Here is a 116,256-nt window from a genome sequence, read left to right on the forward strand (position 1 = left end):
ATAATGAGCTCCATTTATCTCTACTGTAAAACGCTGCTTTCACTGTGAGATGATTTTCTTTTCTAACTCTGCGTTTTAAAGATCTCAGACGCTGCAGACTCGATCTCCACCGCCCCTCTGATCACCTTCGTGTGTTAATGTTGATGATGAAATATTACAGTGATGGTGGTGAATAATGAGGAGACGGAGCTGAACGTGTGTCTGTTTATTAGGAGGAGTAACGTTAGCGCGCTCGGCTAAAGCGTTTGGGAAATGGAGACTGAAACTGGGGAGCGGCGACGCTCTGATAAACAGCAGGGGGCGCTCTCACAGTATTCACAACTTACAGTTTATCACTCTTTAGTTCAGTTTTGACCTTTTTTACATCAGTAACAGCAGCTTGGTAACGGACATAACAGTCGATTATTGACCTTAATTGAGTAGTTTGTGATTTCCTTACTTATATAAGATACAGATAGGATTCTGTAAGATAACATAAAATTCCTAAATTAAGATAAGATTTGCTTCTGTGTTATGACTTTGTGAAAAATCTTATCAGATCTTAACTTAGGACTACAGATACTAAGTTTCTGTAATACGGCCCCAGAGCTCTATTGATGCATTATAACAACTCAGCTCTGCGTTTCTCTGAGTTATTGTGAATTTTCAGAGCGCGGCTGACGATCAGTCGTCCAGTACAAATGATTTTTAGCAGAGAATTCCCTTCATCACTACCGCAGTACATCTAAAAACAGTGTTTAGCTGCAAATTCACTGTGTTTATTGTGTGTTAATTGAGCTGTGGACTCACCTCTGAGTGAAAACTCCTTCTTCTTCATAGATCGAATACTCATCATGCTCTCCGTCTCCGGGAGAGAGGACACTGTAACCACACACAAACAGAAAACACACACCTTTACAGCCTCTCTCAGGAAAACCTGCAGAGATTCACACCAGAGCAGTCAAAAGTCTGGAGACACCAACTTCCCACATTTGACAACAACAGTGACGTCATTAACGCTGTGGAATTACACAGCCAACAGAAATGGTGCTGAACACACTGCTTTGTTTTTATGCACAAAACAGAGGTTAAACAGACAATATAGGGAAACATACTTTAACCAACCTTTGTTTACGTATTATGTATTATGTATTACTATTATTACTATTATTACTATTATATTAAACGCAGATAATGATAATAACTGATATTTGATGATGTATTTATTGACATCCAGAATGTTTTATTAATTTTCTTCCATCTGTAAACATTACAGTTCTAATGCTGATCCAGGTGGATTTACTTCACTTATTTCTACAGTAGATTATTCTATTCTATCAGTAAATAAACAGTCATTGTGTGTTAAAATGTACAGTAGTGTGTCTCTGTAGAGGATGTGTAACTTATTTACACTCAGAAAATAAGCAACAACACGGAACTTGACCAGGAGTGGTCCACCAAAATAAGAGAATAGATTACATACAGGCAAATACACCTTTTTACAAAAACGTGTTATCATCATCATTATTATTATTATTATTATTATTATTATTATTATTATTATTATTATTGATAACAGTAATGCACAATTTATGAGATGAATTTAACTTCAGAACAGCAATGTAGGTGAATTTAATCCTAATTTCTACATTTTATGAATGTTAATTTATCAGCGTCGGCCCATATGTACATAAAAATACTTAATATCAGCATCAGCCCACAGTGCCCACAACAGCATTCCTTTTTTCTTATTTTTATATTATAACAATGTAATAATTTTTAAATCAGAATTATTTTATATTTGATGCTTTTGCAGTTTTTCATTTATGATCATTCAAAATCGTTGCATGATTGTAATATTTTATTAGCTCTTTTGTGTCTTTTTACTCTTTTAATAATAATATTTAAACAAATCCAAACTATCGTCTGTTTTCATAAGAAGCCCCCTGAGATACGTTTCCAACAAGACTGAAGAACAAACATATAATCGCACCACACTGACTCAGTCAACACTACTGACCTGGAGAGTCATTTTAAAGCTGTTTATTTTTATTGAAGTCTGCACAGTTTATATTTGACTCAGATGTAAAGACCACAGAGTAGTCTGTATCTAATATTTCACAGAGCTGCTGTTTCCCGGCTGTAAAACAAGTTTTCGGGCACGTTTTTGTGGAACAGTCAGCTCTGTGAACTCGAGTTGTGTACTGTTCTTCCTCATGAACGTCTCAGCAGCTCAAAGACACGCCACCTTTCACCTTCTTCCACAAACATGGGTGTGGAGCAGAACTATGGCAGGAATTAGTCGAGGTGTGGAAACACACTGATGCAGCGATGTGAAGGTGCTGATTCACCTGCATCGAATTTGGAATATCAGAATCGATTATAATCAATAATAGTGAAAGTCAGTAAAGTATGCACTCTAGAAATGGCCTATATCTGCTGTTATTGTCTTTTTTGGCTTTATTTTTTACTGAGTCATTTCAGAAAGAAGAAGAAAATGGAGATTTGATTAAATCATTTAATAAAAATCATTTAATAAAAATCGTTCTTAAAGATTTTTTTACTGAATCACTTCCTAACAATCATAAGCAAAACGAATCATGGTACATTTTGAGATTTTATGATGCACTGAATCACTGATCTCGCCTCAGTCTGACAGATTAGCCTAGAAATGCAAGGTGAGCATCTACAAAGCAAACGGTGCACGTTTAAGATAAAGAGTTACCGAAAAATGTCCTAAAGAATCAAAATTTAACTGATTCATCAGAAATTTACGTCCCTGGGTATCAGAGAAGATTTCCTCCAGAATAAAAAAAAATAAAGAAACTCCTCGGTTCCTCCGACACTCAGAGTGACTAAGCTCAAATTCCAGAACTCTCAGTCATCCTGCTGAATCACTGTACTCCACACAAAAACCGACTCTGCCGCAGGTACCTGCAGCTTTATGATGAAACAGAAAATAACTGGAGCAAATCTTTCTCTTGTCATGGTGAAAGTGGTTTCTCTATGATTGGCCTTTACCCTCAAGACCTTCATAAAGGACCAATGACCTGCTGAAGACCTTTTGGCCACAAAGTTTGATGAATCCAACTATTAAATCACAGTGTGGATCAGTGTTCCTCAGTGCCAGTAAGAGCCCTAGAGACTGGCAACACCTAGAGTAAGGGTCCTAAAGGCTGGCAACACCTAGAGTAAGGATCCTAAAGGCTGGCAGCACCTAGAGTAAGGGTCCTAAAGGCTGGCAGCACCTAGAGTAAGGATCCTAAAGGCTGGCAGCACCTAGAGTAAGGGTCCTAAAGGCTGACAGTGCCTAGATTAAGGGTTCTAAAGGCTGACAATGCCTAGAGTAAGGGTCCTAAAGGTGGGCAACGTCTAGAGGAAGGGTCCTAAAGGCTGAGCAAGATTTTTAAAAGAGTAGGAGCCTAAGACTTGCACACCCAAGAGTTAGATTCATACAAACCGGCACTACCAAGAATAAGAGCATCAAACACTGGTACACCAATGAATGAGTGCACTATCAGTGGTAAGAGCTCTAAAGACTGGCACTGTCGAGAGTAAAATCTCTGCAAAGAGTAGGAGTGCTAAACACCGGTGCTACCAAGAGTAAAAGCCCTAAAGACTGCCCTGCCAAGAGTACAAGCCCTACAAAAACTGCCACTTTTAAGAGCCTCAAAGGCTGGCACTGCCAAAAGGAAGTGCCTTAAAGGCTGGCATTGCCAAGTGTAAAAGTCCTTAAGACTGTCACTAACGAGTAAAAATCCTAAAGGCTGGCATTGGCTAGAATAAGAGCCCTAAAGACTAGCAGTACTAAGCCTGAAAGCCCTAAAGGTCGGCATTACCAAGACTAAAAGCAGTGCCAGAGTACTATAATGAATAAAAAACGACTGTGCAGTATTAATGGTAGTGATGCTGACCTGAGTGGCGGTGGTGAACTTCCCCCATGTGAATATCATCCAGCCGTTCCCGAATGTCCCCCAAGGCAGCCTTCACATCCCCCAGAGAGAAGTGCAGCTCCAGGTCCGGCTCCTCCTCCGGGTGCAGCACGTCCATGTCTTGGTAGGAGATGTTAGCCTCCTCGAAACTCTGATGGGTCACAAAAGGTCAGAAATGTACTGAATTAATTAATGTTCAATCCACCAGTAAACTTTACATAATCAGCCCCCTCACCCAGTGTATTCTGACCCCAAATAGTAATTAATCATAATACCATTGTTTGATGTCTGAAGTTTCTTTAGTTTTAGCACTGGAGCTGCAAGGCTAATGTAGCTAACAGGTAACGGAAGCTTATATCCCACCAATCAGCATAGTGCTAACTGCATGCCTACATCTCCACAACTGCTTCAAGCCACAGTGAGTTTTCAAGTAGTAATCCCAAATGGAGTGTTTAGATACTCAGACTGTGATTAATCCAGATTTAGATACTCAGACTGAGATTAATCCAGATTTAGATACTCAGACTGTGATAAATTCAGGTTTAGATACTCAGACTGTGATTAATCCAGGTTTAGATACTCAGACTGTGATTAATCCAGGTTTAGATACTCAGGCTGTGATTAATCCAGATTTAGATACTCAGACTGTGATAAATTCAGGTTTAGACACTCAGACTGTGATGAGTTCAGGTTTAGACAATTAGACTGTGATGAGTTCAGGTTTAGACACTTAGACCATGATGAGTTCAGGTTTAGATGCTTAAACTGTGATGAATTCAGGTTTAGACACTCAGACTATGACGGGTTCAGGTTTAGACCCTCAAACTGTGATTAATCCGGGTTTAGATACTCAGACTATGATTAATCCAGATTTAGACACTCAGACTGTGATGAGTTCAGGTTTAGATGCTTAAACTGTAATGAATTCAGGTTTAGACACTCAGACTATGACAGGTTCAGGTTTAGACCCTCAAACTGTGATTAATCCGGGTTTAGATACTCAGACTATGATTAATCCAGATTTAGACACTCAGACTGTGATGAGTTCAGGTTTAGATGCTTAAACTGTAATGAATTCAGGTTTAGACACTCAGACTATGACAGGTTCAGGTTTAGACCCTCAAACTGTGATTAATCCGGGTTTAGATACTCAGACTATGATTAATCCAGATTTAGACACTCAGACTGTAATGAATTCAGGTTTAGATACTTAAGCTGTGGTTAATCCAGTTTTAGATGCTTAGGCTGTAATTAACCTAAGTTTAGACACTCTGACTGTGATTAATCCAGGTTTTAGATGCTGTTTATGATCTGAAATCCTGAACATTACCAGCCCTGCAGCAGGTTGGATAAGGATATAGATTTTGGCTGATTGACTGCATTTACTTGTCCTGTAAAACGTCAGTGCACCTGTAGAAAGGCGATGTGATCTTCTGAAGTTGCCTGGGCCTCCAGTCGAGCCCTGCGCTCCTGCAGCTGCCCCAGCTCCTCCTCCAGGTGGGAGGCGACCCTCTCCCCTCGGCCAATCACTTCGTCTCGTTTCTCCTCGATCCCGCCCACCAGCTCGCTGCGGATTCGCTCCACAGAGTGAGTGACGTCTGCGAGGAACTGCTCCACCTCAGACAGCTCGGCGTGAGCGTAGCTCTGCACAGCGACAGCATCACAATCACTCTTGGGTAATCAGATAATGGGGAAACTCCAGGTCTACATGAATCAGACAGTAATCAGGTTTCTGCTTTACAACCAGCCAATAAACTCACAGCAGAAGACGAAATTTAAACGTAATGTAAAACTTAAACTTCATGCCGCAGCTTTTTTTTTTTTAAACTTCACTAGAAAATATGAATATACTCGCTGTTACCGGGGCGGCGCTCTGTTTACACACATGCACAGACTGAGAGAAACGAAAGAAATCAGAGTGAGAGTTTACATGCACTGAGAAATCTGATTACTGAGCTCAAATCTGTTTGGGTGCTGTTTACACAGCCACTTGAATAATCAGATAACTGCCGAAATCTGATTATGATTGGATTATTTAGTGCACGTAAACGGCCTCATTGTAGTAAAGGACTGAAATGATGAAAACTATTAAATCAAGAGAAACAAGATTTATAGGGAACACACTTAAATATGGCACTTTCTGGTAATTTTGCTGTATAATTTATATGTATTTATATGCTTAATTTAACACGTAAAAAAAATAAATAAAATAAATAAAAAACACATCACATATAAAATGTGCCGTAATTTCGGGTGCTTCTTCTAAGCAGCCGGCAAATTTTCCACATTTTATGTGGAAACAAAATGTTTATCACAATACTGATATGAATAAATGACAACATAGAATTGATGCATGAGTCAAACGTGCTATTGTTCACAGTTTAGAGCCCTTGGAACTGAGTTACAGGGTAGTGGTTGAAGTCTTCCCTCTGAAATGGGACCCTCAAATAAAAAGAGCATCACTTCATTAACAGCTACCAGCGCTGCTCTGTAGGCGACCCTGCCAGTCTGCAGTGACAGCAGAGGAGGGTAAAGTTCAGCTCCTCACTGCTGGGCTTTAGTTACATTTAGGGCATCATATGATCTTCAAAGAGGGGGGCAATTATTTATTATCACCCACCCCTAATTCCTCAGTGATATGAAGCTGAAGTCACATATTCACCAGATTCTTGTTCGAATTTTCCCGTTCCACCTTAAATGGAGCAGCAGTGACATTCTGGCGCTTTAGGCGTCAGAACTGCTGGAGTATTTAAGGTGGAATGGGAACGTTAGCTAGCCAGCTACAGAGACATTAGCATACTATTAGCGATTTTTTATGCTTGTTATGAAGAAAACAACCATAATACACTGAAATGACATTAAACTAAGATAAAACAGTGGTTATTATAATTTTTAACTGAGAAAATTCTCACATTTGTGTGTTTCTTTGGTCTCTTGTTCTCCATCTTACCTGTTTTTCTTTTTTTTCTCATAACTCTCTGTTTGGAGTCTCTGAAAAACCTCCGTTTGGAGGGCCATGTAGCCCCAACACTTCACCCTCCCCCTCTATCTCAACAAGAATCAGGACACCCTACCTAGACATGAACACACTAAACAGAGGGGTAGGGCTAAGTGGTAGGGGCGAGGGGTGAAATGGGACTGGGCCTTACTCTGAGTGTTTGCAGTCGGCGCTTCAGCTCAGTCAGACGCAGCATTCGCCTTTCGATGGACGTCTGGATGTCCAGTTCAGTCTTCCCCAGCAGTTTCTGTAATAAAGGAAAGAGGAAGACAGTTAGCATTTGTTGGTTTCATTATTTTTATTATTAATAATGATATTTTATGTGCTCTGACCTGTTTGACCACTCGTTCGGTCTGTACAGAGACAGTGGTATGTGTCCGGTGTCCCTCCAGCACGCAGATGGCGCAGATGCAGCGCTGGTCAGTTCTGCAGTAAACCTCCAGTAGCCGGCCGTGCTCGCGGCAGGTCCGCCCCCGCAGCGCCTCAAGGGGGTCCATCAGTCGGTGGGACGCGTAGAACGGCACCTGGCGGTGAGGCAGCACGTGCGTCTCACAGTAGGACGCGGTGCAGGTCAGACAGGAACTGACCGCTTTCTCCTTCCTGCCCGTGCAGATATCACACAGAGCCTCCTCTCTGTTTACATTACATTAGATTACATTAGATTAATTGTCCATTATACATTACACTGTACATCACACTGTACATCACACTGTACATTACACTATACATTATACTATACATTATACTATACATTACACTGTACATCACACTGTACATTATACTATACGTTACACTGTACATTACACTATACATTACACTGTACATTATACTATACATTATACTATACATTACACCGTACATCACACTGTACATTACACTATACATTATACTATACATTACACTGTATATCACACTGTACATTACACTATACATTACACTGTACATTACACTATACATTACACTGTACATCACACTGTATATTATACTATACATTACACTGTACATTATGCTACACATTACACTGTATATCACACTATACATTACACTGTACATACGTTGCCAGGTTGTTGCGAGACAGTTGCTATGGCACTTTAGGTGGTTGCTAAAGTGTTGCTAACATATCTGAGACGGTTGCTTGGTTATGGTATGGTTGCTATGGTATCTTTGTTTGTTGCTGTGGTACCTAAGGCTGTTGCTAGTGTGTTGCTAGGTGACTGCTATGGTATTCCAGGTGCCTGCTAGAGTGTTGCCAAGTGGTTGCTATGGCATTCCAGGTGGTTGTGACTGTATCCAAGGCGGTTTCTAGTGTGCCTCTAGTGTACTCAAGATGGTTGCTAGTGTCGCTAGGTGGTTGCTAGGATGTGACTATGCCGTTGCTATGGTATCCCTCATGGATAATGGGATGTTGCAAGTGTACAAAATACCAATGAGAAATACAGTCGCATAACAGTGAATTTAAGACAGAGTGGAATAAACCAATCAATCAATCAATAAATACATTAATACATATATTAGTATACATAGCAACAAAAGGGAGTGCTATTGGTGTCAAGCTAACAATAGAACAACACTTTTTGGTGCTATGTAGAACCATAAACACAGTCTCCATTCATCTGAAGAACCATTTCACCATGCAAATACACTGATCAGGCATAACATTCTGACCACGTCCTTGTTTCTACGCTCATTGTCCATTTTATCAGCTCCACTTACTATATAGGTGCTCTTTGTAGTTCTACAGTTACAGACTGTAGTCCATCTGTTTCTCTGATACTTTGTTAGCCCCCTTTTACCCTGTTCTTCAGTGGTCAGGACCCCCATGGACCCTCACAGAGCAGGTACTATTTGGGTGGTGGGTCATTCTCAGCACTGCAGTAACACTGACGTGGTGATGGTCTGTTAGTGTGTGTTGCGCTGGTGCGAGTGGATCAGACACAGCAGTGCTGCTGGAGTTTTAAACACTGTGTCCACTCACTGTCCACTCTATTAGACACTCCTACTTTGTCAGTCCACCTTGTCGATGTAAAGTCAGAGACGATAGCTCATCTGCTGCTGCACAGTTTGTGTTGGTCTTCCTCTAGTCCTTCATCAGTGGTCACAGGACACTGCCCACAGGACGCTGTTGGCTGGATATTTTTGGTTGGTGGACTATTCTCAGTCCAGCAGTGACACTGAGGTGTTTAAAAACTCCAGCAGCACTGCTGTGTCTGATCCACTCAGACCAGCACAACACACACTAACACACCACCATCACGTCAGTGTCACTGCAGTGCTGAGAATGATCCACCACCCAAATAGTACCTGCTCTGTGAGGGTCCATGGGGGTCCTGACCACTGAAGAACAGGGTAAAAGGGGGCTAACAAAGTATCAGAGAAACAGATGGACTACAGTCTGTAACTGTAGAACTACAAAGTGCACCTATATAGTAAGTGGAGCTGATAAAATGGACAATGAGTGTAGAAACAAGGAGGTGGTCAGAATGTTATGGCTGATCGGTGTATGTTCTTTGAGTGTTCATGGTTCTATATAGAAACAATGTCTGTACTAAAGAACCCTTGAAGAACCCTCTTTTTTAAGAGTGTAATTTTTGAACTCAGCAGATTTCTGGCCCTGAAACAAGGCAGGGAACGACCTGTTTACAGTTCTGGTTTGGGTGATGAAGAGGAGGGAGACAGAAGCACTCACCCTGCGCTGGCTGCTGTGGGAATGGATACGCTGGCCAGCATCCTCTGTCGGGGTTTGACGGGCCGTGGCCCCCCATAGCGGATCTCTCTGTATTTCTGGGCGATGTGGGCGAACACCCGGTTGATGCCGAGCTCGGGACGCTCCTCGAAGGGCCGCTTGCACAGCGGGCAGGTGTAGATGGAGCTGGACGCCCAGTAGCCGCCGATGCAGCCCTGGCAGAAGTTGTGTCCGCATGGCGTGGAGACGGGCTCGCTGAACAGGTCCAGACAGATGGAGCAGGTCAGCTCCTGCTCAGAGAACAGCTCAGAACCCAGATCAGCCATTCCCAGCTGTACAGACGTCGGCCTGCGGGGACAGAAGGAGAATTATCAGGCCTCAGTGTGTAACAGCTGCAGCATTTAAGGTGGAACTGATAATGCCAGTAAGAGGCTGCATAGAAAATAAACATTTATTAAGCTCTGGCACTTTTTATGAATAGAGTTCATTTTAGGCCTTGAAACTCTTTTACAATTTAGTTTTTTGTTTGGCGACTTCTGACATAGTATTAATCAAAGTAATGCTAAACCTTCAGAAAGTGTTCTTTTGCACCTCAGCCTGTCAAATCAGAGACTACACGAGCCGTTTTCACCACAAATGACTGAATAAGTGAGTTACAAGGTTGAACACAGATCATTTTCCTCATTAAGCTGATATTAATGGAGTAAAACAAAGTGTACAACACAGAAGGGAAAGCTGAAAATTAATCAAAATGTTTTCATTAAAATCTCTGATTGAAGCCGTTTTCATTTTATTTTCATTTAAAGTAACTGAAGGTTGAAATGGGCTGCGAATTCAGCCTAAATAAGCAGCATTCAGGAGCAGTTAGCTTGACCGAGTGCACATGTTGCATGGTAAATACCAATAACCATATAGTTTACACGAATTAAACAAATATAAATGTGTTCCTTTTTTCTAACAATAATTTTGCTGACTGGGTTGAAAGGTTGAGCTTTACTCATGCAACCAAATCAGTCTTCTGTGTGTTTGTAAAAAGATAAAGTTCAATTTTCACAGAAATAAAAAAAACAACAGGTATTTTATTGTTAATAAAAAGGTAACGGGACATAAAGTGAACTATTCATGGAAAGAGCCCCCTATTCTTCTCTTTTTTGTTCTAAAATAAAGTGCTAAGGCTCCAAAGTGAGAGGAGTGATCAGAAGTAAAGCAGAACTAACACAACAGAATAGGGGGCACAGAATTAAACCTAAAAAAAAGAGAATTAGGGACTAAAGGCTACTGACTAGAATGGAACCAAGGACAAAGTACATTACTTTACTCACTAATATACTTAATTCCATCTAGACATTACTTGAGTACACAGGAGCTGAGTAAGTGGAATACACTGTAACGCAAACCTTTTTTTCGGTCCACAGTGCTAACCTGGGCACACTTTCTGTACCAAGTCTAAGCTTTGTACACTTTTTGTACCAAAAGGCTAACTTTTCTGCACGTTTAGTAACATTTGTACTGCAAGGCTATCTTTTTGAGCACCTTTTGCCACCGTATGTGATAAGAATAGCAGATAATTTGTAAAAGTTGTCTTACACATGTGAGAGTAGCCCAGACATGTTAATGTGCACAGGCACATGGTCATCATGGAACAGCCTGCAGCCAAACCGGATGAGCAGCATTCTGAACACTGGGTGCAGCCCAGATATTTTCATTTTTGTTTATTGAAGGGTTAACAATGGTTTGTTTCTCTGTGTGGCAAAAAAAGCCTTTAAAAATTCCACCATCAGATATACTACTGTAAATTTCTCCGTGTGGTGGGGGGCTGAGCGATGAACTCAGATTAGAACTTCTTTAATGATCCTATCACCTTTAATCACGTTACTGTTGCACAACAGCCGGACAGACGGGAATGTGTGTCAACTGTTATCTTTGTGTTGTTCATCCAGACTGAGATGGACAGTAAACAGAATGTGTGTAGTGTGTCGTGGCTTTACACACATTCACAGAATGCCTGGCTTAGAAGACTGTATGAGGTCAACAGTAGTAAACATATCACTAAGCAGAAAAACAAAAATGCTGACGCACAGCTGACTAGATGCTCATCATGTAGTAGGATGGACAGTGATCTGAGCTATGAGCGATAATGACGGTCAGTGTGGGCTACAGTACATACAGTACCGTGCATTGACATGGGTTTTTGGTGATTAGATCACACTCGCTTGATCGCATGAACAATCTGGTGTAAACAGCCCCAGAATGCACTGTGATCAGATTATGAATGGATCACTGAATGAACCACATTCAGAGTCAGAGATCCTGTTTACACCTGGTCAATTCATGAGTCGTGAGTACCAGGATCTGGATGAGGCCAAGCCACATAAAAACTGGTACAAATGTGATCACTCAAACCACCTCAGAGGTGCACTGAGACGCATTTGAGCCTCTCGAAGGCACATTGGACAACCCAAACCCCTCCCAGTACAGCCAAATCCCTTCCCAGTATAACCAAAATTCCTCCTAGTGCAACCCGAAACTCCTCCCCATGGAGTTTGTGACTGGGCACATGATTTGTGTCTATGAGGAATATAAATCATAGGGGATACACATGGTTGGGGACAAAATGAAATGCTTTATAGCAACATGGACAGACAGTGGTACAAAAAGTGTACAAAAGTTTGCGCCACGGTACAAAAAGTGTACAAAAGTTTGAGCCACGGTACTAAAAGTGTACAAAAGTTTGCGCCGTCGTACAAAAAGTGTACAAAAGTTTGCGCCGTCGTACAAAAAGTGTACAAAAGTTTGAGCCACGGTACAAAAAGTGTACAAAAGTTTGAGCCGCCGTACAAAAAGTGTACAAAAGTTTGTGCTGCCGTACAAAAAGTGTACAAAAGTTTGCGCTGCTGTACAAAAAGTGTACAAAAGTTTGCGCCGTCGTACAAAAAGTGTACAAAAGTTTGTGCCGCCGTACAAAAAGTGTACAAAAGTCCCTTTAATAAAGAACCCTTAGCGGAACACTTTTTAGTGCTACATAGAACCACTACAACATAACCTCCAACAATCTGAAGAACCATCTCACCATGCACTGAAGCATTTAAGCCTGAAATGGTTCTATATAGAACTCATGGTTCTATATATATAACCATTCCCTTTACTAAAGAACCCTTGAAGAACCAGCAGCAAAACGCTTTTTGGTGTTATATGGAACCATTTTCAAAAAGGTTCCATATAGAACCATATACAACATGTTCTGTACTCCGATTGGTCCACTAAATTAAATGAATATTGTTTATCTGCGTGATGATTATGATAAATATTAATGGACATGCTTTGACGCAGCTTGGTGAGAATGACTGTTACGTCCAATATGGTTTAAAATAAAATCTCTGGTCTAATGCAGTGTTTCTCAGCCCTGGTCCTGGAGGCCCACTGCCCACAGCTGATCCAACCGGTCAGCCCATTAACAGTCCATTACTGAGTTAAGGTGAGTGTGTTAAAGCCAGATCAGTGTTAATGGGCCTCCAGGACCAGGGCTGAGATACACTGCTCTAATGGACACTGACAGCGGAGAATGAATACGTTAGGATTCACGTGAGCGCAGGTGAGTCACGTCCTACTGCCGAATTCCTCTCGTTCCTTTCACTGTTCCACCGTGTAGAACACATGAAAGAATCTTTATAGAGATGAACTGAACCATGATATGAGTGTATTTATAACCTTTTAACACTGCAGGTTTCAGTGACGTCAGCTATTCAGCTTAAACACCCAGCCTACAGTCAGCAAGACCTCTCCATCCTGCTGAAGAACCATCTCACCATGCAGAGAACCTTTTAAGCCTGAAATGGTTCTATATAGGACTCATGGTTCTAAATATAACCATTCCCTTTACTAAAGAAGTCTTGAAGAACCAATAGAAGAACGCTTTTTGGTGCTATGTAGACCCATTTACAAAAAGGTTCTATATAGAACCATATACAACATATCCTCCATCAATCTGAAGAACCATTTCACCATGCAGAGAACCATTTGAGCTTGAAATGGTTCTATATAGGACTCATGGCTCTAAATATAACCATTCCCTTTACTAAAGAACCCTTGAAGAACCAATAACAGATCCCTTTTTGGTGCTATATAAAGCCATTTACAAAAAAGATTCTATATAGAACCATATATAACATATTCTCCATCAATCTGAAGAACCATCTCACCATGCAGAGAACCATTTAAGCCTGGCATTCTCAAAAAAGACCCTAATGGTTCTAAAAAGAAGCATTCCCTTTACTAAAGAACTCTTGAAGAACCAATAGAAGAATGCTTTTTGGTGCTATGTAGACCCATTTACAAAAAGGTTCTATATATAGAACCATATACAACATATCCTCCAATCTGAAGAACCGTCTCACCATGTAGAGAACCATTTAAGCCTGAAATGGTTCTATATAGAACTCATGGTTCTAAATATAACCATTCCCTTTACTAAATAACCCTTAAAGAAACAATAGCAGAACCCTTTTTGGTGCTATATAGAGCCATTTACAAAATTATTCTATGTAGAACCATATAGAACATATTCTCCATCAATCTGAAGAACGACCTCACCATGCAGAGAACCATTTAAGCCTAAAATCGTTCTATATATAACTCAAGGTTCTAAATATAACCATTCCCTTTACTAAAGAACCCTTGAAGAACCAATAGCAGAACCCTTTTTTGGTGCTATATAAAACCACTACAACATATTCTCCATCATTCTGAAGAACCACCTCAACCTGCACTGAAACATTTAAGCCTGAAATGATTCTATATAGAACTAATGGTTCTAAATATAACCATTCCCTTTACTAAAGAAGAACCAATAGCGGAACACTTTTTGGTGCTATACAGACCCATTTTTAAAAAGATTCTGTTTAGAACCATATACAGCATATTCTCAAACAATCTGAAGAACCACCTCAACCTGCACTGAAACATTTAAGCCTGAAATGGTTCTATATAGAACTCATGGTTCTACATAGAACCATTCTCTTGACTAAAGAACCCTCTTTTTTAAGAGTGTAGAACATACCGAATACATACATCCAGTGAAAACGTTTCATCCGAACGTCAGAGATGCTGATTTGATTTATATGCATTGGAGATAAACATTCACACAAAGTGACATCTGAAGTGATGCAAAGCCAGGATTTGGCTGTTAGTACAGCTGGGAAATATGACCATATTTATCATTATTGTGATGAATCACATGAACATGTCGCAATAAGCTTTCCTGAGTATATCCTTAATATCGACAGCATCTAAAAACACTGACCAACAGCATGTTTAATTACAAAAAGAGCTTAATTGGGCCTTTTAATTGGATTCAGTGCAGCACAATGTGTGAAATGCTGAACAGTAACTGGACTCATAGTTTTTGATAGCAGTTCTGAAATACGGCACTACTTTGTTCTAACGGATCAGATGTCAGAAAAAAAATACTGTCACACTTCATGTATCATAAAAAAACATTTAGAAGATAAAGAAAAAAAAGGTTTATTGTTTTCTGTATCACTTTGTACATTTGGAATTTCCTGTGAGCGTAAAACAAAGCAATGAAACAAAAAATGAAACAGGAAATGCAGTCAGACTGCAGACATTTCTGCTGCTGAGGTCTGCACTGGGGTTCACTCGGTCCGTCGCCCCTCAGAGAGCCCACCTAACACCCTTCACTTGAGGCCATACAGTCATGGGCCGGCCCTTAAGACACCATCGGGGGAATGGCAGGACCCAGCTGGAGGAGGGCATGTTAAAAAATGACCAGTTATGCTCATAATAAGTTCATAATTTTATTTTTGGGGACCGATTTACAGCTTCAATGTTCCAAAAACACATTAATTTTATCTCCATTCACCCTCTGTCTGAAACGCTCTGTTAGGGCTGCTGTCTTTAAGCCCCGCCTCCCGATGAGCCCAGTGTGCTCTCATTGGTCAGCTCGTCCACTCTGTTCTGATCAGTCAGCCTCCAGAGTGGTTCCGCCCCTCCACTTTCCGCCCCTGTCCTGCAGTCTGCAGACAGACCCTTCTCTCCTGAGCAGCTGTAAACTCTCGCTGTTTCTCCAGCGGCGCCGGTTCTGCCAGATCAGTTTGATCCAGAGTGGATCCTGAAAGTCCGGTCAGCGTCTCCACACGCTACAGCACTGAACACACTCTTCCTCCTCCAGTAGCCGTTGGGCGCTGTGCGAGGGTGTGCCGAGCTTGCCGGCAGGCGGGCAGTAAGGACTGTGTTACGAGATGATGTCATCTTGTAACAAAGGAAAAGGGCTGGAATCCCAACGAGGCGTTTCAGGCAGCTGAGAAAAGTGGGTTCTGTGGGAGAGAGTTTCTCCCTCTGGAGGGAACGCTGAGCTTTGGGACTCTGCAGAACGTTTACATGCACAAAAAGCCACATAACACACTAAAGAGAAGGGAAAAACCAGGAAAACATAATAGACCCCCTTTAAAACCAGTACTGAAGCAGGCAGACTGACTGAATAAAGTGGTTCTCACTGACCAGATCCTCACGGGCATGTGCACATGAAGAACCGCAGAAACACAAGTGTGCCAGACAAGACAGAAATCATGTAGACTACACCTCTGTGTGGGTGGAGATGGTTTCAACAGCCACCACGCAACTGTCAATCATGTCAGATTATGAAACAGCACTGCAAATGTGGTAAAAACATCGGTTCTTTTCAAATAAACAGATTCAGTTCATTTTCTTTTCTAACAATATCTTCTTTTCTTTCAGACACAAAGCTTTCTCTGCTCTTTTTGCATCAAAAAGGTTGCACAGTAAATCTCTCTCCCTCGCTCTCCTCATCCAGCCAGACCTGTTCGACATCATTCTAATCAGTCAGCTGCTCAGACGACCTTAACATGTGTCTCACAGTCCTTAAAACACTGCGTACAAATGTTAAAGTGGAATTCAACTCATTTTTCTAAATATGAGCATAATTTAGCAGTTAAAATGTAAACAGAGTCGTTCAGAGTGGTTTGGTGTGAAACGCTCCGTTCTAGAGAAACTTACAGTCAGAATTGTTCACAGTGGTGGTGATAGGAACCAGACGTCCACCTCTAAAAGCTCCCTCACAGAAAGTTACTACATGAAATGGTTATGAATTCACTGCCTGATGACTGAGACACTGTTTTATGATAGTTTTGAGAAGATTTTGGCCTTAAACTCCATTCATGGTGGAGGGATACTTGTTGAAGCAAAATAGTCCCCAAAGAAAACTTATTTTTAGCAGATTTTCCACTATTTTCCCATCATCAACATTCCATATAAACTCAGAAGACTCGTGTAGGTTCACTGGTGGTTCTGGATAGTAAATAAAATGTCTATATTTGTGTTGTAGTCATGGCGACCCCTGGTTCCTATCACCACCACTGTAAAGACACCTGAACCATTTCACACCAAACCTGAATCACTCTGTTTACATCTCAAAGACTCAATTAGCACCAATTTTATTAAAACAGGGCTGGTTACAGTGAGATTGTGACACTTTTGTGTGAGCTTATGGAGAAATCTATATTTTTGTCTAGTGCAGAAGATTTGAAAACAGTTTGAAACTATTAATCTCAGCATTAAAACATGATAATATTAGCATAAATCCAAATAATAACAATGACAACATTAGAATTAATATGAATAAAGATAAAAATAAGTCAGAATATTCTGTTGTTTTCAGTAAAGCCAGATTCTTGGTGAACTCCAGTGCTTGCATGGATTAGTTAAATTCCATCACCTGATTTAATGTAATGAAAGACTGATTAGATAAGCTACAAATGGCCACAGTAAATACTGGGGTTCCTCCAGGAGAGCTTTAGAAATGGTTAAGCTAACTCCCACACATTAAATCACAGTGGGTTGTTTATTTGTTTATTTGTATTTATTCTAATGTTTACATCATTTTCTCAGATGTGCGAAGACTTTTGCACAGCACTTCATGATGTTTTCATCCCACAATCCATAAACATGAAGTTAAAGTTAGCTTCTTATTCGAATTTTCCGTTCCACCTTAAAAGGTACAGCAGTCACATTAGCACCTAATGCGCCTGAATGGAACTGCTGCACCATTTAAGGTGGAACGGAAAATCACAACACAGTTTGAACTGCAACTTTGTTAGTTTTGTCTGTTTAATTTCAACTGTTTGTCAGTTTGCTCAGCCAGTTGTTTAGTAATATGTACCATATATAAGCTGATCACAGGTACCTACCTCAGTCTGAATGACTACCTCCTGTGGAATGAGCTTGTATCTGTATCTGTTGATGTGAATGAAGAGAATGAAGGTTCTTCTGCTGCTGTTCTTGTTTTTCTCGAGCTGACCAGCTCCTCCAGGTTGAATGTGGGTGTGCCAGTGTAATTTGGTCAGAGTAAAGTGGAAGAGTGAGTCTGGCAGGCTGAGCCAGAAGCAAAGATGAGTCAAGAGCAGTGATTGGTCTAGAGCAGTGATTGATCTAGAACAGTGATTGGCCTAGAGCAGTGATTGGTCTAGAACAGTGATTGGTCTAGAGCAGTAATACAAATGAAAGAGAAGTTCAGCAAAATTAATGTAACAGGATTTACAGGGATGGATGAAGTAGGTTTCAAATACTACAGTTCCCCACTTTCAAATACTACAGTTCCCCACTTTCAAATACAGTTTCCCCGCTGTACCCCAAAAATAATAAATTAGCAACAACAAATTTGGTGTCTGAAGTTTGCTTCTTTAGTTTTACCACTGGAGCTGTGAGGCTAATGTAGCTAATAAGTGATGGGAATTTTTCCCCCATTTTAGCTAATTAGCAACTAAAGTACACAAAAAAATTCAGGCCAAGTAGTTAATTAGCAACTAAAATATATATAAAATTTAGGCCAATCAGCAACTAAAGTACAGACAAAATTCAGACCAATTTGCCAGTTAGCAACTACCAAAAAACTTCAGGCCAAATAGCTAATTAGCAACAAAAGTACAGACCAAATTCAGGCCAAACAGCTAATTAGCCAATTAGCAACTAAAGTACAGGCAAAATTTAGGCCAATTAGTGACTTTGGTACAGACAAAATTCAAGCCAATTAGCTGATTAGCACCTAAAGTATAGAGCAAAAAGCAAATTAGCACCTACAGTACAGACCAAATAGCAAATTAGCGCCTACCGTACAGACCAAATAGCCAACTAGCACCTAGAGTACAAACTAAATAGCAAATTAGCATCTACAGTACAGACCAAATAGCCAATTAGCACCTACAGTACAGACCAAATAGCCAATTAGTAACTAAAAGTGCAGCCCAAATTCAGACCAAATAGCAAATTAGCCAATTAGCAACTAATTAGATGCTAAATTTAGCCCAATTATTGACTGAAGTACAGACAAAATTCAAGCCACTTAGCCAATTAGCACCTACAGTACAGACCAGATAGCCAATTAACCAATTAACAACTAAATGCAGGCAAACTTCAGGCCTTAATATGGCGGCTACTTCAGTTAATGTGCTGTAGTCCATGTTTATGAATAACAGTGAGTCATACAGTGTCAGAAACCACAGAATCAGATCTGTCAGATACTGAATGACACATGGTTTGAGGCCAATGTGCTGCTACTTCCATTGCTTGTTAACTACATTGGCATCATAGCTCGAGTGCTAAAACTGAAGAAGCAAACTTCAGACACGAAACATGTCTTGGTTGACTCGGGGTAAGAGGGTGAATTCGTCTAGTTATCTTATCATTATAGCTGAAAAAGTCTCTAAATTTGCTTTGTTAACTTTCCTGCTGAAAAGACCAGCACAGACCAGTACAGCATGAGTTCCATACTGGTCTAAGCTGATTTATGCTGGTGTGGTGCTGCATGACATAAACAAACTAGCAGTGACGTATCTGTTTACAGGGCTGACGGCTTATTACAGATTTCAGCATAAAAACAGAAGTGCACTAGTGGCTGCGTCCCAAACCACATGCTACCATGTTAGATAGGTCAAATATAGTACACCAACATTAATAGTGCGCTCATTAATTTAGTTTGTACTGTTGTTTGTGATTTTTGATGCAGGCTATGACAGTTCCTACACTGGGACACAGCAGAAGATGTGAGGACCCTCGGTTACGTACGAGGCTAAAGGTGAGTCAGTTTCAGGGGAGCGTGGCCACCATGGATATACATACCTAGATGCCGCATTGGGTCCAGTCAGGCACGTCAACGGCGCCGCCATTTTAGGGCGGTCAACATCGCTGCTGGACTGCGTTCAGTACCATTACAGAGCGGCAGTTTAAGAAAGATACTGTCCAAAATTACACTATTTCAAGAATATTGCTCTCAGAAAGTGGGACAGGATTATATAACGGAGGGAACGCAGTGATCCACACTCATGTTGTGTGATGTTTATGTGTAGATATGGCCGTGTGGTTAATGAGGCACAGAGAGTCTGTTGATGTGATTTGTGATGTGATGTTTCTTCTGGTTTTATATTAAAGTTATTTCATTTAATAGTCTATTCAGGGAATCCTAACTTTATGTAGTTGTTATTTATTTACAGAGATGGTTAAAGCTTTGCAGCTCGGTAAATTATAGCTTCCTTAACCCATGTAGATATTCATAATAGATTAACGTTAGCATCTTCGTACACAAAGCTGAATTTAGCTTCTTGTTTGCCAGTTTCTTGTTCGAATTTTCCTATTCCACTTGAAATAGTGCATCAGCCAGCTTCTTGTTTGAATGTTCCCGTTCCACCTTAAATGTTGCAGCTTCAGGCACCAGAACTGCACCATTTAAGGTGGAATGGGAAAACTAAGGAGAACCTGGCGAATAGGAAGCCAACTTCAGCTTCGTCCTTCTTACTGTGTTTTGGGGGGTTTATTTTATTTTTATGTGTATTAAGATTAGAAGTGATTCACACAATGATGGATTTGCTGATGTGTCTGATTGTGTTTCTCGCGCTAAACTCAGTTTTTAACATCAGGTGCAGACTGAATGCTTTCCTGCTGGTCCGGACGGCCAATTAGTACGATCAGTTATTAAAGTAATAGCCCGTGCAGCCTGGATTAATCTGTGTCTAAAGATTATAACAAATCAGATTTGGTGAAAATCGGTTGAGTAATAAGGAAGTTGTGGCTGATTTAATCCTGAGACTCTTCGTCTCTCAATACGAGTGAATCTGTTCACCAGCAGATATTGACCGCTCCAACATGGCGGACGCGCAGACGTATCGCCTCAGATAGAGAACAACAGACAACGCAGCATCTAGATATGGATATCTATGGTGTCCAATTCAAAAACATGACAGCTAAACGCCAGAGGGCGCCAGAGAGATAGTCCTAAATGAATGGGGGTGAATAGAGCTAAACGGATACTAATAAAAAGTTACAATAATTCCTGACCACTTGTCCACGATATTCCTTTAATTTTGGAAAGTAGAAGGATGTATTTCATTGGCTGAGCGAAGCTGTTGGGGGTCATGAACGTACATGAGGCTCCATTATAAAGTCCTATAACTGGAGTTTAAAAGTGCCCAAAAATATAACAGCGGTGTTAAAATGTTTTACGCTGTTCTGCGTTCAGTAAATTAATGTATTCTTCTGTATAAAAATGTTTAAACGTTTACAAAGTGTGATTTTGCTCAAATGCTCCTTATAAACCCATCCATTTTAGACTTGCTAGTGAGCGCCCTCTAGCGTCTGACACCCATTCTCTGGCTTCCAACTCGCTATTGTTAAATTTTGCTAAATCAGTGGAATTCCCCTTTAGGAAATTAACTCAAAGATCAACTACAGGCTGTGCATGCACGATAGAAGACTGGGCACTATGAGAAAGGTGGGAAAAAAGAAGTAATTGCCTGACACTGATCATCAGAAATCTTTTTGACTTTATCAAATTTAGCACCAATTCTATGAAAACAGGGCTGGTTACAGTGAGATATCACACTTCTGTGCGAGTTAAATTTACATTTATGGAGTAACCTATATTTTTGTCTAGTGCAGAAGTCATGAAAACGGTTTGAAACTATTAATCTCAGTAATAAAAACACGATAACATTAGAATAAATACGAATAATAACAATGACAACATTAGAATTAATACAAATAAACATAAAAACACTTAAAAATAGTCAAAACATTCTGTTGTTTTCAGTAAAGCCAGCTTCTTGGTGAACTCCAGCGCCTGCATGGATTAAATTCCATCACCTGATTTAATGTAATGAAAGACTGATTAGATAAGCTACAAATGGCCGCTGTAAATACTGGGGTTCCTCCAGGAGAGCTTTAGAAATGGTTAAGCTAACTCCCACACATTAAATCACAGTGGGTTGTTTATTTGTTTATTTGTATTTATTCTAATGTTTACATCATTTTCTCAGATGTGCGAAGACTTTTGCACAGCACTTCATGATGTTTCCATCACACAAACCATAAACATGAAGCGCCAGGATGCACCATTTAAGGTGGAACGGGAAAATTCGGACAAGAAGGTGCCGAATAGGCAGCTGACTTCAGCTAATCAGTGTAGCTCACTTCGTAGGGCGCAACGAGTCGATTTGGGACGCGGCCACGCTTATCCCTAAACGACTTTTCCTGAAACACAGGAAATCCAGCCTACATGCCTCATCCAGCAGAAACGGAGCAGCAGCGACTTTATTTACCCCGGATTTTTTAAACAAAGCGACACGTAGACGAGGCGCTCTGCCCCTTTACTCTCTGAGCTCCAGGCTGCTTCACCCCTCCGCCCCAACACAATGGAGTCTCTCCGCCATCAGCGCCTCCAGCCCGGGGTTAGCGGGACCCTGCGCGCCTCCCTCCGGCCTGGAGTCTCCCCGGGCTCCCGCATGTCCCCCCAGGCTCCGCCGGGCCCTCTGCCCGGGTGCTCTGGGCCTCCGCCCCCGCTGCCGCCGCTTTCCAGCCTCGGGGCTGCGGGCCTGGGCTCCATGGACATGGCGGGGCTGGGGTTCGGGCTGTGCAACCCGGCCAACACTACCAACCCGGCCGTGCTGAGGGAGGCCGTGGACGCGGTGGTCCGGAGCTTCGCCAAACACACTCAAGGATACGGCAGAGGTACGAGACCCTGAGACCCCCAGACCCAGAGACACTGAGCACTGCTGCAGCCGGAGATCACACTGACCCCCTTTATCTAGAAACCCAAAAAAGATGGTTCTTCAGTAGACAGTGGTTCTGTATAGAACCATGAACACTGAAAGAACCTTTTGCATATGTTTTGTATATGGTTCTATATAGCACCGAAAAGGGTTCTGCTGTTGTTACAACAGAACCATAAACAGCACGTTCTCCATCAGTCTGAAGAACGATTTCACCATGCAGAGAACCATTTAAGCATGCAACTTATTGTTCTAAATAGAACCACTCCCTATACTAAAGAACCCTTGAGTAACCAGTGTAGTTATAGCCAGGCAGATACAGTTGTTTGCAAAAGTTTGTGCACCCCTGGTCAAAATCTATGTTGTTAATAATTTATGCAAATTTTAGTGCACAATTCCTATTTTATTCTTATGTATATATATATATATATATATATGTGTGTGTGTGTGTGTATATATATATATATATATAATGTGACCTGTGCAAAAGCTATGGCACATCCTATATTTTTATTTTATTTTTAATTTTTTTCTGATTATGACTGCGTGATTGACAGGTAAACTGAGAGACAGGCAGGCAGATGGAGAGATAGACAAGTGGACTGAGAGACAGGCTGACAGAAAGAATGTATGTGGTAGGCAGAGAGAGAGACAGACAGGCAGACTAAGAGACAAATGTCTGTATGTGTGTTCGACCCCTGGTTCCTATCACCACCACTGTAAAGACACTTGAACCATTTCACTTTGTTTACATCTCAACCACTGAATTCTGGAGGAATTTTGAGAAATTGGTGGAGGTCCACCTGAAGCAGCTGGATGTCACACCTGTGTTGCAGTCTGTCTGCTCTGTACAGGTGTTGGCTGTCATGCTCTGAGGGCTCTGACACACCTGACTGAGCTACAGAGAGACTTCGCTGGTGAGACTGAAACACAAAGTTCAGGTGGAACTAATAGAGCTGGAGCTGGAATCACTGATTCAGCTTGTATTAGAACAGGTAGAAAACGGTCTGATCTCAGGTAAGCCCTCAGATGAGGATCGTTAACTAAGCAGGTGTGCTGGGGCAAGTACATAGCACTCTGCGGGGGGTGGGGGTGCAGGGGTGGAGCCGGGGGTTCCCTGTTTCAGAAAGCTGGAAAACTTAAACCACAACTGAAGACTAACAATGCAGTTTGATGATGCATCACGAAAAATAGACGTTCGGTTACTCACAGCACTGAACGCAGCAGCACTTGAGCACCAGTGTTCACAATCAGCCAGCAGGACCAATCAGACCTGACCAGCATAATCAACAATTAGCAACAACATGATTACAGTCATCAGTCTTCATTCCAATTTGGTTCAAAATATATATGGTTCTCTATAGCACCAAAAAGGGTGAAGAACCCTATTTCACCATGCAAAGAACCATTTAATCATGCAAATAGTTCCTTGAGTGTTCATGGCTCTGTATAGAACCATTGTTTTTACTCAAGAACCCTTGAAGAACCATCTTTTTAAGAGTCTCTGATTTACCATCTCTCATGCTGACCATGAAAGATGGTAAATGAGAGACGCTTGGATGAGATGAAGGGGCGAATCAGTCGTACAGATGTTATTCACTGTATCAGTATTTCAAACAGCTGTAACTGTCACTGTAACCAATATTGGTGTGTAGCAGTAAAATCTTAGCCTGTGCTCCTGTTCTGTCTCAGTGAACGTGGTGGAGGCCCTGCAGGAGTTCTGGCAGATGAAGCAGTCTCGTGGTGCTGACCTGAAGAATGGAGCTCTGGTGGTGTACGAGATGGTTCCGTCCAACAACCCTCCGTACGTCTGCTACGTCAGTCTGCCTGGAGGAAGCTGCTTCGGGAGCTTTCAGGTAAATTTGTAATGCTGGCTTCACTCGGCATTTAGTTGTTGAAATTTAAACGAAACTAAATTTCAGAGGCACCCTGCAACTTGCTTGAAACTCAGCCGCAACAGTTGCAAGCACCTCAACTTCATGAAACAACCAATCAAAAAGCAGATAATGCATCATGTGATTATGTTGAATGACATCACTCTAAGTAATTGTTTTTCTTGAATTAATTACCAAGAAAATAAAACAGAACGTAGTTTATTAGATAGATGCTCAAGTTGCATAGAAATTATGTTGCATACACCTCACAATATGCAACTAGTTGAGAGCATGCATGAAAGTTTCAGTGTGTAAAGCCAGTCTAATGCTAATTGTGCTTGGAGCTGAGTTTGGGTATTGAGAACCGATTGAGGGCTCAGTCCTAATCCTGAAATGATTTAAATTCTTGGTGTTTTGTCTTCTGTGGGTGGATGAATGAAGGTGCTGTGAAACAACAGCGATTAACATTTCTCTTTGTAATAACAGAAGATGGTTTATTAGATAGTTCAAAAAGAAGATCCTCCTGATTTAACTTTGATTTTTAGGTTTTTCATTGTGCTGAACCAAAATGAAAACGTATTGAGCTCTAATACTTTATTCTTTCTGCACTTCGTTTTTAGCATTGCACCTTTAATAAGCTAATTATAATAACACTTTACTTTTTTTATTTTGCTTTTATGTACTTTTTACTTCCTTTTAATCATCTGTTTTATTTCCTTAGGGTGCTGCACTTTGTTCTCTGGTTTCTTTGACAATTTTCAATGTTTCACTGTTAATCCAACAATGTGTACTTTGTTAAGGAAAGTGTTTATCCTGAGTTTAATCAGCTCTCCTGGAGGTTGAATGCTAGCACTGTTACCTCATGGACTGACTGACAGATTGCAGATGGAGATCAAACCCCCCAAAAAATATATTCCAACCAAGTTCTCAGAGACACACAGGTTGGTCCATATTTTTGCTCAGTCCCAGATCCTGACACACCTGGACCAAGCCATTAAGAACACTGAGGACCTGCTTCAGGTGTGCTGGGAGTTGGAGTAGAGTAGAAATGTGGACCAATTTCGAGGTTTCTGGGAACCCAGAACAGCCAGAAGAGTCTGTATGTCGATATGTGTTATAGCAATGCGTCTTAAAGTGATTTCCTCCATCATTTTATCTGATCTCACCAGTTTTGTCCAACGAAAGCCGAAGCGCGACGGAGCGCAGCCAAAATAGCGCTGATGAACTCCGTCTTCAACGAGCATCCATCCCGCCGCATCACAGACGAGTTCATCGAGAAGAGCGTGTGTGAAGCGCTGGCCTCCTTCAATGTGAGCTGCTGTCCTTTATACGGAATAATATCAACTTTGTTTGTTTTTGCATTTGTCTTTCATATCTAATCTTACTGTTTTCAATATGCAGCCAAAATGACTGTCTGTGAAAGCGTTCTATCAAATTCCTCATGTTTTCCCCGTCAGCAGACTACGCTACGTTGTTTATTTGTTTAAATTAAACTGTTAGATGTCAGTTCAGCTGAGTGTTCTGCTCAAAATCTGTTATTTAATGTGTGCTTTCTTATCATAAAGATAGAAGATCTGGCCATAATTCACTTGGTTTGACTCTACAGAATACAGGCCCGTTTCCAAAAAATGTTTTGTTATTATTTATACAGTGTCCCTTTTTTGGAAACGGCGTTGTAATAAAATCCGACAATATTCATGCCAGAATGTGAACATGCATCATTTATCTTTAATTTATTATTATTATTATTATTAAGTGACCCTTATTAGTCCCACAATGGGGAAATTTCACCTCCGCATTTTAACCCGTCTGTGTAGTGAAACACCACATACGCACTAGTGAACACACACACTAGGGGGCAGTGAGCACACTTGCCCGGAGCGGTGGGCAGCCCTATCCACAGCGCCCGGGGAGCAGTTGGGGGTTAGGTGTCTTGTTCAAGGGCACTTCAGTCACGGGGATTGAACCGGCGACGTTCCGGTCACAGGGCTGGTTCCCTAACCTCCAGCCCACGTTGAAAATATCATTATATAATTTCAGCACATTACAGTGCGCATTCAGAAAGACCTGCAGTATAAGAGCAATGCTGAGTCTGTGTTTGTCTCCTGCAGGGAAACAGAGAAGAAGCAGATAACCCTAATACAGGGATTGGGGCTTTTCGCTTCATGCTGGAGTCCAACAAAGGCAAATCCATGCTGGAGTTCCAGGTAAGAGGTTTGAGGATCTGACACTGCAGTATCACTACAAAGTCTCCATCTGATCTCGGCTTCCAAACACACAACTGAAAGTGTGTTTCCAGTGTACAGTATTTACTGTCAGTCAATAAAAACCTTTATTCCTCTGAGCTCATTTAAACAAATATCCACATTTATAGGTCCTAAATCTGCTCTGTAGCACTGTATTTATTATTATACAGTAATGATAACGGTAATACAATAAGTTTAGTAATTATTAAATAGTAACTGTTACACAGTATCAACTACTATACAGAAACTATTAATATACAATATTGTAGTAATTACAGTAACTATAACTACTTTTAAAGATTAACTCTTTTTACAATATATACAGTAACCACAGTAACGTATATTGTAACTATAGTATTGTTATACAGTAGCTATAGTATTTATTTTATAGCATCTATAGCAACTATTGTACAGTAAATATAGCAACTATTATACAAAAACTATAATTACTGTTATACAAAAACTGTAGTTACAATTATATAATTACTATTATACAATAACTATAATACAGTATTACTGTATAAAACAACTGTATTAACTATTGTGCTGTAACTATAGTAACTATTACTTAGTAACTGCAGCTGCTGTTATACAGTAACTATTAATTATTAGACAATAACTGTAGGTGCTGTCATACAGTAACGATTATATAGTATAGTTACTATTATACAGTAACAATAATAGCTAGTATTATGAAGTAACTATAGGTGCTATTATAAATTAACTCTAGTTATTAATACACAATTTTAATACACTACAGTTGTGACTATAGTACCTATAATAACTATTATATACTGTTAGTAACTATGGTAACATTATACAGTAACTTCAAAAACTGTATAATAACAATATTAACTGTGTAAATGATGCTTTTTTCTCAGGAGCTGATGACTGTTTTCCAGCTGCTGCACTGGAATGGAAGTCTTAAAGCCATGAGAGAGAGGCAGTGCTCTCGCCAGGTCAAATTCAATGTTCTACACACACACACACACACTTTTATTTGCTCCACCTACCTTGTATCTACACTCATCAGCCATTTCATCTCCATGCACTTTGAAGGCTGGCTAACAAACTGTGCATAAACAGATGGTCTACAGTCTCTAACTGTACACCAGCAAAGGAGGGGTTTCTGATAAAGTGGCCAGTCTCACTGATCCAGCAGCTCTTATGTTTTATTTTTTCCTCTGTGAAGGAGGTGCTGGCCCATTACTCCCACCGAGCGCTGGACGATGACATGCGGACGCAGATGGCGGCGGACTGGGTGAGCAGAGAGCACAGCGTTTCCGGAACGATCAGCAGAGAGCTGGCGGCCACCGAGCGCGAGCTGGAGGAGGCCAGGCTGGCCGGACGCGAGCTTCGATTCTACAAGGAAAAGAAGGACATTCTGATAATGGCCTTAGGGCAGCTTGGTGGGTCCAACACCACCACACTGCCCTGCTCATGCTGAAGAGCGAACAGCGGCGCGGGCTGTGAGTAGAATATGAAGGACATCGTAATGTGGTGAGAGACAATTCACCAAATCTCATTAACAACAATCTGGGTTTTTATATACAAACAATTCATAATCGTTAATGACATTGGATTCTAAATATTCAACAGTGACCAAAAGGTCAGATTTCCTGTGTTTGGTCAGAGATTTTTTTTCAAGAAGTTAATGAAGTAATTGTGAAGGAAACCAGTGAAGCATTTAACACATAGAAAACCTTAGAGCTCAAAGCAGCGCTGAGAAAAGTGCATTGAATTTACTTGATGCAAATGTGTACATTGGATCCACATTAGTAAAATATGTGTAAAAATAAAAATTATTGTTTTTGCTGTTGGTAAGAAGTATTAAAATTGCAGTTAATAATATTAATAATAATAATAATAGCAACACCTCAACACTATAGAGATCACCAAGTGACACCCTAGCAACCACCATGGATACATTAGCAGCTGCTGACCAACAACCTATAAATCACTTAAAATACCTTAGCAACTGTATAGCAAGACCATAGCACCTAGAATACCATAGCAACCACCAAGCAAAACTCGGGCAATAACATGGAATATCATACTGAATAGCAACTGCCTAGCAACACTTGAGGTACCATAGCAACCACCTGCAGAACCATAGCAACCACTTAGCAACAAGCTAACAACCACCCAGAAAACCACAGAAACCTACTAGCAACACCATAGCAACTGCCTAGCAACACCCTAGCTACAACCTGAGGTACAATAGCAACCGCCTGCAGAACCCACTTAGAAACCACTTAGCTAACAACCACCCAGAAAACCACAGAAACAAACTAGCAACACCATAGCCTCTGCCTAGCAACCACCTGCAGAACCACAGCAGCCACTTAGCAACAAGCTAACACCCTAGAAGCCACCTAAAATACCCCTCAAAACCACAGAAACCAGCTAGCAACACTATAGCAACTGCCTAGCAACTCCCTAGCAACCACCTGCAGAACCGTAACAAGCTAACAACCACCCAGAAAACCACAGAAACCAACTAGCAACATCATTGCAACCACCTGGAATAGCACAGCAACCACAAACAACTAAACAATAAACATAAACCAAACAACATCATAAACAGCCCATTAACCTTATTTGGTGCTATATAAACCCAATTAACTCAAAAACAGTCTACAGCTTTCACTTGTTTGAAGCTTCTGTCGTAATTGTTACTATTATTGATAAAAAGCCTGTCTTTTTGGCAGTAATTACGTCTGTGTAATATACTTTATTCATGTGGAAATTATGTACACGTTTGAATCAGTGCTCTCTTTTTCCAGTGAACGCAGTGCTGCTTTATAAATCCTGCATCAGTATTACATATTATCGTGCAGTATTGACCTCACCACTGATCTGAATGTATCGTACGCACATGCTTTATCCATGTGCACGTTTTTTTTACGTAATAGGAGGAGGGTAAGAGTTACAGATCACACTCTGGTTTGAGTTTCCTTGGCTTGTTCCCCCACACAGCTGTGAGAGATGCTCTCGTCTCGTGTTTAAGCCTTTCAGCATCTGGGATCGTTTATATCTGAGGTGTGGCTCTGCTGTCGTTCTGATCACTCAGCGCTATGCAGATTTACAGATTTCCTGCCAGTTCCACTGAACTCCACTCACATAATCCTCCTGATTGAGAAGGAAGCCTGTACTCTGTGTTCTGCGGCCAGCTATGTTTTTATTCTCGTGAAGCTGGAAGGTTTTAGCAGTTCCCTTCAGGCAATGTCATTTCAAAAGCTTGAGCGTTTCTACTCTGTTCATATCTTCTGTGTATTGATGCTTTTCTTCACATTTTTGCCTGTATTAGCTTCGCTCACCAAAGCACTGCCTTTACGTTGTATCTGCAGACATTCTGATGTGTTGTAGGGGTGGGCAATATGACATTTAATCGTTATTGTGATACATTTCATCACAATAGTCTTTTCTATTGGTATGATGTGTGTGGTCAGTACTTAACTGAACAACTGCATGGATCATACGGTTAATCAGGGGCTCCCATGCGGTGCAGCTGTCTGAGATTTCGTCTGTTTCGTGAGTTTTAATCATGAAAGAATAATCTTTATCACAATACGTCATGTCCTGTTTAAAGGGATAGTTCAGTGAAAAATTTCAACCCCCCAGTTTGCACCTTTGCCCAAATGTGGTCAGTCAGCCAGGCGTGTGTAGTGTCTGAATTTTCCTCTTTTAGTTGTGGCACTGGAGCTGTGGCTATGATTACATGCAAAGGTTTTTAGATTAAGACTGAGGTGTTTATTCTCACTCTACTCAACAATCTCCGTTTACATGCTCACTACAAGTGATCAGATCCAAAATTATGTGCATGCATAGAGAACCGCTTTGTGTAGACGTTACCATGAAAACCAGCATCACGTGAGTCCAGTCAGAGTGAGATGAGCAGCAGTGAGCAGCGCTTGTGTTTTTAATTGCTTTAAAATGATGTCAGACTCAGGAAAACGTCCTTCACATGTCCTTATTAAATAAGGCCGAGAGGAAGACGTCGTGTTCTGAGACACATAAGCTGGACGTCCGTCCCACCGCCGTCTTTTAAAGATCAGAGCATAAACTTCGTCTCCTCTGCAGACCAGTTTCTGCTCCGCCATGTTGAACGGTATAAACTTTCACTATGACGTGACGAACATGATCAGAACGGACTTAAACTTTCCGATAGGGAATGTAATCAGATACAGGCGTTTACACGGATATTATTCTTCTATTTAACGGATTATTTACAGGATTACCCACCTCGATCAGTCAGATAGAAACTGTATTCCGAATGGCCTCAATCGGACTATTCCGATTGAGGTGTGTACATGGATGTGTTCTGTTCCGATTGAGCTATTAGTCGGATTATTAACAGATTATTAAACTGCATGTAAACGTGGCTTATGAGGCTAACGTAATAGAAGTCTGTGTCACCCAAAGATATTTAGGGTAACATAGACCTTGGGGCTGTCACTATCAATTTTATGAGTAATCAAATAACTTAGCAATTATTTTGGTGGTTAATTAAGTTAGCAAAAAATAAAATTGGGTTCAGCTGAACAATAATGTACAGTGCAGAGCATTTTTTTCAAAGATTACAGAATTTTACTTTTACAGCTTTACTGCGGGGAGAAAAAAGTAAAAGTATACCTTTTTACTTCATATACATATAGCTTGTATTGATTTTGCATTGATTGTGCATCGTTATGTAGTGACCTCCTTCTGGAGCAGGTTTCGTCTCTTTCAGTGACACACTCAAAAGTGACTTAAGTGCTAAAAGCTCCCTCTTGTGGAGAATCTCTAGACTGCCAAACATGGCTTAAAACCTGTGGATACCCTGCTTACCATTCAAATTGCGGACTATTCACTAAGCCGATTAATTTTTTGAGTAATTGACTTTAATCAATAATCGGGACAGCCATAATAGACTTTTAAATACTTGTGGGCTACAGTTGCCTCATATCTTCAGCAAAGCAAACTTCAGACACCAAACATGTCTTGGCTGGTTGATTACATTTAGGGCAAATGGGGAAACCAAGGAAAGTACATTTTTTGGTGAGCTATTTCTTGAAATGTATGTAGTTCAAGCAAAATAAAGAAAAATATCATTATTCTCATAGCTTTTACGAGCCTGTGGCACTACTGGTGCATCGTATTAAACCAATAAATTCAATATCGTGATACACATTGTGTATCATGATGTTATATTTTCACCATATTGCCCACCCTTAGCTGTGTTCTCACTTAATGACTACGAGCCAGATCTGATGGATGTTTTCAAACTTGCTGATAAAGCTGAAAGCTCTTTCGGTTTGTGGGCTCCGAGCTGGAAATGCTATTGCAGATTGTGATTTTTCATGCAGATTTCAGTCAGTACAACATAAACGATTATGCAATTTCAGTAAGATTCTCAGTATTTTCCATTTAAAGCTTATATATTGATGTTTATGAATATATTGCCATCAACTGAAAGCCTTTTAGCCTTTTAGCTACCAGCATCATCTCATTTCATTTTCTCTCGTTTACATATTTTTCTTTTCCTATGTAGAACCTTTTTATAGTATTTGAATGCAATCCTTTTTTTTTTTAATCTGATTGCTGTATTTAATTCTTTTACATATGCAGTCTGGCTTTTCTGTTATTCGCCCTGCCTGGGTATCGAATGTTCAATTTCTGCTCAATGTTTACACTTTTTTTTGAGTGTCAGTTACCTGCGCTAAAGAAGAGCTTTTTTATATTTTGTGCGAAGGTCACAATACATTTTATTGACATTTTTTCCAGAATGAGTGGTGATTTTATCTGTATTAAGGAACCAGAATAGAAAGAAAACTGTGCAGAAGTGTTGATTTACCTCAGAGTGTTGGAAACTACACTATTTATAAAGATGATTCTTCAAGGGTTCTTCAGTGAAGTGAATAGTTCTATTTGGAAAAATGAGTTTTATATAGAAAGAGAAAAAAAATAAAAGCATTAGATAATAATACAGCTTATAACATTCCTGAGATCTGCACTCTCAAAAAAAAGCGATCCTTCAAGGGTTCTTCAGTAAAGAAAATGGTTATATATAGAACCATGAACACTCAAAGAACCCTTTGCATGATTAAAGGGTTCTTGTATTGTCACAGGCTTGACCTCGTAACAATAGCAGAACCCTTTTTGGTGCAGTTTAGAACTTTTGGTTCTTTACATGGTGAAAAGTTTCTTCAGATTGGTGGAGAATGTGTTGTATATGGTTCTATATAGCACCAAAAAGGATTCTGCTGTGATGTCAAGCTTGTAACAGTAGAAGAACCCATTTTGGTGCTATGTAGAGCCATATACAACACATTCTCCTTCAATCCGAAGAACCATTTCACCATGCAATGAGACAGAAACCACTCCCTTTGCTGAAAAACCCTTGAAGAACCCTCTTTTTTTTAGAAGTGTACAGTATTTGAGACTGTTATAATAAATCTAGCTCAATGTAAACATAAAAACTTCAGCAATTAGCCAACAAATTTCAAGGTGAATCACATTTTAGTTCAGCTAAGTGGAGCTGATAACTACATTTTGCTCTTTTGATGAGGAGAGAAGCTGTAAAATAAGTGTAAAATAGCAAAGATTAGCATAAATATACTTTCTAAAGCCATGGAAGTCCAGGATATTAGTCGGTTTGTGCAAAAGAATAAAACTTAAATCATTTCTGGAACTAAATGCTAACTTATCTGCCTTTAGTTGGCAGAAAAGTGTAGCTAGTTAGCATGCTAAGCATTCTGAGCGCTCAAATAAACTTCCCTGGCATGATAATATTGGCATAGATGGTCTCAGAGTTTGCAGAAATTCATATTGTAAGATATGAGTGCAGATATGGACTTTCCTGAGTTCGGCTCAAGCCTTTATTCATTCAGCAAAGCTGCAGTTGTAGCTTCATTTTCAGTGGGCTAATGCTAACAATGTTAGCCACATGCTCAGTGTCAAAACAAATGGAGGTAAAATGTGAACTTTCTCTGAGCTGGGCCTCGAAAAATGGACCTAAATAGATTTGCAGGCAAAAAAAATAACATTTTAATCTGTCAGATTGTTGAAAATCATTCCAAATATATTCATGTACAGTATAAAGTTGTGTACGGTCACTAACGTCTGCGCCTGGTTGTATAAACCACCTTAAGTTATCACTTAAGATGATCCCTAAAGGATTCCCTGCATCTCAGATCTTTAACAGGGGCCGTAATACAGAAACGTATTATCTTTAGTTCTAAGTTAAGATCTGATAAAATTTTTCACAAATTCATAATACAGAAGCCCCGTTCAGTCTCAGACACACGTTCAGCTCCGTCTCCTCATTATTCACCACCATCACTGTAATATTTCATCATCAACATTAACACACGAAGGTGATCAGAGGGGCGGTGGAGATCGAGTCTGCAGCGTCTGAGATCTTTAAAACGCAGAGTTAGAAAAGAAAATCATCTCACAGTGAAAGCAGCGTTTTACAGTAGAAATAAATGGAGCTCATTATGCTGGTAGTGAACTATGCTGCTGACTCAGCTGCCTAAAAACCATAGAAACGGACCTTAAACAGAAGTGAGGACCCTGTTGGGGTTCATCCTAAAGTTAGGACAGGATTTAGGAGGTTTAGTCTAGTTAGGATGTTTGTGTGATGCTATTTTCTTATCTGGAGTTCATGATGAGATTATGAAGTTAGGAACTGTTATTCTGGAACAGCTACTCTCCTGAATTCAGTCCTAACTGTGACTAAACAGATCAGATTTCAGAGTTGGGATGTTTCTGTAATGCGGCCCCTGTAATCCTGAATGTTTTTGTGCTGTAATTTTCTCAGATTATCGACTGTTTTGAATGGAAGTTCCACTGTTGCTGTGGAGATGGTTAGCTAGCAAGCTAACGCTTTTGTGCTAATACCTGCAGCTAAGCTCTGTCCCGTTATCAAGATTAAACACACACATTGTGTAATATTTTCATTTTAATTGTTTAATTTCTAAGTGTAGAAGTCGCCATCATCAGAAAATCAGTGTGGACGTCCTTTTCTAGTCGATTTTAAGAGTTTGCCAAGACCAAACTGTAGCGTTAGCTGCTAAAAGCAGCTAAAACAGTTTTCTTGTGCGAATCAGTCACCTTTAAAGGGCCCATATCATGGAAAACTTAGTGTTTCTCGCTGAGGAATTCATGTAATATGTAAACATTATCAACGTTTTAAACTCTGTCGTTCTCTCCTCAGTCCATAAAGTCCATATATGGAAGCTAAACTTCAAAAACAGCTTGTTCTGAATCCAACGCTTTTGTGCTAATACCTGCAGCTAAGCTCTGTCCAGTTAACAAGACAAAACACAAATTGTGTAATATTTTCATTTTAATTGTTTAATTTCTAAGTGTAGAAGTCGCCATCATTGCTCTGACGTTCATTCTGTGGAAAATCAGAGCGTGGACGTCCTTTTTTGGTCGATTTTAAGAGTTTGCCAGACCAGACTGTAGTGTTAAAACAGTTTTCTTGTGCGAATCCGTCACCTTTAAAGGGCCCATATCATGGAAAACTTAGTGTTTCTCGCTGAGGAATTTAATATGTAAACATTATCAACGTTTTAAACTCTGTCCTTCTCTCCTCAGTCCCTAAAGTCCATATATGGAAGCTAAACTTCAAAAACAGCCCGTTCTGAATCCGTTGTTTTTGTGATGTCACAAAAGCAAATGCGTTTATACCTGTTCAACCTACGGCGGTTTAGCCCCGCCCATTCACACTGAAGCTGTGAGCAGTATTTCAGCCTGGCTGGTTTTGTATTGTTTGTTTTTTTTTTTTGTTTTTTTTTGGAAGAGGAATAGTACAGGATAGCCAATGAGAACAGAGCTCATTTACATATATCAGTCTTAAAGGCACAGTAACAAAAAAAGCCTGTTTAATTATAAAAGATAAGGAGTGGTTGAAAAAAATATGAAAATGAATTTGCTGTGTAAAACTATACAAACTTTATATTAAATACACAGAAAATGGGATATACAGTCACGTGCAAAAGTTTGTGCACCCCTCATCAAATTCCATATTTGTTGGATTTTTTTCTGAGTGTAAATAAGTCACACATCCTCTACAGAGACACACTGCTGCACATTATAATACACAGTTACTGTTTATTTACTGAATTTAATATACTGGGGGAAAATAAAACAAAACGTGTCAGCAAATAGAAATTGTGCCTAAAATCTGCAGAAAAATGTGAGTGTTCTCTGTGGAGGACATCTTAACTTATTTTTCCACTTAGAAAATCAACAATACATGTAATTTAGCAGGAGTGTTTACACTTTTACAGGAGACAGTCGGCGCTTTTCTTTAAGGGTTTTCTGAAGTAAACATTTCTTAAGCTGTTCTATGTGACCCGGCGCTGGTGTTCGTTCATCTGGTGCTGTACGAGGTTCGTGTTGAGGAGATAATCCAGCAGCCATTAAAACAGAAGTGCAATCTGTAATCTCCCAAATATCACTCATACTTACTTTCATTGTAATTGCTTTTATTGTATCATATGTTTGTAAACATGAACAATCTTGTGTTTTGTTGTTATTTTGTATGCAGGTTACTTTTCTATGTTTTGGAGAATCTGTATGCGTCATGTTAGCAGTGCGTATATTACTCCTGTGCGTTTTGTGTTATGGAAACGATGTGTCCTGGCGTCTGTAGCGCCGGTGGAGTCCGGCGGTCAGCGCGCAGGTGGGGAGTGTTATTGATTTCCACAGTGAAGTAGGTGCTCTGAATGTCATTAGTGCATGTAAAGCCTTTTATACAGCATTATCTATTCAATTTGTAATACAGCAATTTTGTTTTATACAACAGTTTTATGAGTGATTATTCAATACTCACTTTGTAGATTTATATTCTTTAAATAATAAAGACTTTTTACAAAATGTTTCTGTGATGTTGTATTTTTATTGAACCCTGAGGAGTAGAGTAATCACGTTCATTTTGCTGTATTATACAAATGTAATTAACATAATGAATCACATAGTTGTGCAGTTAACTATGTTTACAGTCAGTGTATGTCCTGTATGGACAGGTGTCAGCAAAATGCAAAGGGTGCAAAAAGACTTCATGCACAACAGATTAAATCATAATGCAGCCACAATATGGCCAAAAGTATGTGGACACCCCTCCTGATTATTAAGTTCGGGTGTAAGTCTCCATAGACGAACACTGGCAGTAGAGGGTCGCACTGAAGAGCTCAGTGACTTGAAGCGTGGCACCGTCACAGGATGCCACCTCTGCCTCAAGTCAGTGAAATTTCTGCCCTGCTAGATCTGCCCGTTAACTGTGATAGGAACCAGACGTCCACCTCTAAAAGCTCCCTCACAGAAAGTTACTACATGAAATGGTTATGAATTCACTGTCTGATGACTGAGACACTGTTTTACGATACTTTTGAGAAGATTTCGGCCTTCAAATCCATTCGTGGTGGAGGAATACATGATATGCAGGGCGTTGTGAGGCAAAATAGTCCCCAAAGAAAACTTATTATTTCAGATTTTCCACTATTTTCCATCATCAACATTCCATATAAGCTCAGAAGACTCGTGTAGGTTCACTGGTGGTTCTGGATAGTAAATAAAATGTCTATATCTGTGTTGTAGTCATGGCGACCCCTAGTTCCTATCACTACCACTGTAAAGAAATCCAAACCATTTCACACCAAACCACTCTGAATCAATAACTGAATGATGTAGAATTTTTGAAAAATAAGTCAAATTTCCCTTTTAATAATGTATATAATGCAACGATAGTATAACCAAAGTTGTTAATTTGCAGGATACGGACAGAATAACAGAAACACCACATGATAAAGGACTTCAGCTGCTTAATTAAGTTAATGACAAAAGCTGCCAACGGTCAAAAAGGCCGGACAGTCAGACTGAACTGCAGGAGCGTTAAATCAGAGAAGCAGCAACAGGTTTTGAGAATTCTGGTACTGTTTAAAGTGTGTAAAGTGCCGGAAAAGTAAAGTAGTTTCATAGCAACTTTAACTGGCTTATACAGAACAGTGCAGTTAACACCAGCCAGGGTTTATTCTGGTGTTTCCATTATTTTGTCCACCGCTGTGCAACACAAAAATCATTTAACAAGATACAATCTACCCCAAAATAGCAAACCTATCGCTGATGCACAGATGGACCATCCTAACTGCACTAAAAGTGCCTTCCTAGTAGCATGATAATCAGTGGAGGATCAGACAGGTGGAATAATTTGTATTAAAAAGCACTGTAGCATGTAAACATGAGCCTTTATATCAAAGTAAAAACACTTATTCCATCAGGTTTGTCCAAACTGGCTCTTTTTATACGATTATTTATCAGTATTTCTCTGTAAATTGAGGGTTTTGGGCTCCTCTTGGCAATAAAAAGTTATTTTTGATGTAAAAAACAAGCTTCCACGCTGTTATCGATGCTCTCTTTGCTCGACAGCTGCTGTCTCTCGTTTGTCCGCTAGAGGCCGCCAAAACCAAATCCAATATAAGCAACAGAGCCGCGTTCAAGTTCTCCTGGAATTTTTAACGTTTGTTACAATCAGTTAATGATCAATCAATCAAACTGTATTTAAACAAATAAAGAGTACATTTTGAGGGTGATCCTCATTTAAAATGTGGCCAAGAGTTATACACAAACAACGGACTGAAAAGAGCAAATATAAATTATGATATTAAAAGTATAACAGTGAAAATGAATGCTATCAAAAAAGTAATAAAACAGTACAGAACACAAATAAACTTTAGGAAACTTTAAGACAAATAAAACTAACAAATCAAAACAATCAAATAAAGCTATTAGGTAGAATAAGAAAAAAGATAAAATAGAAAACAATACAAAGATAGAAAGAACAACAACAACAATAATAATACGATAAAAATATCAACTAAATGACTCCAATAATAATAAAAATAAAAAATCAACAAAGAAAACAAGTTAAAAAAAACTAATAAAAACATAAAACTAAATCTTCTAAAACAGTTGCAGAGTGGAAGTTATTAGAGATTAAATGTTTGAAAGGAGTTTTAGAGTTTCACATTTGTTATATATATATATATATATATATATATATATATATATATATATATATATATATAAAACCATATTATTTGCTGTATACGGTTCTATATAAAACCTTTTTGAAAATGGCTCTGTGTAGCACTGAAAAGGGTTCTTCTTCTACAAGCTTCACATTGTAACAGTAGCAGAACCCTTTTTGGTGATATACAGAACCACATACAACACATTCTCCATCAGTCTGAAGAACCATTTCACCATGCAAAAAGAACCATCCAGAACATTCTAAACAGAACCATTGTCTTTACCAAAGAACCCTTGAAGAACCCTCTTTTCAAAAGTGTATATAAATATTATGTACCAACTTTTAAAAAAAAGAACACAAAATGGGCGAAGAGTAAGAAAAAACGGATTGTCTGAACTGAGGTTCTCCCGCAGTGGATCCTCTGACTGACTGCCTGAGGAACTGAGGTTCTCCCGCAGTGGATCCTCTGACTGACTGTCTGAGGTTCAGAAAAACCGTTTAATGCCCTGTCTGTCAGATCTACAGAGCCTCTGCAGTGCCTGAGGTGATTTGTGGTTATTATTTTTGTTGATGGTGATTATTTTTACTAAGGTGTGGCCACAAAATATATTAATCCGCAATTTACTATATTGAGCCCACAAATTACTACATTAAGGTCACATTTTTATTATATATATATATATATATATATATATATATATATATATATATATATATATATATATATAATAAAAATATCTTGTATTGCCATTATTGTATAAAAACTTGGTCTCCTTGTGTAGAACTAACAGTGCCTCTCAGGGAGAAACCTCCCAGTTCTAGAGCGCTTGAACGCTGCTCGGTCTCGGTGCTCCGTCAGAGAATGTCGCCGCCGGAAAGCGCTTCTGCTCGGAGGCGGTTTTTGACACAGCGCCGCTGAGAAGCTAACGAGTCCAGGCGGCGCTGAGAGGTCGTTTCGGCTCGGAACAGCTCAGCGCTCTGACGGGGGAGGATGGCAGGAGACCCGTTCCGCACGGTGAGGCTCTGACTTTACTCTGTCCGGTTAAACGGTTAATCTCGGTCGGTTTGGACTGACTCAGCTCAGCTAACCGGGCGGGTTTGTCTGGCTGGCTAAGATAAGCTAAGCTAACTGCCCTGAACTGCGACCTTCCTGCCGCTCCGCTAGAGAAGCAAAGCCGGGGTCGCGCTTACCGGCAGCTGTAAACCCGCCGCTGTCTGAGGGTTTAAACTCTGCCACGAGTCGGCAGAACCTCCAGCAGAACCGACTCACAGCAGCGGCGGAGCTGATGAAGATCTGCAGAACTTTCTCATTCAGCAGCTCCGCTTCATAGTGACCGGTCACTGAGGTTCTCCAGCAGTGGATCCTCTCACTGACTGTCTGAGGAACTGAGGTTCTCCAGCAGTGGATCCTCTCACTGACTGTCTGAGGAACTGAGGTTCTCCAGCAGTGGATCCTCTCACTGACTGTCTGAGGAACTGAGGTTCTCCAGCATCGTTCCTCTGACTGACTATCTTAACTTAGGTTCTCCTGCAGTGGATCCTCTCACTAACTGCCTGAAGAACTGAGGTTCTCCTGCAGTGGATCCTCTCACTAACTGTCTGTGGAACTGAGGTTCTCCAGCAGTGGATCTTCTCACTGACTGTGAGAGGAACTGAGGTTCTCCAGCAGTGGATCCTCTGACAATTTACTATGTTGAGGCTACGACTTATTTATGCCACATTATACTATATAGAGGTCACAATTTACTATGTTGAGACCTCAAATTACTGTGTTGAGGTCACAGTTTACTATGTTGAGGCTACAGTTTGCTATACTGAGGCCACAAATTAATATACTGAGGCCACAGTTTATGAGAATCACAACTTGTGACCTCATTGTACTAACCTGTGGCCTTGATATAGTAATCTGAGGCCAAGCCTTATTCAAGCAGTGGAACCCGAGAGGAGTGTGTTATCGTGAAATACCATCACAGCCTTGATTTGGTCGCCGTAGATCATCACCGCCGTGATGTTATTGGCGATAACACACTCCTCGAGTGTTCTATTGCTTTTATACAACAGTTAAATAAATACAGTAATAAATTAATAAACTGGGCCGTGAACGCGGCGTTTAATATGTTTTAATGTTCGCAGTTCCTTCACCAAATTATAGTTCCTTAACGAGCAGCTTGTTGCTACGTCAGAGTAACGAGCTCCGCCCACTCGCTGCACAGCCGGCAGTTCGTTCTCCAGCTCCTCACACTAAACTCCCAAACTGTCATCACCACTGAGCAGCTTTTCAGTCGGCAGCTGAGACAGAAGAACAGCTAAACAACCTGGAATCAGCCAGAAATGAACCCAACACCATTCGCCAAACGTGTAGTCTGATCTTCAGAGTCTGACCAAATCAGACTGAGCCATAAAACTGCCACAATATCAAGTTCAGCTCAGTTTGGTCAGTTTTTGCCAGATCAGTATTAATGTTGTTTTGTTCCAGCCAGTCTGTAAAGCATCTTACAGCCCATTTAGTTTGGCGAATGGTGTTGGGTTCATTTCTGGCTGTTGTATAATAAAGAATAATCCCAGTGTCGCCTCAGGGGCGCCGTGCAGATCTTAAAGGTCTTTCACTGAGTTTTAATTTCCATTTCAGTTCTAAAAGCAGGTTTGGCAAGAAAGACTTTATCGGGCGATTCAGACTGAACTGAGGTGAGATGAGCGAGTGTTCAGCGTCTCCCTGTTCAAACTGCATATTTTTGTTGATTTTCTAAGGGGAAGTAGGTTAACGCATCCTCCACCGGCACGTTTCTGCTAATTTTACTGCACCATTTCTCATTATTTATTTATTTATTTATTTACTGAATTCAACATGTCGGAAAAAATAAAAGTGTGTTAAAATGTGCAGAAGTGTGTTTCTGTAGAAGACGTGTTCACTTAGTTACACTCAACAAATGTATGGAATTTGACCAGGGGAGCTTAAACTTTTGCATACAACTGTATGTTGTGTTTATGATGGAATGAACCGCAGTTTTAGTGACTGATATGTGAAATGTTACAGGCAGCAGCGTCGAGCGCTGCTATATTATTTTGACTTTTAATATACTCCTTATTATTATTAGCACAATTACAGAAATAACTTTTAGATTTAATGATGTATTATTATTATCATTATTATTACATCAATGACTTTTTTATATATATATATATAGATAGATAGATAGATAGATAGATAGATAAAATCACTGTTGTCGGAAGAAACCCTTGAATCTCCAAAATGGTAACTTTACAGGAAAAGGAAAAAACCTACTTTACTTTTAATGGAAGTCAATGGAACCAGACTTTTTTCCCAGGTCATTTTGGGTCATTTCTTTTAGTCCATTCATCATACACACAATGTAAAGAACAACAGGCATTTTCAAATTATGACAAAAATGGAGATGCAAGGTTTTCTTCAGAAAGATATACATGTGTATAAATATATATTGCTGTATATATATATAAATACATATATATAATGTATATAAAAAAGCAGAAGAAGAAGAGGCTTATTGTAAAGCACATTATGCAAATAAATGCAGCTCACAGAGGGTTAAAAGACAGAGATAAAAAAGTACATTTAAGTACATGAATATAAAAGCGGGAAAAAATTAAGAAAAATTAGGAAAAAGTTGTTGCGGTAAAAATAATAATAATAAGAAGAAGAATAAGAATAATATAAATTTTAAATACATTAAAAAAAATTAAAATAGTAATAAAATAATGACTAATTTAAAAAAAATGCTGTAGTACTAGCAATGAAAACAACAGAATCATGAAAAAACAAAGTTGGTAAAGATCTGTTTTCTGCTGCTTCAGCACTTCTGATCTTCTGAACTTTCAGTACTTTAGTCAAACCTGCATTACACAACCCTAAAGAACCATGTGGAACATTCAGAGACAGACAGTCTGTTATTTATGACGGTGCTGATCCTTTAATGTATAATTATGTATCTATTATTATTATTATTATTATTATTGTCGTCGTTATTATCGTATAAGTTGTATAAATGTTTACTGGTGATGGTGAGTCAGTGGTCAGATGGCGTCACTCAGGTGGAGGTTGAAGGCTGAGTGAAGGCCGTGACACTGAGAGCTGCTGAGCGATTAAAGCTGATTCGAGACGCTCTGTTCTCGATGCTGATGCCGTCCAAATTATCCACTCTGTGCGGCCTTGGAGTGAACACCACCCCCCCGACCCCCACCTCATCGGGGGGGCCTTGTCAAAACACGAGCCCGTGATTACCGGACGAGCTGTTTTTGTACCGGTCGGCCGCTGTTATTGTTTCTCTTGTGCACGAAGAAACTTTCCGCCCTGTTAGTTTTCCCACAATGCCCTTGAACCTCTGAGTGACATCACAAACATACAGAGTGATGCAAACTCTGAGGAGACTGAGGAGGAGAGCAGCGCTTTCCTCATAGTCTGAAAAGAGCTAATCAGATTATCAGTAACCTTTTCATGTCCAGCTGCTGTATTTAGTAAAAATATGCCACAGAACTAGTTCTGGTTGGTCTACTGAAGGGGTGTCCAAACTCTTTTGGTCTTGAAAGTGCAGTGTTTGTGGTGGGCCGAGGGCCAAAAAGACAAAATGATATACTTTAAAGAGTTTTTTTTAATGGTTTTCTTACTAAAATACTGAAAAAATACAATTTTAGAAGGAAGAAAAAAGAATTTCATAAGTTAAATACACCAATCAGGCATAACATCATGCCCACCTCCTTGTTTCTGCGCTCATTGTCCATTTTATCAGCTCCACTTACTATATAGGTGCACTTTGTAGTTCTACAGTTACAGACTGTAGTCCATCTGTTTCTCTGATACTTTGTTAGCCCCCTTTTACCCTGTTCTTCAGTGGTCAGAACCCCCATGGACCCTCACAGAGCAGGTACTATTTGGGTGGTGGATCATTCTCAGCACTGCAGTAACACTGACGTGGTGGTGGTGTGTTAGTGTGTGTTGCACTGGTGCGAGTGGATCAGACAGCAGTGCTGCTGGAGTTTTTAAACACTGTGTCCACTCACTGTCCACTCTATTAGACACTCCTACCTTGTCAGTCCACCTTGTAGAAGTAAAGTCAGAGACGATAGCTCATCTGCTGCTGCACAGTTTGTGTTGGTTTTTTGGTTGGTGGACTATTCTCAGTCCAGCAGTGACGCTGAGGTGTTTAAAAACTCCAGCAGCACTGATGTGTCTGATCCACTCAGACCAGCGCAACACACACTAACACTGTTCGGAGTATAGTATAAAATTATGTTTATTCGCTCATTGGACGGGGGGTGAGGTTAGGGTAGCTTCCTAAAAGGCGATCTCAAACTGCAGGCCGCACTTTGGGCAGCCCTGGTCCAAAGCTGACTTCACACAATGAAACTTTTGTGCAACTAGTTGCATGTTGTGAGTTGCCTGCAACATAATTTCCATGCAGTTTGGTAGCCAGACAAAGCAACTCAAAAACAATCAAAGTTTCATGCAACACATTCTGTTACCTCATTAGTTATCCAAATTAGCATCTCTTATTTTTGATGTACCCCCTCGTTCTTGCTATAAGGTCATCCGTAAGATGTAATTTAAATAATTTACATAAGAATTTATGGGGGGGGGCTGACCCAATTCAACCACACAATAACCATCTTCTGTTTTATTTTCTTGTCCATTGATCCAGTGAACGCACTCACTTGAAAGTGTGGTGTTTGACGTGATCACGTGGAGCATTAGTGCTGTTTTGATTTCTCTTGAAACTTGTTTCATGAAGTTGACACGTGTGTAACTTTTGCAGCTGGGTTTCAGGTGAGTTGCAGGACGTTTTACATGATACAGCTCACACGCAGTTTAGCTTTCTGAAGGTTTCAAGCGACCAAAGTTTCACCGTGTTAAACCAGCTTCACAGTGCCCATTTTTCCGATTACATGTAATTACTACACACAATTAAACGTGGATTTTTTGTTGCTTTATAAAAAGTGTTGCAACCGTCTATTCATTAGTCTCCTTGGGCCAGATCTGATCTCATGAGCAGAGAACACACCTGGGGACAACTTGTCAAAATAATCACTTATTTTTTCTGTTTTCTGACTTATTATGTCAAGTAATGCCTTACTTTCTCAAAATAATCATGATATGAAACTGATCACATATTTGTATTTATTATTTATTTATTCTTTTTTGTTTATTTGACAGGGAAAAGACAAACATTGTTTCATAAAATGCAGCACATGCAATGCATATAGGGCGTCTAGCTAAAGCTAATTTGCAGTCCTTTTAATTTGCAGGCTTTTAAATAAAAAAAACAAATAAACAACACAGTATATACAATAAATGCATAAAATACATAAGGCATGCATGTCCATTTGTATGATAATGTTTGAGTATATGAATAAATCTTTATTCTGTATATCAGTTAATTGGGCTGAAAAAATAATAAGCAAACAATTTCTAACTGCGGTCTCTCTGTATGTTTTCAGTTACGGCTGTGCCGGCGTCACTTGGCGCTGCTCCAGAAGTGTTCGAGTCCCATGAACCCCCGACTGCTGCTGCACAGGTCCTTCAGCTCACACAGGTAGGCCTTTAGTGGGGGGGGGGATCGGCATGTTCTGTATCTGAAGTTTGCTTCTTTAGTTTTAGCGCTGGAGCTGTGAGGCTGATGTAGCTAACAGGTAAAGGAAGCTTATACCTGAGAACGTCTATAGAGGAGAATCACCACTCTATCTTCTGGGTTTCTCAGACTCTAGAGGGCGCTAGCAAGCGAGTCCAAAGTGAATGGTTTAAGATGGAGCATTTGAGCAAAATCATAGTTTATAAATGCTTAAACATTTTTAATGTAAAATAATACATTAAATTCCTGAACACAGAGCAGCATAAAACATCTTAACACCGCTTTTACATTTTTAAGAGATTTTGAACTCGAGTTAAAGGAGTTTATAACAGCAGCTTATTTACGTTCATAAGGTCAGTGAGCACGAACAGCCAATGAGCTGCTCCGCTCACCAACCAATCAGCACTCAGTAGCAGTAATGCTAATTAGCACTCAGTAGTAATGGTGCCAATCAGTCAGCACTCAGTAGTGGTGATGCCAATCAGTCAGCTCTCAGTAGCAGTAATGTTAACCAATGAGCACTCAGTAGCAGTAATGCTGACCAATCAGCACTCAGTAGCAGTAATGCTAACCAATCAGCACTCAGTAGTAGTGATGCCAATCAATTAGCACTCAGTAGCAGTAATGTTAACCAATCAGCACTCAGTAGCAGTTATGCTAATAAATCAGCACTCAGTAGCAGTAATGCTAACCAATCAGCACTCAGTAGCAGTAATGCTAACAAATCAGCGCTCAGTAGCAGTAATGCTAACAAATCAGCGCTCAGTAGCAGTAATGTTAACCAATCAGCTCTCAGTAGCAGTTATGTTAACCAATCAGCACTCAGTAGCAGTAATGCTAACAAATCAGCGCTCAGTAGCAGTAATGCTAACAAATCAGCGTTCAGTAGCAGTAATGTTAACCAATCAGCACTCAGTAGCAGTAATGCTAACAAATCAGCGCTCAGTAGCAGTAATGCTAACAAATCAGCGTTCAGTAGCAGTAATGTTAACCGATCAGCACTCAGTAGCAGTAATGCTAACCAATCAGCACTCAGTAGCGGTAATGTTAGTGTCCTGCTGCCTAAAACCCGTTTGCTGTAGAAAAAGGAAACATACAGGTGAGTTTTCTTTGCTTTTTTAGTGAAATACATCCTTCTACTCTCTATAATTAAAGGAAGGTGATTAGAAACTATTTTAACTTTTCATTTTTAGCCGTTGAGCTCCATTCATATCCCATTCATGGAGGTCTCGCTCGCTTTTTGATATAACGAGGGAAATAGGAAGGAGCCAGATCCCCTTATTGTCGCTCTGCTCATACCCTGCCATTTAGCATGGTGCTAACTGCTTGCCTAAATCACTATGCACATTTTTGTTCCTGCAGGACCGCGAGGAGTCGCAGGCCGCTGAGGAAGCTGCTGATTGGCGTGTCGGTGGGCGTGCCGTTAGCGGTGGGGGTGCAGTACGCTGTCTCTGATCCCAAAGACCAGCGGAGGATGAGGATATTAGTGGAGGGAGTCGGGCGCTTCTGCAGGTAAAGAACGTTTTCTCTCTTACACTTTAATTTCACCACAGCCAACCAAATCAGTCAGAGCCTGGAGCAGGTACTGCAGCTGGAACCGTGGAGAACAGTTTGTCTTCACAGACAGCGCAGCAGGGGCCGGCTGCCCCAGCCGTACGTAAGTTCAGACGTAGACTTGTTATAATGGAAGTGTTTACTAAGTTCAGGTTTACGCATTACTAAATCAAAACAAGTTGCACTACATAAACTAGTTTTAATGTTTAGCTTAGTATCAATGGAAACATGATTTTTTGGTTATCTAAGCTAAAAACTAAATGCCATATGCTGTGATTTTACTTGCAGCTCTAATCATCGCTCTAGTTTTAACTCTGTATATGATGCTGTCATCCACAGCTCCAGTTTAGTGAGACACAGGAGCTGCCAAATAGTCTATATCTGTCAGTCCAGATTGGTAGAAACCATAGTTTAAAAAGTTGCGTATTTGGTTGTCTGTTGGAAATATTAAATAATAAACAGACAATGGGTGTTCGGTTTTATTTAGATTAACCTTTTCAACTCCTTGGGACCACCGGTGGTTCCAAAACACACTTCATCATATTCTTCATAACATTCATATTTCATCAGCTATGTTCAAACGGTGGGTGTCGTATGAGAGCTGTAACTGTCTTCTTTCAGATCAAATAGATGGGTAATGTAATAATGTTTAAACCCTTAAAATAAAAGAAGCTGAAAGTCGACCCATTTTTTCACAAATCTGGACGTTTAATCTGCAACAAGAAACTGACAAACACTAAAAAGTCACAAAGATCAAGTCAGCTTCTCTTTCGCCAGCTTCTTGTTTGAATTTTCCCGTTCCACCTTAAATGGTGCAGCACTTACATTCTGGTGCCTCTGGCACTGTTTAAGGTGGAACGGGAACTTGAAGCTGGTGAGTGACTTTGGTCTCATAAAAAATTTAACATTATACAAGAAACTATTCTATTTTTGAGGAAAAGTTTCCTGCTGGAGATGTGAGAAAAGTGGCTGTAGCTGAGCTAAAGCTTAAAGCAGAGCAAAGTAAGTCTGAGTTTTCATTTATATTACATTTTTTAGCCTATGCTAACACAGTAGCACATACTGAGTTTTTTTCTACTGAAAGTCGACCCATTTTTCCACAAATCTGGGCTATAATCTATAAACAGATGGCGTCTCTTCAGTGATCTGCTCTGTAAAAATTATTTTTATAAAATAATACAAAGAGCATCGAAGATTTTTGGTTTTCAGCAGTAAATTGTAAGCATATAGCAATATGTGTATCATAAAACACATTTTCTGTTCATTTTTTCTGGGGAACCTTTACAAAAAATAAATAAATAAGATACAAATTTACAGTTGTTTCATGCAGTTACTGAATAATTTGCCTTATGATTTGGTCATCTAAATTCAGTTGGACAAACCAAAATATACCCTGGTGAATAAGAGGTTAACTTGTACACAACGTTCTCTTATATACTGTATATTTTTCCATGGAATGCAAAAAGTTAGTGCAAGCTGTCCTCTTGTTTTCATCGCAGTGGGTTTTGGTTAAGGCTTAACTTAATGATTTTTGGTGCAACTGAATTTAGTAAATGGGTAGTTTAAAACTAAACTGGTGTTAAGTGAGGACTTAGTGAAGACTTTACGTACAAACTTAAGAAAAGACGTACGCAGAGCCGGAGAAACCCAGTCCAGGGCTGTGATTAGGACTGTGCGGTACGGCAGAAGTCAGCAACGTGTGGCTCCGGAGCTGCTTTTACTGTCCTGTTGTGGCTCCACAGCAGAATCAGATTAGTAGGTAAAAATAAAATAATCCTCCTTTACAGTAAAATAAAGCTCTGCTGATCGTTCAACACAGTTTAACAATAAATGGTCTTAAACTCTGGAGTTAATGTAGAACTGCTAATTCACCCTTTAACCCTGAAAATCAGCGCAGACTGCTGGTCACCATAGCAACACAGACAACAATCTTGCCTAGCTAGTAGCTAACGAAACGGCAAAGAGAGAGATTTAAGACGAACATTGATCATTTGGAGACGAATGGACTTATTTGTGTTTATAATCACTCCAGCTGGTTTCCTGATACGTTTAATCTGCAACGAGAAACTGACAAACACTAAAAAGTCACAAAGATCAAGTCAGCTTCTCTTTTGCCAGCTTCTTGTTTGAATTTTCCCATTCCACCTTAAATGGTGCAGCACTTACATTCTGGTGCCTCAGGCACCATTTAAGGTGGAACGGGAACTTGAAGCTTGTGAGTGACTTTGGTCTCATAAAAAATTTAACATTATACAAGAAACTATTCTACTTTTGAGGAAAAGTTTCCTGCTGGAGATGTGAGAAAAGTGGCTGTAGCTGAGCTAAAGCTTAAAGCAGAGCAAAGTAAGTCTGAGTTTTCATTTATATTACATTTTTTAGCCTATGCTAACACAGTAGCACATACTGAGACATATTTACGGTAAAATGGACATAAAATGTTGCGGCTTTCAAGGTGGTTTGATTTTTGTTGAAACTTTATAAAATGGCTCTTCTTAACATTTGGGTTGCGACCCCTGCAGTCGAGTGATGTAATCAGATGTCGGCGATGATTAACAAGTAAGTCTATCACAGTGTTTCAATGTATCACAATAGTGATAATTGCCATGTTTGGAAAGACAGCTGATAAAGAACTACCGAGGACTGATTTACTTTCAATTAGCTTAATAAATTTATGTGTGTGTGTGTGTGTGTATATATATATATATGCACATGTATAACATTGTATTCCCTTTTACTGTCAAAACTATTATGGAGCATTAATAAGGCTACAGTACAGTGAACTGTCACTGCTGCTGCTGTTTTCCAGAGTGTACCATACTGTCTAAGGATATTTTTCAGCATATGGAATATAATTCTTCATGTTTTTTCACTGGCATCTCTAGCTGAACACTTGAGCACCTCTGCCACAATGGAGGAACACACCTTGTGATTTTAACATGTAGAGCATGTGGGTGAGGATTTGGAACTTGTTCACTCGAGCAAGCGAGACACTTTTATGTGTGTAATTTAATGTGAAGAAACTGGACCCACACCAGGAGGAGCACATGACTGCACATGTTATAATCAGTATGTTATATATATATATATATATATATATATATATGTATGTGTGTGTGTGTGTGTGTGTGTGTGTGTGTGTGTGTGTGTGAAATAATAATTTGTATTGTAAGAAAGTCCAAAAATTTGTTTTTTTAATTTCTGCATAATTCAGTCAATAAGGAAAGTCATTCCGAGTTGTTTGGTGTAAAATAGTTGATTGTAGAGACTCAGATTTCTTCTTTAGTGGTGTTGATAGGAACCGGGGTCGACATGACTACAACACAAATATAGACATTTTATTTACTATCCAGAACCACCAGTGAACCTACACGAGTCTTCTGAGTTCATATGGAATGTTGATGATGGAAAATGGTGGAAAATCTGAAATAATAAGTTTGATTTTGGTATTTTTGCCTCACAGCTCCCTGTATGCTATTATTTTATTTTATTCACAAATTTAAGCACAAATTCATTGCATATGGAAATAGCTAATAAGTGGATAATAAATTATTCTGATTCTGTTCGGCTAATGATACTGCAAAACAAAAGCTTCATTCACTACATTACGTTTAGTATCAGTTCATACTTGCATCCTAATTCCTGTCAGCATTTGTTTATGAAAAAATTGCATGAACAAATTGGAGCGAACATCTTAGAGTAAATGTGTTTGTTACACACAGTCTACAGTAATCCAGTGAGAATCCTCATTTTAGTTATTTTTCTGCCACCAGGTCGTTATATGTCGGACTTCTGATTTCAGTAGATTACTGGTGGACCTCCAATATTGTTCTGCGCGGGATGGACGAAGTAGGTTTCAAATACTTACAGCGAAATCCAATTTACAGGTGCCCACTTTACCTCAGAAAGAATCAGTTAGCCAAGTCATGTGTGTCTGAGGTTTGCTTCTTTAGTTTAAGCACTGGAGCTGTGAGGCTAATGTAGCTAACAAGTGATGGAGATTTCTACCCCTTTTAGCTAATTAGCAACTAATGTACAGAAAATTCAGGTAAAACAGCCGATTAGCAACTAAAGTACATACCAAATTCAGGTAAAACAGCCGATTAGCAACTAAAGTACAGACCAAATTCAGGTCAAACAGCCAGTTAGCAACTAAAGTACAGACCAAATTCAGGTAAAACAGCCGATTAGCAACTAAAGTACAGACCAAATTCAGGTAAAACAGCCGATTAGCAACTAAAGTACAGACCAAATTCAGGTAAAACAGCCGATTAGCAACTAAAGTACAGACCAAATTCAGGTAAAACAGCCGATTAGCAACTAAAGTACAGACCAAATTCAGGTAAAACAGCCGATTAGCAACTAAAGTACAGAAAATTCAGGTAAAACAGCCGATTAGCAACTAAAGTACAGACCAAATTCAGGTAAAACAGCCGATTAGCAACTAAAGTACAGACCAAATTCAGGTCAAACAGCCAGTTAGCAACTAAAGTACAGACCAAATTCAGGTCAAACAGCCAGTTAGCAACTAAAGTACAGACCAAATTCAGGTCAAACAGCCGATTAGCAGCTAAAGTACAGACCAAATTCAGGTCAAACAGCCGATTAGCAACTAAAGTACAGACCAAATTCAGGTCAAACAGCCGATTAGCAACTAAAGTACAGACCAAATTCAGGTCAAATAGCGATTTAGCAACTAAAGTACAGACCAAATTCAGGTCAAACAGCCAGTTAGCAGCTAAAGTACAGACCAAATTCAGGTCAAACAGCCAATTAGCAGCTAAAGTACAGACCAAATTCAGGTCAAACAGCCGATTAGCAACTAAAGTACAGACCAAATTCAGGTCAAACAGCCGATTAGCAACTAAAGTACAGACCAAATTCAGGTCAAATAGCGATTTAGCAACTAAAGTACAGACCAAATTCAGGTCAAACAGCCAGTTAGCAGCTAAAGTACAGACCAAAATTAAGGTCAATTAGCCAATTAGCAACTAAAGTACAGACCAAATTCAGGTCAAACAGCCGATTAGCAATTAAATGCAGACAAAATTCTGGCCTTAAGATGGCTGCTACAGTTTTTAGCTATGCTAATAGTACTTGAGTCCATGTTTATAGATAACAGTGAGTCATACAGAGTCAGAAACCTCATAATCAAGTCTATTAGAGACACTGAACACCACAGGGTTTGGGCCAATGCGCTGCTTCTTCTATTGCTTGTTAGCTACATTAGCCTTGTAGTTCCACTGCTAGAACTAAAGAAGCAAACCTCAGACACCAAACATGTCGCAACTGATCGGCTGCAGTCGGGGTAAGAGGGTGAATTCTGTAAATCTGAATTTTGCTGAGTCAACCCGATCGTTTCCTCGTTAGTTTATATGATGTAATCTGTGTGTAATGTGTCATTTTCCCCAGAGCAGTGCGGAGTACGCGGCTGCCGTGTCAGCGTGTCACCAGCGGGCGGCGAGCGGCATGGTGGAAGGAGCTGTGCAGAACGGAGGGCTTTACATCAAACTGGGACAGGGCCTCTGCGCCTTCAACCACCTCCTGCCTCCAGAATACATCTGCACGCTGCAGGTCCTGGAGGACAGAGCCCTCAACAGGAGATACAAGGAGGTGAGGAGCGCAGGGTGAGGGGGTTTGACGACATTGAGTGCGTTTACATGCACTCAATAATCCGATAACTGCAGAAAATCAGATTTTGTCAGGAGTCTGATTAACGCGTTTTCATGCACTTGAGTAATCAGATAATGGGGAAACTCCAAGTTTCCATGAGTCAGACAGTAATCAGATTTCTGCTTTGCAACCAGCCAATAAACTCACAGAAGACGCGACGTAAACGTAACGTAAAACTCAAACTTCATGCTGCAGCTTTTTTTAAAAACATCGCACTACTTTGCCTGAAAATATGAACAAACAGCATCTAGAAGATGAAGAATATTTAAATCCTTTATTTCATGTTTGGTTTCAGCGCCAATTCCACAGTGTTTTGCTGCGTCTCGCAACATCCACCGTCTGATCTCGCGCAGACTGAGAAATCCGATTGAAATCAGAGTAAGAGTTCACATGCACTGAGAAATCTGATTACTGAGCTAAAATCCAGCCTCTTTATCAGATTTCTTAATTGGATTTCTAGATCGGGGCATGGTGTTTACATGACTGTTTGAATAATCGGATACCTGCAGAAATCCGATAATGATCGGATTATTGAGTGCACGTATACGCACTCATTGGCACGCCTATATTTATTACCCAGAGATCTTAACAACGAATGTGTTTACAGGCACTCAATGATCCGATCATAATGACCCAATTGGATTTCTGCGGTTATCTTATTATTTAAATGGCCATATAAACAGCACACTCTGATGTCTTAGATCGGAGTAAGGTCTAGAAATCTGATTAAGAAATCTGATAAAGAGAGCTGGATTTTAGCTCAGTAATCAGATTTTTCAGTGCATGTGAACTCTTACTCTGATTTCTTTCGTATTTCTCAGTCTGCGCAAAAATATGAGCACAAATACAACAGTCTAACAATACAAAACATTCTAAACATTCCAAATTAAAGACAGTTTGAGATGAATGCAGTTCAGTTGTTCATTTTTACACAGATTTTAGCCCCTTAGAGGTCTCGGTTGTATTGATTGACAGTTCACCTGTTGTCCTTGACTCTGATCTCTGTTCTAGGTAGACGCGTTATTCCTAGAAGACTTCGGCACCACTCCAGATAAGATGTTTAAGACGTTTGACTACGAGCCTGTCGCTGCCGCCAGTTTAGCCCAAGTCCACAAAGCAGAGCTGCATGATGGGACGCCTGTGGCTGTGAAAGTGTGTGTTTAATGTTGTGCATGTGATGTATTTGTAAATGTTATCAACCCCAATTTATCACACTAAAACGTGTGTTAAATTTTCCTCACTTTTTTAAGACCAAGAATTTGATGTAGACGATCAGCCAAGACTGGAGCTACGCAGCTAATGTAGCTAACAAGTAATGGAAGTTTCTACCGCACTGACATTTGTCCATATTTACAGAAAATAATAATAATAATAATAGACAGTGCTACGTGTTCCCCAGTCCTGTTCCTGTAGTAACGCTGCACTGCACTGTTTAACAGAGGGGAACCATAACAGCCTCCTTGATTTCAGAGAACTTAAAATGGACATGTCTGTAATTGTTTTGTTTTATTTAATAGAGTCATCATGCTTGTTGTATTTAAACTGAAAAGGGTTTAAATCCTGGACCCGAGTGGCGCAACCATCTAAGCGCTGACTCTGTTATCAGGAGATCACGAGTTCGATCTCTGGTGACGCTACAGCCGTCCGTGGCCGGGAATCCAAGAGAGCATAGTTCTCGCTCTCTGGGTGGGTAGGATGGCCCCCCGTCTACCCCATCACTCAGCACGATGCTAGCAAGCGCAGCCGTCTGTTAGCTGACGTAGCAGATCTGGCGATTAGCGTTCTCCACTGAACACATTCAGATGGTGTTATTATGTGACTGGGAGAGTCTTAACCAGTGGATGGAATTAGATACGACTAAATTGGGGAGAAAATTGGGGGTTGGGGGGGGGAGTCTTGCAATGCCAAATTGAAAATTATCCATTTTTCCTTCATAATTAGGAAGTGACATAGGAACCAATCAATCCTGTTTTGATTTACAATGGACAGGGACCAATTTAGTTAGAAAGAAACTTCTTCTAAAGGTTCTAGATACATCCCCGACTGTGAACACGAGCCGTAGCCTAAGCAGGTTTGGGTTAGTTGTTAGGAATGTTAAACAGTGGCAGCAGCTCTATGCAGGACTCTTTACTGAAAGACTAACACTGACACATACAAGCTCAGATATATGATAATGTCTTTTACAAGCTTAAGATTAAACATATAGTTTGTGTGTTTTCCAAGCTTCAAATGTTTGTTTTTAATCTAGAACAGACAAAAAGTGTTAATTTGAATTGATGTAACATAGTACTAGAAAGAATTTAGCAGAAATTATCATTATCATATCATAGAGGTGGGTCTTGGACATTTGTAGCTTGAACTGAAGGTCTAGGTCTAATATGTGTGTTAATGGTGGTTGGTCACTGCATTATAGAAAGAAGTAACCTAAAATGTGCAGGACAGGGGTTCTCCAGGACCAGGTTTGCCAGTAATCGTTATCTGTTAGCTACATTAGCCCTGTAGCTCCAGTGCAAAGCTAAAGAACAGTAAGAGGGGAAAAACTGTAAAATCAGATTGTAGTTCACTGGGACTGGAGTTATCAGTGCTGTATTTGTATTGGATTTACCTTTAACCCCGAATGACGTACTAATCCACTTTAACTTTTGAACTGTGTCCAGGTGCAGTATATCGACCTCAGGGACCGTTTTGATGGTGATATCAGAACACTAGAGGTACTGCTGGACATAATCAAGTTTATGCATCCCAGCTTTGGCTTCCGATGGGTTCTAAAGGTGTGTCTGAAGCATTGAATCATTAATATACATTACTGATCTGTTATTTCTGTTTAATTTTAAAGGACTGGAACTTGGCAGGCAGGTCTGTAAAGCTGGGCTGTAATCAGTGATCCCTTTTCTCACTGCGGGCAGTTTGGAGATAAACTAGCATAGGTCAGCATTGTGTAATGAACAGACAACTACGAGCAGCTTCCTTACTGCTTCAGGTTTATGTATTGATTTGGATTGTATTATTTCTGAGCAACTAAAGAATAAATTCTATTTTCTGGAGCCCAGACAGATCCAGCTTTGCTCCAGTTTGCTGCAGCATTCACTACTCATTGAAACATAACAGGCGTAATACTGTATTAACATATTAACATGTTAAATTGACAGCGGACAGCTTCTCTGACTTCTTTTAAATGCTGTTTATTTGCGCACTGAGCTTCTATAAGCCCATCAAACTAGCTGGGTTGATAATCAGATGTTTTAACTTATATATTTATTTCAAATAAACATTCAGCAGCACGTCAAGAGTTCATTTAAGCCCATTACACTTCTTTCAAATATATAAACATGTATAATATGCACATATAGTGAAATCATATAATAGAAGCTTGAACCTGATTAACCCATTAGTTAATTATCATGCATATAAATAGTTTGTAATAAATAATTCTCAAAATATCTCATAATTGCTTCATATTTCAGTGTGTGAATATAAACAGAGTGATTCAGCGGTTTGGTGTGAAATGGTTCAGATGTCTTTACAGTGGTGGTGATGGGAACCAGGGGTCGCCATGACTACAACACAAATATAGACATTTTATTTACTATCCAGAACCACCAGTGAACCTACACGAGTCTTCTGAGTTTATATGGAATGTTGATGATGGGAAATAGTGGAAAATCTGAAATAATAAGTTTTCTTTGGGGACTATTTTTGCCTCACAGCGCCCTGCATATTATGTATCCCTCCACCACGAATGGAGTTTTAGGCCAAAATCTTCTCAAAACTATCATAAAACAGTGTCTCAGTCATCAGGCAGTGAATTCATAACCATTTCATGTAGGAACTTTCTGTGAGGGAGCTTTTAGAGGTGGACGTCTGGTTCCTATCACCACCACTGTGAACAGTTCTGACTCAGTAAGTTTCTCTAGAACAGAGCGTTTCACACCAAACCACTCTGAACGACTCTGTTTACATCTTAACCATTAAATTATGCAGATAATTAGGATAAATCAGTGGACCTCTTCCCCTCTTAGAATTTAATGAATGTTTTAAAATGTATGTTTTTAATTTTGTTCTCTAACTGTAATTATTTTTTCTTTTTATTTATTTTTAAATTATTTTGAATTATTTTAAATAATTTGTATTATTTTTATTTGTTTCTTTGTTTTTGTTTTTAACTTTACTACTTGATTTCACTGCTATTTGTATGAACTTTTCTCTATTAATAAAGTGTTATTAATTATTATTATTATAATTATTATTATTATTAAATGAGGGAGAACAGTAACCTGTGCAAAGCATTTACAGAGTGAAGAACACTTCTCTACACACTTAAAAAAAGATGATTATTCAAGGTTCTTTGATAAAGAAAATGTTTCTATATAGAAACATGAACATTCGAAGTTAGCAGTTCCTTCATGTTCCTTTACATGATTAAAGGTTCTTTAGACTGATGGAGAATGTGCTGTAGATGGTTCTATATAGAACTTATTTGAAAAGGGTTCCATATAGCACCTGAAGGGTTACATAAAGCTTGACATTGTAACAATAGAAGAACCTTTTTTGGTGCTATATAGAACTACATACAACACATTCTCCGTCAGTCTGAATAACGCTTTGAGTATGCAAAGAAACTTTTAATCATGCAAGGGTTCTTTGAGTGTTCATGGTTCTAAATAGAACCATTTTCTTTACTAAAGAACCCTTGAAGAACCTTCATTTTTAAGTGTGTAGAGTGCCATTGTTCTTTAGGGAACAAACAAAGCTGCTGTTAATCTGACTCTGTGACAGATCTGATGTAACCGCAGAGCCAGAGGTTCTCAGAGTGCCGATATAAACCGTACAGTGCAGCTTTGCATCTTACCAGTTTTTCTGTTTCTCTCAGGACCTGAAAGGGACGTTAGCGCAAGAGCTGGATTTTGAGAATGAGGGGAGGAACTCTGAGAGATGTGCCGAGGAACTGAAGCACTTTAAATTCATCGTTGTACCCAAAGTGTTCTGGGACCAGACCAGCAAGGTACACACTGAGAACACAGTGCTTGAACATCTCCTTTAATTGAGTTCTGCAGTCACGATTAAGACCCCAACTAGCTCAGTGTTCTTGAGAAAACAAGAAAACGTTTGACAAAAAATCTAGTTTACAATCCACCCCTTATTCCAAATGCAGTCTATCAAGCGTGACATGCTTGGTGTCTGAAGTTTGTAGGTTTTTCACAATCACGCAATTAAATTCAATTACTAATTAAAAAAAGTTACTTTTTATGTTCTTGATGAGTCAACTTAGTAACTAGTTTGCAATTTAAATGATAAATAGGATATCCACAGGTCATTATAAAGCTCTGTTTAGCAGATTCTCCACTAGGGGGAGCCGTTAGTACTCAGATTGCTTTTGTGACCATCGCTGAAAGAGAGGAAACCCACACCAGCAGGATCTCACTCATGCTCATATGTTTGTAGTTACAATTCTCACGTATATGAAGTAGATGTTTGATGTTACAAATTGTGTGTATATGATGTAAAGGTGTATATAAGCTCATTATCTCGGCAGACAGCTAACAGGCCAGCAGCCTCCTCCAGTGATATTCAGAGCTTTTCTTAAGGATTCTGAGTAAAACTACAACATACGAAGTAAAGAATATCCCAGGTAAATGTCTGTAACAAGCTTCAAATGTCTGTTCAGGCAAAGCTGGTTTAAGTAATATTAAACCCCTCAGTTATGTTGTGAATGTTTACACAATATAAAGGACAGTGTAAAAATATTTATACATACAGTCAGTCGTATGGAAGTATTTAAACACCCCTGTTGTTTAAAATTCTGTGTTTTGTAGTTAAAACCTCCTCCACAGAGCACACTTAAATATGACATTTTTTCTGCTAATTTTAGTGCACATTTTATATTTATCTACTTAAACATATTGGAAGAATGTGAAATCTAAAATGCGCCATACGTTTTGCACAGGCCATATTTTGTTTTTTATGTTTTCTGCTTAATGTATTAAATTCAACATGTAAAAATAAAAACAGCAACTGTGCATTAAAATGTACACTTAGAAAGCTGGTTTAAGTATATATATATATATATATATATATATATATGCGTGTGTGTGCACATGTGTATGTATATATATATAGAAGCTGCTGTTGGAACAAAACCTCATATCTCCATTTTTGTCGTTTTTTAGTTTTTGACATAATTTAGATTAATTATGCGTGAATTTTATGGTGAGTGGACTAAAAGAAATGCCCCAAAATCTGGTTCTGTTGACTTACATTAAAAGTAAAGTATGTTTTTTCTTTCTCTTGTAAAGTTACCATTTTGGAGATACGAGGTTTTGTTCCTACAGCTGTGTGTGTGTGTGTGTGTGTGTGTGTGTGTGTGTGTACATATGTATGTATGTATGTATGTATATGTGTATATATATATACACACTTGGCTGACTCTCTGCTCTCTTCCCTCTGTAGAGAGTCCTCACAGCAGAGTACTGTGAAGGCTGCAAAATCAACAATGTGGAGGAGATAAAGAGGCAAGGCCTGAGTTTAAAAGATGTGAGTATTGGAATCTTTGGTGAGGAGTAACGATGCTGTTTGTTACTGTTAAATATAATCGTGCTCCTCTTTCTGCTCCTGCTGCTTCCAGACAGCAGACAAACTCATCAGAACGTTCGCAGAACAGATATTTTATACCGGCTTCATACACGCCGACCCGCATCCTGGAAATGGTAAGGAGTTTTGGAGTAATTACAGTGAGAGCATTTACAGTGAGAGCATTTACAGTGAGTATTTACAGTGAGAGTATTTACAGTGAGTATTTACAGAGAGAGCATTTACAGTGAGTTTTTACGGTGAGAGTATTTACAGTGAGAGTTTTTACAGTGAGAGCATTTACAGTGAGAGTATTTACAGCGAGAGCATTTACAGTGAGTATTTACAGTGAGAGCATTTACAGTGAGAGTATTTACAGTGAGAGTATTTACAGTGAGAGTTTTTACAGTGAGAGCATTTACAGTGAGAGTATTTACAGTGAGAGCATTTACAGTGAGAGCATTTACAGTGAGAGTATTTACAGTGAGTACAGTGAGTATTTACAGTGAGAGCATTTACAGTGAGAGCATTTACAGTGAGTATTTACAGTGAGTATTTACAGTGAGAGTATTTACAGTGAGCGAGTGATGTGGCAGACTGTTCAGTGCTGCATTAGGGAGTAAGAGGCAAACTAATATTAAAAGGCCCAAAACACAGAAAACTGTGTATATAAACATTGTTTTGAATTAATTGTGGTTGTGATGTCACAACCATGAACGGTTTAATGGTGTGTATGTAAACATGATTAAAGTTTCAAAACAAACCACTCAGTTCAGATCAGTACATTTAAACTAAGCAGCCATACTCAATTGTCATGGTTGTGATGTCACAGCCATGGACACATTTACATGACTGCCTTTCCAGACATCCGAAAGGAATGGCTGAAGATTTCATGTTCAGTATCTCAGCCCAGACTGCTTTTTTTGAATGAGGCACAATACAGGGCAGCCAATCGTAAGAGCTCATTTACATATATCAGTCTGTAAGGTGCAGGAACAAAAACAGCCTGTTTAAAGAGTAAAGAGAGGCTGGAAAATGGTCATATAGAAACGAATTACGACTGTTTTTGTTACATAAAACCACACAAATGTTACATGGACATCAGGGGCAAAATATCTGAATAAAAAGGGGGATATGGGTTCTTTAAAACACTGTTTTAAAGCTGATCTGCTCTGATTACAGTGCGCTGGTGTGCTCTGTTTCAGTGCTGGTGCGCAGGGGTCCTGATAAGAAGGCAGAGCTGGTTCTCTTAGATCACGGACTCTATGAACACCTCAGCAAAAGGTAAGAGCTGACATTTAATAAGTGCATGTATACACCGGTCAGGCATAACATTATGACCACCTCCTTGTTTCTACACTCATTGTCCATTTTATCAGCTCCACTTACTATATAGGTGCACTTTGTAGTTCTACAGTTACAGACTGTAGTCCATCTGTTTCTCTGATACTTTGTTAGCCCCCTTTTACCCTGTTCTTCAGTGGTCAGGACCCCCATGGACCCTCACAGAGCAGGTACTATTTGGGTGGTGGATCATTCTCAGCACTGCAGTAACACTGACGTGGTGGTGGTGTGTTAGTGTGTGTTGTGCTGGTACGAGTGGATCAGACACTGCAGTGCTGCTGGAGTTTTTTAACACCTTAGTGTCGCTGCTGGACTGAGAATAGTCCACCAACCAAAAATATCCAGCCAACAGCGTCCTGTGTGCAGCGTCCTGTGACCACCAATGAAGGACTAGAGGATGACCAACACAAACTATGCAGCAGCAGATGAGCTATCGTCTCTGACTTTACATCTATGAGGTGGACTGACGAGGCAGGAGTGTCTAGTAGAGTGGACAGTGAGTGGACACAGTGTTTAAAAACTCCAGCAGCACTGCTGTGTCTGTAGAACTACAAAGTGCACTTATATAGTAAGTGGAGCTGATAAAATGGACAATGAGTGTAGAAACAAGGAGGTGGTCATAATGTTATGCCTGACCGGTGTAGATAGTGAGTAATGTATCATACATAAGTAAAGATTTCTGTGGTCGTTTATCAGAGTGGATCTTTTTTTTCCTCTAAAAAGTGACAGAGTGGCGCTGTGCCAGCTGTGGCGTTCTATAGTCCTTCGAGACGAAGCTGGCATGAAGAGATACTCGAATGACCTCGGGGTCACAGGTTAGCCTCACTCACTTGAGCTCAATAATGTTCATTAGTGCATTAATTAGAAACTACTAATTATGCTCTACTGACAGTGGAAGTGATAGTTCGGCAAAAAATCTAATGCATCATTTCAGTGCTGTGCTAAAAGTAGTTTTAGCTGAAATAATTGCGATCAGGAGATGTAATTCTAAGTCACATCTTAAATATTGAGAGTAGCTGCTTATAGAATGTTAAACTGAGCTGAAATGTTAATTGCGTATAAATACACACTAAGAATAACATTGAACTCACCTGGTTTGATATTAGTAAACATCCACAGCAGGTTAATTTATTGGAGGGTCGTTTTTATGCAATGTTTTATCTTTGAAATGTAATTTGTCACTTTTCACAATAATTTTCCAAACTGTAGATTTCTAGCAATTTATTTATTAACACAAAACTAGTTGATTGTAAGTAAAATATTATTCTTGGTGTTGTATTTGTACCCAGTTCATATTTCAGCTCAGTTCAGTGATACATTAAGCAGTTTTAGGCAGTCAGTATTTAAGATGTGATTTAAAACCTGCTGGACAAAATTTTTGTTGAAATTTTGGATTTAAATGGAAATCCTTGACGTGACCTGAGTGCGTTGGACAGCTAACAAGTAATGGAAGCTTGTACACCACCAATTAGCATGGTGCTAACTGCACGCCTAAATCATCACACACCTGTCAGTTGTTCAGGATCTCTAATAGGCTTGATTATGTGGTTTCTGACAGTGTATGATAAGCTGTTATCTATAAACATAAAATACCTTATCTATGAACTAAAGTACATCAGCATAGCTAAAACCATTAGCTGGCACCTGAGTTTTGTCTGTACTTTTTTCCATTTTTATCATTCATGGTTTGCCATATGTGAATATTTAGCCATGAATATTTGCAGAGATGTTATAAAGGAGGAGGAGACAAAATGGCCGTGGAGATTTGCGCAAGGAGAGTAGCAAGAACAACCTGACAAAACACGTTTTTTGTCCGTTATGAAGCCAAACGCTACAAATTATTTATGAGGTTTTTTGTCAGATTTTTACCGGGCAGTTCGAATGTTTTTTAAACGGTAGTTTGGCCTTCAGTTCTGAGTGTTTTGGTCTGTTGTCATTCAGAGAGAGAAGGTCTGGTCTTTTATGGCTGGGAATAACTACCTGGTGGCGTTACAAGGATGGCTGCCGAGTGATCAGACTTTCCTGTAATGATTTTGATATTTGCCCACTGATATTTTTATTGGCTTCCATTACTTGTTAGCTACATTAGCCTCGTAGCTCCGGCGCTAAAATCAAAAAAGCAGGCGTGTTTTGGGTGATGGGCTACATTTCAGTTCAAAACTGTGGATTAGATTTGTTGCTGAACTGCTGTTGTGAGACTGAGTACTGGATGAATCCTAACTGAGCCCCTGTCTGACAGATGGACTACCTGTGGTGTAGAAGTGTAGCTGTTAGCTAAGCTGAGCTGTGTGGTTTATTTCCCGCCGCTGGTTTGTCCCAGATTACTTCCTGTTCTGCGAGATGCTCCTGCAGCGGCCGATCAGCATGCGCGAGCTGACCCTGGGAAACATCCTGAGCCGAGAGGAGACGTCGTACATGCGGGACATGGCCGTCCATCACTTCGACAGCGTCATGCAGGTGCTGAAGTCTCTGCCGCGGCCCATGCTGCTGGTGTTCCGCAACATCAACACGGTCCGCTGCATCAACATCACCCTCGGAGCGCCCGTCGACCGATACTTCGTCATGGCCAAGTGGTGAGAGACCGACGCCTCAGAAAAGAGTTCTCGGCACCTCTTGTACGTTTCTTATGAACTGAAACCAAAAAATAGGCCTATATGCTTCAAACTAAACCACAGACTTGGGCTCCCGAGTGGCGCAACCGTCTAAGCGTTGGCCCTCTCATCAGGAGATCGCGAGTTCGATCCCTGGTGATGCTACAGCCGTCCGTAGCCGGGAGTCCGAGAGAGCACAATTGGCCTCGCTCTCTCTGGGTGGGTAGGATGGCCCCCCCTTCTCCCCCATCACTCAGCGCGATGCTAGTCAGCGCAGGCGTCTGGTAGTTGACGTAACAGATCTGGCGGTTGGCACTTTCCTCCGAGCGCGTTCGGCTGTCCAGTGACGTTGCGTGAGCGGCAGCTCGAAAAGAAAGCGGTGGTTTCACAGGTCTCGGAGGAAGCTTGTGTTAGCCTTCACCCTCCTAGCGTTGATAGTATCGTGTGATTGGGGGAGTCTTAACTAGCGGGGTGGAATTGGCTACGATTAAATTGGGGAGAAAATCAGGTAAAAATTAAAAAAACAAAACAAAAAAAAACACAGACTTGTTATTCTGTTGTTCTGAAGACTCAGTATTTAGTAACTACTATTCATTTTTTAGCAACTAGAATTTATTTAATATGAATTATTCAGTATCTACTATTAATTTACATTAACTGTAATAAATTATTAAATATCTACTATACATTGTTCAGTATCTACTATTATTAAATAGCTGTAATTAATTATTATGAATTATTCAGAATCTACTATGAATTTTTCATTAACTGTAATTATTTTTTTCAGTATCTACTATGAAGTATTCAGTAACTGTAATAAATTATTCACTATTTAGTATGAGTTTTTCATAACTACTATGGATTATTCAGTTTCTACAATGAAATATTCATTAACTGTAATTAAATATTCAGTATATACTATGAATTATTCATTAACTGTAATTAATTATTCAGTATCTGTTATGAATTATTCAGTAAGTACTATGAATTTCTCAGTATCTACTATGTGTTCTGTAGTAATGAAGCGAATTTGGAAAGGTTTAGCGATCAGCCTCAGGGTTACAGGAAGTGTTCGTAAGCAGCTGTCCCTGCTAAAGGCTTTTTGGGACCAGGGATTTTGTTCTGGCCTCATTTTGATTTAAAAGAACACTTACAGTTAGTTGTAAATCAGAAATCCAAATCCAAAATAAGCTTCTCGGTTCATTCAGTTTCAGAAAACACAGATACGTTCGACTGGTGTTGAACTAGTTCCGGTTCCTGTGGTGTCTGTTATACCGAGTACAGGAGAATCAGATCAGCTCTCTTCTGTTGGAGGTGATGTTTGTTGGAAGCTCGTGAACAGAGAATGATCATCATCTCTTCTGTGTGTCTCTGTGTGTCAGTGCTGTTCGAGGTTGGGGTAAAACCCGAGCGGACGATGCTGCCGTCCTGCCCTCCCTCAGGATCCTCCGCTGGGTCTGGAGCTTCTGGGAGAACCTCAAGTTTGAATGCGCTTTAAGGTAAACATGTTTAACAGAAATGTGGGATATACGCCTCTTAAGTTGCATAAAACCGAGTGCTCATTTCACTGCTTTGAATTTTTTGCACAGTACTTATTTACTGCATCAGTCGTATAATGGGAATATAGATTCCCAGCATTTGTTTATTTAGCAGTGAGCACCTTAGTACAAGGATAGCTGGGTGCACAAACACGAGTATTGTTATTTTTTAACTGTTATTACTGATATTATTGATGATATTGATAATAATTTTGGTTATTTAACTGCGAATCAGACATTTGTGTCCAAGTTTAATTTGATAAATAAAGACCATTGTGTTTAGGTTTGTCAGCTAGATCTGTTAATGTACACATTTTAAGAGATTACTACTCAAACTATAACATGTTTGATGCTGTTTTGTAAAGTAATAACCCCGATTTCAGCACATTTAACCTCTAAAGGCCAATAATTATGACCAGCATTTTAAGCACCATACAAATAAAAGTGATACTAATCAATTAAAAAAGTTAATGAATTATGTTTACAGTCAGTTTCCATTCTGTATGAGCTTCTGACTTGTTTCTGTTTCAGTGTCAAAAGAGACAAAATCATGGCAAAAATGTTAAGGATGCAAAGCGATGCAGCAAAAACTTATTAAACTCATTAAATTAAATTATTAAAGTAATTAATTATCTTCTTCCTTCCAGCACACGTGTGGTGTGGATTGAAAGTTTAGAATCTGCACTTTCCACACCGTTTCAGTGAGCAAGTCAGACATTTTTTGTATAGAATTACATCATGATTTTATTATCTTTTCAGTTTTTCATTTTAAGAAGTATTTAGTAACTAATATTATTTTTTTAGCAACTACTATTTATTTAATATGGGTTATTCAGTGCCTACTATAAATTATTCATTAACTGTAATTAATTACATAATCTACTATGAGTTATTCAGAATCTATGAATTATTCAGTGTCTACTATGAATGAATTATTCAGTATCTACTATGAATGAATTATTCAGTATCTACTATAAATGAATTATTCAGTGTCTACTATAAATGAATTATTCAGTATCTACTATGAATGAATTATTCAGTATCTACTATGAATGAATTATTCAGTGTCTACTATAAATGAATTATTCAGTATCTACTATGAATGAATTATTCAGTGTCTACTATAAATGAATTATTCAGTATCTACTATGAATGAATTATTCAGTATCAACTATAAATTAATTATTCAGTATCTACTATGAATTATTCAATATCTACTATGAATGAATTATTCAGTATCTACTATGAATGAATTATTCAGTGTCTACTATGAATGAATTATTCAGTGTCTACTATGAATGAATTATTCAGTATCAACTATAAATTAATTATTCAATATCTACTACGAATTATTCAATATCTACTATGAATGAATTATTCAGTGTCTACTATGAATGAATTATTCAATATCTACTATGAATGAATTATTCAGTGTCTACTATGAATTATTCAGTATCTACTATAATTATTCAGTATCTACTATGAATTATTCAATATCTACTATGAATGAATTATTCAGTATCTACTATAAATGAATTATTCAATATCTACTACGAATTATTCAATATCTACTATGAATGAATTATTCAGTATCTACTATAAATTAATTATTCAGTATCTACTATGAATTATTCAATATCTACTATGAATGAATTATTCAATATCTACTATGAATGAATTATTCAGTATCAAAAGTGTCAAAAATGACAAAATCATGGCAAAATGTCAGGATGCAAAGCGATGCTGCACACAGAGCAATAACTTCCTCAAATTGTTATGAAAAATCTTTTATTTATAAACACACAAACACAAGTGTGTTGTGGACTGAAAGTTCAGAATCTGTACTTTCCACACATTTTCAGTGAGCTAGACAGAAATATTTCATGGTCATAACTGTGATTGTGCTCTGCATTAACTGGTTTGTGCAGGTCAGAGATGGTGATGATGAGCCTCACTCGCTCGCTACTGCAGCTGCTCTCGTACTGCGGGGTCATCACTGTGGACCCAGACGTCTATCAGTACCTGAAATAACCCCGCGCTGCAGGTACACGCCGCTCTCTCACGGCCTGGACTCACCGAGGAGACACTACGAGGCCATGTATGGTGCAGAGTCGCAGCGCGGGAAACGCAGACGTGCAGTCGGAGGGGATTGAGAGTCACTGTGTTCACAAAAAATGATGACAACAGTAAATTCAGTTTCAGATTCAGACATTACCATGAAGACGCAGTGGGAAATGTGATTACTGGTTTTATTAGCTGCTCGTTTGAAACATGTGGCCAAATCTTTATAGTTGAGACAGCAATCAGATTTGAATTAAAACAAACTGCAACCAACTACATCAAATCAAAACTACGGCAGTGCTTCTCAGTCCCGGTCTGGGGGACCTGCACAGATAAATGCTCTCACACAGCTGGTTCAGCTTCTGGAGGTTGTTAATCACCTGATGAGTCGGGCGTGTCAGAGCGCAGAAGTGTGTAAGGTATGAGATCTCTCACACGGAGGCTGTGTCTCAAATCGACCCCTAGATCCACACATAGTAAATTATTATCTAGGGTTATAAAGTGTACTAGATTTACGGGAACGTTGGGAGACCCAGCCTTGCTGGAAGAGCTGTGAAGTCACATTTAAACATTTTAGAGATGCACTGAAGTTCTGACCACTGAAAACGGTCAAAAAATTCCTAATTTGGGGCTCCTGAGTGGCGCAACTGTCTAAGCGTTGGCGCTGCCATCAGAAGATTGCGAGTTCGATCCATGGTGATGCTGCAGCTGTCTCTGGCCGGGAGTCCAAGAGAGCACAGTTGGCCTCGCTCTCTCTGGTGGGTAGGATGGCCCCCCCTTCCTCCCCCATCACTCAGCGCGATGCTAGTCAGCGCAGGCGTCTGTTAGCTGACGAAGCTGGTGGTTAGCGTTCTCCGACGAGCGCGTTCAGCTGTCCAATGACGTTGCGTGAGCGGCAGTTTGAAAAGGAGTCGGGGGAAGGCTGTGCTAGCCTTCACCCTCTTAGCACTGGTAGTATTGTGTGACTGGGGGAGAAGATTTTGACTGGAAAAAAAACAGATTAAATACAATGAAATGTCAAAATCTAAGATTTCACACATCATTTTAAAGGAATATAGTTTATAAATGCGTTGCTTATTCCTTTAGCTTCTTACTCAGATTTTCTGTTCCACCTTAAATGCTGCAGCAGTTCATGTCTGGTGCCTGTAGTCCAGGATTTCGAGACCCCTGCTCTGAGACGTTTTGGAGACCTGCATTTACGCTTGGTTTGCCGGCTTCAGCAGACTTTGCTTGTGGGGTTTCCCCAGAATTCATAGGGAAACACACATGATGACAAAGGAAACAAGAACTATCAAAAAATGCATAAATAAAAAAAAATAATAATAATAATATCTTCTTAAGTAATTTATACACAATTCCTGAGCAAATGTGCAGTTTTGCTTGAAATGTCCACCGTGGCAGTGAGCTGAGCCGTTGTCTTCTCTCGGTAGTGTTGCAGATTTGACATGATGAGTTTAGTCTAGTGAACTTCGCAGGACTGAGGTCCAAAATCGGTGAGACTGGGGTCCTTGTAGCCTCCCACAGTTTGGAGATTTAGACTGGACAGTTGACATCACCGGCCCACTCAGACAGACAGATTAAAAGCTAAAAAAAAAAAGACCACTAACAACCAGGGCTGAACAATTTGGGGAAAACATCTAATTAAATATCTAATCTAAATTAAAGCCCAGGCTTGTTTTTTTTGGCCAAAAAGCTCAGCAAAGATTTCTAGCCAGACTGCCAGTCAGTCATGGTTGTGATGTCACAGCACATGGATGTTTGGTTGGTTCTGATTGGTCACAACTCACAACTTTCACAAGCAATGCACAAACTCTGTGTTATTAGGTTAAATTTCCCCACTGAAAACAACAATGTTGATAATATTGACTATAATAAAAATTGAGCTCTCGCAGTTTCAGAATTGCAGCCTTATAAATTGCGATTTTGATACAAAAGCAGTTAATATTATCACCTTAACAATTTCAGTACTGACTTAAACATTCAGGATGTACTTACAATGATTTGAGACACAGCCGAAGCACCATCCTCAGAAACCCAGCCAAAGTGTTCATACCTCAGCAGAGAGTTCACCCTCTCTCTCTCTTTCTGTCTCTGTCTGTCTCTCTCTCTCTCTGTGTGTCTGTCTCACTCACTCTCTCTCTGTGTCTGTCTCTGTCTCTCTCTCTCATCGTCTTAACTCTCTAAATCACATCAGGCACAGTCTGCACAAACGGTGCTGATCTTCTCTAGCAGACACGTCAGTCAGAGGTCGCACCGCAGGACCGCTCCACCATGCTGTTTATATTTCTCTGATAAAAGCTACAACTAAATATCATGAACACAATACAAACAAAATATTTTTATCACCAAATTATTTTAGAATTGTTCTAATCTGTAAGATTAAAATCTTACAAATCTGTTTAATCTGTAAGATTAAAGATGCACTTGTTACATTGTGCAGTATAATTTCATGAAAAAGTCAGACAGCACCGGCATAATTTAGCTTAAATATTATTTTGTCATACAGTTCAGTGTGTGAGATGTAATCAGAGAGATTCAGAGTGGTTTGGTGTGAAATGGTTCAGATGTCTGTACAGTGGTGGTGATAGGAACTAGGGGTCGCCATGACTACAACACAGATATAGACATTTTATTTACTATCCAGAACCACCAGTGAACCTACACGAGTCTTCTGAGTTTATATGGAATGTTGATGATGGAAAATAGTGGGAAATCTGAAATAATACGTTTTCTTTGTTTCACACCAAACCACTCTGAATGAGTCTGTTTACATCTTAACCGCTTAATCATGCAGAAATTTTGTGAAATTGGTGGAATTGCCCTTTAATCCCTGTCAGAGGAACCAAGCCAAGAACCAAGATCTCTGATGATGATCTTTTTCGTTTTTCACCACTGCATTCGAAACAAAGATGTTTGGAAACAGAAACATCATAGTATAGTTTCCACGGTAACCTCATTTTGTCAATATTGCGGTTTACCAAAAAAATGTGGGCATGTTTTCTTAAGATTTCGCAGATTGGGTTTAAACTGATGTGAAATAGTGCTTAAGCTCTCTATAATTCCATGTAGTTATTTTAGGGAATGTTATTGATCTTATAATGCAAATATTATAGAAGCAATTCATGTATTATATTTAATACAATGTCATTATTCCACGGTGCAGTTTGTGTAATGAAGTGAATGTGAAGAGAGTTTTAAAATATGCATATTTAATAGACCTGAAGCTGTGCTTTAACACCGACTGTGCTGGTTTTTATGTGTATGGATCGACTGATTGTTATGGTGAATGGAGGCTATTGAGGGTTTTACTGTACCTGGATTGTTTTTAATTCTTAATTTAATATTAAAGAAATATCCATTTTTAAAGCATATTATTGACCTTTTTGTACCATCATGTATTGTTTTTCCTCTTAAGTTTCTCCTACAGATGAAAAACATTTTTGAAAATAAATCTTAGTTTAGTCCTAGTTTGCTTCGGTACCTACATTTAACAAATGTCAACACAAATATTCAGTTTAAATTATGAAAACTTTTTATTTGCCATACAAAATGTTCTAATTCCTATGGAACATGATACTGTAACGCTATCAACACAAAACATTTCCAAAGAAAAAAAAAAAGGGGAATTAAAACATTCAGTCTGTATAACAGAAGAGCGCTGGTGGTCGTGAGCTGGTGAGGTCGTGAAGAGTGAGCAGGGTTCTCAGAAATGAGCGGTGACTCTGTCGATCTCCAGCAGATCCTCCAAAATCTGTAATTAAGAAGAAGACTCACTCTCTGCTCTCCACACCGTGAGCTAATATCAGAGCACTGTGTCCAACACGCGGCCTTCCAGCTCCTATTACTAAAACTGGCCATTGGGTCTTACTGCTCCACTAGTGTTGTTAAAGCGATGGTTAAAATGAATACATACATTTTACACAGTTCACCCCTTTGACTCCAAATGTAGCTGATCAACCAAGACATGTTTTGTTTTACACTGGAGCTATGAGGTTAATGTTGGTACCAAGTCTGAAATCAATGTTTTCGATAATATAAAAGTTGTACGGCGGCACATAAACATAGAAATTATTCTAATATAACTGTCCAGCAGCTTCACACGTAAGGAAGCTGTAAAATTAGATGAGGGATGGATGGATGGATAGGATGGAATGGATAGATTGATTGGATGGATGGATGGATAGATGGATGGATGGGCAGGTTGGATGGATGAATGGATGGATGGATGGATGGCTAGAATGGATGGATGAATGGGATGGATGGATGGAGAGACAGACTGAATGGATGGATGGATTGATTGAGAGATGGATAGACTGGACAGATGGATGGAAAGATACATTGGATGGATTGATGGATGGATGGATTGATGGATTGAATGATAGATGGGATGAAGGGATGGATTGATGGACAGATGGATGGATGGGATAGAGGGATGGATTTATGGATGAATTGGATGGAGGGATGGATGGATGGAAAGACTGGATGGATGGGATGGATTGAGGGATGGATGGGATGGAGGGATGGATTGATGGAATGATAGATGGGGTGAAGGGATGGATTGATGGATAGACAGATGGGATGGATTGATGGATTGATTAAGGGATGGATGGGATAGAGGGATGGATTGATGGATGAATTGGAGGGATGGATGGATGGATAGATTGGATGGATGGAAAGATTGGATGGAGAGATGGATGGATGGATGGATGGGATGGAGAGATGGATGGATGGATGGGATGGAGGGATGGATGGATGGGATGGAGGGATGGATGGATGGCTTGTATATAAACGAACACAGATTATTAATGTGAGAAGTGATTCCAAAGCTTTAACTGATTATCATGATGCTAACTGCATGACTGAATCACTCCCATTCACAGACTGTGTGGAGTTATAATCTTTCACAGACCTGATTCTGTGCTTTCTGTCACTGTACGACTCACTGTTACCTATAAACATGAATTAATGTACATTAGCATAGCTGAACGCAGCAGCTGCCCCTGGACGCCTGCACGATATCTGAGGTAACGAAAAAAACTGAATTTTCTCTGGACTTTCACTTTAAACCCAAACTTTCCTGAGGTTCTCTCTGAGCTGGGGTTCTGGAGCCGAGAGCAGGACAGTACTCACGATGTCGGAGGTGGTGCCGATCTTCTTGGCCAGTTCGCTTCGCTCCATGGTGCTCAGGTAGAGGTATTTATTCAGCAGTTCTCCGTCCAGAATATTTCGCACTGCGTTCTGCAGCGTCCGCCGGTCAGTGTGCAGCATTCTGAACGACAGACAACACGGATGGAGGAGCTCAACATGGTAAACGGGAACTCAACACACAATAAAGTAACAGAAAAATAACAGAATAAAGTCGTAATATTTCGAGAAAAAAAGTTGTAATATTTGGGGGATAAAGTGGGCTGCTGTACTGTAGGGGGGCTGCCATAACGCGTTGGGTCTCGGTTGCTGTACTGTAGGGGGGCTGCCATAACGCATTGGGGTCTCGGTTGCTGTACTGTAGGGGGGCTGCCATAACGCGTTGGGGTCTCGGTTGCTGTACTGTAGGGGGGCTGCCATAACGCGTTGGGGTCTTGGTTGCTGTACTGTAGGGGGGCTGCCATAACACGTTGGGGTCTCGGTTGCTGTACTGTAGGGGGGCTGCCATAATGCGTTGGGGGTCTCGGTTGCTGTACTGTAGGGGGGCTGCCATAATGCGTTGGGGGTCTCAGTTGCTGTACTGTAGGGCGGCTGCCATAACGCGTTGGGGTCTGGGTTGCTGTACTGTAGGGGGGCTGCCATAACGCGTTGGGGTCTCGGTTGCTGTCCTGGCGCCGGAGCTCCACTCTCTCCTGTCTCTCTGTGGATCACTTTGATCATCATTCTCACTGTCTGTGAAACTTCATGCCCTCTTTGAATGGGGGGAGATGTAGCCCCCGATAGCCGTGTAGACGACCCTGCCTGAGATTCTCCTTCAACAACACAGACAGACAGTTTCCTCCGAGTCCGTCTGGCTCTTTATTCTAGATAAACACAGTTTCCTGCTCAGCCGTTTCAGCCGGTTCTTATACTAATAACAGGCTGGTGCTGATGAGCAGGAGAGACAGGGAGACTGAGTGTTTCTTTATGGGTGAATCGATATGAAAGTAGAACTCCACCAACTCAGCGGCCCTCATTTAACACCAGGAGGCACTGCTTCACTTCGCAAAGCCTTTGGCTACAATATTGCGACCTTTCCTGGCATTAACACCACTTTAATGTCATAATTCTACGACTTTTTCTCTCCAAATATTACGACTTTTTTCTCAAAATCAGACTGTACGACTTTTTTCTCGAGATATTGTGACTTTTTTCTCAAAATATAACAACTTTTTTCTTGATATATATTCTCCCTGGGTACCTGAAGGCTTTGGGGTTGAGGCCAGCGTGGTGCGGCAGCATGGTGGTCAGAGCGTTCTGTAACATCAGCAGCCTGCGGTATGTCTTCTCCTGCATGGGCAACAGCAGACCAACCCCTCCATCCAGAGTGGCTGCATGAGAAACAGAGGAGGAACAACCACTGAGAACCGCTGGTTCATTCGCTACATACTAAATACATCCTTAATGGACAAACAAATGTGTCAACATACACATCTGATCGTATTATATGTTCTGTATACTCAGAAATTAGTGCTAAATTGTCAAGTATGTGTGATGCGTCTGTTTAATGTACGCAGACTAACATCGCTCTGCTTTAAGCTTTAGCTCAGCTATAGCTGCTTTTCTCGCATCTCCAGCAGGAAACTTTTCCACAAAAGCAGAACAGTTTCTTGTAAAATGTGTCTCAATGTTCGACTTTACGAACCGCTTCTCATTCACCAGATTCTTGTTCTAATTTTCCTGTTCCACCTTAAATGGTGCCTGAGGCGCCAGAATGTAACTGCTCCACCATTTAAGGTGGAACGGGAAAATTCAAACAAGAATCTGGTGAATGAGAAACGACTTCAGCTTTGCCACTTTTTAGTGTTTGTCAGTTTCTCGCTGCAGATTAAACGTATCAGGAAACCAGCTGGAGTGATTATAAACACAAATAAGTCCATTCGTCTCCAAATGAAAAGTTTGTCTTAAATCTCTCTCTTTGCCGTTTCATTAGCTACTAGCTAGACTGTTGTCTGCGTTGCTATGGCGACCAGCAGTCTGTGCTGATCTTCAGGGTTAAAGGGTGAATTAGCAGTTCTACATTAACTCCAGAGTTTAAGATCATTTATTGTTAAACTGTGTTGAACGATCAGCAGAGCTTTATTTTACTGTAAAGGAGGATTATTTTATTTTTACCTACAAATCTGATTCTGCTGTGGAGCCACAACAGGACAGTAAAAGAATCTTTGAAATCACTGAATCTTTTAAACCTTTATTATTCAGTGTTCAGCTGCTGCTACTCTGCTTGCTTCTGTGTGTTTGCATGTGTTTGTTATTAACCCACCGAACCAGGTGATGTGTTTATTGTCCCAGGTGAGAGCCTTCTTGCTGCTGGGGTCCAGAATCCCCCGGCAGGGCATCCTCCAGAACGTGTTCACATGGGTCCCAACGTTAAAGTCTGCCCTCCGCAGCAAACGCATCCCACCAAAACTCTCCTTAGCTACAAACAGCAGAGCACAAAGACACAAAGCACACAGTCAGAATCATGACGGTTCACTGATTCACAGGAAAACAGCTGAGATTTTTCTGAGTTAAACCCACCATACCTTCAGGGAGGTACATGTAGACCAGCAGGTTTTTGTCTCGGTCAGAAACTGAATGAAAACAAAAACAGGTATTCAGGGATACTGTTAATGGTCGACACACATTTTCATTATTTATAAACAACTAAGTTACAAATAAAATAATTAATTATGATAAACTGCCTTAGTTTGTCTAGTAAATCTTGATTAATCACATTCACATATGCTCTAATTCGGTCCATTGTGTATTTGAGTGGACAAGATAATCTTCATCATAATATATTTATCACCTCATTAAATATAAAATCATGTGAATGCAGGAGGAACATGAAAATAAGGTGATCGCAATTCTTATATTTATTTACAGATCTATGTTTATGTTCTGATCCATGTAAACTCAAGGCATTAATAGAGGTAGTAATAAGCTAAATATACACCGATCAGTTACAAGTTACTTACCCAGAAAGCCAAGCTGGTTGTTGTCCACCATAAACTCTATACTGTAAACCTCCAGTGATCTCGCATCCTGTTGAGAAAGACCAAAACATTCACCTGCTTCAACGAAACTGGGTAAATAACCTGAAGGAATTTGGCTTGAAGCTTCATATGTTGTAAACTACAAATGAGAATAAGGCTAATACTCTTAAAAAGAGGGTTCTTCAAGAGTTCTTTAGTCACGAAAATGGTTTTATACAGAACCGTGGACACGCAAAGGTCCTTTTCCGTGATTAAAGGGTTCTTCAGATTGATGGAGAATGTGCTGTAGACGGTTCTATATAGAACATTTTTGAAAAGGGTTCCACTATTGTTACAAGTCAAATAATTCTTCTTTGGTACTATATAGAGCCTTTTTTGCTAAGAGTGTAAAGCCATAAAAAACGTTTTTTCCCCCATTACAGTCATAAGCAAATCAGTAGCTACTGCATATTCATCTGCGTAAGAGCGTCTGCCGAATGCATTAAGATTAAGATTAAGTGACCCTTATTAGTCCCAAGACGGGGAAATTTCACCTCCGTATTTTAACCCATTCGTGCAGTAAAACACCACATACACACTAGTGAACCCAGACACACTAGGGGGCAGTGAGCACACTTGCCCGGAGCGGTGGGCAGCCCTATCCACAGCGCCCGGGGAGCAGTTGGGGGTTAGGTGTTTTGCTCAAGGGCACTTCAGTCACGTATTGTCGGCTCAGGGGATCAACCAGCGACCTTCCGGTCACAGGGCTGGTTCCCAGCCCACGACTGTCCCATACATGCATACATGTAAATGTAAATCTAAGTACATTTACTGACAATTCCAGGAACATCACTGATGAAACACTGATGTTGTGCAGGTTGTAAAACACCACCATCTCTAATTTGGCCATTAAACTGTAATGGAAATCAGTCCAGTGCCGTGGTGTCTGTAGCTGCCAAGCTAAGCCTAATAGTCTGAGAGCTGACTGACAGTGTTTTTCCGAGACCCTAAGCTGTTTTGTCAGATGTCTGAAACCTGTCACTGTGGTCTGAGGACCCTAAAATGTACAACGTTAACTTCATCTATGTTAGCCTCAACAAATGTGGGTTTTAATGCAGGATATCACACCACCCAAAATCTTCAGAAGATCAGCTTTGTTCACGTGTGGGAACACTGGCACCTTGCTATAGTTTGCATGAAATGAATCCATAAATGAACAAAGTGGTGGTCAATGAGTTTTTACTATCACTGGTGATTGTAACCACAATAACTCGATGAACACGACACTGTCTTAAATGTTTCGTATACAGTTTAAGGTGTCTACAGATCAGGCTGTGTTTGTGTGTAAAGGCTGCTTCAGGCTGTAATACCCTGCTGACGAGAGACAGAGTCTTGCTCTCCTCCTGATAGCGCAGCAGGGAGATACTCTTCATCACGTCAGCCGCCAGGATGAAGTTCTTAATGCTGTACATCTGATGGATGTAGAGTTGTGTGTCTATGAAGGCCATGCCAGTCAGGTCGTTATCCTTCAGACTCCACAGGAATATCTGCACAAAGAAACGCAGGCAGAGACTTTTTATTTCACCGAAGAGCTGAAATAAGAGCAGGTCTTTTACTACAACAGACTTAATACAGACAGGAAACAGTTTTCTTTTAAGTAAAGAACTGCTATTTTTTTACACTAAAGAAGTACAATGACAGAATGACATATATATATATATATATATATATATATATATACACACACACACACACACACTCTCTCTCTTAAAAAAGATGGTTCTTCAAGGGTTCTTTAGTCAAGAAAATGGTTCTATATAGAGCCATGAACACTCAAAAACCCTCTGCATGATTAAAGGGTTCTTCGCATCATGAAATCATTTCTCAGACTGATGGAGAATGTGCTGCAGATGGCTTTTCGAAAGGGGCTCTATATAACACCAAAAAGGGTTCCACTACTGTTATATGGTAAAGAACCCTTTATTGGTACTATATATCAATTCTTGTTAAGAGTATATGTGTGTGTGTGTGTGTGTATGTGTGTGTGTGTGTGTGTGTGTGTGTGTGTGTATTGCAGCTGTTGAAATAAAACCTTATATCTCCAAAATAGTAACTTAACAGCAGAAGGAAAAAACATACTTTACTTTTAATGCAAGTCAGTGGAACCAGACTTTTTTCCAAGTAAGTTTGAGAAGTTTCTTTTGGTCCATTCATCATGACATTTACACACAATGTAAAGAGCATCAGGCATTTTCTAATTACGTTAAGAACTGAAAAACAACAAATAATGGAGAGACGAGGTTTTGTTCTGACAGCGGTGATGTATATCAGAGAGAGCTTTCAGTTACTGGTTATACCTTCTGTCCGATGGCAGACACCAGGTAGCCGTTGCAGTGGCACAGCGCAGTAACGGGCCCCTTCTGCTCCTTCTCATACAGCACTTTAAACTTGTTCTTGGTGAGGGGCTGGCCTGGCTCTGGGACCACTTCGATCACGTCCAGTATCAGGATCTGATCGGAGCAGGAAGAGAGACAGGGAGCCAGTTTACACGGTGCATTAACACGTGCATCAAGCACATCCGTACGATCCATATGTGGATTCAGTTCACACTCTTCACTAAACTGCATCGCCGGTGTGAACAGATCAGAGTGCATAAAAAAACACAATATAAAACAAAATATGACAGCACAAAATATAAAAGTGTAATTTAGAATCTGGTGTCTTTAAAGGAGGATCAATACTTTTGCGAGGCACTTTTAAGTCTGAGTATTAATGGAACAGGGATCAGAAGGTTAACAGAGAGTGCTCTAACACTGTGCTGAGTAACGCTGAGTAGGTTTACATGCACACAGTAATTTGATAACCACAGAAAATCAGCTTTTGGCAACAGCTCTACATATTTACAAGCACTTAATCCATAATCCGCTAATGACAGAACTCTGGGTCTGGACGAGTCGCTCAGTAATCAGATTTCTTCATAAATACATGACAAGCATCTCTACTGTTGCTTCACAATTTGCTTATAAACACAGCAAAGACGCACAGCACTGTTTTCTTTTTAACAGGGAGTCCCTCTACTGGTGAGTATTTATTTGGGGGTTTACATGGCAGCGAACTGCGCATAATGAGGTGTGATGCTGAAATAAGCATTTAATGTTTACTGTTTCCTGCGAAGCCACTCTCTACCTGTTTCTTTGGGTAGAAAAACGAATGAAATGAAAACCCCAAAAAGGAGCTGAAATCGAGATCCAAGAAGGGCTTCAATCCGCAATCAGATAACTGCCAAAGTCCAAGATGATCGTATTATTGGTGTGCATGTAAACACACTCACACAAACACAGTGTTTAATGTTGTAATCTGTAACACTTATGTACAGTGTTTAACATTATCATTTAGAACACTTCGCTGGTGTTTAACAGTGTTAACGTTGTAATTTGCAACACTGTGCTGTGTAACAGTGTTTTACGCTGTAATGTGTAACACTGTTTAATGTTGTCATTTGTAATGATGCTGTGTAACAGTGTATTTAACCTAATTTGTAATACTTTGCTAGTGTTTAACGGTGTTGTTGTAATCTGTCACATGTTTAACGTTATCATTTGTAACAATGTACTGTGGAACACTGTTTCATGTGATTTGTAACACTGCTGTGTAACAGTCTATAATGTTGCAATCTGTAACACTGAGTAGTGTAAGAGAGTTAACGTTGTGCTGTATAACACTGAGTTATGTAACACTGCATTGTGAAAACCAGTGCCTAACATAATCTGTAACACTATGCTGAGAAACCCGGTGTATAATGTAATTTGTAGCACTGTGCTGTGTAACAGTATTTAACACTAGGATTTTTTTAACACTGTGCCGCAACATGCGGATGCGGATCAGCACCTCCAAGTCTGAGTCCATGGTCTTAGCCCGGAAAAGGATGGCATGCCCACTCCAGGTAAGGGGAAAGGACTTGTCCCAGGTGGAGGAGTTTAAGTATCTCGGGGTCTTGTTCACGAGTGATGGGAAGAGGGATCGTGAGATCGACCGCAGGCTGGGAGAGGCGGCAGCAGTAATGCGGTCGCTGTACCGGACTGTAGTGGTGAAGAGGGAGCTGAGCCGTAAGGCTCAGCTCTCTGTTTACTGGTAGGGCTACATCCCGACCCTCACCTATGGTCATGAGCTGTGGGTAATGACCGAAAGAATGAGATCGCGAATACAAGCGGCGGAAATGAGTTTTCCTCGCAGGGTGGTGAGCTACACTCTATTTGATAGGGTGAGGAGCTCGGCCATCTGGGAGGAGCTCAGAGTAGAGCCGTTACTCCTCCGCATTGAGAGGAGCCAGCTGAGGTGGTTGATGCCTCCCGGTGGGGGTGTACCAGGCACGGCCTACTGGGACAAGACCCCGGGTCGTCCTAGGATGCGCTGGAGGGATTATATCTCCAGGTTGGCCTGGGAGCGGCTTGGGGTCCCCGGGAATGAGCTGGAGGAAGTTGCGGGGGACAGGGTCGTCTGGGATTCTCTGCTCTCCCAACTGCTACCGCGACCCTATCTGGACTAAGCGGTTAACGATGATGATGATGATGATGATGTGCCATAACACTGCGCTTCATCTCGTAACTTCGTAACACTGTGCTGTGTAACATGAGTGTATAAGGTGGTGTGTAAGTTTGCAGTGTGTAACGCTGTGCTGTGTAACATTAAGGACATACTCTGCCCCTGCAGGTGACCTCCTCTCCCTGCATTAAACAGGTCGCCACTGCCACGTAGCCCTTCAGACCCGACACCGTCTCCTGACTCTTCAGGGCCACTGTCTTCATACAGGTCACATGCTCCCACTCCTCCAGATCAATCCTGAAAAAACAGTGTTTACAGGTTAACTCTGAGGTATAACACGCATGAGAAATATATGAGGCAACAGTTTTCAATGTATATTTTGGGGATCTTGGAGTCTTCATGCAATTTTGACCAATGGCCACAGCCTCCTTAATACCATCACACTAAGTGCTCAGGTTAAGCTCTACCATCAAAAAAATAAAATAAATTAAAAAAATAGAATAGATACTCTTACAGATAATGAAATCGACCAAGATTAGAATTTGATTATTTTTTTTCTATAAACACAGTCTGCAATTGGCCAACTTATTCTTTTCCACATTTACTGCAACACATTATATTCAGGTTATTTAAATAGATTTTTTCATTTAGGAATTTAAAATGCAATTTGGGTTTATTAAAGAGACAATAATGTTATTTACATTGCGACATGTGTTCGTTTGGCCCACACAGTGTAAGGTCCAGGTTTAAAGGCCCCATTCCCTGCAATTTTCTTAGATTTATGTCCTCGCCCTATGGGATCCATGATGATTCATTTTAAGGCTGTTTTTCTTAACATGCCTTCAAGACGATTTATAAGTAAATCAGCTCTGTTCTCATTGGCTGCCCTGTATTGATCCTCATTCAAAAAGCAGTCTGGGCTGAAACACTCCCTATATGTTCAGCGTGAATATACATAGGTGAATATATATATATCCATAGGTGAATATATACAAATGTGCTAGTTTTTATGACCACAAACACAATAAACTCCAAACAGGCTGTTTTTGTAGCTCAGCTTTCATATATGGACTGGGAAGTATGTATCAGAATAGGCCACAAAGACTCATGATCAGTGCCTCCCTTTTGACTTTTACATGACCACACCCACTGATGCGCACACACACACACACACACACACACACACACACACACACACGCGCGCACACACACGCACACACACGCACACACACACACAGGCTGACTCTGAGAGCCCACTGACGCTTGTAGTGACCACAGTCTCACCGTGTGTTGGGGATGGCCTCCCAGCTGACTGGAGAGATGAGCTGAATGGAGAATTTCTCCTGCTGAGGGAAAATGTAGCGCTCATCTGAGGGAAAACAGACAAACACAGTGGTTAATATAGCACTGATCTGAGCCACACCCCTCGCCCCTACTACTTACCCACACCCCTCCGTTTTGAGCATTCACGTCTAGGGGTAGGGTGCCCTGATTTTCGTTGAGATAGAGGGGGAGGGTGAAGTGTTGGGGCTACATGACCCTCCAAACGGAGGTTTTTCAGAGACTCCAAACAGAGAGTTATGAGAAAAAAAGAAAAACCGGCAAGATGGAGAACAAGAGACCAAAGAAACACACAAATGTGGGAATTTTCTCTGTTAAAAATTATAATAACCACTGTTTTATCTTAGTTTAATGATGTTTCAATGTATTATGGTCTTTCTCTACATAACAAGCATAAAAATCGCTAGCTATATGCTGATGTCTCAGTAGATAGCTGAATTCCCGTTCCACCTTAAATGGTGAAGCAGTTCTGACGCCTGATTTCAGCTTCATATCACTGAAGAATTAGTGGTGGGTGATAATAAATAATTGCCCCCTCTTTGAAGGCAGATGATGCCCTAAATGTAACTAAAGCCCAGCAGTGAGGAGCTGAACTTTACCCTCCTCTGCTGTCACTGCAGACTGGCAGGGTCGCCTACAGAGCAGCGCTGGTAGCTGTTAATGAAGTGATGCTCTTTTTATTTGAGGGTCCCGTTTCAGAGGGAAGATTTCAACCACTACCACCTCATAACTCAGTTCCAAGGGGCAAGGAGACACTCGGAAACAACAGGTAGGGGTTAAAATAAGTAAGCACCTACTGCAGATGTCGCTCAGGGTGAAAACAATTGAGAACAAAGTCTCTGATCACCTCTAAGAGCTAATTCACATCATGTATTTCCCCATTAGAAGCACTCACCTCTCTCTATCATCTCAAACTCCTTCTCCTCTCCCGTCATCCTGGGGATACGGGTGCAAGGCTCCTTAATGCTGCTACACACAGCATAGACCTACCACACAAACACACACACCACAAAGAAGTCAGCATCCCCCACCAAATTCACACATATATACATTATATGTAAAATATATTTTAAAGGCCATTTAGACGGGAATTCCACCAATTCTTTCAACATTTCTGCATGATTAAATAATTAAAATGTGAACTCTAAAAGGAACCATTTCGCATTAAAACACTCTGGATAGCTTTGTTTACATCTCAACCACTTAAGTATGCAGAAATTTTGAAAAATTGGTGGAATTCCCCTTTTAATTGGGCAAAAACTCCTTTTATGCTGATTTCCTTGTAAAGCTGCTTTGTGACAACACCTGTTGTAAAAAGCGCTATATATGCTTTAGATAAATGATTTTACACAATTTGCTTAGATACAGACTTAATGTACAGTACTGAATACAAAGCCAGGATATGTGAATATTCTTAGATATGAAACTGTGTCCTAAATGCAATACATGAAGATTTGGAATCCTTAATAAATAAGACGCAGTTATTTAATTGTACATATGGACTGCATATACAATTGCAGTCACCTTTGACTCCACATGGTAGGCCACGTAGTGGACTGTACATCTAAGGGGAATCTTCCGGACTGGCCAAGGGGCATCATAGGAGAGGTATGTAGGCAACACACTTATCCTCAGTTCACCCTGTTATGGAACACACACACACACACACACACACACACACACACATTAACACCGTATAACATGATATCATACAAATTCATATAAAACTGAATGCACGATCATCTTGAAACAGCAGATTACAATTCTATTACAGTTCTATTGTCTCTAAACATGACTCGATATAATTATGTATTTGGGGCATCTACACCCATCTGTTAAAGCACAATAAGGAACAGAGGAGTCTGTCACTGTTTGCTAAAAATAGAGGAAGGTATAATTATTCAAAACAAACCTACCAAACCTGTCCCAACGACAGTTTTGTAGGTGTGCAGAAGGTGGAAGGTGTGTTAATTATTTTTATATATATATATATATATATATATATATACATAGCAGTTTAAGCAAGGTCTTTAAATAAATAGAGTAAACCTTTGGGCCACTGGGCCACCTGTATCTTATCTATATGTTAATATAAGCCCATTTGCTGAAATAGGGTATGCCTTTGAGGTACCTATTCCGTTTATGTCAAAGCCTTTGGGGAGTCTTTAGCTGTTGCCATTTGGAGCATCTACAGCTCTTTGTTAAAGGAGAGTAAGCCTTCAGAGCGTCCATACCTGTTTATCAAAGTAGAGAAAGCTCCTGAGCGACCTACACCTGCTTGCTGCAGAAGAGACTGTGCAGAAGAGTACATCTTTGGGGGCACCTATACTCAATTACAGAAGCTTTCAGGGTGTTTACATTTAGTTGTTGAAAAAAAAAAAAGACTTTGGGGTTTCCATGACTGTTCGATAAAGTTGAATAAGCCTTTGGGGCTTTTCTACCCGTTTGCTTACATACACTATACTGCCAAAAGTATTCACTCACCCATCCAAATCATTGAATTCAGGTGTTCCAACCACTTCCATGGTCACAGGTGTATAAAGCCAAGCAGCTAGGCCTGCAGACTGCTTCTACAAACATTAGTGAAAGAATGTGTCGCTCTCAGGAGCTCAGTGAACTCCAGCGTGGTACCGTGATCGGACGCCACCTGTGCAACAAGTCCAGTCGTGAAATTTTCTCACTACTAAATATTCCACAGTCAGCTGTCAGTGGGATTATAACAAAGTGGAAGCGATTGGGAACGACAGCAACTCAGCCACGAAGTGGTCAGCCACGTAAAATGACAGAGCGGGGTCAGCGGATGCTGAGGTGCATAGTGCGCAGAGGCCACCAACCTTCTGCAGAGTCAATCGCTACAGACCTCCAAACTTCATGTGGCCTTCAGATCAGCTCAAAAACAGCATAGAAAGCTTCATGGAATGGGTTTCCATGGCCGAGCAGCTGCATCCAAGCCTTACATCACCAAGCGCAATGCAAAGCGTCGAATGCAGCGGTATAAAGCGCCGCCACTGGACTCTAGAGCAGTGGAGACGTGTTCTCTGGAGTGACCAATCACGCTTCTCCATCTGGATGTCACTCAAGTTCATATGTGTGTGAAGGCAGACGAGCGAATACCTTTGGCAATATAGTGTAGAATTCTTCACTGGGGCATCTATACATTGCTATATTTGCTGAAGTACAGTAAATCTTTGGGGTGTCTAAAACAGTTTGTTGATGTAGAGTAAGGCTTTGGGGTGTCGATACCTGTTTGTTTAAGTAGAGTAAGCCTTTGGGGTGTCTATACCTGTTTGTTTAAGTAGAGTAAGCGTTTGGTTCATCTATACCTGCATGTTAAAGTATCGCAAGTCATCAGGTTATCTATGCCTATTTATTAAAGTACAGTAAGTATCTGACTCACCAACACCTGTTTGCTAACATAAATTAAGCCTTTACAGCATATGTATCTGTTTATTGAGGTACACTAAGCCTTTGCAGCATCTATACCTGCTTGCTGAAGTAAATTAAGCCTTTAAAGCATGTGTAAAGCATCTACACCTGGTTTCTAAAGTAGAGAAAGCCTTTAGTCCACATATACCTACTTGTGAATAAAGAGTAAGACTTTGGGGTGTCTGTACTTGCTTGTTGAAGGAGAGTAAGCCTTTTGAAAGTCTATACCTATTTGCTGAATGAAAGAAGCCTTTGGGGTGTCCATACCAGGCTTCTATACCTACATGCTAAAGTAGAGTAAAGTAAGCCATTGTGGCATCTATACCTGTTTGTTGAAGTAGAGGAAGCCTTTGGGGCAGTTGACATTGTGGAATGCGGAGAAGGACTCGATGGACCCGTCTATAGTCATGGGATGAAGCCTCATCGCTCCGCGAGATGTCACAAACATCCAGTGAGGAGAAGGACCACAGATGAACACCTAAACAACATATGTCACATTAAATATCAGCAATGCAAATGCACAAGCAAAAACATGTCACTGGAAATATTATTAATGGGTAGAACTAAATCCCATTGATATCCATGGAAAATGAACAACGGTCATCCTAGTTTGCTGCACAGAAACCCTTCCATCTTACTCCAGAGTATCCGGAGATGTCCTCAAAGTATCTGAACCTGGCCACACGACCTTTGGCCCCTAAGGAATCTTCTCCAAGAGCCTCTGATTTTTTGTCTTTCTTCAGTTTCGACTTCTTCTCTCTGAAGTTAATGTTGTGTGGCATCTGAGGAACAAAGAAACATGGTCATTCTTCAAAAAGCAGCTGCCAGAGTCTCACTAGGAGTAAAAGAAGGATCATCAACCCCCCCTTTTAAATCCTACACTGGCTGCCAGTCTGTTCCAGAACAGACTTTAAGGAGCTGTTACTGCTCTATAAATGTCTGAATGGTGCAGGAGCAGCGTGTTTATCTGATCTGCTGCAGCGATATGAGCCAAACAGAACTCTCAGATCATTAGGAACTGGTCAGTTAGTCCTGCTGAAGGTGAAGACTAAACATGGAGGAGCAGCGTTTAGATACTATGCTGCTCTTAAATGGACACAGTGGACAGAGAGCATTAGAAGAGCCCCGACACTGGACAATTTAAATCCAGGCTCACAACGTTCCTAATAGAGCAGATTTCAGTTGAGTTTAAACACTGTTAGTGTTTCTAGCCCTTTTTCCTCTGTAACAGCACTTTATTATCCTAATTTAACTTTGAATATGATTTTTAATTTAATGATTTTTCTCTTTTAAAATCTACTGTTTTAATCACGTTTTGATTTCTTCTCTCCAACACTACTTTTTTCTATTCCTTTACTTTTTAAATGACTGTATTTTCTCATCTGTAAAGCAATTTGAATGACAGCAGTGAATGAAAGGTGCTGTATGAACTATAAAGGGAAAGTCTGTCAACGGAACTTTAGGTTGGCTTGAAAAAGCCAGCTAATTACTTTAAAACACTAAAATGGTGGGAGACTGCTGATGGCTGCTACAGTGTTGCTTAGATGTTGCTATGCGGTTGCTAAGGTATCCAAGGTGTTTGGTAAGGTGTTGCTAGTTGCTTACTATGTTGTGCCAGGGTGTTGCTAAGGTGTTGCTAGGTGGTTCCTATGCTATTAAATACACTGGAATCTTAAAATTCACCACCACTGCCACCTTAAATTCAGTGCTACCTTAAATCTATTGCCACCTTAAACGCAGTGCCACCTTAAATTCAGTGCTACCTTGAATGCAGCGCCACCTTAAATGCAGTTCCACCTTAAATCCATTATTTGTGCTGTTATTGCTGTAATGTGTTGTAATGTTATGGCTGTAGGCATGTGAGTCAGTGTGTACTGTGTGAGAGATGTGCATTGTGCCATCACGTGTGGCAGTTAGACTTAAATGTCTCAAACATTTCACCATTCATTTCCTATGGGGAAAAAAATATCATCTTTGAACGATCGTTTTATGAAAACCATACGTCGGATCGCTTAGAAAAGCACAAGCAAGCTAATCAGATCCAAAGTTTTGTGGTTCTAGCTCAAAAACTGGGGCGAGAAACATTTTATTTTTTAATAATAAATTAATAATAATGATAATAATAAGAAGATTATGAAAAACAGTAAGTTGGCCTTTTCAAGCCAACTTATTAAACTTGCCTTGCCAGTTGATTTAGGAGAAGAGCTAGAATTATTTTAGGTGCTTTTCTCACCTTTTTGAAGCGCACTTTGAGGTTGCTCTGCGCCTGCTGCTGGTCATACGGAAACGCCTCATAGATCAGAAGCTCCTGATCAACGTGAGCCTGGTGGGGAGATAAACAGGAAATAAAGATTAACGCATTTATAATCAAAGCAGAAATCACACGCCTAACCATCAACATATCAACAGCAGGTCAGAAAAAACTCACCAGCAGGTACGGACGACTGTGGTTATAGCCTAAAGATACCAAAGCGACCTCTTTAACCAGCGGGATCTCTCCTTGTCGGGTCACTTCCTCTTTTTTCGTCTCTCCTTGAGCGGCTGACTGACCTGCTGAGCTGTCGACCAGCACTCGCTGACCAACAGGGAAGTTTTTCACCAGGAAAACCAAACGCCAGTCCGGAAGTTGATAGATCTGAGGACACGATGGGGAAAAGTAGTAGAGGTAAGAATTAGTATTGTCAATAATAAAGAAGTGAATTAGTAATGGATATTTACCCCTTAAAATCCCAGGCGTATTACATACTTACGCTTATTTTTCAGTAAGTACAGCGACATTAATGCAAACTGCTTGAGCTACTCTCTTAAAAATGATGGTTCTCTAAGGGCTCTTTAGCAAAGAAAAGGGTTCTATATAGAACTATAAACACTCAAAGAAACATTTGCATGATTAAATGGGTCTCTGCACGGTGAAATGGTTCTTCAGATTGATGGAAAATGTGTTGTATTTGGTTCTAGAGAGGCACCAAAAAGCGTTCTTCTTTTGATACAAGCTTGATATTCTAACAATAGCAGAACCCTTTGTGGTACTATATAGAACCCTTTTCAAAAACCACCTACAGCACCTTTCCCATCAATCTGAAGAACCATTTCACCATGCAGAGACCCATTTAATCAGGCAAATTATTCTGTGAGTGTTCATAGTTCTATATAGAAACATTTTCTCTGCTGAAGAACCCTTGAAGATCTAAGCGTTTTAAGCGTGTATTCTCAGGTTATAGAAGTGTGTAATAAAAGTTTGGGCCCTGGCCATTTAAGGGGTTAACTCTCATTTCAAAATAAATAAATGAAATGTAAGAGCTTGAAGTACATTTTAATGAATGATGGCATTTCTGTCTCTTCTAAATTACACTCCTCTTTTAGTGCTAACACATCTATTTTAAAAATAAAATGTGAAAATAAAAAACGACTCCAAATCTCTTACGATTCTTTAGGACAGGGTTTCCTAACCTTTGCAACAGCATGGAGTGGCGCACAGCCCACAAGGCTTCCGCAGCAGTGTGCTGGCAGACCCACCTGTCGGCTGTGGATCTGAAAATACCCTCACAGTCTTTGTTCACGTTACCAGTTTAACACCACAGCCAGATCCGTGTGTGCCTGTCGTCCAGTGTTAGAGTTAAATTCAGGCCTACTGTAGATCTTTCAGCTGTTACTTCTGCAACGTCAATGTGCTGTTACCCTATTTTCAACTAAACACTGCTCCTCATTTTCCAACCGTTCTTTAGAAGAAATTCTTTCTTAAACCTACTTACGCAGTTTTGACGAAGATTCTGACTCACCAGTGGTCTCTTATTTGGGATTCGTTCTTAGGTAAGAACAGAATCTACACACACTCGAGCACAAAGGTGAGAACGGTTCTGCGCTGTAAGAACACGAAATAAATCTGACGTAGACTTTTACTTAGGATCTTTCTCAAGAATTGAGAAATGGATGTTTGTGACATCTCGCGGAGCGATGAGGCTCCATCCCATGACTATAGACGGGTCCATCGAGTCTTCTCCCCATTCCACAATGTCAAGACATTTTTTTGGTCTTGAGATCGCTTTCCTTCTTTTTTATACTCTTCTTTGTGTTTTCAGCCCCTCAATAAAATGTTTGATATTGTTTGTTCAATTTATATATATATATATATATATATATATATATTTACTTAATATTTTTATTTACTCTACGTTAGCCTTCCGCTGAATGCAACCAACAGCAACCTACACGTAATTAAGTGCTCCAACACAGATGTAATGTACGCCAATATGTTCAAAATTCTATAAACTGTGATTGTGAGAATTAAACCTTAAAAAATAACATTATAATAACATTAATCGCATTAATGATGATTGTGAAAAAGCGGATTTCAGAAGCTAGGCTACTAACTCCTCTAATCACGATCGCAGCAGCTGGGAACCTCTTTGGAAAATGATTAAATGCACCATGAAATCTCACAACACTTAATTTTACATGCGAAAATAGTCTGAGATTTCATTTTGGCAAAATGAAAGCCTTCCTTCTTTCCTGAATTTATTGATTATAATCAATTCTAATACAATCTAACAAAAAAAAAAAGTCAAATCTGTCTGGAAAAGTGTTCAGACCTCCATGACGCCGTTCTCCCGGACCAACATGCACCAGTGGGTGGGCTCCTGTTTCCCCTGACCACCCGGCCGGTCTGACTGCACTGAAGTGGACGTTGCAGGGGTCCCCCGGGTGGTCTCGTTTTTACTGGGGCTGTTCAGAGGGTTCGAGTCTCCATACAGCATCTCCTCCTCATCGTCCACCGTATTACTGAGCACACAGACAGCAGGGCAGAATCAGAAAGAGGAGAAGAAGAAAAGGAGAGTGATTTGAACGGAGAGCAAGCCAAAAAATGAAATTACAGCGACAGTTCGGCCAAAATCTACCCGTTACCCCAACAGAGCAGCCGAGACACGTTCACTGTTTGCCTCTTTGGTATCTATACAGCCACTGAGTAATGGAAGATTATACCCCACCAATTAGCATGGTGACCACTGCAAGCCTAATCATCACACATTTGCCTCAAGCAAGTAGTGGGTCATATACTGGTTGATAGGGATGTTTATAATTAACTAAATAACTGTTACCTGACAAATACATGAGCGTTTGACCAATGGACTTCCTGACTGCTTTGAAAAAGGTTTCAATACGACTTTCAGGTTCATCATTACTCCACAAGATCTTCTAATGACCTTCATACAGCTTTCTTTAGGCTGATCGAGGGCCTTCAATCTGGAACTGTCTACCTCCTCCTCTAAAAATCTCATCAGCTTCAAAAAACAGGTTAAAACTAACCTGCTCACTCTAACTGTGTGTTAGTGTTCCTTTATTTTTTATTTAAGTAAATTTAAATATCTTATTTTTCCTTAAAGGGAAAGTACTTTGTTTAAGCCCTTTCTTGGCCTTTTTTAACTTTCTTTTTTTGTTGTTTTTTTCGTTTGTATTTAATGTACCTTCATGTGCAAATAATAAATAAGTAAATAAAAACAGCTTTGGTTCAAAAAATGATTTAATTTCTAATAAATAAGTGGTATTTTGAATACAACGGTATTTTGTCCATTTCTGTTTTCACTATTTTTCTAAAAACATTTTTGATTTACTTCAGTTGTTGAATATGGTTCTTATTGAAAGTAAAGGGAGATTCCAGAATAATACATCAATATTAATCTACAAAAGCAAGTTTACTGTCAGAAATCTTAATCCATACTGTGATATATATTTTTGGCCATATTGCCCACTTACACCTAAAACTGTGTGGAGGTTCAGTATCTCTAATAGACTTATGTGGTTTCTGACACTGTATGATACACTGTTATCGATAAACGTGGGCTAAAGCACAAACGAAATTTGAGCTTCGAGATGCTGAACTATTACCTCATCTAACCAAGTGTGCAAAAATGAGGAGGCATGTTTGGACTCTGAACAAATTTCAGCTTAGCAATTAAATCTGACAGACGGTGATAATCGTTTAAATGTTATTTTTGACAGGTAATCGCTTTAAAAAGAGCTCACTGTGTGTTTAGCTAGACGCTACTGATGTAGTGATACCTCTAAGCTAACGACGCTGAGAGGAGGCATCACTGCATCAGAGGCGACACAGGATCTGATTGGCCATTTCATACAGCAGGACGCTCTGGTGTTGTTTGCTACCTGATGTCCTGGATGACTGTCTCTGTCTCTGTCTGGCTCCTGGCCATCGTCTCCTCTTTAACCAGGAAGTTAATCTTGTTTTCAGTGGTGAACATCCCACTCACGTCACGATACGCACACAAGGTGATCACTCGTGATTGCTGCAGAGGGGAACACAAGCATGATCCAAAACTCACTTTAAATAACCAATAAATGCGTTAACTTTACCTCAACCACATCTTCTCAGTTAGAAAACACTAATCTGGCCAGTCTTGGGGTTCCCCTGTTCTGCGTGGTTTAAGTCTCAGGGAACACAGTGCAAAATATTGAAACTGTTTGCGTGATAACAGAAGTGTGCGATATTAAACACCCAAATTTGAGTGTTTAGAAATATACTAAAAGACAGCTTAAAAAACACTTAGCAGACCTATCTGAGAACTACGACGCTGTTTTAGGGCCACTGTTAATAAAAATAAAAATACTAGACTTCGAGTAAAAAGTTGTAATACTTGGAGGATAAAGTGGTCTAACTGTAGGGGGGCTAACTGTAGGGGGGCTGCCATAACGCGTTGGGGTCTCGGTTGCTGTACTGGCGCCGGAGCTCCACTCACTCCTGTCTCTCTGTGGATCATTTTGATCATCATTCTCACTGTCTGTGAAACTCCATGCCCTCTTTGAATGGGGGGAGATGTAGCCCCCGATAGCCGTGTAGACGACCCTGCCTGAGACTCTCCTTCAACAACACAGACAGACAGTTTCCTCCGAGTCCGTCTGGCTCTTTATTCTAGATAAACACAGTTTCCTGCTCAGCCGTTTCAGCCGGTTCTTATACTAATAACAGGCTGGTGCTGATGTGCAGGAGAGACAGGGAGACTGAGTGTTTCTTTATGGGGGAATCGATATGAAAGTAGAACTCCACCAACTCACCGCCCCTCATTTAACACCAGGAGGTGCTGCCTTCCCTCCACAAAGCCATTGGCCACAATATTGCAACCTTTCCTGGTATTAATGCCACTTTAATATCATAATTCGACTTTTTTTCTCGAAATATTAAAACTTTTTTCTTGAAAATTCATGACTTTTTTTCTTGAAATATTATGACTTTATTCTCAAAGTCTACTATTTTTATTTTTATTAACAGTGGCCCTAAAACGCCGTCGTAGAGAATTGTGTGTGCAGTTGAAGCAGTTTTCTGTATAATAAACACAGGCTCTACGCTGCCCTCTAGTGGAGGACATCTCATTTTCAACGACGTTAGAGAAGCAAATTTGCTTATTAAAAATGTTTAGTTATCATTCAATTCTTTAACCTTCCATGACTGATTTGAACACTCAAGTTTCTGACTCATCCCTAGTGCTTAACAGGCTGGCGACTTGGTGTACATTCTCTGCCTGGCAGACAGAATATCAGTCATTTCAAAATAATTAACTGAGACACAAGTAAGTGTATATAACTATAAACCAGCAGGCAGACGGACCGTGTGGAGCTGCGGTTTCTGCAACGCCAGCCGGTGGCTCTTCCCCATGTATGTGTCACTCTTCAGAGCGAACATGGTGACCACTCCTTCGGCCGTCATGATGACCACGTAGGGGTCAGCCACGGAGCACTGAACAATGGGCGAACCGAGGTCTACTGGGATGAAGTGGACTTGAGTCACTGCAGAAGACAGACAAAACAGATTTGAGATGAGATAACAGTGAGCAGGTGGCACATTGCGCTGTATTTACCATCTAACACATACTGCACCCAGATTTACAGAAATTACGTGACGAAACCACATCACAATCCAAATAAACTACCATATAATCACTGCTGAGTCTGACCGAACGACCCACACGTTAACACTGGGGCAAGGATCAGCAAGAATTAGTTGCCTTACATTACGTTGCCTTGCATTGCCTCATTTAAAGGTTTCTGAAAACCTGAGTTCATGATTTTGCATTATGATGTCTTTGCTCACTTTGTTATTTAAACAATCACATTTTGCTCCATCTCGTTTCAGTGTGGCAACAACATGGCAACGTCTAAAGGCTGATCTATACTTCTGTGAAGATGCACGTTAATTTGCACAGAGGGCGCTGCGCTTCAGTGCATCCAGCATTTTTTGGTTTTGTTATTAATAAGTATGAATATATTTATAAAATTCTCCAAAAAATCCGCGTAACTACATGGTTATGATATAAACATTCAGAGTGGTTTGGCATGAAATGCTCCGTTCTAGAGAAGCTATGCTGATGAGAGCCAGTTGTACATTTCTATTCCTTCTAAAGATCAAGACTCTTTAGACAGACTAACCAGCTGGGGTATAGCGGTGTGATGTTTCTCAGTCACAAAATGTTCTACAACTAAATCATGAAAAAACTGAAATACTGATCGTTGGTACAGAAACTCAGAAACTTGGTTCTTTAGCTTCATATTCCAAACCTTAAGTATGAAACCTGGGTGTGATCTTGGACTCTGAGCTCTGTTTAATCTGCATGTAAACACGGTCACTAAAGTAGCTTTTTATCATTTGAGAAATATCACTAAAGTTCAGCCTTTTCTCTCTCAGAGCGACGCAGAGAAACTTGTTCATGCATTTGCTACAGCAGAGTTGATCACTGTAATGATCTTCTTACTGGACATCCTAAGAAAACAATACATCCTTTAGAACTCGAACAAAATGCGGCAGCATCCTAACAAAAACAACACAGAGAGATCAGATCAGTCCCGCTTTAAAAGAGCTGCACTGGCTGCCTGTATCGTTCAGGATAGACTTTAAAGTTCTGCTACTAGTTTTAACGCTCTAAATGGCATTAAAGTTCTGCTTACTTTTCATCATTAAACCGGCCAATTACAACATGCTACCTGTTCCTTCTAGGACTTGGTGATAAGAAGAGTTTAGCTGACCGTTGAAATCAATAACGCTCTTTGGGTACATTGATGGAAAACGGTACAGTATTTTTTTAAAACATTCATAGCAGAGGTGTCATGTAGGGCGTTATGAGACTAAATACTCCCCAAAAACGTATTTTTAGCAGATTTAACACTATTTTACCTTCATCAACATTTCACTTAAAAAACCCAGATGACACCACTGTGAAGAAATCAGTCAGAGTTTCTCTAAAATGCACCAATTCACATCAAACCACTCACATCTCAAACAATAACTGATGCGGAAATTTTAAAAAAGTGGTGGAATTCTCCTTTACTATTTATCACATCCGATATTTCACTTCTGTCCACGCTCTCTCTCTCCTACAGCGCAAGGCAATGTTGAAAAGAGACGGCCGTGTCTGTATTTCTTCTTCATTTTGTCTGTGTTCAGTGGGCTCAATCTTACCCCCCTCCAGCAGTCTGATGCCCATGGGAGACACCTGGATGATGTACTTGTTTTCTCCGATGTTTCCGGCGTAAACAGTGGGTCCCTGAGTGGCGAACCCACTCGTATCCAGCTCCATTATCTCCTGACCGGTCTGCAGGATCTAAACACAGTCAGCTCAGTTTAGTTTACGGATAGTTTAGCTTTAAGTTTCCAGGTTTATATTTTATGATCCAGTTGAACAAGATTAATTATGCTTTCCTGTAGTTGGTCCAAGTTCTGTAAGTACTGATGATACACATGTACACTCAGATACACTCAGCAAAGTCTTACTGCAATGTAACTTAAATGTATTTATCCCAACTCTGTAATACAGCTCACTCTCAGCAATAAAGGTACTAAACTGTCACTGGGTCAGTCCCCCTCTTATCACTGGGGTGGGACCCTCAAGGGTCCATCTCAGTACCTTTAGTCAGGGAACATAACTGAACCATAATCCACTGAAATGATATGTTCTAAGCTGTACTGACTCCACACACCCCGTCTCGCCTCCAGGCTTTTATTTTACTGTTCTGTTTAAAACATTCGGTTATGAAAAGGTACAAATACGAACTTTTCACCTGGAGAAACTTATTTAAGGTTCACAATCAGAGCTTAAAACCACTGTTGGAGCTTTGAGGGAACATTAACACTGTTTGTACCTTGATGAACGAGAAATGTACCCGAACAGAACCTTTATTTCTAACAGCGTAGTGACAGAATAAAGGCCTATTCAAGCTGGATTCGTTTTACCAGAGGAGCTCCAGTAATCTGTGAGTACATGATAAAGGAGATGTGTAATTTTCCCCAAATTACCCCAAAATCACCCAGATCGAAAAGCATTGCGCAGACGTTAACATCAGTGTCACACTTAATGATGCATTTACAGACAGCAGACGCAAAAGCATGGCAGCATGTGAAAATTACACCGCCCATTAAAAAGGTTCAGCAGAGTTCAACATGCACCAGCCAACAGGTTATGTGGGGTGGGCTTCAGTCAGTCACATCGAGTTTAGAAAAAAGAAAGAAGGAAAAACAAATTGCTGTAGACAACCTGCTGTAATATCCAATAGGGTCTGGCTGCAGACCTGCACCCTCAGACAGATGCGCTCTCAGCCCCAGTGACATCACGTGCACATGCACTCTCTGCCACAACAGCAAAAGCAGCCCAACGGCACAGTAACTTTTGGCTGCTTCTGCTTAGCGACATCATCACTTAATCCATTTTTCATCCATAATCTGGCTAGAGAGTTACATTTAACGTTCCTCCCTGCTGAAAAAAATCATAGAACCCATTAAAAGTGTCTGTTGGGTGGTTTTCTGTAGTTGCTAACAGTATTCTGTATTTTCCTGATGGGTTCAACCATCAAGCCAATTCCTGTTAGGAAGCAAAACCATCAGGTTTTATTCCTAACGGCTCTGCAAACACAGTTATGTTGTGACGACGTACTGTTTCGGTGCCCACAGCGTCGTCTGCTTGGTGCTTTTCTACGTTGTCACAACATTGAAACGTAATTCCTCAGAAAGTTGTGAACATTGTCTGACAACTTTCTAGGAGGTTGTGACGTTGACAAGACAGCAAAAGTAATCAGTATTACATTGACTGTACATCATCACAACCTCCTAGAATCCTTAATAAGTTCTATTTTAATCAATATAACAGTTTTTGATAAGCGGTTCTAATCATCTTTAGCTTGGCTTTCATGAGCTTCAGCAGCCTTTTTGTTTTTTCTGTGAATAAACCCGACATTCATGTTTTATCGTCGTGGTTTTATTTTGATAGTTTCCATATTTAGTTAACTTATTATCAGTATGACCCCGTTAATATACATTCAGTGTAGCTCTTGTTGCCCAACAGTTCGTATTTCGCTGTTTCTCCTCCTAAAACCGACAAAAACACTGTGGCGGCAGAGCGGCAATGACGTCATCAATAGGCTGGTGGTGCATGTCAGGCTGAGAGTGCATGTCTGCAGCCAGACCCTTCTCATAATATCTGGCTCTAAAGATCCAGTAAGAAAGCAGATTTGATTAAAACTCATACACTGTTTTTTTGACAAGGTATAAAAAAGTGTGTTGGTACCATCGTGGAGTCCTCTCTGCTCAGGATGAGGAAGCCATGTTTGTTCTTCTCGTCCTCCACTGTGGGCTCCTGCTTCTCCTCCTCTGCATCCTCACCCTCGCCCTCTGCTGGAGGCTTCTGGGAAAACAGACAAAAAGCAGTGAGATTACAGACAGTTTTACCTTCATCACACAATATTACACAATCCAACTAACAGGGCTTATTACTTTTCTACTCTGCATACTTAAATACTGCAAATTAAAAATACATATACACATCAGTCATAAAGCCCCGAGGAATAGAGGGAGAACTGTAAACGGAAATTAAATATCATTACATAACCTCACATATATAACAGTAACAATTACAAAGTGGATCAGAAACGGGGAAAAGACAAAACGTTCTTTTAAGGGTCCATATCTTATTTTTTTTTAATGACATTTGGGTGGTTTTATGTACCAAAAATAGACCTAATCCATTTTGCATGACCATTTAATAATTAAACAGGCTGTTTTTGTTGCTGTGCCTTTAAGACTGATATGCAAATGAGCTCAGCTCTGATTGGCTGCCCTTTATTGTGCCTTATTCAAAAAGCAGTGTGGTCAGAAAGTTTTAATAACTTCACAAATAAAAGAACAAACTTTATACTGTATATAATAAAACGTAGAGTAATGCAATAAAATACAATTTTAAATAAATCAATCAACCAACCCTTATTTAAACTCAGAATACACTGAGGGAGACATTTACAATTTAGCCGAGCCAATACAGAAATCAGGGATTGAGAGGTTAAATATTAAAAACATAGCAAATGCTAACAAGTAATAATAATCATAGTAGTACATTTAATAGTAAAAAAACAAAAATACATAAATAAAAATCAATAAACCATTAAAATTACAACAATATAGTCACTTAATGAATAACAGATCAGAACGAAGAAAATAAATAAAAAAACATAATTAATAAAATAAATAAATAGGAGATGTAAGACAATAAATGAGCAATAAAAAATAAAATCAATAAAAATAATAATAAAAAGTGAAACAATAGCTAAAACATATCCAAAACACACCAAAATCATATTAAAAGTTAAGTAAAATCCTGTAAACTCAACTTTAAAACCTGCCCTTCAATTTACACTATTAATGTTTTCTGAACGTCTGAATGTGTGAAGAATTTACCTTCTCTGGCTTCTCCTCACTGGATATGACTGTCCACATGTCGTGACACCCGGGCAGTTCAAAGGTCGTGACCACCTGTGGCCTGATGCTCCTCTGAAGAGACAGAAAGCAGGATCAGATGTGCGATTTTAGTAACTTACACATATTGAAATGATACGAACAATTATCACAATAACGCGCCCAAAACTAAGAACATCAAAGTGTTAATGTATTTCACCAGAACACAAAAATATACACTTAATAAAGGAAATAAACAGCACATTGGGTGACAATCCTGACATGAAGCAGCATAAACGTCTACTCCTAGAAGGGGACAGCAACCAGTTTTCCATCCAGTTGATGAATGAAATTCAAGCAAATATGAAGTAAAAATGATGTGAATGCATTTGTTGGTTAATTTTATGTCTGTGTTTTACATCATAAGAAAACAGAAACACCTGATTGGTCATTGATTCTATTCTCAATTCTACTTTTTCAGAAAATGTGCTGCAATTTATCCACCTCAAGCAAAATATACGTGTCAAAATATAAATAAACATGGATGGAAACCCAGCTATAGGTGATTACTGCATGTACTAGACACATCACACCTCAATAATATGACTACCAGCACTGAGTACAGTGCAAAGAATAATTCAAATCACTTTTAATTGCATGCATTGCATTCTCCACCTAAATGCATGTAAAGACTGATCTATCCTCCGTGCTCTGAAGCGCGTGTGGCCAGTCTAGCTATTCTGTCTCTTGGGTGTTTTAAAGGCTTCTCCAAGTGTCTCTGAGGCAGCCCTGGTAAACCCAGATTTCACTCTGGCACCGGCACTTGCCCTGAGGCAGACGGGCCTTACCGCCACAGGGCTGCGCGCTGTGCACTCACAATACAACACAAAACAGACACACTAATATGAGGAAAACACACATGTAGATATATATACACCGATCAGGCATAACATTCTGACCACCTCCTTGTTTCTACGCTCATTGTCCATTTTATCAGCTCCACTTACTGTATAGGTGCACTTTGTAGTTCTACAGTTACAGACTGTAGTCCATCTGTTTCTCTGATACTTTGTTAGCCCCCTTTTACCCTGTTCTTCAGTGGTCAGGACCCCCATGGACCCTCACAGAGCAGGTACTATTTGGGTGGTGGATCATTCTCAGCACTTCAGTAACACTGACGTGATGGTGGTGTGTTAGTGTGTGTTGTGCTGGTCTGAGTGGATCAGACACAGCAGTGCTGCTGGAGTTTTTAAACACTGTCCACTCACTGTCCACTCACTGTCCACTCTGTTAGACGCACGTGCGTTGTTCGTCCACCCTGTAGTTGTAAAGCCAGTAACAATAGCTCATCTCTTACTGTACAGTATGTGCCGATCATCCTCTAGTCCTTAATCAGTGGTCACAGGATGCTGTTGGTTGGATATTTTGGTTGGTGGACTATTCTCAGTCCAGCAGTGACCCTGAGGTGTTTAAAAACTCCAACAGCACTGCTGTGTCTGATCCACTCAGAGCAGCACAACACACACTAACACACCACCACCACGTCAGTGTTACTGCAGTGCTGAGAATGATCCACCACCCAAATAGTACCTGCTCTGTGAGGGTCCATGGGGGTCCTGACCACTGAAGAACAGGGTAAAAGGGGGCTAACAAAGTATCAGAGAAACAGATGGACTACAGTCTGTAACTGTAGAACTACAAAGTGCACCTATATAGTAAGTGGAGCTGATAAAATGGACAATGAGCGTAGAAACAAGGAGGTGGTCAGAATGTTATGCCTGATTGGTGTATACACTGCACGGCATGTATACAGAACTCAGAATGGTAGCTGTTTTAGAGAAACTGCGCTCAGTGTATTTTAGTATTTTAGCCTGATAACCTAAGCCAAAGGTCAAGTTTGTCCAAACCTAAAGTCAAACCTCTACAATATTAAACAAGCTGATGTTCATTACTTTTGTACAATCCTCACTTTGGGCTGAAAAGATCTAATTTTACAGAAAAATCACACCCTGTGAAACACCCTCAGGAGTAAGTATGAAGGGTGCAGACTTACCTGAAGTACAGACAGGGCTCCATTCTTGCCATAACCAGAACACACCACCACCTCCAGGTCCGGTTCAGGATTACTCTGGAACTGAGGGAGTAGGGGGAGCTTTTTTACTCCCAGTTTACTATATACATGTTTATTACATACACAAGGCTGTGTTTTCCCTAATATAGAACAGTGAGGGCTGCCAAAATGAGACTTACTTTGATAATACATGACTTAGAATTAGACTGAAACTTTCAATAAAGCTTTACTCAAATGAAAAAGGTTCAAACAGCCTCACACCCCAACAATCAACGCCAACTGTAAAAAAATATTCTAAATAAAAATATATATTCTATAAAAAACATTTTAGGGGGAGACACAAAGTACATTAGCCTCATTTATTTGAATGATTTTAGCTCAGCCTGTGTGAAAGGGTTATTAGAGGAATGCTTGTTTATTTTAGTTTTTCAGCTTAAGCTGTTCCTGTAATGTTTATCTGAGTAATGCCTATTTGAGCTTGAGCTGTTCCTGTAAAGTTTGTGTAAAGTCATGAGCTAAATCAGGCGTGTTAAGCCTGAAAAACTACTAAACCACATGGTGTTGCAATGTAGGTTTTGCTCACTGCCGTATCTTTACCTCTTCTGAAAGGAAGGCTGGCTCTCCCATAGAGGCGCTCACACAGGGACCGATGTTCAGAATACTGTCACAAACCTGCAACACACACACACACACACACACACACACACCACAATGAAACACTGTATGGCTCACAACTAACCTTTTTACCATTTCCACCATTCTTCTAAATAAGGGTTAGAAAAAACACAAACGAGAAAAAACTAATAAATCACAATAATCAAACATTTCTTTAGTCGGTAATTCAGTAAAATCGTAAACCATTTAGGATGATTGGTGATTTCACCAATAAGTGCTGAGACTTGGCCTCCATGAAGGCGAGCGACGTAATTCAGCACAGCACTTGACCATTTCACAGCAGCTTTGCAAAGTTAAACAGTCACCAAACAAGCCTTAAATATTGTTTCAAATATGTTTTAATTGGCAATTTCTTTCACCAAAAAGTGCAATCAGCTTGGAGTAAAGCAACCACGGTTGTTATCTAGCAACTGGTGATCAGTGGAACGATAGAAGTATGGTGAAAGAAACAGGGATGCATCAGAACTGGCGCAATTTTTTCCTCCAACATGCAATCAGTAAATCTCCAATTTATTAGTCTGATCTAGTTTGATCAGTGTTGCAGTTCTATAAGGTAAGTAAGGTGAGGCAGGTAAGCGCACTGTATTTGAATGCTGCTGCTGCACCTGAACCAAAATGTTGCAGCATAATTAAACACTCATTGTGCAAATGGCCTCTTTCTTCTTTTGATCCACGTTATTTAAATATGCATCCGTTACGGATTTTACACATTGTAAAGTTGGCGGATAGCAAGCACTAAAAGACGCCGTATTGTGTTTTGTCAGAGCTGTTTCTGCGTTTACATGTTGCTGCTGAAAAAAAAATGGTGGCATGCAGCCATGAAAGTGTTGCCATGGTGACAGCATTACCAGCATGAACGAATGATTATCAGAAGAGAGCTGTAGGAATGTCGACTGTTCAAAGTGGAAAAAGATACAACTTCAACAATGAAAGTTTGGCGTCCAAACTTTTGTCTTCTGCTAACATATAAACAGCATCACTGCTGTATAATTACACTCTGGCACAGTGTAGAATCCCACCTCGAATGAGTAGGTGGCCAGCTGAGTGCCTGACTGAGCTTCACTTCCATAGACCTCAATCTCGTCCAGTTCGTCCGGCAGAGACCCCTTTCCTGCTACAGACACACACACAAATAATCCCTTAACCACAATACAAACTTACATATATATGAACACCTAACTCACTACGGACACATTCGTACCCACTACAAGCACATTTAAACCCACTAAGGGGGCATTCGTACCCACCACGGGTGAATTTGTACGCACTAAGGGCACATCCGTACCTACTACGGCTGCTTTCTTACCCACCACTGGTGCATTCTTACCCACTATAAGTGCATTCTGACCAACTATGGATGCATTCCTACCCACTACAGGCGCATTCTTACCCACTACAGGTGCATTCTTACCCACTACAGGTGCATCATTACCCACTACAGGTGCATCATTACCCACTACTGGTGCTTTCTCACCCACTACTGGTGCTTTCTTACCCACTACAGGCGCATTCTTACCCACTACAGGCGCATTCTTACCCACTACTGGTGCTTTCTTACCCACTACAGGCGCATTCTTACCCACTACAGGCGCATTCCTACCCACTACAGGCGCATTCTTACCCACTACAGGTGCTTTCTTACCCACTACAGGTGCTTTCTTACCCACTACAGGCGCATCATTACCCACTACAGGCGCATCATTACCCACTACAGGCGCATTCTTACCCACTACAGGTGCTTTCTTACCCACTACAGGTGCTTTCTTACCCACTACAGGCGCATCACTACCCACTACAGGCTCTTTCCTACCCACTACAGGCGCATCATTACCCACTACTGGTGCTTTCTTACCCACTACAGGCGCATTCTGACTCACAACAACCACAAACACTCTACTGATACACTCTTACCAGCCCAATTAGCAGTGGAGTCCACTCGTTTCTTTTTATTTGGTGGCTCTTCCTGAAAAGAGACAAAGAACAGTGGAAATTTAAAGAATCCATTTAACAGGCAACACTATATCTCTGAAAAACAACACATCATAAATTTAGAAAGAAAAATAAAATATGAAATACATACTAAATGAAAATTTCATTTCAAATTCAAAATCAATTTACAGTATCTCCCCCATCAGGCTCACCTGCTTGTCTTTCTCTTTGTCCTTCTCCTTGTCTTTGCCCTCCTCCATGGGCGTCTCCTGCAGTTTCTCTGTATATTTTAACAGTAGAGAGTTTCCCAGCCTGGAGCCCAGAAACATATAGCCCGGCTCCATGGTAACCATCTGAACAGACATAGTGAGCATAAGAAACTAAAAACATGTGACAGGGTTTAAACGCTACCAGTTTGTGCATGTTAACATATCTACAGATATTACCATCCTACAGCCTAGAGGCAGCCAATATGACTATATTTTAACTATGGTGATCTACACCGGTCAGGCATAACACTATGACCACCTCCTTGTTTCTACACTCATTGTCCATTTTATCAGCTCCACTTACTATATAGGTGCACTTTGTAGTTCTACAGTTACAGACTGTAGTCCATCTGTTTCTCTGATACTTTGTTAGCCCCCTTTTACCCTGTTCTTCAGTGGTCAGGACCCCCATGGACCCTCACAGAGCAGGTACTATTTGGGTGGTGGATCATTCTCAGCACTGCAGTAACACTGACGTGATGGTGGTGTGTTAATGTGTGTTGCGCTGGTCTGAGTGGATCAGACACAGCAGTGCTGCTGGAGTTTTTAAACACCTCAGTGTCACTGCTGGACTGAGAATAGTCCACCAACCAAAAATATCCAGCCAACAGAGTCCTGTGGGCAGCGTCCTGTGACCACTGATGAAGGACTTGAGGATGACCAACACAAACTGTGCAGCAGCAGATGAGCTATCGTCTCTGACTTTACATCTACAAGGTGGACCGACAAGGTAGGAGTGTCTAATAGAGTGGACAGTGAGTGGACACAGTGTTTAAAAACTCCAGCAGCACTGCTGTGTCTGATCCACTCGTACCAGCACAACACACACTAACACACCACCACCACGTCAGTGCTACTGCAGCGCTGAGAATGATCCACCATCCAAATAGTACCTATTTTGTTAAAAAATTGATTTAAAAAAATTTCTGAGCATGTTGTGAATATTGTTAGTACTTAAAGAACACTGGCCAACTGCATGTTTTATTATGAAGAAAGCAAAATTAATCTTATTTCATTAAATACATGTCGAATAAAAAGAAAAAAGACTGTGTTTAAATACTGTGATACGTATCATGTACTGTGAAAATGTCTTTAAATATCATATGATATATTTTGGCACATTGCAAAAACCCACCACTATTAGAGCCGCTTTCATACACGCACTTTTACCAGAGAATTCAGTGGTAATTAAACAGGGAATGGTTTAGTGTGGCCACAAGCAATTTACCTGCACAAGACCAAGACAACTACCAGGAAGCAGAGGGTTAATGTTTGAACAGCCGCCAAAACATTACGGGAAATACAGCAACGTCTAGATTGCAGCTGGCAGAGCTGAACGTCTCTGTGTTTTTAACTGAAATAATAGCCTTATCACATATGGGGGCATAAAGCTGCACACAGAGCTTAGTATCACTTACGCATGTGGTCAGGACACTGGCAGCAGCCTTGTCGAAGTGGAACGCCCGCACACTCCTCATTCCATCCGTTATGAGGGTCAATACATAACTACAAACACAAGAAAAAACACTCACATTATTTACACTAATCATAAAGTCTATCTGCTCTGATGGGACAGATGCTTCTAGAACGTTTACCCACAAATACTGTAAGTCAGTCACAGCCCAAAGCATCCAGCTGGCAACACGAGGTTAAATGTTTGTACAACAGTTATTACAGTGACTTACTCCAACCCCTGCACTAACAGTATTAGCCAGCATTATACCATTCTGTACATATTCTAATGACTATTTCTCAGTTTAGTTTTTAGAAAAAACATTTTTTATCTGTTTTCATTATGGTTGCCATGGCCACATGTTTGTAAGTCGTACGACAAAATTTAAGCATTCTGGGTCAAATTGCATGTGTTGTTAATTTTTTTAAGTGAAAATAAGTTAACACATCCTCTATGGAGAACACACTTCTGCACAGTTTAATGCATGATTACTGTTTATTTGCTCATTGGACGATCATTGTTATTAAATTATTATTATTAAAAATTTTAAATAAATTATTTATTTAAAAAATCAAAATAAAATTATAAAATCAAGTAATATAAAATTAATTCAATAAAAGTTTAATTCAATTAAACGTATTTATTTGAATTGAATAAAAATTAATTAACATAAAATTATTACAACTACAGAGGTCAAATTTTTGCATATGACGAACTGGATGTATGTGATCCAGTAATACATTAGAAAATGACTCAAAAATGATTTGAAAATATTAGTGTTCACACCACTCTGGAAAAAAACCCCAAAAACAACCTGTAATGTGAACGCAGCCATTGCAACTCACATTTCTCCTCCTTTGAGAGAGATGACCATTTTGTCTGAGGTGATGAAGGCAGCCTGAGAGCAGTCCAGGGTCAGCTTCACCTCCTCCTGAACACCTGAGGAACAACAGTAAACACAGGGCCGGATTACTGAACAGGGATTAAGCCTAGTCCTGGACTACACAGCATTTAGAACAGAGATTTTCCACTGAAAGGAAAACATATTCTGTGATTCGGCTGCCCAGCATATAAACACACACACACATCTCTGAAACAAACAGTCTGGACCTTCTCAGAAAACAATAACCAAACAACAGCAGTGCAGAGTGCTTACGGAGAGGGAAAGCTGTGGTTCCGTTGGTCTGGCTGTTGAGGGACACTCCGAAAGGTGGGACGCTCTGGTTAAGGTAGAGTAAGGAGTTCACTGCAAACACCACCACACCACCTGCAGCAGAAAACAAGGCATCATTATCAACCCTTTTATGAGCAGAGCCAGATGAAAATACAGCAGAAAATAAGTCTTAAAGTCTATATCAGAGGTCACTAATAGGCGGACCGTGGTCAGAGTCCGGACCCAGGCGCTGTCCTATGCGGACCTGGACTTATAACCGATAAACTATGGAGAATTTGTTAATTTCGATGGGGTGGTCCTGTTTTAATCAGCGTAACTTTTCTAGCCTTTACGGCAGCTTTAGTGGCCCGGGAGACTCACAGACCAATCGCATGAGTGACGCTACTCAGCCAATCAGATCTGTGCATTACGATGAGCACTAAGACTTGAGTGAGGGACGCACACACAGGGACGAGGGGAGAAACAGCAGTCAGAGAAGAAAGTGAGTCAGAGGGAAGTTATTTCACATGTTGTGATCTAAAAAGAGAAAAATGACAAATGTTATTGAAATATGACTGAACTGCACTTTATTTGATTTGATATTCAGTTGTTGACTGTATAAGATGTTGATATACCTACTAGGCTACTTCAGTAAACAGTATATGGCACTGAATCATAATGCAAGTTAGACATTATGATGTTCTGGACCTCTGCTTGAGGGAATTCTCTCTAACAGGACCTTATTGAATGTTAATTAAATACCCTTGATCTATATCATGGAAAACTGAATTTTCCTGACTTTTCTGAAATTAAAGTGTTCGATGTAGTTTGTAAACTTTGTCTTTTAAAACATCTAAAGGTTTTACCCGAACCATACAGTCCATATATGGAAGCAGCAAAAACAGCCTGTTCTGAATTCTCCATTTTTGTGATGTCACACAAAAACCACCATATACATATATCCACCTATTCAGCCTAGAGCAGTTTAGCTTCGCCCACTCACACTGAGGTTATAAGAAGAGTTTCAGTCAATGTTGCTTTTTCAAACAGACACAATACAGGGCGGCCAATCAGAACAGAGCTCATTTACATATATCAGTCTTGAAGGCGCAGTAACATAAATAGCCTGTGTAGTTTTTAGGGATAAAGAGAGGCTGAAACTGGTCATGGATAAATAAATCATGACTGTTTTCAGTACATAAACCACACAAATATTGTAAGTGGCGCTTAATGAAATAAATAATAAAATACAAAAAAAAGGTAAGACATTGGCAAAAAAAGGAGGCAAAACGAGTTCTCTGCATGCCATACAAGATTTGTTTTGGTTCCAAAAAGAAGCTTTCAATGAAAGGGAAAGCCTTTAATCTAAAACAGAAAACTTCACACATCTTACATGTCTACACTACATTTTAAATAAGGCCATTAGACCTTTAAGTAATTTTCTCATAAATTATAAATATTTACTGTATATTCTGCACTTGTTTTACACTGTTGTGTATCGACACTATGCAGTCCTGTGTAACGTCCTGCTGTTGTGTGTCGCACCACCTGGCCTGAAGAACAACATTGTAATGTATACAAGTTATATGTAGAAATCACAACAAAGACCACTTGACTTGACCTAAAACACAGTAGCCACGTTTACATGCAGCCTAATAATCCGTTAATCCGACTAATAGCACAATCGGAATAGAGTACGTCCATGTAAACACCTCAATCGGAACAGTCTAGTCTGATTGAGGCCATTCGGAATACAGTTTCTATCCGACTGATCGAGGTGGGTAATCCTGTAAATAATCTGTTAAATAGAAGAATAATATCCGTGTAAACGCCTGTATCTGATTACATTCCCTATCAGAAAGTTTAAGTCCGTTCTGATCATGTTCGTCACATCATAGTGAGAGTTTATACCGTTCAACATGGCGGAGCAGAAACTGGTCTGCAGAGGAGACGAAGTTTATGCTCTGATCTTTAAAAGACGGCGGTGGGACGGACGTCCAGCTTATGCGTCTCAGAACACGACGTCTTCCTCTCGGCCTTCTTTAATAAGGACATGTGAAGGACGTTTTCTTGAGTCTGACATCATTTTAAAGTCATTACAAACACAAGCACTGCTCACTGCTGCTCATCTCACTCCGACTGGACTCACGTGATGCTGGTTGTCATGGTAATGTCTACACTAAGCAGTTCTCTATGTATGAATTATAACTCTACAGATGTTAAATGAACACTGGTTTGACTTGATTTGACTGGCTGGATCTTGAGAAATTCTCACCTATGGGTTTGGGCACAGCCATGACCTGAGTGCAGTCGAAGGGGAGGTTACTGAGAGACCAGATAACAGGATGGACCTTCTGCATGATGTTCAGAGAGATGGCCACGATGCTGCACGTGTCCTGACGAACAGCCACACGCCTGCAATAAACCCAGAAAGAACCACACATTTAACAGGCTGCTTCATTAGGCCATGTGAACAGGGCAGGTGGCTACACTCTCAGCAACAAGGGCTCTATAAACTCAACAGAAGAACCATTTTTGTCGCTTTACAGAAACATTTTGTAAAAATGAAAAACATGTATCTCCAAAATGGTAATTTTATAGGAGAGGGCAAAAACCGTTTTTAACTTTTAATGTAAGTCAATGTAAAGAGATTTTATTCCAAGCATTTTTGGAGCATTTCTGTTGGTCCATTCATCGTGAAATGTCCACACAATATGAAGGACAGCCGTCGTGTTCAAATGATGTAGTAAAACATAAATTGACAAAAATGGAAATAGTGTTTTTCTTTGGACAGCGACGAGATACAACACACTTTCCATCATAGCAAAAAAAAACCTAATTAAACATGCAAAGAACCAATTATGCCCACACACGGTTCCATTTCTAATCATTGCCTTTACTAAAGAACCATTTTTTTAAGGATGTTCCACACAGTCCTGAAAACAATAAAGGTGCCAAAAACAGTTGTTGCTCAATGCCATACAATAACTATTTTTGATACCCTAAATAAACATTCAATGAATGGTTCTTTGGAGAACCGTTTAGGCAAGCAAAATGTGAATGTGGGGATCATTTTTATAGTTTAAAGAACCTTTGCAGTGTAAAAGTCCACTGAACATTTAAGGGTTCTTCACACACCCAAATCTCTTTATCAAACATTTTTTTTAAGAATGCAGCAGGAGTGTAGGCTTGTGCCTTTATACCTATACAGGACTTATTTGCAGGTAAAAAACTGCTTGTTACACTGTAATGAAAATACAATCTGGTTTCTACAGAAAGAAATATTAAGGAGTATTTTTGAACCTAAGGCTGGCTTTACGCGGTGAAACATGCAACCTTAGATAACTACATTGCACATGGGTCGCATAATGTAAAGCATCCAGCAACTCACTTGAAACTCAGCTGCAACTGCTGCATGTGTCTCAACTTTGATAGGGTATTATAGAAGTGCAACTATCAAGTTGCACAGAAACTATGTTGCAGGCAACTCAGCATACAACTAGTTGCATTAAAGCTTCACTGTGTAAAGCCAGCCTGAGAAACAACCACAGAAACAACATAAAAAACCCTGCTGGCATTTATCACTAAAGACAATTGGTGGTCAAATCAGCACCTGCCCATCAGCTTCTATTGTAAACGTGTTTTGGGTTATGATACAGATGTGTGACAGAGCGATCAGGCTGAGAAAAGCTGTACTGTCCTTTTAACTCTGCCTAACAGCTGATGGAACATACCCCGGCCACGTCTGGTTGGGCTCATACAGAATCAGCAGAGTCGGCTCATAGTAACCATGAAGGAACTTCATATCAATGATGTTCAGGAGCTTCTCATCCAGCTCCCGCACGTCGATGATGTAGCTGGGAAGAAAACTGGACTTCTGCCTGCAGGAGGAGAAAATATTAAAAACGTCAAAAGACAGTCAGGAACCGGCGTGTTCACATACTTCAAAATCCAACCAAAGATCAACCACAACATCACAGAGTCACGCTGTGATTTCCAGCATGTTTTCCTGAAAAGTGGGTTTTTTTTACCTGATCACACACTGACAGTTATAAAACACACACTAATAGGGTTTATTTACCTCATTATACACTATTAAAAATGATTTATTTACAGAATTTTTATTAGAATTTTATTGTTATGTTTTTATCTCTCCTTGTGAGGCACATTGAGGTGCATTTTAAGGTTTGGAAAGCGCTCTACAAAATAACATGTTAGCAAATCTTCTCTTCACTGGATCATTTTTAGGCAAAATATTGTTGATACTTGACAAATCTTATTATTATAACAATTATATCAATTATAATTATTTTTTTTCCTGACACAATACTGTGGGGGGATTAGTTAAATGATGTATTGATTAATCACATGCCAGTGTCAAACTTTATCAAATGCTCTTTTTGTAAAAGAACAAGCATTTGGTCTGTTCAAGTACTCACGATGTTCACAATCTACTCAGAAAAGCAAATCACGACAAGAGAATTTGTCACAATACCATTTATCTATTTTCAAACTGTCCACTTCTAACGCCACAGCATCAGTAGCATCACATCTTCAGCTAATCTAAGACAGCGTTTTAAGTTTTAAAGAGTTCTCCGTACCCCTCTCCCACGATTCCCTCCTGCTCATCGGTCAGCGTGTCCTTTCTGAAGGGCAGAACCACCAGCTGCGTGCCGTACACCAACATCACCGCACAGCGGTTCTCCGGGTCCACGCGCACAATGGGGATATGCACATTCTGTACAAAACCATCCTGAAGACCACAAAGAAATATGAATACATACAAGTTATATATTCAACAGCAGATACATAAGAACATAAAGCAGAGCAAAGCAGGAGATTTACAATAAACATAAAACACACCCTCAGTTCAGGCTCTTCAAAGAAGTGCAGTGAAAGAGTCTTCAGGTCGTGCGTTCCCGGGTCGTACTCCACCACCGAGAGCTGCCAGGAGAAAAACAGACAGAGACGCCGCCTTCAAATAGGGCACAATTTCAGTTTTTCCACTGCTAGGCCCAATTTCCACATCTTAATTCTATATAAAATGTATGTGTCGGCATCGGCAAAAAAGTCAGAGACCCCCTACATTTATGTAATTTTGAGTCTAAATGAGTCATTAAGCTCAAGCTGTTCATTTTCCCGGTTTCAGGAAAAAGCGAATACATTTAATGGAAAATTATGCAGAAGCCTCAACAAGTGAATATAATATTGAATATGAACGTATATACATACATACATACATATGTATATATATATATATATATATATATATATATATATATATATATATATATATATATACATATATATGTGTGTGTGTGTTCAGTGTTCAGTGAGTCTCTCTTTATTCCAGCTTCCATTTTTCTCAGGAGCCTCACTTTCAGCTCCTCAAAGAATCTGCAGACACACCTCCAAAGTTCAGTCTTAGAAGCTGGTTGATCATTTTCTGAAGTGATCAAACACATTCAGTGGTGTTGAGGTCTGGACTCTGGGGTGGTCAGTCCATCGTTCAGCTTCTTTGTTTGATGTGTCCGTCTCCTTTTCTCAGTGAGGTTCTTCTTGATCAGCTACACATCCTTTCAGACCCACAGCGCTGAGTCGTCTTCTCACAGTGGAAGGATGGACAGAAACACCTGTGGATGTTTTCAGATCTGAAGCAGCTTGATTTTCTCCTCTCTCTCAGAGATGAAAGCTTTAAGTGCTGTTTATCTGATGGGGGGCAGTTTTGGTGTCTACGAGGTCTTCCAGGTGGTCGTTAGGAGCCCCATTTTCTCTGTAGCTTTTAATCCAATTTTGAACTCCAGTTTCAGAAACTTCTCTTTTTTCATTAATTTTTCTTTTACCTTCTCCTCCTTTATCCGTGTGGATTATCTTAAATCTAACCTCCTCACAAATATCTCCTAAAAAGTCAACAACTAGTACCTAATGGCTATTTTGACCGGAAATTAAATAAACAAAGGGTGGGCTCTGACTTCTTCACAGTAATGAATGTACACAAAACATAGATATATTGGTATTGATATATCCCAAATTGGCGCATCCCTAATTTTTACCTTGGCGTCTTTGAAGCTGAGAAGCAAAGCGTCTCTGTTGGTGCCCACGAGCTGAACGCTGGCCATAGACATCACATTACCAAAGAGGGAGAAGGACGCCACCTGCTCCAGCTTCTCCTTACGGCTCTTCCCATCTGAGAGGTCATCACAAGATCAGTGCAGCCAACAGAACCAGCGTTATAACACATACATTATTGCGGCTGTAATATCAGTACTGCATTTATGCAACACTGCTGCTGACAAAGTGTTATTGCTGAATATTCTGCACTACTGTATTATTTATGCTGTATTTCTGTCAGTTGGCAACTTGGCAGGTATCATTGTATGTACATTTTATGTACACAAATAAGTAAACTGTATGGATTATTCTATTCTTTATAATTATTTTCAGGCTTTTTTCTTGACTTTATTATTATTATCAAGCTCAAAGTTGAACTAAATCTCAAATTCATACAACGATGATAAAGATATTCCATATTATTTCATCAACAAAATCGCAAGACATCCAATACATTCCGCTTTTGCCCCGAAAACAAGTTTAAGTGAGTAAAAGAAAGACAATTAGAAACGTCTACCCTTACCTGACGGCTTCTCTGTTTTCGAAGAGCTCTAAAAACACAAAAAAAACAATATTATTTATTTATAGCACAGAACTAGAGATGGACGATACAGCAAAAAAAAAAATCACGATACTTCGTATATATATATATATATATATATATATATATATATATATAAATATAACATTTCACATGCTGCGCACTAAATCCAACTAACAAGGACTGAGCATGCAGGTAGCCTATCACAGGACATACACAGCCATAATATTAAGAGCACCTCCTTGTTTCTACGCTCATTGTCCATTTTATCAGCTCCACAGTTTTACTCTGTAGTTCTACAGTTACAGACTGTAGTCCATCTGTTTCTCTGTATACTGTTCTTCAGTGGTCAGGACCCCCATGGACCCTCACAGAGCAGGTACTGTTTGGGTGGTGGATCGTTCTCAGCACTGACGTGGTGGTGGTGTGTTAGTGTGTTGTGTTGGCATGAGTGGATCAGACACAGCAGTGCTGCTGGAGTTTTTCAACACTGTGTCCACTCACTGTCCACTCGATTAGACACTCCTACCTTGTCGGTCCATCTTGTAGATGTAAAGTCAGAGACGATAGCTCATCTGCTGCTGCACAGTTTGTGTTGGTCATCCTCTACTTCTTCATCAGTGGTCACAGGACGCTGCCCACAGGACGCTGTTGGCTGGATGTTTTAGGTTTTCAGTCCAGCAGTGACACTGAGGTGTTAAAAACTCCAACAGCACTGCTGTGTCTGATCCACTCAGACCAGCACAACACACACTAACACACCACCACCACGTCAGTGTTACTGCAGTGCTGAGAATGACCCACCACCCGAATAGTACCTGCTCTGTGGGGGTCCTGACCATTGAAGAACAGTATGCAGAGAAACAGATGGACTACAATGTGAAACTATATGGTCAGTGGAGCTGATAAAATGGACACTGAGTGTAGAAACAAGGGGGTGGTAGAGGTCAAATTAACCCTAATAACAAACCTCGAAATCATGAATGATCCTGTAGACGTAGAGCTGAGATGTTCCAGCCACCACCAGGTTCTTCTCTTCGCTCGAGATGAAGTTGCAGTAGACGGAGAACTCCAGGCCGGTGGGCGGGTGGGCCTGCCGGTACACAGCATACATCCTGCAGCCTCCAGCTCAGCACCTGAGGATCAGACAAGACCTGTTTCAGCTCCGCACTATTAAAACAGATGGTTCTTCAGTAAAGGGAACAGTTCTATTAAGAAGAACGAATTGTATATAGAAACTTACATGGTTCTTCGCATGGTGAAATGGTTCTTCAGATTGTCAGAGAATATGGTTCTATACAGAACCTTTTTGAAAATGGTTCTATATAATACCAAAAGGGTTCTTCTACTGTAACAAGACTGACATTCTAACAACAACAGAACCCTTTTTGGTGTTATATAGAGCCATACACAGCACGTTCTCCATCTGAAGAACCATTTCACCATGCAAAGAGCCATCTAAGCACGAAAAAGTTCTCTATAGAACTCATGGTTCTAAACAGAACCATTCCTTTTACTAAAGTACCCCTGAAGAACCATCCTTTTAAGGGCGTACCGAGGCATCAGACTCGATTACACCAACATATACAGATCTAAAACGGCTCTGTATCCGTATGTGAAGCTAAATGAGAGCTGAGTTTGGACGAATTTTCCGTTCCACCTTAAATGAAGCAGCATTTACATTCAGGCAACTCAGGCGCCAGAATGTAACCGCTGCACCATTTAAGGTGGAACGGGAAAATTGGAATTAAAAAGCCAACTTTGGCTTCGTCTTTCTAATCCACAACTTATGTAAGAAGGTACGTAGTTTTATTTAAAAGGCGAGTTAGAGGAGTTGTGTTCAGTGTCCATCCGCTTCGGCTCATGTTAGCGTGTTAGCCACATGCTAACGTGCCGACGCGAAGTTGTGCTCTTTCGTAGACACAGATAATTGATATTTTACTCTCGGTATACCGTCATTTATCAGCGTATCAACTTCATATCCGACTCCTCTCCCCCTCTCTGCTACAAAAGCACAGTTATTAGAGAAATTACCAGCAGAACACAAACGGCTAGCAGGCTAACAACAACAACGAGCCATTCATCGCACTTCCCACAATCCCCAGGGTCAGTCCAAAAGGCTTTGTTCCAATCTGCCTACTTGGGTTCTGTGCTCTTGTACACTACCTAGTGTAAACCTACTCACTCCGTAGCGGCACGACCTGTGTACTTGTACACTAGATAGTGGACTCTAATAAAAACACTGATTAATGTGAACGTATCTGTTTCCCAGTACGCAGTTCCAGTTAAAGGCTGTGTACTTGTACACTAGCTAGTGCACTCTAGTAAGAACACTAACTAGAGTAAGCCGATCAGGTTTATGCAAAGGTAAAGCTTGTGTACTTGTACACTAGACAGTTTACTCTATGTAAGCTAATACGTTTCCCAGTATGCAGTTCCAGTTAAAGGCTGTGCACTTGTACACTAGCTAGTGCACTCTAGTAAGAACACTAACTAGAGTAAGCCGATCAGGTTTATGCAAAGGTAAAGCTTGTGTACTTGTACACTAGACAGTTTACTCTACGTAAGCTAATACGTTTCCCAGTATGCAGTTCCAGTTAAAGGCTGTGTACTTGTACACTAGCTAGTGCACTCTAGTAAGAACACTAAGTAATGTCAACCTATCAGTGTCCCAAAAGGCAGTAGGGTTAAACCTGCGTACTTGTGCACTAGCTAGTGCACTCAAGTAAGAACACTAAGTAATGTCAATCTATCAGTGTCCTAAAAGGCAGTAGGGTTAAACCTGCATACTTGTACACTAGCTAGTGCACTCAAGTAAGAACACTAAGTAATGTCAACCTATCAGTGTCCCAAAAGGCAGTAGGGTTAAACCTGTGTACTTGTACACTAGCTAGTGCACTCAAATAAAAACACTAATTACTGTAAACGTATCTGTTTCCCAGTACACTATCAAACACAGTCAGTTAAGGGCTGTATGCTTGTACACTAGCTAGTGCACTCTAGTAAGAACACTAACTAGAGTAAGCCTATCAGGTTTATGCAAAGGTAAAGCTTGTGTACTTGTACACTAGACTGTATACTCTATGTAAGCCTATAAGTTTCCCAGTATGCAGTTCCAGTTAAAGGCTGTGCACTTGTACACTAGCTAGTGCACTCTAGTAAGAACATTTACAAATGTAAACCTATCAGTGTCCCAAAAGGCAGTAGGGTTAAACCTGTGTACTTGTACACTAGATAGTGCATTCTAGTAAGAACACTAACTAGAGTAAGCCGATCAGGTTTATGCAAAGGTAAAGCTTGTGTACTTGTACACTAGACTGTGTACTCTATGTAAGCCTATAAGTTTCCCAGTATGCAGTTCCAGTTAAAGGCTGTGCACTTGTACACTAGCTAGTGCACTCAAGTAAGAACACTAAGTAATGTCAATCTATCAGTGTCCTAAAAGGCAGTAGGGTTAAACCTGTGTACTTGTACACTAGCTAGTGCACTCAAGTAAGAACACTAAGTAATGTCAACCTATCAGTGTCCCAAAAGGCAGTAGGGTTAAACCTGTGTACTTGTACACTAGCTAGTGCACTCAAATAAAAACACTAATTACTGTAAACGTATCTGTTTCCCAGTACACTATCAAACACAGTCAGTTAAGGGCTGTCTGCTTGTACACTAGCTAGTGCACTCTAGTAAGAACACTAACTAGAGTAAGCCTATCAGGTTTATGCAAAGGTAAAGCTTGTGTACTTGTACACTAGACTGTATACTCTATGTAAGCCTATAAGTTTCCCAGTATGCAGTTCCAGTTAAAGGCTGTGCACTTGTACACTAGCTAGTGCACTCTAGTAAGAACATTTACAAATGTAAACCTATCAGTGTCCCAAAAGGCAGTAGGGTTAAACCTGTGTACTTGTACACTAGATAGTGCATTCTAGTAAGAACACTAACTAGAGTAAGCCGATCAGGTTTATGCAAAGGTAAAGCTTGTGTACTTGTACACTAGACTGTGTACTCTATGTAAGCCTATAAGTTTCCCAGTATGCAGTTCCAGTTAAAGGCTGTGCACTTGTACACTAGCTAGTGCACTCAAGTAAGAACACTAAGTAATGTCAATCTATCAGTGTCCTAAAAGGCAGTAGGGTTAAACCTGTGTACTTGTACACTAGCTAGTGCACTCAAGTAAGAACACTAAGTAATGTCAACCTATCAGTGTCCCAAAAGGCAGTAGGGTTAAACCTGTGTACTTGTACACTAGCTAGTGCACTCAAATAAAAACACTAATTACTGTAAACGTATCTGTTTCCCAGTACACTATCAAACACAGTCAGTTAAGGGCTGTATGCTTGTACACTAGCTAGTGCACTCTAGTAAGAACACTAACTAGAGTAAGCCTATCAGGTTTATGCAAAGGTAAAGCTTGTGTACTTGTACACTAGACTGTGTACTCTATGTAAGCCTATAAGTTTCCCAGTATGCAGTTCCAGTTAAAGGCTGTGCACTTGTACACTAGCTAGTGCACTCTAGTAAGAACATTTACAAATGTAAACCTATCAGTGTCCCAAAAGGCAGTAGGGTTAAACCTGTGTACTTGTGTACTAGCTAGTGCACTCAAGTAAGAACACTAACTAGAGTAAGCCTATCAGGTTTATGCAAAGGTAAAGCTTGTGTACTTGTACACTAGACAGTTTACTCTATGTAAGCTAATACGTTTCCCAGTATGCAGTTCCAGTTAAAGGCTGTGCACTTGTACACTAGCTAACACAGATTAATGTTAACCTGTCAGTTTCTCAGTACACAGTCCAGTTAAAGGTGTACTTGTGCACTGACTAGTGCACTTAAGAACATGGAGTAACGTCAACCTATCAGTGTGCTCAGTAGAACAACCTGTGTACTTGTACACTAGATAGTGAACACTGATAAAAACTCTGATAAATGGAAACATATCTGTTTCCCAGTATGCAGTCCAGTTAAAGGCTGTATATTTGTACACTAGATAGTGCACTCTAGTAAGAACACTAACTAGAGTGAGCCTATCAGTTTTTTGCAAGTACTTGAGTACCTGTACACTAGACAGTGTACTCTATGTAAGCTTATCAGTTTCCTAGTATGCAGTCTAGTTAAAGGCTGTGTACTTGTACACTAAGTAGTGTACTCAAGTAAGATAAAG

At 40.1% G+C, this 116,256-nt stretch overlaps 4 protein-coding genes across 6 annotated transcripts in view; 2 read left to right on the forward strand and 2 right to left on the reverse strand.

Moving 5' to 3' along the window:
• Window positions 1-17,934, reverse strand: part of LOC118804999 (E3 ubiquitin-protein ligase TRIM58) — a 24,095-nt gene extending 6,161 nt beyond the window's left edge. The window contains exons 1-7 of the mRNA XM_036565591.1: window positions 17,815-17,934; window positions 9,596-9,940; window positions 7,242-7,542; window positions 7,061-7,156; window positions 5,322-5,555; window positions 3,894-4,062; window positions 790-861 (exon numbers count right to left, since the gene is read on the reverse strand). Of these exons, the coding sequence (XP_036421484.1) occupies window positions 790-861; window positions 3,894-4,062; window positions 5,322-5,555; window positions 7,061-7,156; window positions 7,242-7,542; window positions 9,596-9,918 (1,195 nt within the window). The 5' untranslated portion in view covers window positions 9,919-9,940; window positions 17,815-17,934. The remainder of the gene's footprint in view (window positions 1-789; window positions 862-3,893; window positions 4,063-5,321; window positions 5,556-7,060; window positions 7,157-7,241; window positions 7,543-9,595; window positions 9,941-17,814) is intronic.
• Window positions 17,935-22,124: 4,190 nt separating this feature from the next.
• On the forward strand, window positions 22,125-30,639 carry lix1l (limb and CNS expressed 1 like). The gene is made up of 6 exons (XM_036565870.1): window positions 22,125-22,621; window positions 24,355-24,518; window positions 25,706-25,846; window positions 26,648-26,743; window positions 27,664-27,741; window positions 27,975-30,639. Exons 1-6 carry the CDS (start codon window positions 22,306-22,308, stop codon window positions 28,227-28,229), a joined length of 1,050 nt encoding a protein of 349 aa, XP_036421763.1. The 5' UTR covers window positions 22,125-22,305; the 3' UTR covers window positions 28,230-30,639.
• A 9,027-nt stretch (window positions 30,640-39,666) lies between these two features.
• Window positions 39,667-70,099, forward strand: adck5 (aarF domain containing kinase 5). Its single transcript, XM_036565872.1, has 15 exons — window positions 39,667-39,819; window positions 45,273-45,367; window positions 46,766-46,915; window positions 50,728-50,803; window positions 52,367-52,567; window positions 53,639-53,779; window positions 55,285-55,398; window positions 57,498-57,629; window positions 59,075-59,158; window positions 59,250-59,331; window positions 60,400-60,478; window positions 61,262-61,353; window positions 62,859-63,111; window positions 64,512-64,628; window positions 66,596-70,099. The coding sequence occupies exons 1-15, from the start codon at window positions 39,796-39,798 to the stop codon at window positions 66,696-66,698; spliced, it is 1,743 nt and encodes a 580-aa protein (XP_036421765.1). The 5' UTR covers window positions 39,667-39,795; the 3' UTR covers window positions 66,699-70,099.
• A 138-nt stretch (window positions 70,100-70,237) lies between these two features.
• Window positions 70,238-113,216, reverse strand: cpsf1 (cleavage and polyadenylation specific factor 1). Of its 3 annotated transcripts, none has more exons than XM_036565874.1 (38): window positions 113,133-113,216; window positions 112,069-112,234; window positions 111,081-111,108; window positions 110,500-110,633; window positions 109,310-109,390; window positions 109,048-109,199; window positions 108,181-108,327; window positions 106,722-106,861; window positions 104,450-104,560; window positions 104,139-104,232; window positions 103,259-103,346; window positions 101,784-101,924; window positions 101,554-101,605; window positions 100,662-100,753; window positions 99,565-99,639; window positions 98,950-99,030; window positions 96,900-96,992; window positions 95,737-95,853; window positions 93,639-93,780; window positions 91,794-91,972; window positions 90,338-90,477; window positions 88,768-88,957; window positions 86,607-86,813; window positions 86,412-86,501; window positions 84,817-84,960; window positions 84,504-84,656; window positions 82,277-82,393; window positions 81,648-81,738; window positions 80,696-80,780; window positions 79,567-79,708; window positions 77,227-77,379; window positions 76,240-76,416; window positions 74,873-74,939; window positions 74,438-74,485; window positions 74,176-74,331; window positions 73,114-73,243; window positions 71,859-71,997; window positions 70,238-70,479 (listed from the first exon to the last, which is right to left on the reverse strand). In XM_036565874.1, exons 2-38 carry the CDS (start codon window positions 112,210-112,212, stop codon window positions 70,432-70,434), a joined length of 4,368 nt encoding a protein of 1,455 aa, XP_036421767.1. In that variant the 5' UTR covers window positions 112,213-112,234; window positions 113,133-113,216; the 3' UTR covers window positions 70,238-70,431. The 3 variants fall into 3 exon arrangements, with proteins under 3 accessions (XP_036421767.1, XP_036421768.1, XP_036421766.1); XM_036565875.1 differs by having other exon boundaries at window positions 95,737-95,850; window positions 100,662-100,756; XM_036565873.1 differs by having other exon boundaries at window positions 100,662-100,756.
• Between the last annotated feature and the right edge of the window lie 3,040 nt (window positions 113,217-116,256).

The sequence above is a fragment of the Colossoma macropomum genome, unplaced genomic scaffold (assembly GCF_904425465.1).
Source record: "Colossoma macropomum unplaced genomic scaffold, Colossoma_macropomum, whole genome shotgun sequence".
NCBI classification, from domain to species: Eukaryota; Metazoa; Chordata; class Actinopteri; order Characiformes; family Serrasalmidae; genus Colossoma; species Colossoma macropomum.

What these genes read in the sequence shown, in the direction of transcription:
- lix1l (XM_036565870.1), top strand. Translation starts at nt 22,306, where the DNA reads ATGGAGTCTCTCCGCCATCAGCGCCTCCAGCCCGGGGTTAGCGGGACC. An exon ending in GCTGCTTCGGGAGCTTTCAG is followed by an intron (nt 24,519 to 25,705) that starts GTAAATTTGTAA and finishes TGATCTCACCAG; the next exon opens with TTTTGTCCAACGAAAGCCGA. An exon ending in AATCCATGCTGGAGTTCCAG is followed by an intron (nt 26,744 to 27,663) that starts GTAAGAGGTTTG and finishes CTTTTTTCTCAG; the next exon opens with GAGCTGATGACTGTTTTCCA.
- adck5 (XM_036565872.1), top strand. Translation starts at nt 39,796, where the DNA reads ATGGCAGGAGACCCGTTCCGCACG. An exon ending in GGACGCCTGTGGCTGTGAAA is followed by an intron (nt 53,780 to 55,284) that starts GTGTGTGTTTAA and finishes AACTGTGTCCAG; the next exon opens with GTGCAGTATATCGACCTCAG. An exon ending in TCTGGGACCAGACCAGCAAG is followed by an intron (nt 57,630 to 59,074) that starts GTACACACTGAG and finishes TTCCCTCTGTAG; the next exon opens with AGAGTCCTCACAGCAGAGTA.
- cpsf1 (XM_036565873.1), bottom strand. Translation starts at nt 112,212, where the DNA reads ATGTATGCTGTGTACCGGCAGGCCCACCCGCCCACCGGCCTGGAGTTC. An exon ending in TGGCCACCTACTCATTCGAG is followed by an intron (nt 99,640 to 100,661) that starts GTGGGATTCTAC and finishes TGTGTGTTGCAG; the next exon opens with GTTTGTGACAGTATTCTGAA. An exon ending in GAGCCCTGTCTGTACTTCAG is followed by an intron (nt 96,993 to 98,949) that starts GTAAGTCTGCAC and finishes CTGTCTCTTCAG; the next exon opens with AGGAGCATCAGGCCACAGGT.